General features: G+C 41.1%; 9 protein-coding genes across 12 annotated transcripts in view; 4 read left to right on the forward strand and 5 right to left on the reverse strand.

Annotated features, from left to right (window-relative positions):
- Positions 1 to 2,059, reverse strand: part of camta1a (calmodulin binding transcription activator 1a) — a gene marked incomplete at both ends in the record, with an annotated part of 307,848 nt that extends 305,789 nt beyond the window's left edge. Inside the window, 2 exon segments of the mRNA XM_080468566.1 lie at positions 1,905 to 2,023; positions 2,025 to 2,059. Of these exon segments, the coding sequence (XP_080324692.1) occupies positions 1,905 to 2,023; positions 2,025 to 2,059 (154 nt within the window).
- Positions 2,060 to 4,784: 2,725 nt separating this feature from the next.
- dnajc11a (DnaJ (Hsp40) homolog, subfamily C, member 11a) lies at positions 4,785 to 14,369 on the forward strand. Its single transcript, XM_080469291.1, has 16 exons — positions 4,785 to 4,898; positions 6,582 to 6,711; positions 6,870 to 6,943; positions 7,510 to 7,611; positions 7,896 to 8,024; positions 8,158 to 8,280; positions 8,453 to 8,526; positions 8,618 to 8,807; positions 8,919 to 9,004; positions 9,896 to 10,012; positions 10,413 to 10,568; positions 10,694 to 10,763; positions 11,008 to 11,065; positions 12,427 to 12,569; positions 13,390 to 13,519; positions 13,697 to 14,369. Exons 1-16 carry the CDS (start codon positions 4,827 to 4,829, stop codon positions 13,720 to 13,722), a joined length of 1,680 nt encoding a protein of 559 aa, XP_080325417.1. The 5' UTR covers positions 4,785 to 4,826; the 3' UTR covers positions 13,723 to 14,369.
- A 1,439-nt stretch (positions 14,370 to 15,808) lies between these two features.
- Positions 15,809 to 18,902, forward strand: LOC308113726 (F-box only protein 6-like). Its single transcript, XM_080470170.1, has 6 exons — positions 15,809 to 16,282; positions 17,405 to 17,633; positions 17,714 to 17,828; positions 17,933 to 18,028; positions 18,235 to 18,370; positions 18,463 to 18,902. Exons 1-6 carry the CDS (start codon positions 16,217 to 16,219, stop codon positions 18,607 to 18,609), a joined length of 789 nt encoding a protein of 262 aa, XP_080326296.1. The 5' UTR covers positions 15,809 to 16,216; the 3' UTR covers positions 18,610 to 18,902.
- A 776-nt stretch (positions 18,903 to 19,678) lies between these two features.
- Positions 19,679 to 22,535, forward strand: LOC308113225 (F-box only protein 6-like). Of its 2 annotated transcripts, XM_080469293.1 has the most exons (7): positions 19,692 to 19,847; positions 20,069 to 20,164; positions 20,993 to 21,242; positions 21,314 to 21,428; positions 21,526 to 21,621; positions 22,005 to 22,140; positions 22,230 to 22,535. In XM_080469293.1, exons 2-7 carry the CDS (start codon positions 20,072 to 20,074, stop codon positions 22,374 to 22,376), a joined length of 837 nt encoding a protein of 278 aa, XP_080325419.1. In that variant the 5' UTR covers positions 19,692 to 19,847; positions 20,069 to 20,071; the 3' UTR covers positions 22,377 to 22,535. The 2 variants fall into 2 exon arrangements, with proteins under 2 accessions (XP_080325418.1, XP_080325419.1); XM_080469292.1 differs by having other exon boundaries at positions 19,679 to 20,164.
- Positions 22,536 to 23,955: 1,420 nt separating this feature from the next.
- On the reverse strand, positions 23,956 to 30,551 carry LOC308113226 (cell division control protein 42 homolog). 2 transcript variants are annotated; one of them, XM_080469294.1, is made up of 6 exons: positions 30,458 to 30,551; positions 29,757 to 29,898; positions 29,603 to 29,675; positions 29,392 to 29,501; positions 28,547 to 28,744; positions 23,956 to 25,554 (listed from the first exon to the last, which is right to left on the reverse strand). In XM_080469294.1, the coding sequence occupies exons 2-6, from the start codon at positions 29,859 to 29,861 to the stop codon at positions 25,465 to 25,467; spliced, it is 576 nt and encodes a 191-aa protein (XP_080325420.1). In that variant the 5' UTR covers positions 29,862 to 29,898; positions 30,458 to 30,551; the 3' UTR covers positions 23,956 to 25,464. The 2 variants fall into 2 exon arrangements, with proteins under 2 accessions (XP_080325420.1, XP_080325421.1); XM_080469295.1 differs by having other exon boundaries at positions 23,956 to 26,228.
- Positions 30,552 to 49,038: 18,487 nt separating this feature from the next.
- Positions 49,039 to 52,045, reverse strand: mfsd4ab (major facilitator superfamily domain containing 4Ab; the record flags this gene model as incomplete). The annotated part of the gene is made up of 10 exons (XM_080469669.1): positions 49,039 to 49,133; positions 49,258 to 49,378; positions 49,507 to 49,577; positions 49,675 to 49,822; positions 50,153 to 50,326; positions 50,472 to 50,587; positions 50,749 to 50,911; positions 51,017 to 51,253; positions 51,512 to 51,710; positions 51,816 to 52,045. The coding sequence occupies 10 exons, from the start codon at positions 52,043 to 52,045 to the stop codon at positions 49,039 to 49,041; spliced, it is 1,554 nt and encodes a 517-aa protein (XP_080325795.1).
- A 19,742-nt stretch (positions 52,046 to 71,787) lies between these two features.
- Positions 71,788 to 79,005, forward strand: lemd1 (LEM domain containing 1). Its single transcript, XM_080469566.1, has 6 exons — positions 71,788 to 72,165; positions 74,210 to 74,315; positions 74,820 to 74,996; positions 75,209 to 75,261; positions 78,188 to 78,252; positions 78,401 to 79,005. The coding sequence occupies exons 1-6, from the start codon at positions 71,980 to 71,982 to the stop codon at positions 78,588 to 78,590; spliced, it is 777 nt and encodes a 258-aa protein (XP_080325692.1). The 5' UTR covers positions 71,788 to 71,979; the 3' UTR covers positions 78,591 to 79,005.
- A 3,124-nt stretch (positions 79,006 to 82,129) lies between these two features.
- LOC308113346 (glutathione S-transferase Mu 3-like) lies at positions 82,130 to 87,000 on the reverse strand. The gene is made up of 8 exons (XM_080469569.1): positions 86,660 to 87,000; positions 84,447 to 84,522; positions 84,303 to 84,367; positions 84,131 to 84,212; positions 83,945 to 84,042; positions 83,763 to 83,858; positions 82,629 to 82,739; positions 82,130 to 82,522 (listed from the first exon to the last, which is right to left on the reverse strand). Exons 1-8 carry the CDS (start codon positions 86,699 to 86,701, stop codon positions 82,427 to 82,429), a joined length of 666 nt encoding a protein of 221 aa, XP_080325695.1. The 5' UTR covers positions 86,702 to 87,000; the 3' UTR covers positions 82,130 to 82,426.
- A 3,249-nt stretch (positions 87,001 to 90,249) lies between these two features.
- ampd2b (adenosine monophosphate deaminase 2b) lies at positions 90,250 to 113,849 on the reverse strand. Of its 2 annotated transcripts, none has more exons than XM_080469568.1 (18): positions 106,743 to 106,832; positions 100,768 to 100,892; positions 100,546 to 100,676; positions 100,406 to 100,474; positions 100,233 to 100,335; positions 99,922 to 100,111; positions 98,443 to 98,584; positions 98,234 to 98,323; positions 97,992 to 98,121; positions 97,689 to 97,883; positions 96,775 to 96,906; positions 96,529 to 96,692; positions 95,789 to 95,915; positions 95,526 to 95,689; positions 94,232 to 94,352; positions 93,760 to 93,933; positions 92,117 to 92,227; positions 90,250 to 92,024 (listed from the first exon to the last, which is right to left on the reverse strand). In XM_080469568.1, exons 2-18 carry the CDS (start codon positions 100,795 to 100,797, stop codon positions 91,809 to 91,811), a joined length of 2,289 nt encoding a protein of 762 aa, XP_080325694.1. In that variant the 5' UTR covers positions 100,798 to 100,892; positions 106,743 to 106,832; the 3' UTR covers positions 90,250 to 91,808. The 2 variants fall into 2 exon arrangements, with proteins under 2 accessions (XP_080325694.1, XP_080325693.1); XM_080469567.1 differs by lacking the exon at positions 106,743 to 106,832 and adding an exon at positions 113,477 to 113,849 and having other exon boundaries at positions 90,256 to 92,024.
- Positions 113,850 to 117,100: the final 3,251 nt, after the last annotated feature.

A 117,100-nucleotide genomic window follows, 5' to 3' on the forward strand; every position in this document is an offset into this window, starting at 1 on the left:
ACAGTGAAGTCATTACTATCACAAACCAGATGTCTTCATTTTTTTTTTTTTTTTTTTGTCATGGCACAGACAGATCCCTCATAAGTGTGTGCTTCTGTAGCTCAATATCACCCCCTGGTGGGACTCGGTTTAGTGGTTGGCACACTGACATGCAAACAGCTAAAAATCCCAGTGTTTTATCATTTCCCCTCATATGGACAGAGGGAATTTGAAACATTACAGTAATTCTACATCAGAAAGAAATTGTGTTTGAGGTTACGGACATCAAAGTCTGATGGGGGGGGGGGGATGGGGGGTCTGTTTAATTTTGAAGCCTGCAACAAAACATTATAGGGAGAGCTGAGAAACAGCTGGAACTGACGATTTATGCAGAAATATTTTTCCTCTCTTTCTCAATTCATGCAGCCAGTTTTAAAAGTGTGGGATGAGTCTTTGGCTGCATCCTGGGGCGCAACGTAAATCAATAGCTCGGAAGGAAAAAGCATGCATATACTGTATAAATGTCCTATCATTGCACTAAATTCTTCCTATTTTAATGAATTAAACAGTAGATAGACAACACTGACTTTTGCAAGAAAGTTAAGTACGACAGCAAATGTAGTAATGAAACAAGCAGACAACGAAATCAAGCTGAGGTATTTTAGCTTTAGATCTATTTTTTTTATTGTATGCAAATGACTTGAGACTAACAGGTAATTGACTTATATCTGCTTCAAGTAAGAGCCTCTGTAAAAAATGAAAAAACATTTTCTTATTCCTAATTCTTCATTCTCATGCAAAGCATTGTTTAATTACTCACCCAAAATTTCCATGGGCCTGTCTGAATGGGAACAGATCCCTCATGCATATGGGTTGCAATAAAATATCCCACTAGAAATGAAGTCTAATGCATTTCATTTCAAGTTAGCGAGCCGTAAGAAAGCAGCTGAGGGAGAAGGAGAGAAGAGGGGGGGGAAAGTCATGATTTGGCTCCTATGTGTAAAGTAGTGTAATGGGCAGGCTGCTGGAAATCCTACTCTCCATCCCCCCCCTCCCCTCCACCCACCCCTGTTTCCTCTGTGATGGCATTTCAAGTGCGATGGGGCAATTGAAAGCGGAGCAGGCATTTACAAACGTTTTGATGTCCGTGTCTCTCAACACAAATACAGGCCAAGTAGTATCAATTGGCGTTTGGAAATCCTAATATTTTTGGAATATATCACTTCGGGATCGTAAACAAAACAACAAAAAAAAGGCTCGCACTTAAATGAGGTGTGTGTGTCTGTGTGTGGGGGGGGGTGGCGAGAAGCGCACGAGCCCCGTATTTAACAGAAGAAAAATACAAAATAAACTCCACGTTTTAAAACTGACAAGCCGTGATTATTATTACATTGCGGCCAAAACAAGCTGCTGCGGAAGCGGCGCGCGTTGACAGGTAAACTAACAGAAGCGAGGCGCGTTAAAAAGCTGGGTAATAAGGGAAGAAGTTAGTCGATGCCAATGACATGTTGTCATTAACTTAGCCTTGTTGTTAACAACTTGAAACGGCTCGTCTCTCGACCGCGATCCTCCGGAGCACAATACGCGGTGAACACGGTGCCCCCGGACCACGCTGGCCGTTCATCCCCGTGGCGAGCTTTAAATGTGGGCTACGATTGGAATAGTAGCTGGCTAGAATACAAGCTAATATTAGCTGGCTAGGTGATCTCTCCACGTTTCAGCGGAGCCCGTTTTCCGACCGAGAAAAAAAAATAAATAAAAAAATCTTTTTTTTAAAAAAAAAACCTCGCTCGTCCCCGCGCGAGCGGCGTCTCCGCACGGAGTTGCAACTGTTTTTTTTTTTAATTGTTGGGAAAATAAAATAAACACACGCACAAACACACAGCGGTCATACTAGTAAATTAATCCCATTATATTTCTCTTACCTTCCGGCTTGTTTTCGGCAGCCATTTCCCCTTCACGCGCAACATCCTCCTCCTCCTCACGACCGTGGGTACCACGCGCGTGCACGGCGAGGACAGCACGAGGAGGGACCGGAGGAGCACGCGGCGAGTCGGTCCGGCCGAGGAGAACTTACCATTGGCTGCGAGGCGGTGACTGACAGAGGGGCTCCGGGATGAGAAACAACACAGCTCCCCTCACCTTGGCACCGCCAGCCGACTGCTTTATTCTTTATTTAATTTTTTTTTTTTTTTTTAACGCTGAATTTAAAACAGCTCGGAGACATCGCTGCTCCACAATGACGCTTCTTCTTAAAACATAATGTCCATCTCATTAGAATTAAAAAAAAAAAAAAAAAATGATATTAAGAACTCGACGTTTAGCAACTTGGCTGCATATTTCATTCATTATTAGAGTGGAAATGATTCCTGCTAAAGTTGTTTTGTACTCTGTCATTTATTAAGGATACAAAGCTTGTCCATATTAAGCTAAATAACCTGATTTAATTGATTTCTTTAATGAATGTTTTTGCCAGTGATTAGTGACCTAGTGGTGTCAAAACATCATGTATGTTTTAGATGTCTTCTCGACTCAACACACTTCAATCTAATGATTATGTTTCACCAAACTCTCAAGAAAGACCCAAAAGCAGCTCCTCACCTCATGAATGTGAGAGTAATGGGCCATATAAGATATTGAATGAAACCAACCCCTTTGTTATAATGAGCCAATCATCCAATATAATGTCAGTTTTGGTGTCCCTTACTGTAATTGTAAAGCAGGGATGTCAGATTCCTTATATCACATTGAGTTAGGCGTTCTAATAACACAGTAGGATAATTACCCTGAATACAACATTTTGGACAACTATACAGACTTTCCTTTGTCCATAGGTGTGAATTGATTTATTACATTTTTGAAAAACATCCCATTTTTAAAATATGAAAGAAATATAAAAGCAATTATACATCTGCTAAATATGGTGGGATTTCCCCAAACCACACCCTTATCTTACGTGTGCTACTCTCACACTGCAATATATATATGACACATCAGTTACCATTTATAGGAGGGGAGAAACAATGCAGTTAATCTTTAAGTTTTACACCTTGAAACATCATTCCATGGCCTGGATTGGACCCTGGAATGGCCAGTTTTAGCCCCCAGGCCATTTGTTGACTACAGGCCTACTTTAAATGTACATTTCACCTTACTGAACCACACTGAGTATCAGTTGTGGCTTGCTCAATGTCCATGACACATGCACTCAGCAACAATCACAGCTTGACTGCATATTTTCTCATTTATTAAAACTAATTAGATTGTAAACAAGCTATTAAATGTTTCACTTGAAGTCTCCCCTCCTAAAGTTGATGGACAATTTGATTCCATGGCTGATAGTAATCGAGCCCATATTCTGGTAAATTAACTGTTTAAAAGCCTCCATTAGGTTGTTTTTAATCGGATGCAAGGATGATTATTTAATCTGATAGGAGATATGATCTGTTGAATGCAACAGCTGATGGCTGCAGAGGCATTTTGCAGAACCACCGCAGAGTGTGGTTATATACCATAAACCTCGATTCTGCGCTTTAGTTTTAGTTTTGCAAGCAGAATATGAGATGTCTTTTCCAAGGAGACAGAGGCACATATAGCCTATTAAACACGAATGATAAAACATTTGAGAGATATCACACAGTAGTAACACTCCATCAATCAAATGTCCAGATGTCAGTTTACATTTGAGTGCCTGCAGACTATTTTCTCCCCCCCGTGTCGACTTGTCTCAGTGATTTCAGATTGTGGCACCATAACGCTGAAGACTGAAGGGATGTCCGGGAGATGTGGATCCCATCTCTTGTGCAATTACTGGAGACTGTTGGTCCAGTTCATGAAAACAGTTCTTGTCTGAGTTGGGGGGGATGAGGCGACATCCACACAGTCAGTGCTTTAACACTGTGCCTGTACCTAGACATTCAGCCACTATCAGTTTGGCGCAATCGCTTGACGATATGTTAAATGGCCTCGGGCAATCTGATCATTGTGCTTAATCGCGTCAGCTCTGGCACTTTAGGACCGGCTGCATTGCTGCTGACCGTCAGTGCTGAAAGGCAGTGCATAGTTTGAGATGGTGGTGCTGAAAGAACAGCTCCCCTGCTGCCTGCTGCAAGTGCGCCCTGTGCAGTCAACGGCCTGTTGTTATTGCGAAGACAGTAATAATAAACTAATGAAAGACCTAATGTATTGAAGTGATTTTTCTCGCCCCTCCCTCGCCTTAATTGCTTCGAGCTAGATATGATATGCAGACAAGATCCCTTTAGAATTAAGGCTTACACGTGCTTCTTTATTATAAGCTCAGTATGGGGCTTATTCATTCCCCCATAATGTAAAATGTATATCCAAACACGCCTAATATGTTTTCCCCCAAGATTATACACCCTCGGTATGTTGTCATTTGCAAGAAAAAATGCATTTAATGAACGCTGAAAGTAATTGAAGGTTTCAAAACATCTTGCCAAAGGACCACGGTTGAAGATTTGCCAACTGGCTCAGACTTGTGCATTCAAATAAATGTTGATTAATGTGTGCTGTCTTTATAAATAAATCAAGTGAAATTAAATGAATAGAATTATTTAAAAGAAAAAAAGAAAAAAGTAAGCGTCTTTAGCTGCAGCAGTGTTGGTACCTCTAGATTTTTATTATTCTTTTAGAAACACATTGGTGGAGTATAGCTACACTATTTCTTATAACGGCATCAAAAACAATGAATTATAGAAATTTTAATTAACTTTATTGAGTATATGTGTAGTGTTGCGGAGCCGTGCGTCATTCCCGGACAGGAGGGGGCAGCAGAGAGCTCGTTCATACACGTGAACGCAACGAGGAAGAGATGACCGGGTGTAAACATGGCGTCTGCCTTGGACGATGATGATATCGGCAGTGATGATTACTATTCCCTGCTTAATGTCAGGAGAGAGGTACAATGCGTGGCCGCGCTTCGAATAAATGTCTGTGCGGATGTGTTTGTCAGTCATCCCATCAACTTTCCTCGCTTGAAATGCAGCGGCCGCCGGTATAATGAGCTGTAACGTTAGCTATGGGGCTAGCCTGTGACCCTCGACATTGGTTCAGGTGCTGTGACTCCTCTGGAAAAAACATGAATGACAGCGCGCAGACCGTGGCTCCGCGGCTCTGCTGACATCAGCTGTCATTCATAAAGCTGGGATTGAGTTGGGTGTGATCATGTCGCAGACCGGGGGTTGATGATAAAATGTGTTTTTTTCCCACTTTCGGTTGGATCGCATGGTCTGTGAGCTGTTGCTAACGTGCTAATGCTAAAAGTAACGTCTGCTTCGTGGTGCAACAGGGAGTTGTTTTTGATTCTAGTTTGTGAAGATTTTAGACTTTTTGATTATTCGCTCAGCAGCAGTAGCGTTGGTCCGTACAAGACCTATTATTACTCAGCAAAAAGTATGCGTGTCATTTGGATATGCAGGGCTAAATATACTGCAGCCTATATTTACTTTTCACTTGCATACAGTCAGATCTTCTGAAGGTACAGTATAAACACACATTGACATATCTTCTCTTATGTTGTAAAGCTGTTGGTCACTTCTTGACAGTGATATAAAATGAGTTGGTTTGACAGTAAACTACCCTGCTGTATTATGAATATTCTATCCTAACTATGATGATTGACAGTGTGTATGAAGGAATTTCAAGAAGACTTAATATGCAAATTCCAGGGACTTTTTTTTTTTTGTACTAGATGTTTAAAGTAACTAAGTCTGACATGATCTACTAGCTGTCTACAATCACAACTTCAATCACAATTTCTCTGAACACTTTTTCTACTTTTACCCCTTATGTCAACATTGTCAAATCCCACAGTTCTGCATGTTATTCGTGTCTTCCTAACATAACGTCTACAATCTGTTGTTAATGCGTAGCTCACTGTCAAACTTTCTCCACCTTCAGTAGATGCAGTATGTTGGAACTGCAAGTCATACAAACAGCCGTGCAAGATCAGTATTAGCCACATGTGCTTCCAGTTAACAAGGAAATAATTTGCTGCTGTGTGGCCATGAGACAAAGTTGGTGCTGAATGTGGGAATTCTGTCAGGAAGAAATGATAGCGAGAGGGTATATTTCTACTTGTGTAAAGAAGTTGTTTTTCCTGCTCTTAGCAACATTTCTGCTCACATAAAGCATGCGTACTCTTGCTACAATATTATATCTTGGCACACTTATCATTATCCACTTTTTACTGATTGACAGAGTATCTTTTCAAAGTGCTGCACTCATGCCAGCAGGAGTCTCTGGGTTGTAATTCAACTCCAGCTCTCCGGTTCTACTAGCTGCTCCTGTTTGTATCTGATAAGGATGCTAAGAAACCCCTCTTGAACCGAGTTCATCCAGTGGTCAGAGGAATCTGAATCCAGTGCATTTTTACTCAGTAATTATTATGTACATTATGTATATTACATTATTTTAATCTTGGCCATGTTTAGTATAAATGTCCCGCATTGCAGTGTTATTTTTATACATAATTAAAAATGCAGTAAAGCAGCATAGTTCCTTGTTCTGCAGCATCAGCAGTCCTGGTCAGGGAGTAGTTGTTTAACGGTGGGGTTATAGTGAATTTCATTCCTGTGCTCCAGGCCACACATGATGAGCTGAAGGCGGCGTACAGGCGACTGTGTATGCTGTACCATCCAGATAAACACCGGGATCCTGAACTTAAGACACAAGCAGAGCAGCTTTTTAACCTTGTGCACGAAGCTTATGAAGGTAAGAAAAAACCCCACGATTTGATCATTCAGAGACATTCTCTTCAGTTTTACATGATAATGATGTCTTAATCTAAATATTCTACCATCTACTTGAATGTATTTTGAAAAAAAGTTTCCCCACTGTAGTATAATATGGAATTTGATGTTTGTTTCTAGTGCTGAGTGATCCACAGGCTCGAGCTATCTATGATATCTATGGCAAGCGAGGACTTGATGTTGATGGATGGGAGGTGAGACTGCGAAAGTCTATAGTGGTCAATTATTGTTCGTCTAGGCCTCCAAATACAGTCAAATATATCTATTTATTCATATATACTATATATGCCCTTTAATATGATTCCTGGAAAATCTTCGTGGCAGCAGCTACATGATTGTCTGGCTTACCTCATACATTTTTAAAAACTCGTGTTGAATTGATTATGAATGTCATATGTGTTGTAAGCCAAATGCAAACATGTGCAAATACCATGCAACTAAAAATGTACATAAGGAAAACAATGGTTTATGTTGGCAAATTCTAACTTTGAGAATGCTTGCAATCAAAAAAAAAAGCCTGATCTCCAGTCATCCATAATTTATCAGTGTTAGTTTTAGCAAAGCGCCGGTGATAGCTTTGAAGTGTTAACAAAGATTTGCAGCCGATGTTTTAACGTCCTTCTGTTAGAATCTATTGTTTTGTTAAAACACCTATAAACATCTGCTTATAAAGAAAGAAAAGAAAGAAACGCCTTCATCTGCAGAATCTGAAGCAGCCAAATCAGTGTTGGTCCACTCAAAACATGTCTTCCTCCTGCAGGTGGTGGAGAGGAGGAGAACCCCTGCTGAGATCCGAGAAGAGTACGAGCGTCTTCAGGTCGAGCGAGAGGAGAGAAGGCTTCAGCAGAGGACGAACCCAAAGGTATGTTGACAGGAAGATAACTGGACTCGTATTAAACCGAGCACAATGTAAGTATCTTGATTCCAATGCAAAGTATTCCCAGTGATTCAATTTTTCCAGGTTTCATGACCGGGTTTGTGCACTGTCATCTCAGTATCGGTCCTCATATAGACAGGAGTTAGCTTTCTCAGATGTTGTCCAATAGACTGATTTCATCACAAATGAAGTCATTAAAAAGTGAAAGTCTGTGGCTACTTTCCGGGTGCACTGCATGAGCAGTGTGTTCATTCTTGATTTGTCTTCAGGGGACAATCAGTGTGGGAATTGACGCCACAGACCTTTTTGACCGATATGAAGAAGACTACGAGGATACGGACGCAGGCGGAGTCCCACATGTGGAAATCAACAAGATGCACATATCGCAGTCCATAGAGGTGAAGAGTTTCTCCAGATATTTGCCTTTTAAGGAATATTTGCTGTGACGGTTCGATTGAAGGGACGCCAAGTCTGTGATCGCTCTCGGGGAGGACGCTTGATTTAATTTGCGTCAAATACTTTTTGCTTCAGGCTCCTCTTACCACAAAAGACACAGCCATTTTGTCTGGCTCCCTGTCAACACACAATGGAAATGGAGGTGGCACCATTAACTTGGCCTTGAGAAGAGTCACCTCAGCGAAGGGGTGGGGTGAGGTATGCTGCGTTCTCACCGGGCACCACATATACACACTCTGCAATGAGACTATAAATGTTTACACTTAATGTTTCTCCCACAAAACAGCTGTCCGTGTTTATAAATGCGCCGACAATTTTCTAATTTTGTTTTTAAGGTGTGAAAGGCTCTCTGTTGTTTGTGTTCATGCAGATAGAAGTTGGAGCTGGAGACACTCATGGACCTCTCTTTGGAATGAAGATATTCCGCAACCTGACGTCACGATGGTACACGTGGAAACACAAAAAAGCCTATAAATCGATACAGCGTGTATTCGCAGTAACACAAACAATACACGGATGTGTTGTTTCGCCCCAGCTTCTTGACTGCTCAGTGTGGGCTGCAGTTCTCTTCTCGGGGCGTGCGTCCCGGGGTGACCACGGTGCTGGCTCGGCATTTAGACAAGAACACTATGGGCTACCTGCAGTGGCGCTGGGGGATCCAGTCCTCCATGAACACCAGCATAGTGAGGGACACCAAGACCAGCCACTTCACCTTCGCAATGCAGGTTATATTCAGCTTTGTTTTATTTATTTATTTAGCCAGGCTGCAATTAAATCAACAAGCTTGTCAGTGGTTGTGCCAAGAATGATTATTTACTTTTTTTTTGTCTCTGCAGCTTGGCATTCCTCACACTTTTATGATGATGAGCTACCAGTACAAGTTCCAGGATGATGATCAGACAAAGATCAAGGGCTCCGTAAAGTATGATGTCAAAGTTTAATATGTGTTATCTAGAGGGTGTTCTCTTGAATTTACATTATAAAACAGTTGTAGATCACATTGACGTGTGCTCAGTGTCAACCTAAACAAAGATTCTTTTCATTTGTGCGGTCGGAAGGCTTTTTGCAGGATCCATCCATCCTCATTTTATCCAACTTAGTGAACACTTTCCCCCTATCCATCACAGCGCAAACACAGAGACAAACCACACACTCACATTCCTGCTACGGACAATTTGTTGTCCCCGATTGTGCTCAAATGTATGGCTTTTGGACTGAGGGAGAAAATCAGAGCACTCAGAGAAAACCAAGTCATACACGGGTAACATGCAAACTGCACAGAAAGGCTGATAATGTGATAAAGTTGAGATATGAGAAGATCAAATTATAGCCATTTTGGAGGCTAAATTACAGCAACTACTGTATTTCTTCCTTCTATATCCGGTTTTCCGAGTTAGATTACCAGACTGCTGACGTCTGTCACACACACACACACACACATCCGAGTCATTTAGAAGCAACGTTTAACCTAAAAAGTATGTCTTCGGATTGTGGGAGAAATCCCGATGCGGACCCAGAGAGCAGGGGTCTGAATGTACTCACCATGGCTCCAATGTGCGGCCCACAAGCTATCTAATTGTGTCAGTATTATCGAGCATATCGAAAAAGTGTGAAAGCATGAATTGTGTAAGTTACTTTTTATTAAACAAGTTTGAAAGAATCAACAATTTGACATATATTATGATAATCATCCATATCAAGGAATTCAATTGTTTCCCATATTATGCCGTTCTTGTTGGGATTGAAAACTACTGGTAGTGAAGCTTTGGCTTTGTGTTTTTTGTTGTTTTTGTTTTTTTTTTACTTCTTCCAGATCAGGTTTCTTTGGGACGGTGGTAGAGTACGGTGCTGAGAGGAAGATCAGTCGACACAGTGTCCTGGGGGCCACCGTCAGCGTGGGAGTGCCCCAAGGTGTTTCCCTGAAGATCAAGTAAGCACGGCTCCTCGCTCCACCGTGCTTCTGGAGGGTTTTCATGACGGAGCTTGTTGCCACGGCGCCCATAGGAATGAAGACGTAACATCATGCCAGCCGATGAAATTAATTTTCTACGCTTGTGTCTGAATCAAGGCCTTGGCTTCGAGCACATACCCACTTTCTGGGATAAGATTTTCAAAGCATGTGTACACAGTTTTTTTTTTGTTGTTGTTTTTTTTCTTAATTTCAGACACATTTAGATGTCTGAAAATAAATATTTCACATGCATTTATCATCTTCAAAACAAACAGCTCAGTGTCATCTCGAGCTGAGAAATGACTGCGTTTTCACTCGGCCATGTTTTCAGCTTTTCGCCACAGATGGCAATATTAAAAAACCAACTCTCTGCCTGCAGACTAAACAGAGCCAGCCAGACGTACTTCTTCCCTATACACCTGACTGACCAACTCCTGCCTAGTGCGGTATTTTACGCCACAGTTGGACCACTGGTTTTCTACCTCGCCATCCAGCAGCTTATTATTCGGCCCTACGTGCGGGCCCAGAAGGAACAGTAAGAAACTCACTCTACGTCGGTTGTTTCATGCAAACGATGTTATGGGAAGAATACCACATGTATTATTATGGCCGGATTTTACGAGCTCATTTTATTCCTCCATTTATCTTTTAACCCAACAGAGACTTGGAGAAGCAAAGGGAGAGCTCGGCCTCTAATATAGCCCGGAAGAAACAGGAGGCCGAATCTGCCGTGAGTATTTTTACAGGCTTAAGTGAATCTGCAGTGCCAGTACTACGCCGGGGTTCAGCGTTCGATTGGAGATGCAGGTTTTGTGTCGAACTATTAAGAAATATTAGTCTCACCAAACAGTTAAATGAAGGGCAGAGATGGGATTAGATCAGATGGAAAGCATTAGAAAAATTCATTAGTATAATCCATATGATGTGAAATCTCACTGTTTGTATCCTCCTCGGTGTGTCTTTCATCTCCAAAGGTCTTGCTCATGCAGGAGTCTGTGCGCAGGATTATCGAAGCTGAGGAGTCCCGAATGGGTAAGAGCAGTAATATTTTAAGGCATGCGCTTATCCTGGGAAAATAATGTTTTTTAAGCAGGTTGTTAAACTACAGTATTTTAATTCCCGTAGACTCAGAGCTGTTTTTCATGCATTTTGGCTGAAATCTATTGATGTCTGAAGTGTAATTTCGCACACACCGTGCTGCTTTTTGCTCCGTGAAACAAAACTTCTCCCCTTCACTACTTTTAAAATCCCACCTCAGACATCAAAACACCCCACAGAAAACACTGCAGTGGTTTTCTGGAGCAGCTGATTGAAATCCAACTGGGTTGCATTGCCTTTCCTTTGTAGTACGAAGGAATTAACTCTGAACACTAGATGCAGTTACGTGGTCACTGTTTTGTCAATCAGATTAACCCGTTTGACATGAAGACTGATCAGTCTGATTTGTTGGATTGTAGGCTCCAAGATCATCATCCGATTCAGTCACTGGCTTAATCCCATATGGCTTTACACTGTAACTGTAAGCTCCGACACTGATAAAGCAATCCGATGTAATGGTTACGTGAACTCTGACTGGATCACAAACAGGACAACCCCAAGTCGCCTAATCATATTTCCAATCTAATCAGATAGGAGTGTTTACATGACCCAGTTTTAATCAGATTACTCGTGGTCCATGATAATAGCGCAGCCGCAGCTATACTCTGGGGGCATCTTGTTGAAATAGTGGTCGCTTATTTAAGCAGGGTTAAAACAGTTAATAGAGAAGTACTGTATATTTCATTGGGTTTTTAATGATCCTCCGGCGTTCTTTTTAACTGGTGATAATTGGAGGCTTTTAGTTTCCGTTTGATGAGCAGAGTAACAAAAAGCTCTCAGCAGACAGTGTAATTTTCACCTGAGGGAGTTTGGCATGTGATAATTGGCGTATGACACCTGTCACCGTAGAAGCTGCTTTGATTTTAGTGGCACCAGAGGTCCCCTTGACTTTGCTCTTACGAAGCAACAGTTAATAAGCGACTGACACACAGCTGCTCTGCTCTATTTTAATGGACGGCACTCTGTGAAATGGTTACTGTATTGTTTATGCAGCTTGTGATTAAAATAAATTATGCTGTCTTTTTGTTGCATACTTGCCGAGTGATTTTTTTTTTTTATATATTTTTTTGGGTGGGGGGGACAAGTGTTGTTAAGTGGTGTCATTAAAAACTCTAGGGCTGCAAGTTGTTGGCAAGCTGGAAAAAAACAATTCAAAAACAGTTTATCTGCCATCTTTGCATTTCTGAAGTCCTAAGCTCCTAAATCAAACCAAACAGGCAGCTTTGTTGACAAATTTGCATCATAAAACACTTTATATTAACATACTGCAATGTCATTGCCGCTTCCTCACTCAGGGCTCATCATCCTCAACGCCTGGTACGGCAAGTTTGTGACCGACAACAGCAGAAGGCACGAGAGGGCAAAGGTCATCGACGTCACCGTGCCTCTTCAGTGTCTGGTGAAAGACTCAAAACTCATCCTCACTGAGGCCACCAAGGTAATTATGTCGAATCTTTATCAGGCAAGCGACCATATTTGATAACTATTGCATTTCTTCTTCAAACTCCAAAACTAATGATTGTGAGTTAGTTGAAGTGTGCCAACGTTTGATCAAATACACTTCTTAATTGTTTTCTAAGCCACTAGAATATGAAAAACATCTATAATAACAAGGTCGTATGATTTAAATGTTCTATTAGTGGCCTATAAAGGCTTTTTACAATGTCCCCTGAACATTGCATTACCTATAGGTTCTTATCTTGCTCATATATAAAACAAACTTAAATACCCTCTGTCTCGACATGATCGCCTGTTTGTAATTCCTCTCTGAGCTCCAGCCCGACACACACTAAGTTGACCGAGAGCACATGTCAGAGACTGTGGTGATGATCGTAACGTTCGACCTCCTGCGAGTTGGTCCAAGTACAGAAAAGAGCCCGAGTGCTGCACACTTAGTTCCCGACGACGAGCAAAAGTCCAGTTTTGACCCAGATGATCCATCGGAGGAGAAATCCTCCCCCTGGCTGGCTGCACCATTGTGTATCCAGACAGAAACACACACATCTGAAGTGTTTTTGTTGGTGTCTGTCGACCACAATGGAATTTTAAACCAAGACGAAACACAATAACAGTAATTTTTTTAAAATCTAAAACAGGCTATAAAATTACTGTAACGTCTCTAATTGCTACCGTGTGTTTTAGTTTGTTTTTTTTCTTGTGTAAACATTTAATAAATAGTAAGAAAAGTTGTGTCCTCAACTTTTGCGGGGTGATGATTCAGCCGGCTGCTGCTGTGTGACTTGATGTTGTCTTTCCAGTCGGGGCTCCCTGGCTTTTACGACCCCTGCGTGGGGGAGGAGAAGAGCCTGAAGGTGCTGTATCAGTTCCGTGGAGTCATGCATCAAGTCCTGTCAGGAGACGCCGAACCGCTCAGGATACCAAAGCAATGTAAGAGGCTTGGACAGCCGTGTGGCTCGCATGTTTCTGTGAGGACGAGGAGGAAGTGGAACAGCTTACTTTAGATCTCAGCTTTTGGAGATGCAGTCAGAGTTTACACATTGCAAAATATTTTCTCCCCACATTTAACAAAGCTCTGACTTCTCTGTTCTTGTCTCCGCTGCACAGCTCACAGGATCGACGCAGACACATAGAAGCTCGCCTGCTGACCAAATTCAAATAAAAGGGACTCGTCTCTCGACTGTTTGACAGAAGATGGATAAACTTCCATTTTAGATACGACATGGATTTCAGTCCTTGTTACTCAGAAAATGTGCATTTACCTTTTTTTTTTTTTTTTCATCTTTGTATTCATCTAAATATGCAGAGTGGAGTCAAAGCATCACAGACTGGATCGATCTGAACCAGGATTTATGGACATGGTTGTGGCCTGCTTAAGATTCTAATGTGACATCAAAATCAATGGCTACCATCACAATTCCCAGGTCTCCTAGCCTCATTGGGACCCATTTATTTTTGGTATGGCTTGTAACATATGACAGAGTCCTATGTACCGACTGTACGGGGAAAAAACTGCAGTGCCTATGTGAAATAAGATGAATGCACCTCTGACTATCTGCCATATTATTAAAAGTTGTCTATCATGTTGCGTAACGATTTGGAAACTTTTGTTTGAACTGTGTTGTAGTTTCTCCTCCCTGAAGTTCGGCAGGCAGATTTACATAGAAATTACATCCACGTCAATGATAATGTTTCACGTTAATGATTGTTTTCTGATTCTTTTAAGCGACTACACATGCAGTGTATCCTACTAAAGCTTGTCATGCGGGATATTTTGGTTAATACTTTCCATGATTTATTTCTAGTTTTGTCTAGAGACCCTACCACATATCTTTTTCATGCAGAAAAGGGGACGAGTAAAACGAATGTAAAGTGAATGCGGTGGATGATACCGTCAACAGAAGAAAGGAATATCGACATATGAACAAAGTGGAATCGGCACAGCAACGACTGATTGCCGCAGGGAAAAACTGGAGATAGAAAATGTCACTAAACAGTAACAAGAAAAAAGTTAGTTGATTAAAATCTAATTTAAAAAAAAAAAGAAAAGTAAAGCCCAGGGCTGCTCAGCGGATGAATGATTAATAATGAGTACTCTTGCTTCATATAGAGAATTTCCTCAGGTCAAGTCCAGGTTGTGCCTGTGGAGTTTGCATATTTTGCTCATCTACTCGAGCTACTCCAGACTAATAGTTAAAAGTTGAATTGTTTAAATTGGTGAAGATTTTAAAGACGTATCGGCTGAAGAATTAAAAAGTCTAAAATATGTTAAAAAGTTACAACATGGCAAGTACGTCTTAACCAAAGCTGCACATTTTGAATGGTTCAAATTGGTTAGACAGCAGGAGCCGAAGCGAGTCAAAAAAATGCAAATCATTCTCAGAATCGGCATTCACACAATCAAATGTCATTAATTGCGAACGTCAGTGTTCTAGGGTTAATAAAAAAATTCTGTCACGCCGCTCAAACCATGTTATGGCCTTTTACACTACACTTTCGGTTTTTACGTGACACTTCCTGCTTTGTGACCAAAGTCTTTGGCCCCGCCCTCAGATATTTTGCAACAATTTAAATAAGCTTTGCTCACCACTCTCTTTTTTATCACCATGCCAATTTTCAGGTAAATTGGAATTACCCCCCCAAGACTAGTTCGCTCTAGAAAATTCCATTTAGTCCAAACTTGGCGAAAATCCAATATATATTTCAAAATAGCTGACTTCTTGTTGAGTTTTTGGCGTGTAAGAGAGGTGTTTGTGCGTCTTGGGGTGCCAATTTTCGTAGCTTTGGTTGAAACGGGATTCTTGGGCAACCTTTTTTAAATTTTGCAGGTGGCGCTGCTGAGCCATTTTGCCAGTCACGTGTAAATCCCCTAAATTATCAAATTGTGTGTCGCAAAAAGTTCCTGTATGTTTAGACCCTCTCAAAAACACTTTCAATAGTGTCCTCCGGCACTTTCAGTGCCCCGAGCCTAATTCTTAGTGCTTTACAAGGATATCTGATTTCTGCCTTTGATTTAATCTGTGATAACTTTGGTTTATTAGTTATTTTTACTCGTATTGTCATGTACATGGAAAGATGCCATTGCATTTTGCTTCTTGGATCTCACTGAAGCTCCCCACTTCTCCAGTGAGCAGTTTTCAGTTTCACGTTTTGGGTTTTTTCAATGTTTCAGTTTTCCGAGGTTCTCGTGAACGCACCACAGTACATTTCGTCATGTGGTTTGGCCGTGAGACGCGTTCAGGGACGGTCTGGTTCGGTGTTTGTTTACCACTGGATAACACTCCCATTTCCTTTGAAGGCACTCTAGCGTCTTGCCCGTGTTTACACCATTAAATAGTTCCGAGTTAACGAAACGAAACTCGCGAAAAAAAGGACAGAAAAACGAATTTGAAGACGTATTTTTGCAGTGACCGCAGCATGGGTGTTTGCGTGTCGGACTTTATTATGAGAGAAGGAGCGCAACCTGGTTGACGCTACAAGCTGAGGAAAGTATGACAATCTTTGGTCATAGGTTTACAGTTGAAACGAAAAATTAAGCAAAAGTGAAGGTAAAACCATCTTTATGCGCCAAAGTTTTGTAGCTCGGACTGCACTTCCGTGTCTTGTGTTGTTTGGGAAAGGAAAACTATGGGTGTAACTCACAGCAGGAGATCAGCAGCAGGACCAACACCAGACTGCCTCCTAAACCAGAATGTAAGTCACCTCGAATAAACTGCTGGAGGGGCGATCATGCTTCTTATAGTTACACAAAAACGGTCTTGGTGCTTGTTTGAACCTGTATGATGACGATTCAGACTTGCGGTGAAAGGACAAAGCCAGTTGATAGATCAAGTTAACCACACTACATCAGCATCTATGGCCCCTTGATGACAGTGACGGTAGTTTGAATGTGTGTCCATCACTGGAAAAGATTTAAAATATCTTAGAAATACATTGTGTATCAATGAAGTTAATGGAAACCTTCATTCGAACTCTTTTATATGAAGTTAAGTTGATACGTTTACTCTTTTCAAAGTCTATTTTTCTTTATTTCTCAACTATCTACTAATGCTTAAGTAAATCATGTGAGTGTACTTTTGCCAACTCAGCTTCTTTGACTCACAGAATGAATTACTTGAGGGCCGAACACTTTAATTTAAAGCATTTCAAATAATGGGGGGGGGGGGGGGGGGGTGTCATATTGACGTTATTCTGGGGTCATTAATACACCACACTGCCCAAAGCACCACAGTTTAATTTAAATTTTTCTGGATGTTATTTATTGGATGAGCTTCTATTTTGTTGTTGCTGTAATAGATCAAATGGACAAACAGAGGGAGTGATGTGGAAAGTATGAGACTTTGTTTCCTAATTTTTCTTTAAAAAAATTTCAAAAATCAACACTTATTATCAAACTGAAATTAAATTCTCTGTGTTCCATCCCAGCCTGGAGTGTTTTCACATTTCAAAATATCTCAGACAGGACGCCTCTCATAAATAAAGTTAAAGTGTAAAGAAATAAAAGTAACTCGAATTAAGGTATTTAGATTAACCGAGAAATTGTGAGTTTTCATCAAAGTTATGATTTAAAACAGCTTTTGGGTTCATTTCATCAGTAACTGTGTCCTTTAATTTTAAGTCTCGATATTTAAAAAGAAAAAAAAAAAACCTGAAGAATGTGTGCCAAGCTTTTGATACTAGAAAAAGTCAACATTAGACATTTTTGAGCAATATTTAGTTTTGCCGTCTCTCAGAAACCAAAGTGCATCCCGGTGTACCAGTAATGTACACATTATTGATGAGTTGTGGTCTTGTTCTTCTTCTCCTTCACTAAAGATTTTGGAACAAATCTTCCTCAACATTCCCCACCGTCAAGTGGTTTGTGTGTGTCGGTTGGTGTGCTGGCGATGGAGGGAAGTGGCTGACATGGAATCGTTGTGGAAAGAGAAATGTAGAAGAGAGCGATATCTCCCCCGCGTTGCCACCAAAGTTCCATCGGACTGGAGGAGGTTTTACTTTCTGTGCAAAAACAGAAGAAATCTTCTGAAGAATCCCAGTGGAGAAAGTGAGATGCTCCATGAATGAGTTTAATGCGCATTATTTCCGCGTTACATCGTGTCACAGGCCTTGTGTTTGTATCTGTAGATAAACTGAAGGGCTGGCTGTTATTGGACAAAGGTCATAACAAGTGGACAGTAAAGGGACCTAGAGAACCACATCCAAACCAGAAAGTCCAGACAAACTTTGCAACCTCTTATGGGTGAGTATTCGCAAGCGGTCGTCCAGAAAATAAACGGCAATTATATTATACAGCGTATGCAAACGATGTAGTAACGACCCTCGGACCCTCTGTGATGAGTGCAGAATGTGCAGGAAGGCGCAGTTGATTGATCTGAAGGAGAAAGGTTACAACGCCGCGTTTATGGACGAGTTCCAGCCAGACATCAAAGTAACCGATTGGTGAGAATGCCCCACATACTTTCAATGCTCATTAATTATTTACTTGGCAGAAACACCTGAATCAGTAATGAACAAAGACGGACGTGATATAGTAACTTCCCACTGAAACGCTGTTTGTTGCAATATTGTTAGCATTCAATGAGTCAACCTGAGAAAGTTTTGTGTATTGTGTTAAAATAAAGTGTGCACGTCTTGTGTTATGGAAGGTACTCAGCACTATGGGACTGCGGGAGTGAATATATCATCTGTGTGGAACTGCTTAGTGGAAGAAAGGAGGTAGTTGCCCAGTTTACTCCTGACCCTATTGTCTCTGAACAATTGGATTATCAGGGTTGGAATCAGGTGTGTACAGAGTTCGAATCGTAATGAAGTGCTGACGGAGGATTTTTGCGCCCTGAGCATAACTCTAGACTTTCTGATGTTTGCTGTTTTAGGTAATCCACGTATTCCGGGGCTATGGTCCGGGAGTCAGGTACATCCGTTTCATCCACGGTGGCAAGATCAGACGTTTCTGGGGAGAATTTTGTGGAATTCATATCGCAGACAGCTGCATCGAGCTGTTTCCCACTGGAGACTCATAGCCTGTCAGGACGAATCCAATCTGTTGTCAATATGCATGTTATTACACATGTTTAAGTACCTTTATTCAAGGAAAATGTTATTGTTTTAATTGTTACTGAATGTATTGACTGATTTTATCAGCACTAAGTTGTGATTTTGTGATTGAACCAACAAACCAACAATGCCGACTGGTTCTCTGGTTCTAGACAAATTGAGTATAAATGTTCCTGTGCTACCAAGAAATAAATAGAATTTGTTTTGTATTATATTTTTTTCAGTTATAAAGAAAAGTTTAATGTTAATTGTAAAATTCAAATAAAAACATAAAAAATGTTTAAGTGAACTCATTTACATACGCTCGCCTCATAGGGAGAATGTTCGAGTTTGGCATATGTCAAGTCTCTCTATGGAGTTTGCATGTTCTCCCCGTGCATGCGTGGAATTTCGATTTGCTTAAATTGATCGTCTGTGTCTTTCTCTTTGCCCTGCGATGGATTAGAAACCTCTCCAGGGTGCATTTGCCAGTAAATAAAGGTCATATAATTAAAAAATATATTAAAAAATCACATGTGTTTCACTGAGGTTAACACAAGACCATTAAAATCTGGATGGTTCATAATCACAACACAACGCAATGCTTCAAACTCAGGATGTAGACACTTTTCACTGCTTTACACAGACAAACTGTCTGCGGTCTTATAGGGGTGCCCCGGCCTGCTTGCAAAAATCGACACTTCTATTAAAAATATTTAATTATGTTTAAATTTAAATGGACAGGACAACTTTCTCTTTCCTTAAAAGAGAGGGCGCGTTGCTGACCCCCCTGCCCCAATTTCATTTCCGCCCATGCTCTGAATCATCCAATGACACATACAAGTTTCCTTTAAGACCGCTTCGTCAGGGTTCGTTACAAACTCTGTCCGGCGTACACCGGTACAATTTTAACCGATAAAGCTCTTTTTTTTGAGACTCTGCAACGTAGATATTCGCCGCTCATATATCAGCATTTCTATTCTCTCACCTTCTGTGAAGAACAGATTCTCCTCTAACGCGCGCCCACCCCCCATAGTGATTATAACAAGAAGCTCCACCCTCCCGGGGTATAACGGGGATGTCTTGGAGTAAATAACAAGCGCCTCCCTGGTAAACTGACGTTTGTGGTTTACGGGAAAACTGTGACACCACGGAGACCCGAAAATTACCCAACGTTTAATCTGCAAATGAGACTGATCTCTGGTCGTGGGTATAATTTAGGCCTGTAAGTAAAACGATCGGCTTATGTTTCACTTTATCAGTCAAAGCATCTTCACGTCGAGCTGCACTTCCGCGTTGTCGGACATTTTAACTGGCGCCTTAACGCTCGTGGCGTTGTGGCGATTTAAAGCCTTGGCACTCTGGCACCTCGGTGCTGCTTAATAGTAAATGCACATTAGGCTGAACTAGGCCTAAAGAGACGGTTTTGTCCTGGATTCGTCCCAGGTCATGAAGAGGAAAGCGAAAGCTATGGGTGCAGCTCAAAGCTCTGATTCCGCCTCGGGTCGGACTGCGTCTTCAGCCTCGTCTTCAAATGAAACTGTGAGTAAATAACTCACAACAAGGAGCCTCACTTTGGGCGTTTTCTGACTGAAATGTTTATGCAACTCTGTCAAAAGACAAAGTTATTATTGTCAGCATGTTAACTTACGTTTTTAACTGACCTTATGTAACTTCATTCGTCCTTTGGTGGATAGTTCCCCATCCAAAGCAATAGGTTACTTGAGCACTCACATTGAGCACTTAAAAGAGAGGAAATGAAAAGCCCTTAGTCATTCAGAAACTATATTAAAGTCGTGCTGTTTTCCTGGTGAGTTCATGGAGGTTATTGATAGCTCACACTGCATTAGTTGAAGTTATTTTCCAGCTGTTTAAGAGGCGCCTCTCATACTTTGGAGCTGGAACAAACCAAGTTTCCTCTCGGGAGGGGGGCGGGGGTTTCTATGTGTCAAGAAAAGTTCAACAATAATTCATTACCAAGCCAGACTGAGTATATTCCAGATTTCATTCTTGAAGCGACTTTAATCACTGTCAGTGAAGCTGAAGTGTAACTATGTGTACGCATAAAATGTGAACATTATGAAAAGGGCAGAACCCCTCAAGTTGACTGGGCGTTAGGGCTCGACCATGCACTGATGGTCCAATATGACCCTGAAATGATTGTTTTGATTATTTTAGGAGGCTTGTATTACATAATCGTAATAATCATTTATTTAGTGAGTTAGGAACTCTCTAAATAAATGAAAAATCTAACCTATTAAAATGATCTTTTTGACAGTGAAGCTCTTTTGGTTGCTTCATAAATAAGTGAACTTTTTGACTTTTGTACATCTGAAACTTCAGCTTCTCACCATTTTCTTCTCCTTTCAGTTCTTCCCAGTTCCTCTGGAAATCCTGGAAGAAATTTTCCTGAATCTTTCCTACGAGCAGGTGGTTTGTGTTTGCCGGTTAGTGTGCCATCAGTGGAAGGAAGCGGCTGATACAGAATCCTCGTGGAAGGAGAGATGCAGAAGAGAAGGACATCACCTCCACGACGCTTCCAAAGTCCCCACGGACTGGAGGATGTTTTACTTTTTGTGCAAGAGGAGGAGAAATCTTCTCAAGAACCCAAGGGGTGAAGGTGAGATGCCAGATAAATGATCTTCATTAACATCACTAAGCAAATGCTCACACCTCTAACCTCTTTAATAGAAAAAATGAAAGGTTGGCAGATATTGGAGAATGGCGGTGACAGGTGGAAAATAGAGGAAACTATGGTGCCACACCCAAACGACAAAGTGAAGATGAACTTTGTGACTTCCTTTGGGTGAGTATTCGCCAGCAGTCGTCCAGAAAATATTTAGTAATTATTTTATACGACTCGTTCTATCGCTGTGGTAACGACCCTTGGCCCCTCTGTGCAGAATGTGCAGGAAGGCGCAGTTGATTGATCTGAAGAAGGAAGGTTACAACGCTGCGTTTATGGACGAGTTCCAGCCAGACATCAAAATAACTGATTGGTGAGAATACTCGACATGATTTCACTGCTCATTAGGTCATCCTTTATTAGCTTTGAACACAGTTACATTTCTCCAATTTCTAAAATGATTAGAAAAACTTTATTGTAAAGCATATTCAAGTAATTCCTAAGAATTCTAACCAAGCAGTATGCAGCGACTAAGTATAAACTATTCACAAAACATAAGGAAATTGGTCTTTGGTAGATTATTTCTCACTTTGATTAACCATGGGAACGCCTTTTTATTTCCCCATAAACATTGTTCCATTGTGCAGATTAACAGCAGAGCTGAGTGTGGGTTCCACCGATTGAACCGTCACCAAACCAGCAATAACAAGCGGCCTAGGGTTGAATTCTAATCTCGGGTCTGTATTCGTGTATCAGGTATGCGCCTCGATGGGACTGTGGCAGCGAATACGGCATCTTTGTGCAGCTGCTCAATCAAAGGAAGGAAGTCGTGGAGCGATACACGCCGGACACGATTTACTTTGAACAGTGGAACGACCAGCAATGGAATCAGGTACGTACCAACTATGAGTGACAGGGGAGTTCATGTAAAGGTTTCACAGCCCAAGTACAACTCGAGACATGCGATGTTTACTTTTCCAGCTTGTCTACGTATTCCGGGACTACGGGCCGGGAGTGAGATACATCCGTTTTATCCACGGCGGCAAGGACACAATGTTCTGGGCGGGATGGTATGGAATTCGTGTTACGGACAGCAGCGTGGAGATTTGTCCTGCAGTGGACACGTAGCTTCTTTGCTTTAATGTAATAGCATCTGATGTCATTCTTCATGTCTATAAAATTAACAGCACCTTGTTATTTAAAAAAAAAAAAAGACGCTTCAATATTAAACACCATCTCAAGGAAGTTCCAATGTTGCAATAAGGTTCGACTCACATTAGCATAACGCGTTTTGTTGAAAGAAAGGATCAAGAGTTTAAGTGGCACTGAAAAGATCTTATACACGTGAGGCTATTTTTCTTTCGTTATCTAACGAAGTCGAATCTCTTGAAGAGGCTATTTGAAATGTTCCAACCTTAAGTACATGCGGCTGAAGGTTTATTGATGATAGAAGATTTCCGTGCACATCGTCATGATGAAACTGGTTGTCAGATTACCAAAGAGCCATTCCAGCCCTTCCATTTTAGCCTTTGCAGAAAACCCCTCACACACTTCATCTTCTCCACTTGAAAGTAGGTTTGTTTGATGTGGTGACAGTTATAAGAAGTTGTCAAACTAATATTGTGACACCTACGCCCACCTTTTATTGAGGTTAAGTGTGTGTCCGTCTGAATATTGAAATGCAATTTGAAGAAATGTCTATTGTCGCACTTTGAGAAGACACACGTAGGTTTACGTTGGAATAGGCCGGTGAGTTCTCGTGGCACTGCGAAGATGGAATGAATGTGAAATATTTTACTTTCGTATTCACTGCAGAAAGTCTTACTTTGAAAGTTACCTTGAAAATGGGCTTCACTTATCGTCACTGTACGTACAGGAAGGTGACTGTATGTGCTATAATAAACACTTTCATTCTTTCATTGGTAGAAAACAATGTGCTTCATATAGAATTTGTCTAGAACCAGTCGGCATTGTTGGTTTATTGGTTCAATCATAAAATCACAACTTAGTGCTGATAAAATCATTCAATACATTCAGTAACAATTAAAACAATAACATTTTCCTTGAATAAAGGTACTTAAACATGTGTAATAACATGCATATTGACGACAGATTGGATTCGTCCTGACAGGCTATGAGTCTCCAGTGGGAAACCGCTCGATGCAGCTGTCTGCGATATGAATTCCACAATTTGTTGTTGCAATGAGAAGAAATTTGCTTGTGGATGCGTTCTCAGATCTTGGCTTTAATTCGCGCTGAAAAGATCAAATGTATGTGGAATAATTAGCTTTTTTTTTTTTCCTTTTCTTTTTTTGGAACGCTCAAACCTTCACTACTTCTGGCGTGAAAAGATGGGTTATAGATACTTTGAGAACTGGTTTCATCACAAATATATGCACAGAGAGCCAATACAACCCATCCCACTGCACTTTTTTTCAACATGAAAAAGTATTGGAGTAAGTAAATACATTTTATATAATAATAATGGCTTGGATTTATACAGTGCTTTATTCAAGCTGACTCAAAGCACGTACAGACACTATTATTCATTCACACTAGTCACACTGGTGGTAAGCTACCACTGGGCACCACCAGAACTAATAAGCCTATTTTTATGTTGTTGATGAACCAGCTTCCCTTCCATGATGTGCACAAAATATACAGCTTGCAAAGTTCATGTAACAAAAAGAAACGGTAATGTCTGAAGTATGATTTAATCATAATACTGGTTTATTGTGATGCTTTATTACAAGCAAGATACAACTCTGTCAAAATTGAATAATAAAAAAAACAAAAAAACAACTCAGACTCGGTTTCTTGGTTAATTTGGTTTCAGTGTCATATCAGCTCCTCTAAATCTTGTTATCAGTGATGCGCATATTTCATTCAGTCAATAAGTTATGAGTTACTCTCACTATTATTTACAAATGGAATTCAAGCCCACAATCTAGGCACACGTGTCGTGGGAGACAGGAGGCAAATCTCACTAGTTCAGTCATTTCACAGGATCTCACACCATTAGTGATGCACCAAGCAGGTTCACTTTACAAAATGGTTAATTAGCCCGAGCATCGAAAGTGGATACGCTCCTACAAACGGGCAGAATTTGATCATCATTGGAGCCACGCGTGTGTCTTTTATTGAATCACTTCTGATACAATTACTTAAGTGACGATTACACTTGTGCTCCAGCTTCTTTGTGTGGTTTGACACTGATACACATGATACGTTTATTTGCTCTCAGGTATCTGCACCTTTTTCCAGGTATCATTTTATCGGGCTTCGTTTTGGCAGAATAAGAGCGGAAAGAGCATAGCCTGAAAATGTCATATTTCATCATATTTCCTCCATCTGCCCGGAAGCCAAAAAAACTCTTTAAGACTCTGAAAACAGAAAGTATTTGAAGTCAATGACGTTAGCGGGATTTATATTGCTGCTGTAGGAGCTCTACTGTAGATGAAGATGAGTCGCTGCCAACCTTTTGCAGCAAAAGATACAAAAACAGCCCAAGGGAAAATACTTTAAGCAAAAAAAAAAAAAAAGCTTTAAGAGTCCAGTGGTTCTCAAAGTGTGGGGTGAGACCTCCTCTTGGGGAGCGTCAGAGTAGCAAAAGCAGGAGAAATGCCCCCCCCCCAACACAATCCTGATGAAAATCAAAGTTGGACTATGAATTATTTTGAACCATAAAATTGTACTGCCAGTTGCAGACTACATATAAAGACCCAAAAGGTTTAAAATTAGTTCTGTGGATCTCAACAGTTAACAATTACTCTCTCATAAGGTGAAAGGAACAAGACTTCTACTGGGAAAGTAGTTGAAGCTCTGAGGGGTGGATTTATCCTCCCCCACTCTGAGAACTGATAAACGAACCAATCATTAGCAACTTTTCTTTCTTGAAACAGTATCTCTCCTAAAATACCGTGACGGAGTCGTTTCTTTTCACATCACACATATTCAAAGTGAATTAACATCACATGGTCACTCCATAACATCATCTCAAAGTGTCTTTTACATTTTGTAGATAGTTTAGGTATTCAGCGTGTCACAAACGGCATCAGAGGTTACCCGTCGTCAGAAAACACACTGAATATGCTTTTAGGTGAAGTGAGTCAGAATATTTAACGACATCTCAATTCGTGATGGAATGTGTTTATGCAGGGGGGAAAAAAAGAAGAAAAAAACTCCCTCTGGTGTGTGAAGAGGACTGCGAGGAAACTTAGAGCAGAACGCATTTACGTCTTTTCTTAGGTTCGGGAGGCTCCAGGGCAGCCAGTATTGCCTCATCAAACACATTCTTTAATCCTTTCTGTGGAAACAAAATATTAATATTGAAAGCACAAGCTACTCCAAATACAAATTCACATCTTCTCCGAGTGAGAGCAGAAGAAAACGGAGTGGAAGTGGAGCAGAGCGATCAAAATTTTCCTTTATTCAAATAAATTTTTATACAAGACTCCCCTCATGATCAAGCAGTCAGTAAAGACAAAAGCCGGTGGAAAATTTTGATGCCGCAGTACGAAAGAAGAGTGATTACTGTTTAAGACAGAAGGCAGCTTAAACGCTTCTGTGGGGTAAAAGTCATGAGCTCAATACTGAGATAATAACAGAATGTCAGTTTGGAAAAACAAACTCAGTCGTGTCCATTACACAGATTTGCACACACACACAAACAGAAAGGGAAAACTGAGCATTGGCACTGTATTATCTTAGGCAGCATGGGCAATCATGATTAGGCCGAGTTGAAAAGAAAGCACACATGAACAGAAGGAAAAGGAAACCAAAGTTAATGGGCACCAAGTTTCAAAGTTTAGAAGAGCGTGGTGGTTATTTCAGTGAGACATTGGTTTACGATGACTAAGCAGCAGAGGCAATGCAAGATGCAAGAAGACATCAGAACAAACAGCATTTTCTCTTTCTCTGAGTTTCAGGGGGCTCTAACGCGGCTAGGATAGCCTCATCAAATACGTTCTTCAATCCCCGCTGGAGAAAGAAGAAAAGAAGGGGGAAAGACAGACACACAATAAGAGTTAAGAGTTAGAGGGTTTTTTTTTTTTAAACTCAGTGCTGTTAGCAAAAGAGCAGTTTCCACACGAGTTAGAAGAAGGGCGTCGAAGTACATGCGTGGTTTGGCTCCTACAGACTGTGCGATTTTAGCAGTCTTACAGCTTTATTGCTAAACTGCAAGCTGGATGACATACACCAACTGCTACGACTTAATACGCAAGAACAACAATATCCAGTCTGTCAGGGGGAAGTACAACATGAGCTACATGTTTGGCATTGAGGTGATACTAAAGACTTGGTTGATATACAAGTCATCCTTTGTTCCATATTTAGCATAGATCCGTTCCCCTACCAATACTTTTATCACAGCTTTTTGAAAATAAACTTTCAATCCATTGGGCCAAGACATGCGCTCTTAACAGTTTTATCATAACATCTGGACGCCTGTTATTGTTTTTGCAAGCTTGTTTGGTGTCGGATACGTCTGCTGGGTCAGTATGATCGAAACTGAAAAGGAACTATCAGAATCAGCTTTATTGGCCAGGTTTGTTTAACATACAAGGAATTTGGCTTTGGTTAACTGTGCACTCTTTGTACAAATGTAAACATTAAATAATAATGACAAACAAAAAATATAAACAAGTAATTAAAGACTAATATATACAGGAATAAGTAAGATAATAGATAACAGTGCAGTGGTGAGTAATGCACTGACAAAGCAATTGAAGCATAAGTTGATTGACAAAATAGGCATTCCTGTTTTATTGAACGTAACTGCTGTTGCTAATTGTCCCTTTGCTGCATGCACTGTTTTAACACTACAGAATCCATTGCAGCAATATGCTGTAGTGAAAGCTACATTTGTGCTACTGAATCTACCATCAAACCCACTCTTGCAGAGCATTTGTGCAAACATGCACGCTGAAGGCTGCAGAGATCATGTGACCTGAGATGTGAAAGCCCTTTGCTCACATAAGTCTCAGAGAAAATTTCAGCCAAGAGGATCTTAAACAAAAGTTACAGTTGTTCATTAAAAGTTGATCAAAAAGTAAAAAAAAAAAAAGAAGTGCTGCAAGTAATTTACATACAATGCCGGTGCCTTCAGGAAATAAATACAGCAAGCCAAGAATGGAAGCATTGTTTTCTTAGCATTTATGTACTCGGGATGCGCATGACTAGTCAGAGCTCCGGCTTATTGATTTGTCGGCACAAAATTAGTGTTTAATCTACGAAGGAGACGCCGCCTTAATTGTCATCCGCCCGCCAGCCACTAGTTGGAACTACAGCGCTGTCAGACAGCAGTTGAAACCAGAGTTATAGAAAACCTAGAGATGTCGTAATCTGTCATAACGCAAGAAAATAAAAACACAGTACTGTGTCAGAAAAAAATGGCATATAATCAGTACACAGCAGAAACGCACAACCACATCAACTGAAGTATTTCATGTTAGCCACACTCAGGCAAGTTTGTCATATTTAAGCTTTTATCATCTCTGATCTCATCACAACACTGATGCTGCAAGATCTACTTAAACATAGTTGAAAGTAAAGACTTCAATGAAGTCACTATGTTCAGCCTGAATACACGGAGCACAGCATCTCGTACATCAGCAGCCTTTAAAATCTGATAGTGATTGAAGATTTGGAATAAAGGCTTCCTTTTCCGGACCACAAGTGGCACTTCTTTTGTTTGGGTGGTCACGTGACCTACATTAAGAAGTTTCTAAACTAAATCAAAATATACTAGTGCATACCACCCCGGACCACTAGATGTCATTGTTTGAGAACAGGATGATGAATCGTGAGCTAAAAACACGACGGACAAGAGCTGAGGAACAAATCCACGGATGTTTCTGGAACTGATTATGTCTTGGCAAGGAAAAATAAATGCATATTATACATTATTGTAACTCATCTGTTTTGTTTTCTTTAGTTTTCCTCCTTATGGTGCACTGTTTAACAGATATGACTTATAGTCCAGAAAATCCAGTACACTCAAGATATTTCAGGGACGATGTTTAAAGACTTGACTATGTTTATAACATGCTAATTTCTGAGAATTTTCTTCTTTTCACACAAAACAACCCATCCTAATTAAAAATTGTTTTACTCTTCAGAGAAATCAGTCACCCGTCACTTTCCTACATTTGCACATGCCTACATGCGTTTCTCCAAACTAGTTTTTTTGTCGTAGCAGTAGTGGATCTAAGACCTTTCATCTGGGACGGCCAAAATCGCACAGTGTCTAGCCTCCGTTGCAGCGGTTGGCTGTGTACTCTGGTGTGGGATCTTACCTGTGTTAGAGCTGAGCACTCCACATATTTCACCGCCTTGAGGTCACGAGCCAGCTTTTCTGCTGTCTCGGGAGTGATGGGCTTCTGTTTGTTCTTGGCTAACTTCTCCACTGTGGAGGGGTCGTCACGCAGGTCAATCTGAGTGCCGACCAACAGGAACGGGGTCTTGGGACAGTGGTGAGTTATTTCGGGAACCCACTAGACGGAAAAAAGCAGACGAAACACTCAACACAACAGGTTTGATTCAAAGCACTTTGTTTCTTTTTACAAGTACAACTTACTTATCTGCAAGTCTGCAATTTGATCACACAGAAAAAAAACATCAGCTGAACATGTGCAAACCAGGTCTGCATTAATATTTGATAAATGCAGTGATACTGAACTGCACAGTATACTGCATGAATGACAAACAACTTTTATCTTGTGTTTACATCCATTTAAAGGTGACAATCTGTTTTTAAATGATTGTTTATTGCTTTAGTATCATGATTATTCCATTTATTAATAGACAGATGATAATTGCTATTTTAGGAATCCTTGAAATATTGGGAGGCTTTTTTTTTATATATAATTGTAGCTTATGAGTCATTGAATTTAAAGCTATCAAACCCTAAAGTAATATATTTTATAAGAGCAGGCCATTTTTTTAAACTGAAGACCATAATTATTATAATTAAAATTTTAAATGTGGTTGAAACCTCTTGATGTGCGAGTGTAGAAATCAATAACACATTTTTGAAGATGCTCTTGCAAAAAGAAGAGCGTTTCTTTCTGATTAAGTGTGTCTTAATGAAGAGAGGGTGTAATTACATTTAGCAATTAGGCAATAAATGTACTGCACTCACCTTTTCTTTGACATTCTCAAATGAGGAAGGGGAAACAACTGAAAAGCAGACTAGGAAGACGTCAGTCTGTGGGTAGCTTAGTGGCCGTAACCTGTCGTAATCCTCCTGACCTGCAGACAGACAACACACATGAATTCACCACAGCACAGACTTAAGAACTAATATATTCCATGAGTTCGTATCGCAACTAAAAGAATAAAAACGGGCTTACCTGCTGTATCAAATAAGCCGAGGGTGTAAGGCTCACCCCCGATCATTACAGTTACTGCATAGTTATCAAACACCTGCAATCAAAGAATGAACTGCATGTCATTATCAGTATAAGAATTTTTTTTACAAGCTGTTAGAGGAATAGGAAGACTTACTGTTGGTACATATTCAGAAGGGAATTTGTTGGTGGTGTATGAAATCAATAGGCAGGTTTTTCCCACTGCTCCATCACCCACCACCACACACTTGATAGTCTGCATCTCTGTGCTTTCTGCTGCTGCTGGCAATGGACGTTGGCTGCAGGGGGGGGAGGTGGGGGTGGAAACTCAACCAGATTAGGCCAATTCACACCAAGGAATCTTACAACAGCCTTTTTATCAGCGACAACGTTTTATAAAAGTAATAGTCATGACAGCTTTAAAGAGCAGAGGGGCAAATGCTGAGTTTTCTAGTCTTAACTAGTTCAGTGTCACACCCCATTATCGCCACAACTGATGCTGGCTAACGGGGGCTAATAACATCCTTACTGACTTGGGTACGCGCGTGTAGTTACTTCGATACGTTTAAGGTTGTTTTTTTAAACATATGGATGAAATCAATCAGTCAATGTGACGTTTACTACATATTCGTGCCCAGAAAAACCCGCTTGTGGAGAATTTTCACGAGCTACGCTAATGCAGCGCTAGCAAGATGCTAACTAGTTTGCTAGCTTAGCATCAGCCGGCTATCGGCAGCGCGTAAGCTCGCGCAGCGCTAAAGTTACCTCAGTCTATTAAAGATGGGGCCGCTTGAAAAACAAATATAGCGTGGATGTGTGTAATAGGCGCACACGCAGAGGAGTTAGGACGATATTCACCTGTGTCTCTGCTGGCTAACGTTAGCCGTGTGTTTCGCCGGGCGTTGGCACCAGCGAGCAGTGCGCGAGGAGCCGAGAGCAGCTTCAGCGTCACAGCAGTGTCAGGCTGGAGAGAGTGAGAGCGGCGCGCGACTTCACAGTAAAACACCGTGGACCTACACGACCTGGAAAACCACCAAACACAGTAAAACTAACAAACCTGCACCAATAACAGTAAAACTAACAAACATAGTAAAACTACCAAACCTTTACCAAACACAGTAAAACTACAAAAAATGCACCAAACACAGTAAAACTACCAAACCTGCAATAAACTCAGTGAAACTATCAAACCTATACCAAACACAGTAAAACTACCAAACCTATACCAAACACAGTAAAACTACCAAACCTGCACCAAACACAGTAAAACTACCAAACATAGTAAAACTATCAAACCTATACCAAAAACAGTAAAACCACCAAGCCTGCACCTAACATAGTAAAACTACCAAACCTGCACCAAACATAGTAAAACTACCAAGCCTCCACTAAACTCAGTAAAACTACCAAATATAGTACAACTACCAAACATATGTCAAAGACAGTAAAACTACCAAACCTGCCCCAAACACAGTAGAACTATCAAAACTGCACCAAATGCAGCAAATCGAACCTACAGCAAGCATAGCAAAACCAAATCATCAAAAACAATAAAACTACCAAACCTGCACAAAACACAATGCAAGCCTGCACCAAACACCGTACTACGATCAAACCTGCATCATACACAGGCCACACTGTTCATACACACAAGATTATACAAAGAATCATTGAAAAAGCATGTTCCAAAGAGGGAAAAAAAGAGTGTTTTCTGAATTAGTTATATATTGAGCTGAGGTAAGAAGAAGATCATCTGTTATCTGAATATGTTTTTTTCTATACATATTTATAGGGAAAATGCTGCTCATGAGCCAATATAATCATTTTGGATAAAACTACATCTTCTTTTGACAAACAAAAATGTGGTGGTTAGTGCTCATAGATTGCCCCGGGTTCAAGTTTGTGTTGTGCTTGTGTGTCGTTCTGAGTGCATGTTCTCCCTATTTGCATTTTCTTCTGGCTTTCTCCCACACTCCAAAAAGATGCTTTAGTAACACCAAATTGCTTGAAGGTGCAAATGTGACACATTGTCAGCTGGGATGACTTCCAGCATCCTGCAATCCCAAGATGGATGAAGTGACATAGTAGAGGGATGGATTAGAAAACTGCTTTTGTGAAAATGTTGTGTTCTGTTCAGTATCTTTGACTTATCATAAGAATCAAGTCATTCAAGAACATAATTACTCTGGGATCATTAAAACATTTCATTGATTGGTAAAGCAAACAATAATATTACTCATCATGCAATTATGAGACAATTTGTTTTTGTTAAATGAGTTTTCCTGTTTAAATAGTTTTTTCTAATAATTTAAAATCTTAATTGTTACCCACAGATCAGAGAGTATCAGTGAGAAATAAACATTTGGAACGGATAAGCGTCTCCACATGGCAGGACAACACAGCAGATGACACTGCGCTGCTGTCCCTGCTCTCTGGCTCCAGTACAGACCCCGGGCACTGCAGGCCTCCAGTGTAATGGCCTTTTCTTCCAGCATGCAGAGGTGCCAAGTTCCAACTTCAATCCATGGTGCCCCAGTGGAGGCGGTGGATCAGTGTAAATACTGAGGCCTATACTTGATAATAAACTCATGTTTGACAGGAACAGAGGAAATGTAATCAATAAATATGGGAAGTGTTTCAACCTCCTCACGTATTTGCTGGTTTAATTCACATTTATAAAGCTGCACATGAGGATTAGCAACATCTGCTCTAAAACTAATAGAGAAAAGCAACTTTCTCTTCAATCAGAACAAGTCCACTGCCTATTATGTCACTCTAAATGACTGTTTATTCACATGTCCAAAAGCAAAGAGAACTACAGTGTTCACGTACACTGATTCTATATTTTTGAATGCATAGTTTATACTTTTTAACCATTAATTATGTGGATTCTTTTTCTTCTTTTTTTTAACATGCAACCACAACAAAATGTCATGCTCTCTCCATTCTTCCTGCCAGGTGAATTATCTTGAGGCCGCATGGTGGTGTGGTGGTCAGCACACGCCCATGGTCCCCTGTATGGTCTCGTGCTTTTACTCTGAAAGGTGAATCTATAAGTTGCACTGCCTACATTGACTCCAGTTTGTCGACAGGTCCATGCAGCAGAAGTGGTGATGTCACCTAAATCTCACCTTGCATCCCTCTGCACAGTCCAGCGCTGCAGGTAGAAAACAACCACACAGGATAGAGCCATTTATATGTGACTGCTGCACACACACACACACACACACACACACACACACACACACACACACACACACACACACACACACACACACACACACACACACACACACACACACACACACACACAAACACAAAAAAAAATAACCAACCATAAAAAAAAATGTTTAACAGAACTGATCAGTCCAGACGGGAGGAATTAAAGGTGCCACAGCTTTTCTTCTTATGCTATACTTGTAAGACATTCCATATGAGGAAACAATCCGGTTTAGATACTATTGATGGGTGTAGTGAATGAGTGTGTGCTGGCACACTGTCAAAGCTGCAACACACACAAGTAACAGCTGTGCTTTTCCTACTATTTCAAGCCAAAATGCCTGATGTGAACACGGCCTCAAAACTGTTTCACTCATTGGTATTCATGCAGTGAAGCAATAGATCATCAAAATTAAACTGTTGTCCAGTTAAAGACCAAACACTTCTGTGTCTCTGTGAAATGATGCTAATGTATAAGATTAAATGGTATGTTGATTCATGCAGATGTTATAGATATCAGTTTCCCAGCTGATAGTGATGCCTCTTTATCATACCGATGGCTTTGGTGACGGAAAGGTAACCAAAACAAACACAATCAGGCAAGATGCAGAATGATTTATTTTCACAAACATCAAAAATCAGCAAAGCTTGGATTGCCCGGAATCAAACAGCAAGTCAACACAAAAGTAATAAACATCACAAAACATGAGATTAACAGTGTAATAATGAATCCAAATAAGCTACGAAAGAAAATACGAGAGCACATCGACGACATGAGAGAGACAGAATGTAAGTGACATGTAATGGTGAAATGTGACTATGGAGAGTGAGAAAGTAAAGAAACCCAGAGCAGCAAAAGTCTCCCAGCAGTCTAAACCTAAAGCAGCGTAACTAGAAAATGGTCCAGGGTGGCCTGAACCAATATGTCAGTGCAACAAACAAGGACAGAAAGTGACATTGTACAAGATGACAAAAAAACAAAAATACACCCCATATAAACATAACAATAACAATGTCAGTAAGATAATGACACACAGTCTGATAGCAACCCAAGTCATTCTGGCATATTTCACGTCTCAATACCCAGCAAACCACAAAACTAGAAAACGAAGACATGAGCATTCAACATAGAAAGCTTTGTAGATTCTACAAAGTTTCTCATTGTGGTTTTCTTTGCCGCCACTGTCAGATTTATATTCCTCAGATATCTGACGGCAGAAATCTGCGATTGTGTCACTTCCCGAAGCTACAACCGCCAGGGTAATTAAATCTACTTGACAAGGATCACTAATCATCCCCGCCTCACACGGAGAATCTAAAATATAACATTTTCCCAGAAATTGGACTGTAATTCACTTTTGATTGTGACTTGAAATTGCCAGTTTACATAATTTGCTTTGGAGAGAGAGAGACGCTCATCTCAGCTGCAGGTATCCCAAGAGACTACAGCACATTATTCAGCAGAAGTCTGAGTTAGTGGGAAACTACAGTTCTGTGAGGCGCACAAACAAAAACATCGTCCAACCAGCAAAACAGTCAAACCCTCATTCATACAAGAAACACTGTTTGTTGTGCTTTGTTTGCTCATCTTTGGAGTGCAAAGATTATGTGAGAGAAATGCTAAAACGTCAAGGTTAATTGCAAAAGGAATCAACCAGCAGGGTATTTCTCACAAGATGTGCGAATAAATTGAATGAAACAGGCCTGAATTCTCCAAGTGTGGCACTTAAAAAAAAAATCTTTTTGGCCATTCAGAAGTTATCTTAAGTCCCGACACTGAAATTAGTTTTTAATCATTTAAATTTGTATTAGAGAAAAGTGGCAATCCACCACTTTTCGCTTGATTTTTTTTTTCTTCTCAGCTCAGTTCACAGCCCTAATGAATGTTCATTGGAAGAAATAGTCCGAAGACTGGAAAATGTTCATCAATCAGTCACCGTGACATCATCCGACTTGATTTCACAACTGCTCAAGCTTTATGGTCTAAACGTTCGCAGTGGTCGCGATGGCATTCCCCTCGCAGCCTTTATCCTCCTCTCAAGCATGGGTGTTAGAGCCAAACAACACAACATTGAAATAAAAAGAATCCAGCGTAGAATCGCCCACCACCTGAAAACACACACAAATATGAATGACTTACCTTTGGTGTTTATTACAAATAAACAATGACATATTCATTATTACTGCTTTACGTGAATACGGATCCAAATGAGATATTCAAACTTTTCTCACCCTGTTTCCTCTTGTTCCACTGTCAGTAATGAATTTATTTGTGTGGTGGTGATTGAGGTCGCTGTGGAAGAAGGCACAGATTACCAAACCAGTAAGGTGGATTACAGTATTTACATCCCCTTCACAAAAGTTTAGAAAGTAGTCTCTCTGAAGTAGTCTGAGACTTGTGAAAAAACACTATTTCCTGGTGATTTTGCAAATCGTGCAGAAGCAAACTGCAGGGCAGGATTGATAGTTCTGGGCTCCAAGTCTGTAACTGCAGTGAATACAAAGTAAATAAGGTCAAACATCAATCATACACAGCCTATTGTGTCTTTTCTTTTGACCTCAGTGTTTAAATCTCTTTGAGGTTTTTTGGCCCCACTGCAGCCCAAAAATGGTTTCCAATCCCATTGATTTCTCTATCTTCTATAAAGCAAAAAAACAAAAAAAAAAGCCACAGAGGTGAAGTCAAGGTAAAAAAAAAAAAAAGGTTTTCTTCCTGTTTCATCAGGACTGCGTGGACTTCGTGGTCTGATCAGATGAGATGTGACTGTGGTCTAGCAACATGAGTCATTTGCACACCATCACACCCACTTCTTTAAAGATATTCAGCACCCAGTCTGGCCATTTAGACTGTTTTTTTTTTGTTTTCATTTCAGCTGGAGGCCACAATTACAATTGATTTTTTTATTTTCTTTAGTTAACGCAATAAAGGGTACGAGTGTGGAACTAACTCACAAACTATTACAGTTCCATTGATATTCAGTCATTTTCAGACACATGATCATGCACTATCGCTATTATTTTGAACAACTTCCACACAATATTGAAATTGAACAGGGAATTTCAATTAAAACGGGAAATTACCTTGTTGAAAAAGTTTGACCTCTATTCAAAGAGTCCTCACTCACCTTATTTAGACTTTTAATTCTGCCCTTATGTCAATTTCGATCCTTATCATTCAGTTGTAACTGTTTGTCTTAAACAATGGATTATTATCGCAAGGGGGTGGGGGGGGTGGGTTCCCCTCATGACTGCTAAATTTAACTTTCAGTGCTGGTTATAGAGCCCTTCATGTACACTCTTTGCCACCAGACAAATTGTTATTATCATTATTGCATTTTACGCAGATGATAGTCCTCTTTCACATAATGTTCCTTTCACTTCTCTTTAGGCATGCCTTAATCACAAGTGTTGTGTAACTTTCTCGTGGCTCTAATGGTTATTTCCCAACACAGTATATAAAGAAATGTGTAATTCCAACAGGATGATTTCTGTTCAACTATAGTCAACATTAGAGTGAGCCATTTGGACTATCTTTATTGGGATGTCATAAATCAATATAATCATGCAAGAATGTGAGAAAGCCTAGATAAGATTGCATCACATTTGATAACACTTTTTTTTTTTTTTTTTACTTTACCTGAATGGGAGAGGTGGAGTCTGACACCAGCGAAAACATTTCTTCCATGTCTTGCGATAACACACCAGTACATGTCCTTATCGCTTTCTTGGAGTGAAGTCATGGTTACAGTGAAGACCCCTGATTCCTTATCGTCCACAATGGAGCTTCTGTCATTAAGCCGGCCCCAGGATGTTTTTATTACAACTGCACACAGCTCATACACAGGCCCTCTGCACCAGTACTTTGCGTTGGCTTTGAACCTGAGGTCGTACTGACAGGAGACTGTCACGGATCCGCCGTACGTTCCAGTCACCGCCCCTGGAGCAGACAGCTGAGATGAGCACACTGGCTGCACCATTAGCCACAGAAGACAGACAACTAAAGCTGCAAAATGTCAAACAAAGACGCGCATTACTTTTTTTTTTTTTTTTTTTTCAAGATCACTTATTCCTTCAGCGTTTCAATGCTTTTAAATGGCTGCATAGCCAAGAGTTTATTTACCTTTAAAGAAGCCATCAAAACTCCCCGCCGCCCTCATGGTGGGAATGAAACAAACAATGTGAAGCAGAAGCCACATGTGCAACATTTAGAGGCTTCTTCTTACTTCCCCCTTGTGATGGTGCAACCAGGCGGTTTATGGGAAATCCGCTTTTCCGCAATATTTATTTGTGTGGGCTTGTGTTTGTTATGGACACTTTAATTGGGGCTATATATGGGAGAGTGTAGAAGAGAGGGAAGCTCAATACATACTAAAGGTGTGTGTGTGTGTGTGTGTGTGTGTGTGTGTGTGTGTGTGTGTGTGTGTGTGTGTGTGTGTGTGTGTGTGTGTGTGCGTGTGCGTGTGCGTGTGCGTGTGCGTGTGCGTGTGCGTGTGCGTGTGCGTGTGCGTGTGCGTGTGCGTGTGCGTGTGTGTGTGTGTGCGTGCTCTATCCCTTTTGGCTCCTGTTTCACCCTGAGATGCTTCTTGGTCTGCTTTGACCATTTGTTTAGAATCCTTGTTCTGCTGAATGATGAAATGTTGTCCAATAATTTTGATGCGTTTGGCTCTGTCTGAGCACACGGAGTGCTCCTGCATTCATCCTGTTGCTTCTGTCAGCAGTGAAATCATCAATAAATGCCAAGGTGCCAGTTTCATTGGCAGCTGCACATGCCAGAGCCTGAACGGAGGCTCCTCAGTGTTTGACAGATGAGGAAGAATGCTTTGGGCCATGAGCTGCTCCCTTTCATGCACTTTCCTCATCACTTTTATAGACTTTGATTTTTATGTTAACAGTCTGTATACGCGGGTTTCTTTAGAGCCACTGGTTTTATACGTACATGCCTTTCTTTCTCCCCCCCCCCCCCCCCCCCCCCCTTTTTTTTTTCTCTCACAACTTGGAAACTTTCATTCTCTGTGGCCCTCCAGAAATTTGCATCTTGCCATCAATCCTCTTCGTTATGTTTGGCAAGTTCTCTCTTGAGTTTTCGGCTGGAGAAGTTTTGTTTCTCAGGCAAATGTTGTTTTACCTGCTTTTTTAAATTGCACCCAACCATTACCTACACGTGTTCTCTTTTTGATACGTGCACTTACATCATCATGCTCTTTTTTTTATCTCTAAGTTCTCATGCGCATGAACTATTGACACGCAGACGCCCCCGAATCTTTCAGCAGCCAAGTGTCGTAACCAAACGGACAAAATATGGAACTGGTCGCAAATTTGCAATGTGGCATTTCTAGGCTCTTGTTCGGTTGTTGGACTTAATTTTCCAGAGGCTTTCCTCTTATTGCATTTTCTCTGGCAATTCAAAGCCGTTATTACATTAGCTCCAGCTGTAATTTAACCATCAATATAATAATTTCTTCATTTGATCTTTTCCTGTTTTTTTGGACACAATTCCAAATTCCATTTAAGATGGACAGATTTAAGAAAAACAATTTTTTTAAATTAAAATGGTCATAATTAGTCTTCATTGCCTTTGCAGTGTGTAAAAACAGCTGCAGACTAATTTAAAGCAGCTCTATTTACTTCAGCAGTAGGTGGCACTAAAGGCCAGTCTGTCAGAAAACATAATGTACAGTCTGTCTTTTCTACTAATTTGGTGCTTTTCTCCCCCAGCTTATCAACAGTCTATCGCACAACCTAATCAGACCTTGTAAAACCTTTTGCATTTGGCTGCAGGACAAACCATATTATCCTTTGCCCCATTGCTTCACACTTATTCCATTTGTCTGTTTCTGCAGGCTCCCATTCCCTTTAATGCGATTCTTTACCATTTTGTGCCAATGTGCATTCTAATGGCTTAATAATGATATAACTGTTGCAAGTGTTATCCTAAAAGATTATGTGTGCGGTGTGTCCTTTCTTGGGGCTCATTATTTCATGTGCACAGTCCCGGTGTTTGAGTTTCAGCATTTTTCCAAGACGCAGTTCGGACATCCTGACCTGAGGAGACTCCATAAAACTTTTATCACTCCGCGGGCCGTGGGGTAGTTTAGCTTCTGAAATAGCCTTGATATTTATGATATATTTTATCTATAAAAACACAGATTTATTTTTTATTTTTTTATTCTGGCATTTTCTGGAAGAATTGACATTGTTTGAAATTGTTTCACTCCCAGCTGGATTGGGGGAAAAAAAAATAATAAATCCTTATCTATCATTCAAAATAATCAGATCAAACCTGTGAGTGTTCCCAGATTGATTTAGCAGCGTGTCTACATTTAAAACATACAGCCAGAGGCGTGCAGATCTATCCTCATCCACAGGAGGAACGATCCCTCTTGCAGCAGATGGTGCTTCCCCTCACGTCACCCTTCATCTCCAAATCATGGATTTTCACGAGGAGGTAGAAGACGCTGAGACTGCCTGAATCTATAAGATACGCAGTGGTGTAGTGGTTATCACTCTCTCCTCACTGGAACAACATCAGCAGTCCAAGTCCAGGCTTGGGGAGCCTTTCAATGTGTAGTTTGCATGTGGGGTTTTCTTAGCCAAAATATGTTTTTGTGGTTAATTGGTGACTCTAAATTGCCCTTTGATTGTTTTTTTTGTGGGGGTGTTTGATGCGTGATGGACTGCTGACCTGTCCAGGGTGTACTCTGCCCCCATAGTCTGCTGGGAAGTTGAATAAAACAGTAAAAAGATGGAAGAAGATGAATCTGTTCAAGATGCTACAAACTCGAAAAAAAAAAAAGTATTGTGGGGATTGAACCAACAAAATCATTTTTTTATAAAAATTTCTGCAAGCATCCCCTCTCTACACCATCCATTTTCTTCCACTTATCCATTTCCGGGTCGCGGGGGTCACAGTCTGAGCACCGTCACCCAGATCACATTGCACCTGATTAAGAACCTTCCTGCAGGTGGTGAGCCCACGGGAAGGTGGCGCCCGGCGTGGGACACCAACCCACTACCGAGAGATTGTGAGTCTCATGCTCTACCAACTGAGCTAGCTGGGTCGGCCGCTCTACACCAGCTATTCATTTTGAAGAAGCCCTATCTTATATGAGGATGGCCAAACCGCAACTGGAGTCGCCCTCCCAGGACTCAGATGGACACCAGAGCGCCAATCGGATGCGTATTGCAGGAAGTTCAACTTCATCATAACAACAACATATATAGCCAAATATGTAGAAAGCAAATATCACAGGGTTGGAGGGCAATGGGAGGAAATACACAATACATTTCCCACGAGGCATACTGACATTTCCAACACAAGACACTGAAATTGCATCATATTAAAAAAAAAAAATACACCCCCCCCCCCCCCCCCCCCCCCCCCCCCCTTTAATTAAAAGCTGTTGATGTGTTTTTTGGGCCAAACTTACAGAATTCTTTTGTAGCTTGGTTGGTGTGGGGAGGTCAGTTCACACAAAAAAACAGAACTGTTCCCGTGACATGTGGTTGTGAGTGCGTCAGCAGTACCATTACAACACTACAACACCCACAGCGCGACCACAATAATGTTTGAAAAACCTCCTCTAAAGCAGTCACTTATCACTCCCACAATAGCTCTGAGGCTCTATTACGGGGCTCAATTTAGGTTTGTGAATATTAAGGATACCATTGGAAGAGCTGTATTATCTTTATTTTCTAATTGAACAATGTATAATGTGAGTGTATGTATAATAAATGAAAAATGTGCCTTTAATTTGCACCTCAAGGAGAGAATTCTCAATTAGGCTGCCAAATGAACTGTCCCGAAATGATTAAATAAACTTAGTGATGTTTTAAATAGGATTTTCTTTCTTCTTTTTTTTAAAATGGTAACAAAGAAAATGAGTGGGTAGATGGAACAGCCCACTCCCGGTCCTCCTGACATTTCTTTGACTTTTTACATTTGTGCCTTGCTCAATGAGACGCAGACAGATTAGTTTTGGAAAGCCGAGTAGCATCAGTTCTGCTTCCAGGCTGTGACTCAGCCAAGGTGCTTTCCGCTGACACCGGCGTATCTTTAAATATTACGTTGTTAAAGATAAAGGCTACAATATAATGGAAGCTAAATGATTAGATAAGCTCTCCATTTACCCCCGTGAATGCTTTAGGTTTCAATGCAAATCGTTCTTCATGACATATCACGATCCTCCTCTCGGCACGATTAGTGTTGTCAAATATATTTATCATCACGCATCCGCAAGTCGAAATAGGTTCTCAAAGGCAATTTTGCTTGTTGTTTGTGTGGTTTGACTTTTAATGTTTTGTGTCACTGCTCAATAGTGACATCAAATTTACTGCATGAGATGAAAGACATATTTCATGTCCCTGATGCCGCCATAAATACCTGTCTGTCATCTTGTTTTGCTGCGTCTCCATGTATCAAGCCTAATTAATATGAGCTCTTCGATGAGGATTTTAATTATGGCAATATAGTTTGCGCGTTAAGGTGTAATTGGTAAATGATGTTCTCACTTTCCAAACAAACACTCGTGACCTTTTCTTCCAATGGTCTTTTTTATATTCTTGTGGCGATGTTTTAGATAAATCTCAGGCCTATTTGCAGAACTCTGAATTGTATTTGCCGTGGATAAATGAGTCCTTCAGACAAGGAGAAAGTGTGCCTGTGGAGAATATGCCCGAAAGCCTGAGAAGTAATCACATAGTCTCTTTAAGTTTGATAATCTTCTCCGAAACAATCTTTTTTCAAATAAACACATTTTGGCAGGTGTGTTTTCAGTAAATTGGATGTGTATGAAAGGGAACTGAACCTGTTAGGAGACCCTCTTGTAGGAGGTACTTATCTGCAAAGTACTGTTTCTGGCAGGTGAGGCAGTGCTGCAGTATGTTGAAACATTTTTATGTGCAGTAAGCGCTCGGTAATTGGTATGTCCGAGATTCTGATATGCATAACCATACAATTTCAACCAATTTCTCTCTGCAGTTTCTTTCCGCTCTGAAACAACCGCGTGCTTTTAGCTTGACAGATCCGGCCCTGCAGCACACACAGATTGGTAAGCAACTCGTGTGTGTGTTTATATCTCTTTTATTGCTGCAAACAGCATGCATCATATGTTTTAGTTCTAAATAATTTATATTTATATGTGTAAAGGTTCATCCTACATACATTTATGCTACTGCACAAATTGGGCCTGATGAACACCATCTATCCATTGAACAGTATATACATCTCTTTATCCAATTATAAGCTGCAGAGGCCTAAAGTTAATCCCGGGGGACTACGGGTGAATGCAGGGCAGCTTTTCCATCACATGCAAAGTTAAACGGTTCCCAACAAGAAGAGAACCTTGAATATTGTGGCTGTGAGGTGAGAACACAAACCACTGGGCCACCATGACGTCCATATGCTTTGCCTCATTATATACAAAAACTACTTTTCCCTCTAAGAAAATTACACTCAACGTAAAAATTACGCAAGATAAAGTCTTGTATCAAGCCTGTCTCTCTCTCTCTCTTTTTTTTTTTTTAGTTTCTTTTAATGATCTCCCACACTACAAATAACTGTTTCAACCAATCAGATTATATGTTATACAGACATTCGCTGAACAGGAAGAACATGCAAACTTCAAACTAGAAGGTTAAGCAGTTTTTAATGTCACTGCTGAGAGGCGACAGTGTTGCCCATTGTACAACCATACCAACTTTAAGTAGTCGTATTCTAACGGGTAACGAAATGAAACCGACATAGCATGAAACCAAAAGAAGATAATATTTAGACGGCGGCACTATGAATAACTGTTTTCTTGTATTTTTGGTTTTGTGGAGGAAAAGTCTGAGATATGTTTGTATTTCTCTTGATGTGATATAAAAATCTGAAATATATATGAGGAAATTTAAGAATTAAAGTGTACAGGATATAGAATTTACAGTGTACGTTGTAATGTAATGTAAAACCTTTTTTTTTTCTTCTTTTATTTTGTGACTTATTGACTTATATTTGATCCAGTTATGAAAAAAATGTTATTTCGTTGTAATCCTGGCAACAGTAACAATAAAACCATTGTGACTTCTTCTTCTGCACTTTCAATCTGAATATTACTCCCTCTAGTCTAGTGCTTCTCCCTCATGGTGACAACGTCCCTTGTTCCAATCCAGGCTGGTTTTAGGGAACTTCCTGAGTGGAGTTTGCGTGTCTCCAGGTATTCCGGCTTCCTCATACGTGCCTCTGATTGGTGAATTGCTCCTCAGAGTGATACGAAGTGGATGGATGGAAATTTCGCACTACAGTGTAAAATTACATATTTCATGTTCATTCCTAGCTCCTTTGCTTTAATAGATTTACCTTCCTGCAGTAGCTTCTCACAAACGGTTTCCAGCTCTACCGACCGGTGCAGCGCTGTCAGCTCAGCCATTCCATTCCTGAGGAAGTGTGAATTTAATGAGCTTGACATTGACGAGAAGCACCCAGCCAAGATTAAAAAAAACAAAAAACAAAAAACAAAGAAGCCCTGCTCAGGATACACATCGACTCTTTGTTTTTCCTGGAGATTTGTTTGCAATGTCTTTGACTCTTTCCTCTGTAAGGTTTAAATAATTTCACACTTGACGGCAAATACGACTTAATGCTACGATAAATCCCTGCGGGGTGTCCAGCTCACAAGCTAACAACATTACAAATCACGGAATATGAAATCTGAAGTTCACCCCTTAATATTTTATAACCATTGGCATTCAACAGGAGAGAGTGAGGCCAAGCAGAGCGACAAGGCCCGTCCACTGATGTCTGTTACTGCGTCTCCGAGAAAAAAGGACACCATTGATTCTGCTTATCAGATTCTCAGGCCTGGCAAGAAAGTGTGTGGAGGTGTATTTGTGGTGTGTAGAAAAAGCAACTGTAAATATTCTTTAAACACTCTAAAATCATTCACTTTTTGAATGGTTGGTTACTACACGCAGGGTGATGTACATGTCCAACAAATTGACATCACCTTTCTTGGGAAGCATTTTTAAGTATCAGAGCCAGTTCATCTAAAAAAATACAAATTCGGAGGGCTTATCATCGTGTTCTCAAGCTGTTCTCTGGTCTCTTTCGATTTCATTTATTCTCACATTGTGGATACAGAATAATGAATGTTTCAAGCATACCAGAAGTTAGGTGACCACAGCTCATAAAACGTATTACATTGTTTAATTTTTCCTGTTGTTAAGACCCTCTGAAGTTCTCTTCCGCCCCCTAGTGGTGGAACCTAACATGTTTTGAAAACCAGTGCCGTCACTGATGACTCCCATGGCCTGGGGACCATTTTCTGTAGACGGTACAGTGATCCAATGTCTAGTGAACATCAAGTTTGGACCCATGGTTGCCAGGTCTGAGGTTATCCTACCAAATTAGGCTGCTGTCGGAACGTTGCAGTGTTTTTGGTTGCTGGTTGAGCTTGAACAAACCTATTCTGTATGCGGATTCCATCATTCATTTCTACGAATTAAGAAACTCATCAGATTAACACAAACATCTCACTTGTGATGTGTAACATGCAGGTCTACAATCACACGCACAGTGACACAGAGTGAGCCAGTGGTGTCAGGAACAGTGCAGCAAGTTTTCGGCTGGTTTAGAGAGGCTGTTCACAGGGCGTACCCTAATTTCTGCTGTCTCAGCTGGCTCCTCCGTCACCCAAAAGGTTAAAAACCCATAAATCAGGGATCGTAAACTCCTGGCCTGCATAATGTCAGAAGTGTAATTCAAATAACCATTTATTTTCCATTTCAAATAATGATAAATTTCCATTTAAAAAAAAACAACCTCAACTCAGATATGGCCAAAAAAAGAAGCAGCAGCAGACAAAGAAGAAAGAAAAAGTACTTGCGGTAAAAGAAGTGGAAAATGTAGTTTTAAGAATTTGCTTGTAATCTCATGCAGTGATGTGTCGACTTTAAGTGCTGCCTTGTGTTTGGCCAGGATTAAATTATTTATAGGTTTATTAGAAGGTTTCCTGCACTCAAGGTTTGCAGTCTTTGCATCACTGTACAATATTTCCAATAAAAGAGCCCACTTAATAATTTCTTTTCAAGATAATTGTGCTTCGTTTATATTACTCCAATACTGAAAGTGGCCCTCCAATGTGCTTGAGTTTGAGACCCCCCCAAAAGTCATAAAACTGGTGATGGTACTACTTGCTTGGTGGTGTAATGTATAGCGTTCTCACCAAACTGGAAAAAGACCCCTCTCTTTTTCTGGGACGGTGCGATTGTGTGTCGAGTTTGCATAATTCCCTGTCTTTCTGTATTATTACACTTCCTTAGAGAGCATTGACTTTCTCCTCACAGAATATTTTTGTTGGTTTAGCTGAAAAGTCTAAAATGTGTTGTTATTGTGTGTTGTTCCTGTGACGCCCTGACGTTTACTCTGACCTTTACTCAGTGTTACCGGAGATTATATTGAGTGGAAAGGGGATAGAAAGTAGATAGATGGATGGTTTTAGTGTGGGGAAAAAAAACCAAACTGATGCATTTTCTTCGTCTGAAAAGTAAGAGATGTGTGGATTTACATTTTTCTCCTCCTCCAATATGATACCATAATCTTGTTGAAGATCCAGGGAGCTCCAGCTGAGAAGCAGATAGTTGGTTTCCCGACACACAGCAACACTTTCACTCTGAGGAGTCCTGCTGATAGCAAGAGTAAGGCCTACTTGCTGGTGCAGAAAGTCCTTCAAAATATACAGAACACACGAAGCAGGGGAGCATGCTTATTTTCAAAGTATGCAGCCTTGTTTTTCTTGTTTTTTTAGGTTTTTTTTTTGCTCTATATGTGTGAATGTTCGGTGGATTACTGTTAACTGACATTCCCCTGCATGCATGCTGACAGAGTAGGCTGGTTTATCACACAAGTACACACTTCCAGATGAAGCACTTAATGCAGTTTGAGGCTGTCATCGATGTATTGCTTTGTGAAATTACAGATCTGTGGCTTTCTGAAAGAGGGAGCACAACTGGGGTTTGGAACCGGGCCCAGGATGTGCCATATGCCTACAAGGCAAACCAGTGGGTGTGCTGTGACAACATCAGGAGCTTCAAGGCAGCACATACACAGGGTACGTGTTTTATGGTTTGACAGGACAGTCTGTTTGGCTGTGCTGGAATACCTCTGAGCTAAAAATGTATTTCCATCTCTATACCCAGTAAAAGATGCATTAAGTATTCTGTATATAGTAAATACTTACGTTTTCTGTCTGTGCCACTGCAGGCAGTATGACAGGGACAAGTATTTTTTATTTTTTTCCTTATGCATTTCATGTCACTCTTTCTTCTATAGGCAAGGTTAAACTACTGTTATCAGCAAACACTGTGGAGGTCTTGGGATGAATTTAAGTTTGCAGCTGCAGTTAAAATGCTGCGTACGTCGCTCCCTACTGGCTGTGTGGCTGAAAGGAAGCAACGTTAGAGGTTTTGTATTGTGGATATGGAAGCCCAGAAGTGCATCGCTTTCAATCAAGAAAAGAATCTGTGGTTTTCTTGTGTTAACGACGTAGGTTCAGCAAAAAAAAGAAAAAATTTATCACTTTATGTCCGATTTTGTAAACAGACAAATAAATCTTCTTTCTTCTTGTACAGTGTGTATCACCTCAGCAAAGGATACATGTTTACCTGATTGACTATGCACAATTCAAAAATAAGACAAGTATTCGAATGTGAGGATTATTTATTCATGTTTTTAACCAGCCACACTGCATCAAGCAGCAGCTTTATAACAGGCACTCAAACTCATCCTAAGAGTCCATCACCATTACCTGTTTTCAATACAGCAAATTATTGTTAATTTAGTGTTTAATATATTTTCTATTTCAGTTGTAATACTTTGATATTACTTGATATATCGACTATATATATATATATAGTTTTAATTATAACATTACTTCACCTACATTTAGTGACTGTGATGAACTGTAATATAATGAACAGTAAAATTACTTTGTCAAACTGTGCAATTCTTTTTGGATTATTTCTTTTAGATGTATTTTTTAGTGCTGTTTTGTTGCTATTTACTTTTACAGTCTCATTGTATATTTTACAGCTGTCTCCTTTCTATGTTAATGTGTTGCTTTTTAAGCTGTGAAGCACTTTGGTCTCCCTTTGGGCTGTTGAAAGGCCTATTCCAATACATTTTGATTCGATTAAGTTATTCTTTATGCATCTAATAATAATTCTGTGTCTGGAACAAATGTTTCAGCGAAATTCATCTTCGTCTCCAATTTTAATCAGATTGTAGATATCAGGTTGGCTAGTTGAGCTTCCGTAACGACAAGGACAAGGACAAGGACAAGGACAAGGACAAGAGAACTTGTCCTTGTCTATAAGGCACACAAGAAATTGAAGTGTAAGGTACACACTTTCGGGTTCAAACACAATCTCACCAGAGCTCAGACTAAAGCAAGCCAACTTTGATGAAAGTTTACATTATTAATGGGAGAAAAAAAGTTCAAAATCACTATAATCAAGAAGAAGCATTTCTCAATATAAACAGAGTGAATTCCCTAAAAATCCTTAATATGGGCCGATTGATAATGGGGACGTGTGTCATAATGGAAAATCACTTCTGAACACTCGCATGTTTTCTTTATAATCTTCAATATATGTTGAAAAGAAATAAACTGACCAAAATCGTACATATTTGATCATTTTAGATAATAAGATTGTCTACACACTACTGAGTACCACTCAGGTCATATTGTTAGCAGTTTTATAAGCGCAGTGCTCAAGTTCAAGCCCATTTTTCATGTTTATTAACATTGTTATGAGCTTATTAATGAAAATGTAGAAAAAGTTAATAAATATGTTAAAAAGTTGTGCTTTAGCTGTTGCCCCGTCTCAGATGTGACCGGCTTCAATTCACTGTCACCCTAAAGGAGAGGCGTCTCGTCCTGGAGGGCCGCAGCCCTACGTACATGTTCCGGATATTTTCTTCAGAGTTCGGTGATGAAACACTTTGTGGATTCAGGTGTTTTGGAGCAGGACAGTGGCCCTCCCAGACCACGATTTGACACCTTTGCCCCGAAGGATAAACACATACAAATGATTTGTGGAGTCTTTCAGCCTCTGCCTCTCCTGCCACTTCCCTTTCTTCAATCACCGGAGTGAGCGCTGCTTGTGAAGGCGGCTCCCGTTCTGGTACCGGCAGCATGAAAAATGGGTTGTGCACTAGACAGGCTAACAGCATATACCTATACCCAACGGACAAACACAGACTGTGCTACTGCAGCAGAGGGAAAACCTACTTCAACCATGTGCCGCTGTTCTAGTTCTCACAAACTCTTGTTCTTGTTGCTAAAATAAAGTTACAGATTGACCGGCTTACTGTTTTAAGGATGTGATGAATCTCTTTAACTTTTCAGAGTGCAAAGTCCGTCCCGTCCACATGCTGGATGGATGTTAACCCTTCACCAGGAAAGTGACCATATTTGGTAACTCCATACATACATACACCCAATGCAACCGGCAAATCATGTTAAAAATTCCGCTCATGTTGTGAAACAATAGTACTGAATAATGTCTCTATCTTATTTGGTTTTAGCATTTACTCTGTTTTTCTTTTCTCCGTCTTGACATTCAGCTTCACCATGTTTTTCGGATGATGTATGTACAGCTTAAGCTGTTTTCAAAGTGCTATAGAAATAAAGTGGAGTTGAATTGCTTTTACTTATTAACTGTGATTTCACTCCTCTCCTGCACTCCACCACATTTATTTTTTTGTTTCAGTCAATAAAAAGTCAGAACTACATTTTCTGCTTTTGTATAACATTTAATTAAACATAATATACTGCATATACACAAGCCAAAAGATGTGTGTGTGTGTGTGTGTGTGTGTGTGGTGGTGGTGGTGGTGGTGGTGGGGGCGGGGGCGGGGGGGGGGGGGGGGTTGGTGAAAATAATGATTAAAACAAACAAATGTGTCAATTCTTCTCCAGGTAAGAAGTTGAATTATTGAATTCAAACCCTGATGCGACATACAGAGAGGACAAATCTACAATTAAGTGAATAAAGCACACGGTGTTAAAACAATCTAAGATGTCAAATCTTCATCTCCTGCACAATATATGTACATTCACACAATATTATTTGAGGGGTTTTTGGTAAAAGATTTTAAAGTTTTGGATGATTGTTGTAACACTTAAACTCCAGAGCAGTTGTGGAAGGTTTACAACATTGACTGCTGTCCCCCTCCTCCCCACTCAGCTGGTCTCCTTGTCCTCTATCTGTTCTGTCCTGGCCGAGCCGTTCTGCTCTGCCGCCGGTTCCTCCACCATGGCCGACTTCTTTGACGTTCCTGTGAGGATGCATAGGGGTTTGGAGAGGGCCGGTGATGAGAAATGAAAGCCAACAAAACTCCCAGCAAGCCCACAAACAGTGATTTATAAGTAGCGTATAAGCACTGTGGTTGATGTGTGTACCTGTGAGGTAATTTCTGTGCATTCGATGGAACAGCAGGAGACCAATGAAGAGGATAAAACCAATGCAGGCGATTATCATTCCACACAGCAGGAAGCTGTAGCTGCCTTCGGTCTGAATAATCTTGGGAGGAGACAGCAACATTAAACCACTAAACATGATTCTACATCTCTGCCGGACCAATTATAGGCCCATTTCTCCCCGTCTACACACTCTCTTTCTATAATAATGACGATAGATATTCAACTTACTGAGCCAACCAGAACCTGCATCACCATCTCTCCCATGCCTGCACTTGTCACCAGGACTGAGGTTGCACATCCTGGGAAAAAAAAAAAAGACACGCGCGGGTTATGTCCTCTCGTCTGGCTTTGATGCCGCTACTTTGTCATTATTATGGTGCAATAAACACTTTATACCCTGGTAATCAAGAATGTCTTCAGTATAGGCGAGCATGCAGGGAAATATGCTGCTGAGGAAAAGACCACATAAACCCGTCCCAACAAAGAGGAAGGTGCTGCTGGTGTAGAAAATAAGCAGCATCAACACTGTGACAATAGCTCCTGCCTGCAAAAACAAAGAGCATGCTCAGTTTAGTATTAATAGCACAAGTGTTAATGTGTGTCCTATCTTCACATAGCACAAAAAGTGAGAAAATGTGTGCTAAGTAGATTATTTCGTTGCTGTAGCAGTGTTTCTTGAAAAACAAACTCATGTTGTTGGAAAGTGTTTATTTCCCTTATAAATGGTGCCGCATATGTGAAGAAGACAAATTTGTGGGATGAGCAGCAGAGCTGAATGTGGGTTTACGGAGAAAAAAAGCCAAATCTTTTCTTACTTTTTGTGCTTTATGTGTATAACGTGATGCCTCCAGTCTAAACACTTTAAAGGCCTCACCAGATTGAACAGGAGCAGTCTCACTGGCTGAAAGCGATACGAGAGAGGTATGGACAACAGACGTCCAACAGTGATCGTCGCCCAAAAGATACTGGCCAGGTATCCTGCTGTCTTATGAGGGATTGACATGGGTGGGGTCACAGCGTAGGTGTACACAAACCCGGCATACGCCCCCTGCAAAAGAAACGCCGGGTTGTTTCACTCATCCTACTCTCTGGACTTTATGTGATGCAGATTTTTGGGATGCGCCCATAAAAGTTTATACGGAAAACAGTAAGTGAAATGCACATCCTGTTATTTATCTGCTCCCCTCACTCACCACAATACCATCGGTCATAAATAGCACCATCCCACCGAGGATATGAATCATAAAGAAGGATACTGGCAGGCCTCGCAGGTTATCATTCTGACAACAGCTAAAGATATCCCCATGACCTGTAACAGAGGGAAGGAGTCACAAATGACAGATCGGTGCAAACAAAATAGCATTTTATAGTTTTGTTTTCATTCAAACTGAGTGAGAGTACAAGTCAAGTATGCATTATTCATTTTAAAACATAAGTCCTGTTAAAAAAACTCAAATTCCATATCTTTACCTCCTGCTTCATGTTGCCCCTGCTCCTCGGCTGGGCCCTCGGCCCCCTGCTGGTTTTCCATCGCTAGTTCATCCTTGTCCAAAAGACGGGGAGTGCCGCTGGGGCAGCATGGGAGCAGCTGCTCCCGATACATAAGAAACAGGACCGCAACGGGCACGGGAAGCTGAAAGCACACACAAATTCGAACTTTCACATTTTTGTGATATCAATTGTTATGAGGAGGATCAAACAAGACTTAATCTTCAAGTGTGTCTTATTGGTCTCTTACATTAATAACTGCCATGATCCAGAAAGCGGAGTGCACAGTGGACTCCCATTGCCCTCCCTCATGATGGCTCTGAGTGATGTTGTGCTCCAGCGTCGGACTGTTTCTCAGCATGTTCCTGAAATGATGCATGAGCTCAGTCCCGTTCGCTGTGTGGTTCCCACAGCCCGTCTCCGAGAGGAAAGGGTCTGCAATCAGTGGGCTCACCAGGGCACCGAACCCAATGAAGAAATGAAGAGCCTGCAAAAGTAGAGAAAAAGGCCAGGGACATAACTCACTGCAGTGTTGCAAGAGCTGCGCTTTATGATTAGCTCCTAACTGGAAATGTATTCCAACTGAGCAACTTTTACAATAAATCCTGCTCATTTTGTGCCAATATATGTGTGAAAAAAAACAAAAAACAAAAACAAAAACAAACCAAAGACAGTATTTATGTAGTATGACAGTATTAAGTCCTATCAGGTGTTTTGCAGGCAGAGGTGCTACAGGCTTGTTTACCTGTAAGAACACAGCAGAGTCCCTCTGATAAATGGTGACCAGCTGGATGTTGGCAATGGTGTCAATAATTCCCATGGCCAGGCCGGACACGGCCATGGCGATGGCCAGCAGGAGGACATTAGTGCACAGAGGGATGATGGCAAATATTATTGAGATGATGAGAGCGGAGACAAATAGGGCCGCGAGAGCGCTGAGTAACCTTCACAAGGAGAGAGGAGACAAGCGCACACACTCGCAGTGAAGGACAAACACTTCCAGGTCATTTATGCACTCGGAGGAGAGGTCGAGTGTTGCGGATACTCACGTCCTCTTGAAGACGCCGCCGATGGAGCTTCCGATCAACAAGCAGAACTGCTGAGAAAAGAAGACCCAGGTGATCTGACTGAGCGATGAGCCCGTCTGGCATTGCAAGTCCAAGATTGTAGGTCCGAGGAAAGCGATGCAGAGTCCGAAACTGAAGAAAACGCTCCAGTAAGTCAGCGTGTGATGAGCATTTCTTTTGAACAGAGTGACGATCCGTTCATCCACAAACATCTTGGTGCACAGTGAAAGCGGATGGACCTCAGCGGGACACTGCAAGGTAACGCGTTCTTACTGCAGCTCCGCAAGTTTCTTCATCTCTTTTAAAGGCTATAGCGCTCTCCTCTTTGTATTGCCTAACCGGAGAGGATGTCCTCTCGAGTTAATGGGTGAAGTGGAGATTCTTCCAACTACATTATTCCGATTCGAACTGCGTCAATGATTGGCAGTGAGGAAGACCGAGTGTGTCGAAACCATGCTGCATTTGGATGGAAAGTGTGTGATTCAGAAAGTAAAGACACATGGATGTCTCATGGACAGATCGTCTTTTCTTTAACAACTCTGAGGCACATGTGTTCAAGAGAAGTTCATTTATATCACATAAAAATATCTTTCAAAAAATGTTTTATTTATTTATTTAGTTAGTTAAATAAAGTGTTCACTTAAAACTGCTTCTGTCATATTGGTGATAAATACATCGGCGTGCTCAAAAAGTTTGTTCTGTTGTGGTATTTTGTAAAATATTGTCACCCGATATTCATTTCATCTCTATACAGATCCATGCATGTTACTTTATTTGAGGTCTGCTTGGTTGTCTGCACGGCGCCCTGTGTGTTTCCATTGGTGTTTCTAGTCACTTTGTGGGTCCCAACGCTACAGGTACTTTGGTTTGGTCAGGAAAAGTACAGACTGGGACAAAGTGAGACATCACTCCATTTAATTTTTTCTGTGAGACATATTCTCCATTACCAATGGCTCATTTTTCCTTCTTTTCCTTTTCTTGTGGTCTGATGGATAGGAGCACCATATTTATGAGTTTCACATGAGCAGCACCAGGCGGCAAGCAGCTATCAGGGGTCCTCAAGTTGTCTCATTGATATCAATGATAAGGAACAAATGTCAGCCATCTGCGGGAGGCCCCCTTTCTATCCACTACATGGTGACAACAAGTGTGGTATGGGGCCCGATAAGGGGCGTAATGTTGTTGCAGACAGTATTCCATCATATTGGTATTGAGATTGATTGAATTAATATAGTTTTCAGTGGAGTAATTTCACTCAAGTTGAAGGTCCTCACACAGTTTTGTCCAGGCTTTAGTATTTTGACAACTTTAAAACAATATGGTTTTAAATTTGCACAGATATCAAAGTCCCAAATTGCAGTCTCCATAAAATGATGTACTATTGATTTTTTTTTTTTTTCACTTCAAGTTCAAATATCAAGCTTATTTTCAATATTTCAACTGTAAAAGATGCATTATCTAATAACTACTGAAGTGCAGGATGTGATGTTTTATTGATTGGGGGAATCATTTAATCAAATCCACCTTATTCATAGTTAACTTTAACTGCATATATTGGTAGCAGTGGGCTGCCATGGTGCAGGGCCTGGGGCCAAGGGTGTCAGCTGTAGGATTCAAACCTGCATCTTTGACCTCGAGGCCATCACTATGACTAAATAATATAAACATATAATACATAAAAATAAAAAATATACTTGTTTCGTAAAAAAAAAAAAAAAAAAAAAAGTTGAAAGGAAATGTCTTCTTTATTATGTTACTCATGCGAGTACAATCACGGATATATTAACAACAAATTAGAAAAATGTTCTGGTGAGATTTCTGACTTTTTGCAGTTTTCAAGAAAACAAATTGAGTCTTGGTGATTTTAGTTTGTCATGCGATTCCATGGTGACTTTCTATTTGGCTCCCGTCTTAATTCGTCATGTAAAAACAGCTCAACATCTGGTCAGCTAGAGAGGAGAACGATGAAATGGATTTCACTGACTCTGTGAATTCTGAACAGATTGCAACACGACTGACATTAGCAATTGACACATTTTATCATACAATCAGATTAGTGGAAAACTATTTATGATTATTGGACTTTCTCACTGGCATCTTACTATTGGATTAAACCTGCTTTTATGTGAACATTCCAATCCAGAAGCTTAAAAGGATCGCAGGTACCCGTGTTAAAAAAAACCCAAAAAACAAAAAGAAGCACTCTGGACACAGAGCTACAGAGAAGATAATCATCTTTCAGGTTTTTAGAGTCAAACATTTACTTTAAAGGCATGGCTCTGAACCGTGGTGGGAAATATCTGGAGAAAACATGCAAGCTTCACATAGAAAGGCCCCTAAGCCCAGAACTGAAAAAGTGATCCTCTCTGTGTCAGCTGAGCCTCAACTGTGGTCTCTATAAATATGTCTCTTTTTAAAAAGCAGGATGTTACACTGTCTTGATAAACCTGCTGTTCCTGCTCTGTGTCAGTCAAGTTTTTGGATTTCTTGGTGATTTACCCAATAATAGTGATTCAAAAAGTATTTCAACACAGTGAAGGTGGGTAAAAGTAGTCTCGGATGTCTAGCAGGAACCGTGGGTGGTTTTCCAATATCAATATTAGTGGTTCGATCCCATATGTTAAAATGTCCTCGGGCGAGATACTGAACTCTAAGCTGCTTCCAACGGAGGCCCAGCGCCTTACATTTCTGCACGTGTGTGACTGTGACTAACATAGTGAAGCACTTTGAGATAGCCGATGTGGAGAAATTATACTTTCCAAGTGGTTTAGTTACTATTTACCTCTTGCAGGTTAGTCAGGGCTGCGTGTGTCCCATGTCACCTCTGGATTGTCACCATGTATATTGTGACAGTACAGTCTTTAGCGTGTTTGAAATTACACTGTGCATCTGCATTATACAGAGTTTACCTTTAGCTGCTTTATGAGTTCAAAAAAGTACAAAAAAAAATTGCATTGCATAATGTGTTGAATTACTCAGGCTGAGCAGGAGAAAGGACTTCATATCTAATTCCTTTAATGATTGCATGAGAAAACCTGAGCTCTACCGGTTGTGGTCAAATATGGTCCTTCCGGCAAGGTCGCAGTAGATGAAAGCACAGAAATGTTCTCATCATCATCATCATTACTATTATTATTATTATTATTAAGACAGCTTGAAACTTACACTTGATGACAGATTGTAGAAGCCGCTCGGGGTTCTATGTGTTATACATTAGAGGCTGACACAGATCACGACTCGTTTTATTTATAGTGTTGTATTTTCACGTACGCTTTTGTGCTGTGGGTAATCAGTAAATTATCTTGTATGTTCTCTGCTTGGTTCTTATCTCGCTCCTGCAGTGATTTCCTTTGCTCCAACCCCCCCCCCCCCCCCCCCCCCCCCCAACACAGAAATATGATGCCTATCTCCATGTGTCAGATGTCTTATTTAAAAAATAAATCTTGTTTCTTCGCGGTGCTTTTCTGTCTGGACTGATTTCAGCACACATTGTATTTGCAGCAGTTTCAAAATGTGTCACGATTTCCTGCGACTATCTCTCAGCACTGAAGCTGTATTTCAGAGTCAGACAAGCCAAAGCCTCAAGCCGTGTAACTGATTTGCCAACATCTCCTGCTCCGTGGAGATGCAGGTACTAAAAACTGACAAATATATGTGTTTGTACAAAAGGCATTCATTAACATTCACTTCCTCCTCCTGAGGTATGGCAACATGAGGCGCTTTCTTCGGGTAATTGTCAACCAACATTCACTCGGAGACGTGCGAGGATGCGTTAAAAATGAACAGCCAATTCCGGTTACTGAAGTAGAACATCTGCTTTTGAATGAAGTTATTATTTACAAAGGTTATATGAAGACAGACTTCTGTATGCACTTACTGTCGGGGTGACAAACTCTTGGCCTCCATTTCATTTGACTTAAAATATAGCCCAAAGATGTGAATCTACTATCATGAAAACAATTCTTGACATGATTTTTTTCAATAACAAGATAAGTTGCAGTCTTTATCATACCTGCTGATGTTTTTACTTTTCCCCCTAACAGATTCGGATTACCTCCTTTTGTTTCAACACTTAGTAACACTGCTTTGAATAAGTGCTATGTTTTTAATATAGATATTATTTATGAGATTTTCATTTCACTTTCAGTTAAATGGACACCCGGTACCTTTTGAAATAAGGTAGCAAGATTATTTTGTTAGTTTCAAAACTACAAGTAACTATGATTAGCAGTGAAACGTAATAAAAGCACCAAAGGTTTAATTGGAGAACAGCCCCTCGCACGTAAACTATTCTTTACAACTATATAAGTTTTCCTCAAGTGGCACATCTTATGATACTTTAAAAGAGTATTTATTTTTCGCGTACCTTCACTCACTGCATTTAAACAGGAATATCTCTGTTTCCTCCTTGCACACTTCAAGCTGTCTCTTTCCTCGCTTTAACCTTCCATGAGGATAATCCAAAGATAAAGTGAAATGATTAAAGCAGCTGATGGGAGCAGTCATCCACACTGAGGTTGCAGAGGGTGACACATTTAAGGGTAATCAAGTAAAATCAATAATAGCTGAATGCCAGGACGGCCTGTTTCTGGAACAGAAATAAAAGCTCTTGCAATATTAACGTTCCATGTAAACATCAGCCACTTTATTACTGGTTTATTTATTCGGATGACAGTTTGGGACTCAAAACTGTGATACAAGTGGCGTGACGATATGTGTCATTGCTCATAATTAAGCTGCTCAAAAAATAGCAACATTAACAATGAAATGTGTGTTTGCGCATATGTAGTAACATGAAGAGCCATCACCAACACCGCCCACAAAAACAATCGAGGATTCCTGACAAAGAAAGACAACAAAAAATGATGTGTCCCAGTATAAGGTCAAAATATATTTTTCACATTTTCAGAAGTTCAATACCTTTCTCTGACTTTCACCAGAGTCTGAGTGTGAAAGATTGAGACAGACAGACAGACAGACAGACAGACAGACAGACAGACAGACACACACACACACACACACAAACAGACACGTGAATAAACACAGTAACGCAGCAGTTTGTGCTCGTCTCCTTCTAAATTTCAACACTAGATGGTGTAAAAGCATTGCGCTAATTCTCAAACTCAGCGAGGACACACACTTCAGGGGGGTCTTTGGTAGGAATAACTCAAATCCATGGATGAAAGAAAATCCCAACAAATCTGCCGGCTCCTGATTATAATACAAATCCATCACTGCCTGAAGAAATCTTTTACCAACTCAGTCTTTAGGTCTAAAAAATACTCCACGCGCAGTGTGTCTTTTTCAGGATGACACCTGATTTAATGATGGCAGCTAGAAAAAGGTCTGAAAACGCTGTCACTTTGCTCCCCCTCCGTCTCATCTCCATAGTCTGACATTTATCCAGCCCTCAATCAGAGGTCTGAGACTGCGACAGGGCAATGTGACAGGAATCACAAGATGATTGCTCTACCCCCGCCCCACCCCAAATGTGCCTTTCTATATACTAAACTGCCACACGGAAGATGAAGAAATCACCTTGTATTATACGCCACAATCTTCAAGTATATCTGCAGGAGCCGGTGTAGATTTAATAATGGAGGTGGGAAAAAAAAAAAAACACTTGAAAGAAAGAGGAAGTCACAATATGTCTGTCTACCTGTCATCTTAGGCAGATATCCATGATTCACTGTGCGCATTAACACAAGTGAGCGGATTAGTCTAAGCAGACGTGACACCGACTCCTTTTGGAACATTAAGAAATGTATCAGTCACCTTTCCACATTTCTCTGGCTGGTGTCTGCAGTCCTGGATGGAAATGCCCTGCAGTGCCACCCCCCACCACCCACCCACCCACCCCACCCCACCCCACCCCACCCCTTCCCTACACATCTCCTCTGGCTCAAAATAGAGCCAAGGATATGTGGTATGCAAACAGACATGTCTGAGAGGCAAAACAGTGCTGTTGTATGAGCTACTCTGCTTTCAGACTGAGGAAGACGGAAGGTGTGTGTGAACCTGTGTGCATCAATATTTGCAGAAATACGACAGAATTGTAAACATTAGGATCATTTTATATCGTCACTTCCATTACAGACCAGCTGTTAGAAACAAGCGAAAGGATGCATAATATATATATTTGAATCTGAGAGCTATGATATTCGTGATGTGATTACAACTCTTGTTTGATAAACATAAACATCCCACGTTTGATGACTGGCTTGTGGGCCTTTTTATGTAAAGTTTGAATGTTTTTGTTTGTTTGTTTTTTTTCCTCAGCATAATCCCGTCCAAAGACGGACAAAGACATGTTAAATATTGACTAAATTGCCGGTAGGTGTGAATAAATGTGTGTGGCTGTCTGTTTCTCTGTGTTTGCCCCGTGATGGACTGGCGACCTGCCCAGGGTGTACCCTGCTTTCTCCCACAGTCAGCTGGGATCGGCTCCAGCTGGATGAAGCTGTATAGAAGATAGATGGACGGTTGGATCTGTGATTCACAAAGCCGATGGACATGGCAGGACGACCACATTACCAGATGTTATTTTTAGGCTTCTGCTACATTTCTGTGGGTTATTTCCTTTATGCAATAGAAAAAATCACCATCAGTTTCAACAATTTGGAGACAAAGTCACACCTTTTAACATCATGTCACGATAAGGGGAAATTTACTTTGTGCATGTACATGTCAGAAAATTATCTTTACTGGGTGTTTGATGTTTTCAAGAACACGCATCACACCTGTCTCCCGTTGTGCTTTATGTGCTCTAATGACTTTGTCTGTTGTATTTCACTCCTCGGTTTGTTGGGATGATTTTGTGATATGCAAAACATACCTTACATAAGCAACTGGCAGCCTGCGCACCATTTATCTCTCCCTTTTTATTTATTATGTATATAAAGTTATTAGGTTATTGGTTTTACAGCTTGGAGGAGATGGAATGTGATCATAACCACTTTGACCCTGACGTACTCTGTAATCACAGTGTTAAAATAACAATTAGAATTAAATTGTTCATCAGTTTTCCAAACATATATATCCTTATAATACACATGCTCGGTCATCAACAAGGTTAATCACGCCTGTTTTACAGTATATTTGAAAATAAAGACTATATCATGGCAAACGAAAGACAAAGCAGGTTCGTTAGAGAACTAAAACAGACAGAACCATCCTTAATTACACAAACTTAAAGGAAATCACACATTTTTCTAACAATCGTGACTTTGGACTGAAAGAGGAAGTTGGTTTTCTACAAGAAACAGGGAGAACAAGCAAAATCCCTGTGGCTTACAGTCAAACAAGGGTCTTGTTGTTGTGAGGAGAGAATGCTAACCACCACATTACAGTGTGGCCTCACCTGAAACTGAGAGTATAAAGATATCGAAAGTAAGCATTAACCACTAATCCACTTAGAAACTTCCCTCCAAATGTACATATATTAAGGGACGTGTACCAACATCTAGTTTATAAAATGCACTGCTTGTATCTTCATTACTTTCTAACATAAAACCTTTTACATTACAACTAAACTGGCATGATGCAGGTTCAATGAAATGTCAAATATTACCATTACAACAGTCAATAAACTTGATTCTTACAGATTTCACACGCAATGAAAAAGGTATTTGCTGTCAAGTGGGTATAGATAAAGAGGAGAGAGGATTTGGCACCATGAGACAAGGATATAGAAAGTCCACCAGCCTGCAGGTTGAAACCAGGAATATCTTTTTTCTGTGAGGCAACAGTGCTACTCGCTGCACAACCGTGCCCTTTCGCTTTTCTTGTCCATATCAGCAACAAACACATTTCTCATCAATTTGCGCCAAAATACAATCTTTAATCTCTCAGTTATGGTCTCAACATGACAGTTTAAATTTAACAAGGACTGTTGATTATCACCACTGCATCTTACATCAGCAGACTTTAAAAGATGTGCTTATGATAAGGATAAACATAGTGATAATTAAAGCGAGCAACAAATGTTCTTTCTTTCATTCCCATAAAAACAAGAACAAAATGTGCCTGTATGGTGATACAGCTTTCATTTTGAGGAGATAATTCAAGGAATACAAGTAGAAATAAATACAACATGTAGTAACTAAACACTCATTTATCATACTGATAAAATATAGAATTTTCCAATTCTTTCTTCAGTTGTAAAGAAGGTTGTTTTTTTTTTTTGTTTCCCTGTCATCTTTCAGAGTACCATTTGGGTTTGGTGGTGTAATGGACTGTGCATGAATCCCTTTTCTCCAAAAGCCAAGGATTTACAATTATGAATTGAGCTTTTAAGTTCATTGAGGCATTGATGCTTATCCAAAGACTTCAATCAGGATTTCCTACCAAGGCCTCCTAACAGCACAGCAGCCGATCACATCTGGAGCCGTCTGAGGAAAACAGCTTCTATCAGCCAGATCCCACTTTGTATTCAGGATAAATGGACGCTTTATCTGTTGACGCCTGTTTTATTGGCTGATTACAATACAACGCTCAGCACTGTCAGGAATGTTTATTATCAGCCTTATCATGAATTGTTTATTAGTGGCCAATAAAGCCTTTGCTGCAGCAGGAGAAACACAAAAGCATTTTGTGAAAATGAGGGACTGCCCAGTTTTTTTGGGGGGGCAAATAACCCTAAAATATTTCAACCATGGGTTATGAAGGCTCAGTTTCACATCAAGCTGTTCCCATCCTCGAGTTTTTGGTTCCTCTTCTGTTACTTTGAAGCCGACATTGAATACTCGCACAGGTTTTAATTGTCTACTTCAAAACGTTGCACTCCATGAATATATTTCTCATCGGATCGGTTATCACTGAAGTCTGCTCATAAAACGAATGATGCATTCACAAGTAACCGCAGAGTTAAAATGTTCCAATATGAAAGTGTGAAAAAAAATGTTTGAATTAGAACAGTTTCCACTTACTCTACTGTTGACCAACACATGGTTGCAGCCCTCACTTTTACTCAAAGCACTTAGCGTCGCTTCCACCTAACTTCAAGAAATAATTGTGATCTAGTGAGAACAGCCGACGAAAGAGTGAAATTAAAGGCAGCATAACAAAGGATTAGTTTCATAGCGAAGTGGTTTTCCTGAAATGGATGTGACAGAGTGTTGGAGCCTACAGAGGGCTTACACTGAACCAACACAGGAGGAGAAATCAAGCATTGTGCCCATTTTCATGGATGAAATGCTTTGTCGGTATATCAGCACAGATAATAATTTGAATGCTATGATAGCGTGTACGACCTCGGTGGATTTAATGAAAGGCAAGCGATGAATTCAAAACCCCACAAAGGATAACAGATTTCTGCATTGAGGTCTGCACCAGCTTTGTTCCCCCTGAAGATTTTCCTGTCAGAGCCAGAGGAGAGAACAACTCATGCATGCAGCTGTCTGGTAATATATGTTTGTACACACATCCGGACACAGAAAAACACAATGGTGATTTATTCTTTCCTATCATGAGATGTCTCTTGCTTTTCCCTTCTTCTCCTTCTTGCTTGCTGACCCCCCCGCACCCAACACCCCCACCCCGCCTCTCCCGACACAGTTGTAGAGAGCAGAGCAATGATGCGTGTCTGAGCGAAACCTGGTGAATAGTAATGAACCAAGCCTGCGTGTCTATTTGAGGGGAAGCTAGAGGAAGACAGAGAGAGGGAAGGGAAGGGTTTGTGGGGGGTGGGGGGGGGCTGTGAGTGAAATCAGGGCTTCTCTTGCGGCACTGATGCAGCACCAGCAGCGGTGAGAAACACAGTTGTGACTGACAAGAGATACAGTTGCATTAATCCTTTTTACACCCTTTACACAGTCGCTTTCGCCCTTTGTTAGCCATTCTAACCACACCAACGTGACGTCGCTTATTAAAACCTTCTTCCATCTTTTTCTCGGAGTGTGTTACTTCATTATACAGTAGCTTATTCTCCCTTCCACACATACACAGGGGAGAGGGGGGTTGTATTAGTGGAGGAAACGGATGAAAAAAAAGGGGGGGGGGTGAGGCGGAGGGGGGTGAAAGCAGCGAGTGAATGTGGCTCAGAGAGAGGCAACAGCACCTGCTGTCTTCAGCTCAGATTCACCAGGCAAAACAGCAGTCTCCCTCCACCAGTGATGGACTGTAAGGGGAACAAAGAGGGGAGAAAAGAGGCCTGAACAAAAGAGTAAGAAACTCCAAAGATGCCAGGATATTTAGATCAGTGCTGTTGGTTTGGAGCCTTAAAAATCTTGCAATGAAAACGCCAGCACTGTGTGTGTGTGTGTGTGTGTGTGTGTGTGTGTGTGTGTGTGTGTGTGTTGGGCGGTATGACAAAACAAAGTTTGTGTCATGAGTGGGTGAAAACAAGAGCTTCCTGATGAAAAATGTGAGCTTCTTGAGGGATAAATGACTGGAATATTCAGCAACTGGCTGCAAAGATCAACTAGAGTGCCAAGACTGAAAGGAAGGGAACAAACACAATAGATAGCCCCCCTACCTCAGCCCCTCTTTTATCCCTTTCCATCCAGGACCCATGGGCACTCTGCCAACTTGGAATCTTAAGAACTCATTCAAAGAAAGCCAAAGAAGGAGACTTGTTTAAAACCAGGACCCATTCTCTCACAGTCTCTTGTTTTTCCTTGCATTTCCCATGTGAAGAGGGATTTCTGGTTGCTGTTGTCTCTGACACTGCATCTGAGATGGGGGGGGGGGGGGGGGGGGGGAGAGAGAGAGAGAGAGAGAAATATAGAGAGAAAGTAGAGCGGGGGGGTTGATGGAGGGCTAGAATTGCCATTCATGTAACGTTTCATCAGATTCCTGTTTTGAGAGTATTGTGAGCAAGCGGTCTCCCTTCTGAGTTCCCTTCGCCCTCTCAAGCTCTCTCTCTCTCTCTCTCTCTCTCTCTCTCTTTCCCAGTTTTCATTCTGCTTTTACTCCCTCTGTCTCCACACTCCCGCTCCGGCTCACATAGTAACTCCTCCCCCCCACTACCCATTGTCTCTCCATACAGTATTAGGCTGAGGGGATGCCATACTTGGTCCAGCGAGGGACGCAGGAGAGGGAGAAGGAGGTAAGAGTCAGATTTATAGCGCAGGAATGCATCCGGTGCCTAAATGCACGTCACTGATACTTTCAGGAGAGTAAAAGTGCACCGGGTAAAATAGCGATTTGTTTTCAGCAGAGACTGTCAATGAGGATGAAGAACAGCTTTAGTGATAATCTGGTTCTTTCATGTGTTACACGCAGTATTTATTTTGGTTGTTGCATTGGATAATAAATGAGGTGACACTCTTGAGCTTTTATCTGTGTGTCAAAATAAGTGAAAGGATGTCAATGTGTTGCGTGTGACTCGTTTGCTGCATTGTTGTGCCTTTGTACCTCTATGTTTCATGGGTAATTTTAGCACTGTTCATAACCTTCTGCCAAAAGGAAACAGGAATGTATTCAAATATAATAAAACGTGGCTATGAGCTTAAGCTTCTAAAAACATCTGGCGACTGATGATTGCCTGAATTGGCTCCCAGCTGAGAGGGACCATGTACGATGTTTGGGGATTAAAGCTAATCCTCCCTGTGGCTGAGATTCACCTTCTTGTCTGGACAGAGTCTGACACAGGCGCTTTACTAATATATTCGGGGACATGCATGGTCACAGGCTCCCTGAAGCTCACTGGTCATTTTCGAACCTGGAAAAAGCTGATCGAGTAAACACTTTCCTTTTTTTACTGCCGCCTGTCAGAGGTCATGTGAATTTCCAGCATCCGCAAGGCCGAGGAGATATTGATCAAAGAGCGCAAACAAGTTGGGGGTTTGGAAAAATCCTGCTTATGGTGATGTGACATCGTCTTGTTAGAAAGTTACAACTTCCTGAAAGTGCAAGACTACATAACAAGCCATGTTATATAGACAGAAGTTATGAGACGACACGTCAAAGTGTCTAACAAAGTGTTTTATGCTTTTGCAAACTGCAGCATGAAACAGGTGCACGAAAAAAAAAGAGAAAAAAGACTCGAAGTGCTTCTCTCAGTAGTGGACAGTTGCAGCCTAGTACAGGAAGCTTTGTGTGCTTGTTCAGAGAGAGAGAAGGGAGAAAAAAAAGGGGGGGGGGGGGGGGGGGCTGTCTCAATGGGGCTTTTGTTGTTTGAGTTGGAGACAGCGAAAGCACAAGAAACACTGACTGACAAATACCTGGCCCCTCTGTGCTTCGAATACCTCAGCGTTGCACTTGATACAATGTCAACAAATGCCTCCTCTGTCCTCCATAGTAGCCCCGTTTCCTCTCTGTCCACAAGACTTTTTTTTCATTTTTTTTCATGTTTTTATAAAAGCTACTGTTTTCTGAGCGGACATCTGGTTGAGCAGACTTGGCCTGCATAGCTCGAGTGCTGAGTCCCAGTTGAAACTGGCCCCGAGCACTCCCGACAGTTAGTAGTGCGAGAAATCGTCACAAACAGAAACATTTAGATGAATCCAAGTTCAGACGGAGGTTTGGTGGGACTTTCATTCAGGAGTAAAGACTCACGACAGTGTAAACATCACGAAAGAGGAGGGAGGCTATGTTTGTCGTGCTTTTACCGAGAGACACAAAGGGCACGTGCACGTGAGTGTTGAAATTTGTGATGATATAAACACGTTTTTCTCATTTCTACAAACTGCGAAGCTGTCCGAGTCCAGTGTGTTGAATTAAAATGCTGGAGTAATGATCTCTTTTGTGCTTGATAAAGCCGAAGGAGGGGGTTACTGCAGAATATAGAAAGAGTTTACGTAATGTCTTTTGAATACAGAAACAAAATCCTTTTGATTAACATTGCACCTTTTCCCTGTAGACATTGATTTAAAACAGCATTTTTAATCAAAGATTATTTTGCCCACAGAAACCCCCCCCCACCCCACCCCACCACCACCACCACCCCACCCCTTTTTCAGGAAATGAGGTTCTTGCAGGATAATACTGTAAGATTCAAACCCAGAGAAGAGGGACGGTTTATTTGAGCGGTATGACCTTAAAAAGAAATGCAATTCCAACACTGTAACAACTCACAAGACACTTTCACTTGACTCCCCGGGGCCTCAGATGAATACTTCCAGTTTCTTTGGTTAATTATTGATGCGGATGTGAGTTTTAAACCCTGAATGCTGTCTGCAACCTGCCTCTGTTTTTCTCCCTCTTTTTGTTTTCAAGCTTCCAGCCTTAAATGCCCGATTCCTCTCACTGCACGCTCACTGATTTTGTATTGTTGCCTTCCAAATCAAACCGCACATGCGTCTTATGGCTTTCTATTCCTATGTGAGTTCTTTCTAAAGTGTCATGTAGGGTTCAAAGCCATTGGATACACGGTGGGATATCAACCGAGGAAAGACATATGAAGACCTTTTTTCTTTTTTTTAAATCTTTGAAACTATCTTCTATTTGCACATAATATTCAAACCATTCCAAACTAGATAATACATAACAGAAAACAAAGCATTGTTTATCATTATTATGCAAGTTTAGGTTCCGTGGCATTGTATTTAGACCAGTTATTTCTAGCATCTGAAATCTGCAAACTCCAGCCAAGAGCATCTGTCATGGAGTTTTATTTGGAACAGACTTTGAGAGTTGTGGGGCAAATACCGATTATTTTTTTTTTTTTCTTTTTTTTTTAGATGTATCTTACATCTGAAATTTTCCTGGAAATCTTTCTGGGAAAAATCTGCCTTGTTTTTTTTTATAATTTAAGATGTGACTTAGCAGATGGTTTAAGGAAATAAAGACTTCCTGCTGTGGTCAGCCCATTTAGAATTTAAATGTAGAGCTTAGAGCTTTCCATTGAAATGGAGGGTTACAGTGGAAGTCACGACTGTGCCTTCAAAGATGAGTTTAGTTCAAGGACTGTGGGATATTTTCAATCTGGGGTCCGAACACCCCCTTGTTTGGGCACCAGAGATCAAACGTGAGCCCTGAAGCTTTGTTTGCTCTGCACACGTTAACTAAAACCATAATAAAATACTATCTGGAGTCTATATCAGACCTGGGAAAGCTTATTTGAAGGTTCTTTCTTTTGTATGTTGGTGAGATGGACTGTGTCTGCTAGTGTTTTGTATTTTGGTTCACGGTAATATCTTATATTAGAGAATTACGGAAGGGGGTCGCCAGGCTTGATTAGAAAATCTGGATAAACTTCAAGAAAAATTGTTGGCAACAGCTGCTCTGAATAACCAGCCATCCAAATGAAATCCTAGAACTTTATGGGCCTCATATTACAGTCACAATGTTATAATGCCGAAGACACGACTAGTTTAAAATTACCTGTAAATAGATCACAATTGCAACATTTCTGCCAATTCAAAAACATGCACATGTTGTACTACAGCTGTAAAAGCAGCAGGAAAAAGAAGAGAAAAAGATGCTTCGATATCACCTTGAGGGAAATATGAACATTTCAGGAGACAAACCGTCTTTGCCTCCAGCTTTTGCGAAACAGATCTCTATAATGATTCTGCACTGTTGTAATGGCCCAGGTATTGTCTTTTGTTCATGTTATGCTCCTTTAGAAAAGCAGCAACAATTTAATCCACTTTGTTTCTTTTGTAATGAATCTGAGTTGCAATCAATGAAGAAAAATATTCATTATAGCGTCGATGTCTATTGTGGCAGTATCATCGGCAATGTTTGGTGCCGTCACCTCACAGCAAGACGGTTAAAATCCGCTGATTTCCCTTCTGTGCGAGGTTTACATGTTCTTCCTCTGTGACGCTCAACCTCGTTGATCTATGAGTTTATTTGCGGCGTGAAAGCTCACATCCCCAAAATGAAGACACAAGCTTAACTGTGGTTGGTGGCCATGTGTCGCCTAATGGCAGAACGTTTAGGTTCTTGTGGGTTTTCAAACGGCCTTGTCTCATTGAACTTCCATTTCTCACAGCTCTGTTTGAGCGACTTAACCAATAAGCTATTAAAATGATGAGCCACCTCACAGTATGTTCTCTCTGTGCGTGTGTGTGTGTGATCCATTGATCCAACGACATCTTTGTGGGGCTGGTGACTCTAACATGCTGTGTGCATGTGTGAATGTCGGTCTCTTGTGTGTCGACACTGTGATGAACTTATATATCACCTGTCCAGGCTGCACCTCACCCTGAGTGGACCGGGTGAGGCCTTAGCTCTATGAGCCTATCTGGATAAAACTAGTGTTGATGTAATTAATGACAATAGTGGTTAAGTGTTAACGAGATAAGCGTGAATAGGATCACTCTAATATTGGAAGGGCGAGCTCAGTAAGCCAAGTTCAAAGCGGTGACGTCACACATAAATGGTTTTCACTTCAGCCAGCTGAGCCAACAGAGAGCCGGTATGAAGTGCTTCAAATGTGGGTTTTCATGTTCGGCTCCCTCCTTCAACGATGAGTATATTTTTCAAAGATATTCAAAGAGCGTTTAGCCTTCTGACCACACGAACTCCCAGCTGAATAGCTCTTGACTTTGAACTCGGACAAGAGCATCTCACAGTTCTTCAGTCCTTTGAGGAAAAACAAACACAAGTTGAGTTTTTGTATGAATTTTGATGTATTATTTCACTCTGTGTGTGTGTGTGTTTTTTTTTTTTAACTGCATCACTAAATCATTCATGTGGAAAACCTGAGGGTATCATTATCATATTATTTCTCTAATCTTAACTGTGATGTCTTGTGTGTGAGATCAACATACTAAACAGCCTTTTCCGGACCCCAATGCTCTAGAACTGTTGCAAAAAGCTGCACCGGTGTGGATCAATATGAAAAACAACATTTCTGTCATTTTAAACCCTAAAACAGCATACATGTTCACAGCAGATCAGTCCCATTGAGATTATTTCATCCCCTCTGAAATCAAATGTTTGTTGTTGGGTTTTTTTTTTCCCCTCACGTCACAGCATGTCGGTCCAATCTGAAAATGGTGCAAGTTTGTAATGATAAACAACTCAGTAGGTGATCAAGTCCGCTCAAGTGAAACTTGGATATCACTGCAATCTGATGTGAACACCTGCTGTCTTGTTGTTTCACATTTGCATTCTCCGAGCAGCATGCCAGCGAAGTTGTTATCTAATTAAATACGTTTCAGCTGTTTTGTATGATTTGCTAAGACAAATAAGACAACCCATATGTCGTTCAGGGAGTCAATTTGGTTTCATCTGAGGATGTTTTGACTGGAATGAAGTGACATTCAAGGAATAAAATCCTGTGGGGGAATCGCATTGCTCTGTCACTTAGTACCCTTCGGTCTTTATTAAGACCCCATATGGGCAAATTGGCTGCAGCGTGACAAACAAAGCAGAAAATTGTCTGTGAAACAATGACAACAAAACATAAGACAATCCAATTACTGTACAGATTGAAGAATAAATATACACCATACATGCGTCTGCATCACATTTAAATCATCAATTGAAGCTCCACAACTGCATAAAGTTCCCTGAAAGTGATGGTTTAACGGTTTGATTGCACTGGAAAGAAACAGTATTTGGCAGTTTATTGCATGTGCCTGAAGACACAGCAGTGAACTCTGGATATAGAGAGTAATCACTGTCTGGGAGCACAGTGTGAGCCTAATTTCAGCATCTGAATAGCTTCGCTGGAGTTTAAAATCAGTCCAGCAAAACTGTTCTATTTGTTCAATAGACCAGTAACCCTAACTCTGATGACATTGAAGTTATTATGGTCGAGCTTTCCAAACATTTACCATTGCAAAAATCTAGATTTTTTATTAACAAATCATTTCCATCCATCTTCTTCGATATCCAGCTTGGGGTTGTGACTGGGCTGGAGTCCAGCCTAAGTCCAAAGTCAGAGTACAGCCTTATCATTTCAAGTGTTCTCATATTTATGTAAAAGTACTTTATGCTTTACTTTATAAAAGTGGTCTTTCCACTGTGATGTGAGGGTGCTAACCCCTATACCGATATGCAACCCAGACTTCAATAATGTTAAAAAAAAAAAAAGAATATTGCGGGGCTCTAACCAAACAAAATGACTACAAATGAAGATGTAAGATGCATCGTTTGTACCTTGACAGTTTTTACGGCTCTGTAAGCATGGTGATGGAGCATTTTTGATACTTGACAGAAGAAAAAGGTGTGTTGAGTGAAGGCTTTCGCTTGAGATCCACCACAGTGTGCGAAGCAGTTTCTCCCTCCTTTTAGTGTGAGCCACTAGGAACCTGTTTCTGTCAAAAGATAATGTGATGACTTGCATTCAGTCATGTCAACACAATTAATGTAGAAAAAGATCTGAGATTAAAAAAAAAAAAAAGAAGTTTCATCTAATCCACAATTTCTTTGACTTTTCTGAATTTACATGAACTATTGCAATTGCTAGACTGTTTTAGGCTGGAAGGGGTTTTGAAGCAGCTACTGAGGCAACAGTAAGATGGTTCATTTGACATTCAAACCAAGCCTTCAAATTAAAATATTAAAACTAAGCTAATGGGCATGTCGTCAACAATTTGGAATTTTTTGTACTAAAAGCAAAGCAGGAAATGGCAGAGACAGGTGTGCATAATGCTCTCATTGTACCATTTTGTCAACTTTAATTCATCTTCCATACAGCTCTCTCTGATTTATCATAAGAAAAGGAGCTAAATTAGTATTCAAACCCAAGGTCAAGTTAGAGACATGAATCAAATCCCATTCACAGGGAGAACATGCAAATTCTAGGTTTATAAGGTCAGAATGAACTTTTGCTATAAGTCACGCACACCAACTAATTCAAACTCTGCAGGTCAATTCGATTAAGAGACTGTTGTCTCACGCAGCGATAAACACACTGAGGGGCAAGAACTCATCCAAACGTCCAAATCACTTCAGGCTTTATGTCTGACCACAGCTTGTGGATGACTTTCAGTGAGATCTTACACTCTCTGTGTTTTCACTCTCTGCTTCTGGCACATTTCACACACCGGCTCCTTTGTCGATTAAAAACCTGAACAAGCGTTTAGTTTTTCTGTTTGTTCCTTCTTCCCCTTCTCGCAGGTGTTCGAAAAGGAAGTCTTCACCTCTTCTATGTATAATCGCTGGATGTCTCACTGAGGTCAAAAATGCCGCAGCGACAGGAGGAGGGAACGCCACCAGACGCCAGGAATGCCACGAAACCGACAGCTTCAGAATCCCGTGTCAGGACTGAAGGTCAAAGGTATACAGGCATTACACAGATAACGGCTCGGTCTTGAACTGCACGTGAAAGGCCTGCCCTTCAAATAGACAGTTGATGAAACATTATTTACTGGCAAATTTGAACAAAAAAAAGATATTCACGTTATAAGCAATGAATACCTTTTTCTCCTATTTGACCCTCCGACAAGTGAAAATAAACTCCCACTCTGAGGAAATCACGGAACAACATAGTTTCTTGAAACGTAGATACTTGATGATGGTATTCTTAAAATGCAAAAGAGACAAAAGGGTTCGGAAGAAAATGGGCAAGGTCAGAAAAACCGAGGACAAAACAGTGCAGTGTTCATCCTGCCCACATATTCGAGACAAGACAAACGTAAAAGCTCTATTATATCCCGCCGTAAAGGGCAGTGTGAGCCGCCAGAGATATGGAGGGGGACGCCACTGATTTAAAGTAGCCCGGCAGTGGAAAGTAACGTGAAAAACTGTACAAACCGAGGACATTAGCAATGCGCAAAAAAAGAGTGAGGCTGCCTCTAACCCACTCTGTTAATATGCCCTGAAAGAAGGTGTTTGGTCAGGTGAAGCATGTGAGCATTCATCAGACAGACCTGCATAAGAAATAATCTCAGAGTATTAAGGACAGTTCTACCCTATAATCTTGTCAAAAGATTCATTACTGTTAAAGAGATATAACTGGGGTTTACGTGCAGGTGTTTACGTTCATATTACAGAAATATATAGTATAGGTCCTTATGACTCAGATTTAAATACGTGACTTTGTTCATGTTGCGCTGCCCTGGAATGTTTGCATTGTGTCAGATATATTGCAGTGTAAAACATTAGATATTTTAACTAAATAAAACAGTTTCTTTATTTATTAACTAAAAAACAACAAAAATAAATCTTAATAAAAGAATGTCATCATGGTAAGTATTAAAGGAAACACACAACTGTGATAATTGCATGAATTCATATCTAAAGTTTTTATTTATTGTCTGCAACTGTTGACTTCTGCGCTACGATACACTTTCTGGTTAGACCAAATATAACCTATTACCACTGAAATCAGGAGTGCAAAACTCATTTTAGCTGAAGGACCACATACTAATTTGATCATGATTGGGCCAGACTGATACAAAAATGGTCCCGGAATAAACTATAAACACTTTCAACTACAACTTTGTCATGCAAATAATGAGTGCAAGCAAAAAAAATCATATTTAATTAACTTTCCTACAAAATGTAAAACTATTTGAAACTGTGATGAGTGCTTGGCTTCAGACTAATGTGAAAAAAGCCTGTTGCCTGTCAGGACAAAGTTTCATTATGATTGTATGTTATAAAATCATATGCCAACTCCTAATAAAAGCATTGTTGCAACCTGCTGTGAAGTTCTCTGGCTCATTGTTTATTTATGACCTCAACTTTTTCCTGAAACGGGATAAATTAGGAACGTCAGGTAGCTTAAAAACAATTGCTCACTTTGTTATTCTTATGTCATGTAAAGTCATGAGATGTTTGGCAACAACCTGATAACCTACAAAAGAAAATCACATTTGCCTTTATTCTTTTCTTGAATAGGGCTGCAATTTGCAGGGGGGAAGAGGAAGGATACACACTCCTCTAGTGGTGATGATAAGTTATAAATGGAGCATGAAGGAATATTTTATTATGATTTGACATTTTATCTTGAAGTCATCACATCAAGAGAGTTATATTACTTTGTTTTTTGTTTTTTTTTACTAAAAGCTGATGATGGGCAGCTTTATTTTCATAAAAAAAACCAACTATATCACACTCTGCTTATATGTCAAAAAAAAAAAAGAAAAAAGCAAAGTGCCATAGGTTTAATTTAGACGGAGCGCAGCTCCAGCGAGGCTATAAAGCGGCTCGGTGTCAATCAGCCGCGCGGTCGCAGCTGTTCAGGCGGAGGCGCGTCTTTTCTTTTCTTTTCCTTTTTTTTTTTTTCTTTCTTTCTTTTTGCGGGTCCGCCGCGTTTATTTCCACCGTCTCTCGTCAAGTGCGCCTCGCACCCTGCGCCATGCCCTTCGCGGAGGACCCCACTCACCTGCCCACGTCGCGCCTGAAGTCTGACTTAGTGGCTCACAGTGTGGCGCTGCCGCCCGCCGCGAGCAGGAAGGAGGTGTACGTGGAGCTGCACGTGAAGCACGTCGATCAGAAGCGCGCGGCCGATTTCTCCAGCGACGAGGAGGACCTGCACGTGGCTGTGAGTCGGTCCGACTTTTGGTGACAATGTTTGCACAGAATTAAAAGAAAGAAAGAAAAAAAAAAAAAGGGTTAATATTGACACTATTGGAGAAAAATAATTCTGTGTGAATAATTTTGAAGTAATTGAAAGTGTCTTGGAGATCTGTTGCCAAACACGCCTCCCCTCTGGGCCCCCAAGCTGTATAGTTGGTATAGATTTCTGTAGTTGGCAGCTGTCATAGTTTGTGTGCAAACACCTGTCGCACCAAGTTATTTGAGATGGGCAGCGCTGGGGCGGATCTAGGGTTTTCAGGGTCTGGGGGTCAAGAGGTCATCCTGGTTAGGGTGACCACACTGCTGCTGTCCCGGGGTATGCAGAGGCACCCATAAATCTACTTTTACACATTTTCACCTTTTCAATTTCTGGTTTTCAAAGAAAATTAACACACTTTGTTGCATGTGACTCAACTTTCTCTATAGGAACCATCAGCTTCAGGTGCTTTCATAAGTCGTCGGATTATTCCTCTGTATTCTTATTGTCATATTTGGGGAAAAACTGAAGTTCTGTGCCACCTGTTTTTTTTGTTTGTCTACATTGTGTGATTTTAATTTTTTTTTGATACACCTGACTAATGGGGCTGGTTTCCTTTTCAGTCTTGTAATGCTAAAAAAAATTAAATATAAAAAAGCACCCTAGAAAGTGACACAAATAGACCCTCCATGTTTATAGTTTGTCAAAAAGAGATACTGGTCTCTCTTTGTTGTTGTTTGTTTGATTTCCATCTTTCACTTTTTGTCTGCGCAACTAATTCCAAAACACAAATGCTCCTTTTACCGATGAAGTAAAGAAAAATGTAGGAGTCAGTTGGGACAAATGGGAGGCAGAGTGCCGCTTCTTTCTGGCACAAATGTGTCTGTTGGTGAGATATTGTACCTCATATTATAATGGAGGCTCCATACCTGAGACAAAGGCCTCCACCACCACTGAGGGAAAATTAATCATTTGGGAAGTAAAGACAAATTACTAACTTCCAAAGACTGCATAAGCCTTTTTTTCCACAGCCTTTTTTCAGACCTTCATTATAGTTTTAGATGCAGTCGAAGCAAAATGTATTGCGCACTACATTGGGTAGGTTGAATTAATATTAAATATATTACCATTAGCTGTAAAGTTTAAAACAAATTGGTGTAAGAATGAAATATTAATGTAGTCTGCTGACAAGGAAAGGTAAATTTGTGTAATTGAATCTTTGCTTTTACTGAAGGTCACATTCACACTTTCACAGATCCACATGCAGTATCATAAATCAGTGTATTATCAGGCTGATGAGTGGGGCAGGATATAATCTTAAAGTTCCAAATGTGTCATTTTGTGTGTTTTTCTTTTTTTTTTATGTATAATTTACACAAATTTCAGTTTTTATAATTGATTTAAGCGACCACGATATCTTCATTTGATGTACAGAAGGAGAACTTTTTCTTAAAGGAAGATGAGTCAGGGAAGGGTTTCTTGTGATGCATTAGATTTAAATGAAATTTAAATGAAGTTTTGATAACTACTGCAATATCGAAATGATTAAAAAGAATGGTTTATATAGATGGACAGTGGGGTTTTTTTCCCCCACAATCATTTCACCCAAAAGAGTAAACGGCACCAAAACATACCTTCTTCTTTGTCGCTCAGTTCTCACTTTCCCAAAGTGTTAATTTGCTTGTTTGTACTGTTTTGTTTTCTGCCACGTCTCGCAGCACAACATCAGTTTCACAGGTACATTTACATCTGGGCTCTGCCACAAACCAATATTTATTTTTTATTTATTTTTACTCGTCCCTTTCTCTGGCTGCTTATTCAACATCAAAACACGTACACATGAAAGCAGATTTACAACAAAATTCTATGAATATTTAACAAATTTGAAAGCGGTACCCTGCAGCTGTTTTTCCTTTTAATGCTCTGTATCCCACACTGACAAACTGCTGCATCCTTTGTCATATCTTGAGCAACACTCACTAAATCCAGCCAGTCTTGTATTTCTTTTTCTTTTTCTTCCCATCTTGAAAAGGAGGACGGTGCAGAGGGTGGAGACGTGATTGATCTCCGATGTTTGACTGATGACGACCTGAGGGCCACACTTCTCAAACACGGATTTAAAGCTGGGCCCATCGTCGGTGAGGCTCCTTTTTTTAATGCTTCCCTTAACTTGATTTTATCGTCGAAAGGAGCTTCCTTGCCGTTAATAATGCATGTTTCTTTCATTGATTTTGTTAGGACCCAATGTTCACTTTCTCACACACACACACACACACACACACACACACACACACACACACACACACACACACACACACACACACACACACACACACACACACACACACACACACACACACACACACACACACACACACACACACTTAACCCTTCTCAATACTTCCCGTTCCTTTCTAACCTTGATATGTGAAGGTCACAGAAAACGATGAAATAGTTTTTGCCGAGAGTCGGTGGTGAAATTGTTCAAATAAAGCTTTTAGTATTCAACTTGTCACCGACTAAAACAAGTACGTAGGTCTTGAAACAGATTCCTATGCCGCCTGAAGGTAGAAGCTTTCAGATTGTAGTAGTCAAATACACAGAACACAGCCTGGAGCTGAAGTGTAACCCGTCACTTCCAGCCTCCACCAGGGCCCTGTATGAGAAGAACCTCCGAAACCTGCTTCTGTCTGAAGGATGTGAACTGGCAAATGGAAAGAACATCGCCCTGACATATTCTGACAGTGAGGAGGAAGGTGAAGAAGAAGAAGAAGAGGTGGAGGAGGATGAAAAAGAGGATCAGGCGGATGAAGAATCAGGTTTTTATTTTTTATTTTATCACCTTCCTTTGTGTGTCTGAAGTTGGCGGTTTATTTCAGTTGCCCCGTGACGTGCTGGTAAACTGTCCGGTTTCTACCTGCAGTCTCCCGCAGTCCCACAGCTGGGTTTGCTTCCGGCGCCACAACAACCTGAATTTGAATGAATCGGTTTGGAAAAACGGGTAGAGGGTTAATCGTTTTTCTATTTTCAGGTTCAGAAGAAACATCGGAGAAGTTGGAGGAGGGCCAGCTGGAGAGCAGTGAGGTGAGGAAGTATTTCCAGTCTTCATTGTTTGGTTCATAACTTCACTCTTACTATTTAATCTCTTTCTTGAATTATTACATATTGGGTTTCCACAAACTCTGTCTGAATCTTAACATGAGCCTTGTAGAAATAGTTTACTCGTAGTGCCACCTAATGGTCACATTGTGCAACCACAATGCAGGTTCAATTCTTTCTTTTTTCCCCCCCCATACTTTAATTTAAAAGCACCTTCAATATGTCAACAATGATTTTCATCATTTTAAAATGTGAAAGAAAAGTCATGATTATCACAACTGAGATTAGAAAAGTGCCGTTAAATATTTTATCTTCCGATGGTAGAAATAAAAATGAACTTTTTAGTGATATTAATTAAGAGCTGCACTTTTGTCAATGTATTTTGAGTGTGGCAGTATATATGTTTTTTTTTTTTTTTTTTCCCCTTAACTTTCCAGATAGGTGCATATTTTTACCCACAGTGCTTTTCGCTCTCATCACAAATGGTAAATGCTACGGATATTCCCATGATTTGCACCACATTTTGTTAAAAGTCGTTTGTTTTGGGTGATGCCGAAAATGATTTTGTGGGTCACAGCGAGCCGCTGCTGCCAGAGGCAAGGAATCTAATTCCACGAAGAATTCAAGGAACGCGTTAAAATCACCCGAGCAGACTCGGCCGAACTGCTTGCCGACCTCGGTAGGAATTACTCGGGCGTCCTCCGTAAATCAACGCCCAGGATTAGCGTCGGGGGTAGGCTGCTCTTATTTGACTTGAATTGGCTCTTTGTTGTTTCCCGGACCTGATATGTGACTGTGATAATCACACATTAGCACACACTGGTATCTGCTGTACAAACCTGTGTGACTCACAGTTAACTCCATAACGACGATGCTCGCAGGCCTCATCTGGATCCCCAGATGTGTCCGAAGGTCACTCATCGTTCACCGAGACCTTCAGCATCACTGAAATGGTTGAGAAGGAAAGTTTGACGCACGCCCACTATCGTTTTTCACCATGAGCGTTCTTCGCCTGAGCGGTCTCTCAGTAATGTGCGTTCCCGTTTTTGAAATGACAGATGGAGAGTCGGGCCTCTCCGTCCACTCACTCGGCCTCTCGGAGGAAGCTCGGCGGGATCAATGTGCAGGGAATTTGGCCGCGGTCCAACAGGGTCAGTGACGCTCGCGTTGCTCAGTCACACTTTAAACTCAAACTCGGACGCTGGTTAAAGTGTGTGCCGGAGTTCGGATGGAAGAGTTCCACCTTTTTTTTTTTTTTCTTTTTTTTTTTTAATCCCGCTTTTCTTTTCTTAGCCGGACAGACCAGTTGTGAAAAACTACAAGATGAGGAGTGAAACTCTGCACTGCACTCGGATTCTCCCTCATAAATCACACACAGAGGCAATTTATTTTATTTTATTTTATGTTTTGTCTTCTCTTTAGAGTGCACAAAGTTTCTGGGTTCACGTTTAACTTCAGCTCACGATTTGGTGCAAAACGTCTCATTTTTCTGCCTCACTTTACAAGGCCAAAGGCCAGCAAATTAAACTAACTTACTAACCATTTACAATCAGCCACACTTGCAGGTTAGTGCTTCAGATTTTATACTAAGCAAGTGATTTGCAAGTTAAAAAAAAAAAAAAAAAAAAGTATTACAGGAAAGTTGAAAGTTATTGTCAAAATTGTGTGAACTCATAAGAGATTTTAAAATTATATCTTTGGAAGATCGAGATGGAAATAATCGGATTAAATGAGACAATATTATAAAGTAAAGGCGAAACAGATGTGAGAGGAAGTACGACTATATTAAATCTATTCTTCAGTGCTCATTACATAATCAACTTCTAAGTTTTATATAATTTTAAAACAGAAATGTGTCTTATGTGTAGTAGTAATCTGTATTTAAGTTCAACACAGCATAGACAAATATTTATTTCTACACACAAATGCACATTTTTCTATTCAGGTAATAAAGTCTTTAAATCTTTATATCCGCAAGCCGTAACATCTGCCTATAAACTGTATACGTATAAACCTACACAGTAGGCTGTTTTTTGGAGGTGCTTTGGCTGCACATTCAAATTCTTCTACAGCGTAACCCAGCCATTAAAATGCAAAACTCTTTGTGGTCGGGCTCTCATAGTAAATTATTCCTTAAATTATAGCCCCGCTCTTGATGAAAGAATAATTTTTGTAATGTATATCGGAAGTAGATTTATTTTTGCTTTATTCACTATTTGTGCTGTTTTGAAGTTCGACATTATCACTGATTTGGTGCGACGTCTGTGCGGCATTATGAATTATCCTCATAGCCTAATTTGGGAGTATAGATAGTACTTGTAAGGAACATTTGGAAATGTTTCCTCGGCTCTCCTTGCATTAACCTAAAAATGATAAAAGCTCATGGAATCATTTAAAGTGCTAAAAAGTCCAGACTATGAAGATAAATCGATGCATCAACCTTTTAAATTAAAAGTGATGTTTAACATTCAGGGCTTTCTTTGAATATTAAAGATTCTAGGGTTTATACTTATTACTGTAATGTAGGATAATCAAATGTCGAGATTACTTGCTGGTTCTTCTGGTTCTGACTCACTGACCCTTTCATTTAGATACAGACTGTCCTCCAACTTGGCTTAAAGTCAAATCTGTCTTTCTGGGTCATCGTGTTGATATTCTGGGCCGGCCTGGCTCAGACCTGTTACTGACGTCTGCAAGCTCACCTGTCGGTCCAAACCACTTGATTTCTGGTGTTTACATTTCTTTTACTATTCCTGTGACACCAGCCACCTTTTCCTTTCTCCTCCACGTGACTTGCTGGGCTTCTGTCTCTGCGGGACTCTGCTGCTGTCGGTAGTACTGTAAGCAGAGTGGAGAAAACATAAACGGGTTCCCTGGCAGTCATTTTCTCCTTCTTTTCTCACTTCCTCAGAAGCCTATGAAGGATATCTTGAAGGATATATTTCCAGATACTCGGGCCACGCCCACAGGGATACAGTAAGTGTCATACCAACGTCACACTGGACGAATGAATAATTCTAAAAAGTTTATTTCTTTTAAAAGTTAGCACATCGCACGTGACATATCTGCTCCATGCAACAAGAGTGCAGATAGTAGAGTTTATGTGATTTCTCTTCTATTTCAGTGTAACTTGCCGAAAACCCATCAAGGGTGCAGCAAAGAGGCCCGTCCAGTACGAGTACCCAGACACCCCCTTCAGCCCTGCCACCATTGAGAGACGGGAAGTGGAGCGCCGCCTGGTGCCCATGCACATACGGATTTTGGTCTTCTTGTTTTTGGTGTTCATCTTGTACCTCGTTCACATTAATATCTAGGACAGTAGCTCTGATTTGGACTTTTTTTTTGTGTTTTTTTCTTTGCAGTCCGACTCAGGGTTTCGACAGCAAAGATGGACGTTTGCTTCACACTCGGTTCATTTTTCATTGTAAACCATCTACAGCATTGGCTTGTAGGCCCAACGTTGGTATGGAAGTCACAATAATCTCGTCTTGGGAGATTATCACCACACTGACTCAAACACGTGTGTGGAGGATTGTCTGATTGCATGGGAGCAAACCTAAAATACAGTTTAACAATGTAATTTTCCTTCATCATTGCCATCGCTCAAACGCAAAGATATCTCAAGATTTGTGCAAATAAAATACATTTTTCCTTGTTGCTGAAATATTTTTTGCAATAGTCTTTGTCTATGTATTTTTTTTAATATTTCAATAAAGGTTGTTTTGCTTCAGATTTGCTTTTATTGTACATCATAAGGAAGATCACAAGTTTTATTGGTATTTTAGAGGCAGATGCAGGATGAAGTGAAACATGTTGGATAAAACTTTAAGAATTTCAAAATAAGTTAATTTCTTATTTTTGCCTAAATGGTTAGCTTGAACAGCAAATTCTTAGAAAAAAATATCATGTTTTCATAGATAAGCACAATCTTTTAAGCTAATTGTCTTTATATGCTGTCGCTTAAAAGATGGTTTCCTGTTTTTGAAGTGAAAGGATGAAAGCAGCTGATTGCTTTATTTATCCACACTGAAGCTGTAGAAGTTTACAAATCTAACAGTGAAGTTACATCAACAATGGTTGGTAAGACTTCCTGTTTGTCACATCAGTTTGTTTTAATATTCAAACGGTCATTTGCTGACTCAAAACTATGACGCAAATTGAGTCAAGGTCCATGTCATTGCTGATTGAAATCTCAAGGTTGACAGTTCGATCCCCTGTCTTAACTTGTACATGTCAAAGCGTCCTTGGGGCACGACACTGAACCCCAAGTTATTGTGCACCTTGCCTGGCAGCTGTCGCCACTGATGTGTGAATGTAACTGATTCTTTGACTCAACATACATTCACCACATAAATCTATGATGAAGCTGCTTTATCCATGCTGACATAGTTTTACAATAACAGTTCAAAAAATGTGTGTGTGTGCATTCATGTAACAATATATATATTTTTTTTACTGCTTCATCTGTGTGTTCAAATTGCTTTATGTGGCTAATCACATTCACTCATTAACTCACGCACCAATAGTGATGGCTGCCATACAAGGAGCTCAGTCCATCCATTGGGAGCATTTTGGGGTTTAGTGTCATGTTCAATGACACTTCAACAGATGGAGATAAAAACATTATCTGTTCTGCCACCTGAGCCACAGCTGCTCATATGTGTGTGATTGTGGATTGTTGAAATATATATATATATATATATATATATATATAGTTTTTTTACTTGAATACACACATTTCTGTTAGTCTTGTGAAAAAGGTGAAATGGTACCTGGTATTAAATTGTATTTACTGTACTAATAAAGTAAAGAATATGTGTAGGGGCAAATCTGGTTAATTATTTATTAATCTTTTGATTTTATGTCAAATAATTGGAGTACCTCCTTATCTGATCCCCTTTTCTTTCCTGGTATAATGGGGGGCTTAATAATTCTGCATCCAATAAATATGTTTTGAGGCTTATGTCACTTCCCAAGCATTCTGATGTACTGATGACTATGTATGCAGCTGCTATAATAGCATTAAATTGTATGATAACAGCCTTTTCAGTAACCTTACCTAAGAAAGACAATGATAAAACTAACAAAACATGATAAAACTAAGTTTTAATCTTCTTTGTGCTCCTTGTCAATTATGTAAGCATACAAGGGAATGGGCTTCATGAAATATGAAAAAAGAAAATAACATGGTTGAAATAAATAAAAAGAAAAACATTAACCGATTATAAACTACTCATTTTTTAGGTGTTGATTATTCTGTCTTTAGTTTTTGGAAAAGCGCCTGTCTAAAGAGAGCTGAAATAGCATAGCATGTCCAGTTTTTCACGTACTCTTCAAAGTATTCTCAGTTTTAAGGTTTATTTATTTTTGGTCTATGGTGTAGTGATCAAAGAAAACCTGAACTTAACAAGAGACGCCAGTGCGGAATTCAAGATGGCCGACAATACAGCCACTTCCGCCGATCGCTGCCATTTTAGTCCGAATCACCACCACAGCGCTACTGTCGGTGGGAGGCGGTAGTATATGATCGCGCTCAGCAAGCGCGACAATACTCTTAAGAATTGAAACCCCGCTGTAGGTACCAGATTTGTCCGGTGTAGGCATAGACATAATATACGGAGACGACTCATTGACTGGCGCTCCCGACTGGAATGAGGCGTCTGCTTCAAACAGCCTCCAAAGCTGCTGCTTCTCTCGCTGGAGGATCACAGCTCCATACTGACATCTGCTGGTCAGAGTGCGAACTGCAGGTTATGAGTCAATTGAAAAACGTGGAGCTCTTTTACAATGGACTGTCCTATGATTATTTAACAACTATCAAGTTACTGGTCATAATCTTTGAAACATAAACATGTTAGCAAAAGTTTTAAAAGAGAAATATCTAGAATTTCTGATTGGTTGTAAATGTTCCTGATCTATACCAGGAATAAGTGTGGGAATTATTACCAACTGATCAAGTTAGAAACTTATAATGTAAAGCTCATCCACAAAATCAATTATTGATTTCACAGATTTGTGTTCATGAACTTCCCTTTAAAATTAGGTCCCCCACGTCCAGCACATTGCAACAGTTTTAAACCGTATGGATGAAACTTTTATGGTGATTTTGGTCAATTTACTGCCACAGAGGTCATCACATCTGCCCAGAAGCCCTGTGACCACTGCCAAATTGTGGATCCATTAAGCTTTGGGTCCTTTAATTTCATAGTGGGGAGAGGACACTTCAGAGGGTCCCATGACAGAATGGGTTGGCAACGTTGAACTCTGACAAGAACTGCTTTGACCCAAACTACTGTACACGTTTCATCCTCTGGATTGAATGCTAACATGATATGGAATTTTCATTGCGTCCATTTGTTGAATCCGTTTTCCAAAGTCTCTTTCCTCACATAATAAAAACATGGCAACAGCAACGGGTCAAGGAGGAAAGAGGAAGTAGAGCATTCAAAATGGCATGGGGCGTATGAGGAGTGGAGGAGGTAGTAAGGAAGACAAGACCATCTTTACCAGATTAAGAATTGGGCATACATATCTAAATAGTACAAAACACAAAATTGGGCGACATCCAACAGGCTTTTAGTCTATTTTAAGACAAAGAAACTGGAGCTCGTGCCGGTGAGATGCTGGAAGTAAAGGAGTGCAAGAAGGAATATGATGGAGTGATCGAGGAGAGAAGGAGGAGTTGAGATACTGGAGTGGGGAGGAAGACGAAGGGGCAGAAGATGTTTTAAGTAGGTTTCTAAAAACGGGTTTATTGGGGAAAATACAGAGCGGTGGGAATTAAACAATTAGAAGCAGCCGATGGCGGGTTGAGTACCGGACTATCTGAATGTAAAAGGCCCACGACACAAAATCAAAGTACAAGATTTACTTTATTTGGTCCAAACGGGTTTGTCAAACACAACAAGTAAAAAATAAAAAATGCTTGAGTCGAAGAGCGTCTACATCTGAACAATATTAGTGCAAATTAGTTATTTTTAGCATCAACTTTGAAACAAAGAAATGGTTTGAGAAAAGAACTTGGATGTGACTAAAGGACATGAAGGTCACAACTTACATGAAACAAAAAAGAAAAGGTAACAAGGTTTAGTTGCACTTGTGAATATTTGTTTTTATCTTTATTGTTTCTGTAAATTCAGGTTGTTTTTTTTTACTCCTTCTTGTGTCCCCATTTGGCCATCTTGTTGTTGACTGGAGTCTTGATGAATTTGTCGGACTTCATGTAAGCTTTAATCTTGTCCAGAGCCTGTGGTGACACAGTTTATTCATATCAGTTAGAGACAGGACATCACGGACGGTTAACATTAAGGAACGACAACGTGGCCGCCTCAGACGGAGAACAATGTTCTCACCTCGAAGCGGTCCAGGAAGTCAGTCAGGTTCTTGAAGTCGCACACAGACTTGCAATCAAACATCTTGTGCTGGTCCAGCAGCTCGTACATGACGAAGTCAACGAACGTGATCTGTAGGGAAAGGGTGGGGGGTGTCAGCTTTAAGGAGTGTGTGTGTGTGTGTGTGTGTGTGTGTGTGTGTGTGTGTGTGTGTGTGTGTGTGTGTGTGTGTGTGGGTCCTGGCATTACTTTCAGGTCAGCACTTCGTGTTTGAGGTCATTTGATGACCTTTAATCTCCCAAAGATATGAAAGTTATCGTCGGCATCTGGGTTTCCGTAGTTGCTGTTGCACTTTTGCTTAAACCTGGTTAAAGCTTGAATTTGTTGAATGACGGAGCCTCGTTTACTATTTATTTTGGGATTGTTTATATGCATTTTAACTCTGAGGACAATCACAGCAATAAAGTTGCACTTTTGACAATATAAGTGCATTGAGAGAATTTTTTTTTTTTTTTTTTTTCTTTAAATCGAATCTAAACTCAGATTAGATTTTTTTCTGGTTTGGTTGGTTTTGCGACTCTGCGCCACAACACAAGCAAAAACTTTAAAGTTTCCTTCTACTCAAAAATGCTGAATTCTGTGATCTCAAAGTGATGAGCTCTTCATTTCAGTTCTTAATCCTCATTAATTGCTGTCGAATTTAATGAAACGTGAGGAAAATATAAGCACTTCTCCTGTTTAGCCACTGGGTGGCAGCATTTCAATTCTCCACCAGAGAACATGTGGACAGGGAGTTTTCTATTCCTACAGATACTAAATGTTACCTTTGGTTATAAAACTTCTGCAACATTAATATTATTCAAGCTCTCGTAATACGGACGTGAGAATCAGCAGATTAGCTTCATGATGGAAAGATAAAAACTCCATTTATTCCAGTATTATTGTATCATTTATAGAGTATTAATGTATTCTGAAGTAAAAAAAACAACAAATATTTGTAAGTTCAGTTACTCACAAATTTAGAAGACAAATTTTGTGAGTAGCAACATTTGCTAAACTTTTATGCCTCTTTGATGGAACCGAATGGCTGGAGCCGATCCCAGCCGACCGTGTGAAGCAGGTTTCACTTGTACAGGCGAGCCGTCCGTCACGTACCTTGTCACCAGCGAACCAATTCCTGCTGCCCAAGAAACAAGAAAATTGCTTCAGCACGTCCTGCAGCGACTCCACGTACGCGGCCTTCTTGGTGTCCTGAATCAGAAGAAACTGGCGTCAACCGACACGGGAAAAGGAGGAAAACGCCCCTTTGAGAGTTGCATTCATCGGACAATACTCACATAGTCAAGGTAGCACTGCCTCACGAATCCGTTTCTGAAGTCCATGGCCTGGTTCTCCATGATGTCCACTCGGACCTTCTCATCCTCGGTCTCGCCACCTGGTTCCACATCAGAGGGAATTTGATCAATCTGGGATCTCTCGCTGCCTTCTGAAGCAAATACTCGGCGTCAACACGCGATACTTACACAGATTGTGCTTGCGAGCGATGTATCTTATGATGGCGTTGCTCTGCACGATCTTCCTGTCTCCGTCCAACAAGTAAGGGAGCTGCGGCGAGACGTCAAACCACACCGCCGTCACTTTCCGTTGCTTTGAACTGGTCTAACTCAGATAAATTCCGTGTTTAAACAGACTCACATTGGGAAAGTCCAGTCCAAGCTTTGATTTCTCATCGAACCAGCAGCTCTTGTCGTAATTGGGAGCTGAGTTAGAAAGAAACGACGTGAACACGTCGGCTCCTTGATTGGAACCGCTCAAGTTCAGAGGGAAACTGTGAGTTACCTTCACCGCAGACGTAAAACTTCTCCTCGTACTTGGTGCCGGTGTACTCCAGGAGGAGGCGGATGGGCTGGGCAAGCTGCACGAGACACAGCAGAGACAAAAGGACGTGTCGGGTTTACACGCTTTCACATTTCCAGACAAAAACAGGAAGATGTTTTGTCCTTGCTTCAGATTCAGAAGGGTTCCCTCAGTTTGGGATCCACTGCAGGGGAAAAACAAATACGCTGTGGATTGAGCAGATCCTCTGCTGCCCCCTGCTGGTGCCCCAACCTCACTACCGTCTCAGGCATCATCAAACTAAAAAAAAAGCCTTCGACCAAATGTAAAAATAACTTTCCTGACTGGCTGATAATTTATCATGCTCATAATATAAAGTGGTAAGTAACAGACTATTTGTCTGGATCAGTATTTTGTTTTCCCTGGTAAATGTACTTTTAGGCACCGCTTTCTGGACATTTCAAGTTTAGACGAATAATGTTTGTATCGTCCATTCTAGAAAAGATCCACATTTGCACAGCAATTGTAGAAATGCCGGTAATGTAGTTTTAACGTCAATCCACTAGTGGGCGCTGTTTGTTGTTATTGCATTGAAACCACACACACACACACAGGCGCAGTGACCAATACGCTATAAACACCAACAACGGCCAGGACACAGACATTTGTACGGACAGACGGAGCACGAATTGTATGCTGTTACAGCCGACTCAACTATAAAACTACCAAGTCCCAGGAGAATATGGACTGGGAGTCACGACACTCTGGAAGCCGCGGTGCACATGAGCAGTAGCAGCGTTTCCAGCATCAACAAGGAGACGGCCCGTTTCCAAAAAGTTGTCTTTTCAGTGGCTCCAACCATTGTTGCCAAAATTAAAATGAAAGTTTTGCGTTTTCACTTGAAAACAGTTTTACGATCACAGTTTTAATGGGTATACGCCCACAAAAAAAGTAATTTTTCTGCCACAGTACATGCTGTAGTTCTAATAAACTCCCACCACCCCATATCACATCTTGTAGGAGCCACTTATCTGCATTGTTGGCAGATTATTTAGTTGCATTATTTGGACACTTGGTGGCGGTAATTAGACATGGGTCATAGGCGACAGGAAGTGGTACAAGTAGGGGGAAGGGCACACAGTTCTTATCAGACCAGCAAACAGACCACCCCAACCATAAACACAACTTGGTGGAGGAAAATCCCAGTGTGCTCAATTAAACTGCAAGTCGAGGGGAAATTCTCTTTTTTGGTCTGCGTTGGTTCAGTCCTCCTCCACCTGTGCAGTAATGGCAATAACTGGACAATGGGACATTGAAATATTGTCATTACACATCTATTTATTAATAAATTCCATTATGTAAGATTGAGGTAATTCCTCTTTTGGCCACTGGTTGGAGATGAGTCGGTATTGAATGTGCAGCTCTCAGTTTCTGCCGTTAATCATCAACAAATCTTTTATTTATAACCTGATAAGAGTCACAACTGGCCGTCTCTACTTATTTGGAGGACAGACGAGAAGGTAAAGTGACTTTCTACTCCACCGTGTGGTATGAAAACACTGAAAACGGCTCAATCTGAAAGTAGTGGTAGAAAACTTCAGCAGCTTTTTCTGCAAAACATATGAAGTACAAGAGAAGTAAAGATTAACCCGATCTCGAGCCCCAAACTCCACATTACCATATTTTCTTACTTTCTTTAGGATCGCGATTAAGAGTTAATGCAGAAACAGATTTAGACTAGTATTCACAGTGCAGGATGGCAAAAGAAAGGCGAAGACTGATATTGGGATTATATAAGAGTGAAAGCAGCCTGCAGCCATTCATGGTGGATTATATTCAGTGAACTTTGGCCGACAATGGGACAGGGTGCGCACAAAGACCTGTCTGCCTGCAGGAACAACCTGCATGGCTCACTGTGTGCAGAGTTATTACCGGATCAGATCGCTTCTTTGTATGCACATTAATGGAAAAAACGCAAGCGGTCGCACACTTGGAGCGTGCGTGTTGCACGGTTATGCAACTTTGCAATGAGTAAAAGGTTAAAAAAAAAAAAAAAAAAATAGAAAGTTATATCTAATAAACTTTTTAAACAACTTAACTCCGTGCAATAAGATTTAAAAGACAAAGTGTGTAAGAAGCGGGTCGTTGCGCGCAGTTTTACGCTGCAGTCTGGCGCATGTGGCCGGCGCAGGAACAAAGGAGGCGCGTCGACTCACCCCGCGGATGTCCCAGTAAGCCAGAGTCATTTTCTGCGTCATCTTGTCGGCTGGTTGGAGTGCAGGAGGGCGGCTGGAGGTGCTGGATCTGCTGCGGAGGACAGACGGAATGAGCTGCAGGGGCGACGAGCCGAGCTGATGAGGTTCGGTCCTGCACGTGTGCCTGGGTGGGCGGGGCCGGTGGGCGTGGCGAGGCAAGGCGCCGCGTCACGCAACCGTACATCGAATGTGCCCCGTCAGGCGATTGTGTCTTGGGGTAGTATGAGGAGATCAAAATTCGGTTTGAGGTCAAAGAGAAGAGTGAGAGTCAGGATGAGTCAGCAAAGAGCTGCAGGCTCACTGCAAAACATGAAAAGATTCAAACGTCATGAAAACTTTTTTTTTTCCATGTTCGGACCAAGTTTCTGTTTAAAGGGGACATATCATGCTAAATCCACTTTTTTAGCCCTTAAATGCATGTTGTTGTATATTTAGAGTGTTTAGAAGTACAGAAAAGTTCAAAGTAGTCTCTTCAGGTGCTCCGTTGATATCTTTATATTCTGTTTTGGTCATATTTTGCGATCCGTTTCGATTTTTCTATTCTCTATTACGTTTTTTGAACAATGACGTCACAGTATTCCCGGCGGAACTGCCAAATTAGGACATCAACACTTCGAGCAATCCGCCATTTTTGTTTCTCGCTGCGATTTTGTAGTCCAACCTAAGGGTGCCGAAGTTACGAGAGGATAAGTCCAAATGTTCGGTTGTTGGATGTAGTAACCCACAAGCTTCGTAACACCGTCTCCCAGCATCAGAACCTTTTCGAAGTGCCTGGTTGAGTTTTATTTTTCACAGAAATGTACCCACATCTGTGGGTAAGGTCATTTTTGTGTGCGCGAATCACTTTAAGGACGACTGCTTCAGCAACCTCCGCCAGTATAAAGAAGGATTTGACGAAAGACTTGGTCTGATTGAGCGGTCCGTTCCTTCTATCTGTGGAGACGACGAACAGAGCACTTCGGTAAGCTGTATATAACGCTAAAAAGTGTGATGATAAGACGTCCCTGTCATTGTTTTGTTAGCATTAGCAGTTGCACCGTCTTCATATGTTAGCGCTGTGTGCTCGTTTTAGATTATAATGTAACTTCTGTGTTAAATAGTCGTTGTAATACAGGCAGTATTGTAGTAGTGGGCATGGATGGAGAAGTTAGTGTAAATATAGTAACACACCATTGCGTTACATCCATATGAAGACGTTGTTCTGTAGGTGCATCATCGTCATTTTCATCTCGCTCCGCCGGGTCCGACTCTGGCTCCAACATGTATGGCTGGATGGACAAATCTTCCCTTGTTGACATTTTGTAAATAATGTGTGAATATAAAGTTTCTGCGCCGCTAGATAATTGTATCTGTTCTATCAAACTACAAAGATGGCCGAACAGGGTGGCGTTGAACCGAGTGTCACCTCTGCAACCTGGAGAAGAGGCGGGGTATGAAGTGTCTCATTTGCATTTGAAGAGACCGCCCCAAAACGAGTTGCTCTCAGAAGCACATCAGAAAAGGGGTAGAAAAGGGGCCTGTGGAGCTCTAATAATGAGGAATTCAGACCCAAGCATTGCAGTTCCGCTTTATATAGACCACAACTGTATGATTTATATGTAAAAAGGAAGGATTTAAAAGCATGATATGTCTCCTTTAAATTCTGGATTTCCAGTGTGAATTATATTGTTTTATCTCACACAACCACTGAGAAAACTGCAGGCTCACGTTGCTGTTACACAACTTCTATCTATGACAAGAGAGTCAAACACTTTAGTTCAGGGGCCAATTTCATCTTGAGTGGGCCGGACTGAGAAAATAGTGCCATGATAACCTTCCAATTTCAACTTTATTGTTTCTCTTTGTTGTGGCGCAGAGTGTACGTGATGTAAATGTCTATATGTTCGCAAAAAACAATCCATTAGTTCACAATATTACTCCGATCTCAACATAAAGCCAATTTTAATGAAACCTTCCGGTGCAAAGTTCAGAGAAAATCCCAACAAGAACTGTTGCATTATGGGCGTTTTTACCCTTTATTTGGTTTTGGCCCACGGGCTCCTGATCTATGAGCGTTTGTCCTCAAAAGTCAAGCTTCGCCTCGGTTGAGGAACCCTTGAGTGTTTTTTTGTAAAATTCTACAGTCACGCATCGAGCAGTTTCCCAGGTTCAATTCTAGAAAGTGGCTTCTGGTTCATTTGACATGTGCAGATGGATCGTGTTGACAAGCCTCCGGTCGGAGGTCGCCGCCTCTCACACCTGCCAAAAAGAAGCCTTTTGTATTTTCTGTCACTTTAAAAAAAAGTTTTCAAAATGGCCCCTGCAATGTGTCTCCAGATGGCGCACATATCGACGATTTAATACATCTTAAATACAACAAGCAGCCAAGTATTTGTTTTGTGTTTTTAAGTAGATTTTTCATGTGTGTGTACTTTGCTTGAGTATTTACTTTTCTGAGGACTTTCACTCCAAACATTTGAACAAAAATACTTTCGTATTTTAAACTGACTAGTTTCTTGTTCAAACCTTCACGACTGCCAAACATCAGGCCTGCAAGAGGCTAAAAAGGTCATATATATAGAGGCCAGTGAGGTTTTTGTTTCCAAAACTAAGATACCAGTTGATTGATGATCTTTGTGCTAAAGATGATGTTTAGAATCCATACAGACAGAATATCAGTTTGATGTTCCCAAAGTGTTGTCTGTACTGAGTGCAGAATGTAAATGCTTCTTCATCCTCTGAGCGACACATAACGTCTTTCACGCTTGTATTGAATTCTTAACACACTGACAGTTGAGCCTAAAGAGCTAATAATGAAAGTCGAAACTATTATAACGGAGGAAATACCCCTTATTTACAATTACACAGGATTTTTTACAGTTAGAGTAGAACATACTTTATTAATCCCAGGCGTGGAAACTCTGTGCCACTCCTGCAGTCAAAAGTCTTTCCATTGTTCAGACTCTTTGTCTGTGCTGAGCAGACTCATTAATTTACAGACGGATTCTGTCAGCTGGTTTTGCTCGGCGGGGCTGGAGGAGATTTTCATGTTTGTGCAGTTTATCATTGAAGCTCCCGTTTCATTCTTTCACTCTCACTCGGGTGTTCCACACGAATGCATCACAGTTCACACTATTGTCTGTTCGCCGTGGCTTTAAATCACAGCGGAGCACCCAAGTGCCAATACTGCAAGAAATAAAGGAGCGATGCAGGTATGTTGTTGAAAAGCCCCACTGAAGTCTGTTAAGTCATTGTCCTCAAATGACAAATGCAAAGTCACGGTTGTAAAAAGCTTGTAAACTCGAGGATGCCTCAGCTTTTCTCCTGCCGATCTTTGATCTGGGCACTTTGTCAAGGTGGAGCATTTGATTTTGAACTTTGTTCTCACTCTGACCCACATTAGTGGGCAGAACGCGACCACACCACACAGAGCGCTCTTTGTTTTCCTCACGTGCGTCTCCACCGAGCCCCTCCAACAATGATGCCAGCTGCTCACTCACAAACAGGCTCTTTCTCTCTGTAAACGACAACTATTCATATCAATATTTCACCTTTTATTTTATTTTTTTTTTAAAGTTTATCTGGTTGAAATGAAGACATTTACTCCAAGATGAATAATATTTATTTTCTTTACAGACACAAATGGCCTTAAATAATATTTCACAACCAGCACGTAGAAATCTCTGGGAGGACACACACCGTGCAAAGCAGCCTGACCGGTAACACCAGGACCTGAACCAGAGGCTGAATCATTTTTGGCACTGGCAGAAGTGTGACAGGAGTAAAAACCAGACGGGAAGGCTTATCATGCGTCGTTCGCCGCACTCAGAAACATTTTCGAGATGCTTCACAGAAAAGGACCGATGGTACCAGAGAGATAAAAGCTCAGACTGTCTGCAGAAAACAATGTCACGATAAAATGAACATTAAGCAAAAGGAGCACACCGGGAAGAAATACTGACGCGGTGAATCAGAAGGGGAGGAAAAAAAAAAATCACAAAGAAGTTTGGTAAGATACTGAAGATTAAGGGTTTCCTGTCATTTCTACTGCATTACAGTTCAAATAGTATTTCTAACGTTGACCTTGCTCTGCTGTGAAAGCTAATTATTAATCCTGAGTCATGGTTGTTCATTGGTGGTTTGGATACAGAGGTCATTATTGTACCACATTCACCTCTCACAGGGACACTGAAGGAGCTTTAATCGTTTTACTGTTCAAGCTGTTAAATAATACATCATCCTTTATGGCTGTTTACTTATTAAGACGATTCATCAAGTAACCTTCTCTGCGATTGTATTGAGCCGTTTGGTCTCTTCTTCAATAATAAGTTACTGTGCAAAGTTGTTTTTCCATGTATCAGATTGGTTATCTAATAGTTTGGGAACATTACAGGTGGCAAAATGAGAACCTCCATCAATCTGCCCTATCGGAATCTGTCATTAAAAACACTGCAAAAAAGTGTTTAAAACAAAACTGGATTTATTTTCATTCATCCTATTTGTCTGAAAGACGATGAAATCACTTCAAGTTAACTTTAAATCAGGGAGGACTGTTGATTCTCTACCAGTTCCAGATGTTCAACATGAGCACTTAAAGGGCACTTTTGTGAACGTTTGTGCTAAACTAAATGCAGTTCTATGCAAATTAGACTGATAGAAACATGAGTTTCAGGCACTGTTGTTTTTAAACTAGTGCTGGGTTCGTCTTTTACACTAAACTTGATGAGAAGGTCATTAGTTCTTCCTGTATGTGTGTGTGGTTTCTCCACCAGGTACTCCGGTTTCCTCCCATAATCCAAAAACATGCATTTGAAGATAACGTGTGAGCCTGAACGTCCGTCTTTAGTAACTTTTATTAAAGGTTGGAATTCTCACTATTTAGGCATCGATGCTGGAGTTACGAACGTTGACAAACCACAATTCATGAAAATAGAATCTTCTGATTGGAGACGATCGTGACGTTACGAAGACACAGAAAACACTAAAGGGGGACAAACACTTCGGGGGACACAGACTCTCATATTGCTTGCAGTCACGCTTCTTCCCGAAACCCAGAGTTTCCCTCGCCGCGCACGTGATACGTGTCGATGCAAATCTGCACGACGTCCCGATGTGGACGCCGCCTCCTTGTTCACTTCTCCGCCTGCATGGCTCCCATGCACAGACTCCCCTCCTCCTCGATGGTCTCCAGCTCGTCCGTGCGGATGGCCTGCGTGATCAGATTCAGCTCCTCGCACATGGTCTCGTACCGGTACGCCACCCGGATGTCGGGCACGTTGGTGCGCCTGATGTCGTTGCTCTCCTGTCCCTCTTTGATGTAGTGCGAGCCGAGCCAGGAGCTCTTCACCTGCACCAGAGAGGAAGAGGGAGGAAAGAGTGAGGTACCTGCGGGGATGGCTCGCCCCGACTGTGAGCGATCGGACTGTGATGTGACGTAACCTTGTGAGAGAATCCACTCATCAGCACGCTGTTTCTGGCGAGCTCGCACATGTCGCAGGAGCTCAGCTTCCACACCTGAGCGGCGATGCTGTACTCCTCCATTAACGGCTCCTGCACAAAACAAACAGCGATAAACACAAGCTGCCAGGTGAAGGGTGTTATTACAGGCCGGGGGAGCGTCGCCACGTCAATGTCGCAACAGTGGAAAGGCAAGCCATTCCACGAAAGGTGGAAATTTAACCCTTAGAGGAGACACTTAGTTTCAAACATCTAATTTGATGCGTACACATCATGAAATATCTTCATTTAAAGAGCTCATATTATGCAAACATCACTTTTGAATGGTTTGCTAACAGTAATAATCGTCTCCATACCTGGAATGACGCCCCAGAAGTGAAGAAAGTCTGTCCTCTCCCTCCCTGGCTTGTTTCAGTTTTTAAAAAGTGTGTTGCTTCAACCAGCCAATCAGAAATCAAACCCTATATAGTGTCATCGGGGGTTTAGCCAATCCCAATCAAGGTAGCCCCTCCCTTTTACTCCTCCCACAATTAGGCAGCTCTGCTCTGGCACATGGCACCACGAGAGGAAGTACTTCCTCCTCTTCCCAAGATGGGCATGTGTGGGCGGAGCCAGTCCAGCTCACACAGACACAGCAGATTCTGAATGCAGCTCCTATGATCCAATATTCAAATGAAGGAAAATCAAGGAAAAGCTGAATTTGGGGCAATAAACTTTGAATTCAAATATTTTTGGACCAAAGAGAACCATGTTGAAGTGTTGAAAAGCTGGATAATATGAAACCTTTAACTAATAAAACTCTTAACAATAATCGCTCATCATATCTTAAAGAGCTGTTCATCCCATAGTACCCAGCAGAACACTTGGTTCTCAGAGTGCTGCTTACTGGAGGTTCCTAGGTTTTCTACAAGTAGAATGGGAGGCGGAGTTTTCAATTCTCTTTCACTTTACATCAGCATTGTCAAACAAAAGACCTGGGGTCCAAAATTAGGCTGCAAGAGACTCCAATCCAAGGAAATTGTGAAAAATTTGTAAGAAAACAGTGATTTTTAAAACCGGTTTCTTAAAAATAGCGGACAGAACACGACACCGAGACCTGATTCTGCCATGAAACAAAGCAAACTAACATTAGCCTCAAAGCCATGCTGTCAGGGTGAGTTTGTAAAAACATGCATAATGCAACAGCTATAGGTGTTTTTTTTTGACATTTCACTGTATTTTGCACCAAAAGGTTTGATCAAAGTTAGTTTTATGTTGAGATTGTAGTCATTTTCTGTAGTAATTGTTTGGTTTTGCGAAAAATAGATACATTTTAATCACGCATACTCTATAAAAAACGTTAAAGTCTAAATTTGAAGGTTATTTTGTCACTATTTTACTGGTGAACTCAAGATAAAATTGGGCTGTGTGTGGCTAATGAAGTAAAATCAGTTTTACACGGCTCTAAATACAGTGACGCTTCCCTTTTACATGTCACTCTTTCACTTCTGCTTTCTCATGTCAGAGATCGTCGGCCGTTTCTCTATAAATGTGTCATGAGATGTTGTAATAAAATCAATCAGATTTAACGTGTTATGGTCGTGAACTGTTTTAGTCAAAGAGGGTGTGACCGGTGTTGGACTGACCTTGGTGAAGTGAAACTGCAGGGGATCGTCTGTGGACAGGGAGACCATGAGGCCTCTGGACAGGTACTCTGGCAGAGGGTTGCGGTGGTAACTGAGGAACAGGCTGTTATTGCTGAGAGGAGACATGGCGATGCCTATCTGGGCCAAGTAGTACAGATACTGCAGCACAGGAGCCTGGAGACACACGAGGCATAAAGTCATGTGTTGTTGACGCGTCGGACGTCCCTGTTGTTTCTCTGAGAGTTCTTAAGGCTGAATCAAAACTAAATGAGCAGAAGAACCTAGATATGACCTGATATCTGAGGAGTCCAAGTTCATAATATCCTCCCCGTTTTACTTTCTACAGTCATAAAACCCTAAACTTTGGGCCATAGCGAGAGGGTTAGAAAGGCTTTATGTCCACAAGGAAAAATGCTGCATGAGTGTGTGTGTGTGTGTGTGTGTGTGTAAAACCACTGACATGAGCTCCTACCTTCCTAAGCAGCAGCCCATGGGATATATTCTCTGACAGCATGAAACCAGACACCAGGTGATGGATGGGCCCGGCCTCTCCGCAGTGAGGACGCAGGACGAGTGGGTGAAGCCCCCGCTGCCTGGAAACGCACAAATCACAACACAGTGTGTGCAGATTTGTGTGAGCTCGGCAGAGGACAACACACCAGGATAAACAATCATTACTGTTCCCTTGGCAACGGCAAATATCTTCCCGGGACACCGAGAGCAACATGCAGGGGACAGAGACACTCTAGATGTTCCTAATGGATTTATAAAGGGACGTCAAGGGTTTTTGGTGTCGTTTATTTAGGAATGCATAACTCTACAGCTTGAGATTTCTCATAAAAACACTGTTGTGTTTCACCAGTTTGAACATCTGATCACATGTCCTGCGCACAAAAACACTGCTGCATGTAAACACCTGTCAAAACAAAACACTCTATTTATCCAGGTAATCATAACCAGCTACTTTTTTTTTTTGTCACGTTATATTGTGGATTGATAGGAAATTTCTCAAAATGGAAAAAATGACTACCTTCCAAATGAAAAAATTCATTTATTGTATGTACTTTGTGAAAATTTGTTTTATTACTTTTCAGTCTTAAAAAAAAATCAAGAGTACAGAATTGTTAGTTGTCAAACATAAGTCCCACGGGCCACAATTGACCTGTAAGCGGCTCCAATCCGGCCACCAAACCACCAAGCAAATTGTAAAAATTGCTATGAAAATTTATTTTTTGTTTAGTTGTTTAAGAGTAGTGGACACGGCACAAGACTGAGAGCCGAGCTGAGATATGGGGACGCTGCCATGAAAGATAACAAACGAGCATTAGCCTCACAGCCATGCTGTCAGGGTGAGTTTGTAAAAACAGCAGCTATAGGAGAAGGTTTGTTTTGGACATTTCACGGTATTTTGCGCCAGAATGTTTAATTAAATTCATGTAAATTCATGCTCATCATGTTATTATGGCATCACTTTACCGTTCCCGGCCACTCAAGATGTGTATGGCCATGAACTAAAATGACTTTAACACCCCTGTTGTGGAGATGAATTCATGTAAAGGTAGTTAATGCAATTTATATGTTCTATATGCTTATTTTTTCATATAATAGTGTTACTTAGGACCTTTTTAATTGATTGTACTGAATAAAAGGATTAACTGAATAAAATATCCAATTTAACTGGAGCGATATATGAAGTTGTAAACAAATTGCCTTTATGACTCTGCTTTACACTGTGTGAAAATAACAGGACGGTGTGGAGGACGTACCTGCGCAGGTGATTCAGCACAGTCATGTTTGCATACATGTAGTAGAGGTAGTAGGAATAGGGCGGGTTGTCCTCCTCTGTCCAGTTGATCGGCAGCGGACTGTCCAGGTTGAAGATATGTTGCTCAGGCTTAGATTCATCGTCCACACTGTCAAAACCCACAACCTGAAAGAGAGAGAGAGAGAGAGGGAGAGAATCCATGAAAATCCAGTCTGAGGACTGACTGCAGAATACCAGCGTGGTTCGTTCACACAGCCGTCGTACGTGCTGGAGGAAGAGGTGCAGCTCCAGGTGGCTCTGCGGGTCGACTGTGACCTCAAACAGAGGCATGAAGATGTTCTCCAGCATCTCCTGGAAGTTGCACAGTTGTTTCTTTGTGTGGTAAACATCACTGAAAAGAGAGCGAGAGAGAGGGAGGAAAAAAAATACAAAAACAAATCCAACAGTCAGTTTGTGGAACAATTGGTATTTGTGATATTCCTGAACAAATTTTCACAAAAGGTTTAGTTATGGATGTGTCTGCATGTAGAGAGTTACTCAGTGATTGTAATTAAATGCACAAAATCAACACAAAACAACTTCTTTCCTTTATTTTACCAATAAAGATATTGTAAGCAAAATATGTTCACCCTTGTGTTGTCTTGGGGTCAAATTGGACCCTAAAGAAATACGTATAATTTAATATAAAGGAGGTAAACCTTACTATAAATTACAAAAACGTGTAAAAATGGTTTTGTTAAATTTAAAAATGCTACAAATGTCAGTGATAATTCGCTATTTTACACTATAATTCTAATCTAACAGACACGTTTTCCAATGTACTTACATGAGGTTACTAACCTGGACACTCAGTAAACTGACATATTAAACATCTTACAAGTTGTTCATTTTCAAACTGCTCTGAAATAACAACAGCAGCAACTCCTGGTTTCTTTGGGGATTTTATGATGAAGTAAACTAGTAAAGTAACTGATTTCTGCACAGTGCGAGTGTGGAAGACTCACAACAATCGTGGCACTTGTACGAGCCAGCGCACGTTGTGGGAGTACACCTGGTGTTTGACGGCCCACTTGGCCAGCTTGTCCCACTCGTCCCTGCAGCGGCCGTAGATGGACAGCCGCAGCTCCACGTTCTGGTACTTGCTCTCCTCCAAGTCGAACATCACCTCCTGTGAAGCAGCACAACACACGGTCAGCAGGGGGCGCCAGCGCCTCACACAGTTAAGTCTGCATGCCAGCTGCCATCAGTACCTTCACAATGTGACCAAAGTATTTCCCCTCCACGTAGTTGTCGGTTTTGATGAAGATCTCCCTCAGGATGGACTCGCCAATGGGATTGTATTTGGCATTGAACTTGTCAAATCGATGGAAAGTGTTACGGTCCTGTTAAAAAAAACAGAAAAATTAAGAACTCGGGTAAAATTGATCGTCTGTCTTTTCATTTCAACGTCGTGATGCGTGCTTGACGTAAGAAGGCTGTGCCTTTAAACATCTTTTCATCCAAGAACCCATTTACACAACAACCTTTCACGTGAAAACACATTGTTTCTGTTTCAGAAAGTTTCGTATTTACACAGCAAAGTTTTGAAAACATGGAAACAACAGGAATGCTGAAGACAATGTAATTTTTCTGTTTGGCCACTAGAGGGGGCTGTTGGTTATTTTTGTATTGAAACCCCACATGATAAACACTAAAGGGGTCATATTCAGCTTTTCAAACCTTTCACATGGTCCACAAACATTGTATTCAAAGTTTATTGCCCAAACTTTAGATTTTCCTTGATTTTCCGCCATTTGAATGTTCGATCATATCAGCTGCATTTAGAATCTATAATATGAGCCCTTTAACAAACGTGAGTACGCAGACATTTGTCGATACGGTGACTGTCAACTATAAATCTACCAAGTCCAAGGAGAATACGGACTGGGAGTCATGACACTCTGGAGGCCGCCATTGTTGTTATTGTCCATCTTTTCGCGTATGTGCAGCGTTTCCCCCCGTTTACACAGAGACAGAAGTGGACCGTTTTCAAAAAATTGCGTTTGTAATGGCTCCCAGCAACGTCGTCGTGTAAACGGACCCCAGAAACGCAGCGAAACTCAAGCGTTTTCACTTGAAATCCTCGCCGTGTAAGCGGGCCCTGAACCTCCAGGGTGTTACTCACCGCGTGCATGTCCAGGGTGTCGACACTCAAGTCGAAGGCCGTCAGGTTCATGCTCTCAAACACCTCCATGAGCGTCTGACCCTTTCCTCTTTCCACGTGCACGATGTCCTTGGTGTACTTCTTCATGGCCCGTTTGATGAACCGGAGGAGATGCTTCTGGTTCATGCAGGATGAAGCGTGAATGTGTGTGTCCACCTGGTAAATGAAGCGGGAAAACAAAAGAATATGCATGATGGGAGTTTGGTTCAGGATTACGATGGTTACTGACGACCAGATGAAGAAGGAAAAAGCGCTCAAGTTCACCTTACGGATATTGTAAAAGTCTCTGTGCGGGACTTTCTTCTGTGCCGCCAGCTCTTTCATCTCATTCAGCAGGATGTGCATCTGAAACTTGGAGCTGAGGTACTGCAGACGTCGGTAGCAGAAGGACTTTCTGTGGGAAGGGCAAAGACAAATTCAACATTGTGAGGATTGACTTCGCTCTTTAAGGGGCAATAACAGCCAGGGTACATATCTTTAGTTGTGTTTCATTTGATTGAACATACACAGGCCCGTTAATAATGAGCGCCATCATGACGTTCATGTCGGCGATGTACTCCTGCAGGTCTGGGTACGGCAGATCCAGCTCCGTGCTCCTGTAGGAACAGAACAACTCGATGACGGTATCTGCTGCCAGTGAAACGTGTGAAGCCGCTCTAAAAACAGACGAGCGTCCCGTCACGGGCGTGCAGAAAGTGGCTCGGTGCAATCTCACTTTTCCAGCGTGTTCCTCGACGTGTACACATGCATGACACCGTCCACCATCTTGCAGCCGTAGCCCATGTCGGGGGGCATGCTGGCGGGGTCCTGGTTCTCGTAGGGGTGCGTTTCAGAAACAGGTGGGTGCACAGTGGCGTCTGAGAGGAGACAGACCGGCGCAGGGTGTCAGCTGTGATCGAGGCGTGCACGGACATGCAGCAGAGGTCTGACTTTTACCACCAACATGTTGTGACAGCCTGTTTGGGGGGGTGGGATGGGGGGGTGGGGGGTGGGGGGTGGTAACAGACTGTGCAATGGTACATCTTGAAGGTCCCATATTGTCAGTAATGAGGTTTATATTTCTGATGACACAGTAACAGAAGACATAATTTATTGGTGATGTCTAAGAGACCTAAAGCAACCCTGTGGCCAACTGTTTGTGCAAAATAGATGTGCGTGGAGTTTCAGTCCCAAAAACGTACATGTGAGGCTAATTTCTGGATCCGAATTAGAAAGTGTGTTTATGTGCTTGCACACTGGAAGATACAAAAGCAAACAGACGATGAACGATGGGATAAAGTACAACCGTGAAGCAAGTCTACAACAAGCCGGTGGTCTCAGCACACAGCATTTTGCAAAGCGCTAATCAGAAAATATAGTTTTTTTAATGTCTTGTAAATCCCCACAGACCAGTAAATCTACTGAGATAGTTCTGTAGTTATCCTCCATCTGTCTTCTACATCAGTAATGAACAAACTGGGAGGCACTGCCAAAGATTCACGAGGGGTCGCAAAGCCCTCTTGATTTTAATGCGTAAAACATTTTTTTTTAAATGTTTTAAAAGTTAGTGAGTCTGCATTGAATTTCTTTATGTCACAAAACTACCCAGATCGGTCAAATAGAATGTACCTAGAGGATTACGTGGAATGCGGCTTCATACAAGCAATGGACGACAGTAGAGCTTAATGCATCTTTGGTGGTGAAAACCTGGAGAATGAAAGTTTGAAACTGTTCCAGTCGACCAAACACACTGAGATGGTGCATAAATCCGAAGAGTTTACCCTCAAAGGAACTCATCATTCTAAAATATAACAAACAAACTGTATTTCACATGTAGTGTGTTGAATTATATTTGATATTTGTTTTCATCTTCGTTCCTATTTTATTCCACAGCTTTACCCCACAGACGGTGACACAGAAACATTTCAGAGTAGTGCGCACCTTATGCATCTTGAAATTTAACTTTCCTGTAAAACCATACCTTTCTGACTCAATACTCACAATTTGTCAACAACTGATTAACGCTGATTATGTCGCCGACCAAGTAAGTTTGTTTTTATTCCGAATACTAAATATTTGGAATAATCAACCCCAAAAAAAGTCAAAGAACAAATTTTAAATTGACTGTATATCCTGAATTTTAAGACTATTTTCAGTCAATATCTAAACTCCTTAAGTTTTCTTGTTATGGAGTTTTTGATAAAAAGCTGCATACCTGCCATGCTGGTGGTCTCGGGGATCTCCTCCTCGTAGAGCTCCAGGTCCAGAGGTCTCTCACTGAGCTCCTGCAGGTATCTGGCCGTGGTCCTGCAGAAGCCCTGCAGCGACAGGCCCATGTACTTCTGTCTGATGAACAGAGCTTTCACCACACACTTGGCAGCGTCCAGCAGATCAGTGAATGGGACCTGGAGGGAGGAATGAAAGAGGAGCAGAGAGGAGGGAGGCGTTACTGAGCGGCGAGAAACAGAACGAAGTCTGTGAGACACTTCTCTGGTCGTACTTCTCATGCTGATCACTCAGACTCACCCCACATTTCTCCTCTCCTGATATAGAGACACGCTGGTACTCTTTCTCTGGAATGGGCTCTCTCTCCTGCAGGTCTGGACTCTGGCTCTGCTCCTTCATGTATCTGGGGGATAAACAATATCTGGTGTGACGGGCGTCTCAGACGGACAATAGCTCGATCACGGTTGACTCACTCGAGATCCGTGGCACTGTCAGTTTTCATGAACTCCTGTTTGGCTCGCAGCAGGATGTCCGGTTCGAACCTGAGGGCAGAGGGGCTCGGGGTCGGTCAGACGCTCACGCTCACGCGCCGACCGCCATCTCGCTCACTTACTTGACATCCTGGCTGATCTGTCGCTCGAGGCGCTGGCGTCGCTCCTCCAGCTGCTCGATGGGGCTGTCCTCGGGGAATTCGTAGGGGGCGCTCCTCATCTCGCTCTCCGCCAGGCTGCGGGAGAACAGCTCCTGCAGGCAGACGCACGAAAACGCCACCGTGAAGCGTTTAAAAACAAAATCACAATTTAGATTTTTAATGCGCACATCTGACTGGACTGACCTCGGCGATCTCCTTGTATTTCCCGTCCATGGACGTGCGCAGGTCGATGGACTGCTTCAAGGCCACAGGGATCCCGGGCAGGGAATGCTGGGAGGTGAGGAGGTGGCGAACACCGCGGACCTCGACTGTGGATGAACGGAAGAAGAAATGAGGATCCACACATGACTTAACTTCAGGGGTGAAGTTAAGTTAACAACTGGCTGACGAAAAAAACAAAAAAAAAAAAACACCAAAAAAGATATTTAGATTCTTGGACATAGTTTAAACGTATTTAGTTGTACTTCTTGAATGAAAATACAACTAATATGAACAATTATACAATATTAAATACTTATGTTGTTATATAATATAAGTGTTACTCTTTTGTATAATAATCATAATATTTTTGTTCATTTACATTTAGACACAGATGTTGAATTATATAACAGATCCATGCAGCTGTAGTGTATTTAAACTGTCATACCACATATACACAGAAACACAGTAATCACGTACGAAAACATTTAAATCTCTTCTTCTATATCTCAACTTAATATTTAATATGTTCTTAAACCCTATGAAGCCAGATTGTTTCAGTGTTTACAATATTTATTCTAACTAATCCTAACTTGTGCAGGTATTATATAGTCACAGAGTACTTACATGATAGTAGTAATAAATCTTGATGAGCTGTATTATATCATGAATGCATTAAATACTAGAAAGCTTTTTGCCTGTTGATCACTGGGGCATTGCGAGGTATTTACTGTATAAATAATGTATGATTCCTTTCTCAGCAGCACTGTGCTGATGATCCTCTGTGTATTTTAAAGCTGGGATGTCACATATAAGGCCCGTGGGCCAAAAGCCGCCCATAAGAGGCTCCGATCCGGCCGCCGATCACCAAGCGAATTGTAAAAATTTCAATGAAAACAGATTTTGCTACTTTACCAGCAGACGACACAAACACAGAGCAATCATCAGTGTATTTTAAAATCCAAATGACAAAGGAGGCGCCAGCTCTCACACACCAAGACCTGAGACAGGCTATTAACTCTATGATCACAGTTTATTACAATAAGCAAAATAAGTTGGTTGATATTTGAATAATTCAACATGAGAAGATTGTGTTTTTAATAAAAAGCATGTTGTAATAGGAGTCTTTAACTAAAATTAAAAAAAAGAATAATGTGCATTGATAAGTGAGGCTCATCTCAATCTAACATAAACAAATGCGACTTTTGTACTTGATATTCATGAAAATATGTCATAGATACGCCTGAAATTAGACATAATCAAACACAAAAGCACTGCTGGACACAATGTGGGCAGTTGACGGCCAATCATTCTCAGATTTTTGGGACATAAAATTCGTATGTTTTGGGGAAAAGAAATGTGCCACTCTGAAACTCAGACTTTTTTATTTGGGTGGAATAACAGACAATGTATTCGCCAAGAGAGATTAGTGTTTAAACAAAAACTCATAAAAAAGTGGCACATATCTGAACTCTTTTACCGTAAACAATGGATGCATGTAGTTAGAATAAGGACGCACGATCGGTACCAAGGATTATCGGCCCGATATTGGTAAAAATGATGTCACACAGAGGAAATCAGATTTTTCCCAATAACTGGATCCAATTGTAAACAGTCAACATTGCCTTGATTTAATAAATGTTCAGTCCTGCTTGTTTTCCTTATGACGCTGCTGCTATTGTGCGCATTGCGTCATACTCATGTTTATCGCGTTGTCTTTTTCTTTTCTGATCGCGATGGCGGTGTGCAATAAATGTTCAACGCATCCAGCCTACATCTTTGTCTTTACCTCAGGTGTGGATTCAAACTATTACAAAAGGTTTTCAGGACCAGCATCGGACGCGAGAAGTAGGAAGTTAAGAAAAAAAGTTATCGTGTTAAAGTACTATTTACGATGGATTATTTATCCTATTTCCTATTTACGATTCTGTCTAAGAAATAGAACTGATCTTTTTTCACGAGACTGCACAATTGCGTTCATTTAATTTAATTGAAATACATGTGCGTGTTCAATTTGTTCTGGAAAATGTGTACAAACAACAACATAGAAAGCGACTGATGCTTTCCTGCAGTAACGTTCACAGACACTCAAACTGTTCCTTTGTGAGGAGACGTCTGAGCTCAGCTTCAGACACAATAGAGCATTCAGGTGGAGAGATCATTGGCACATACTGTACTCTGAACTCTGTGAGACTCAAGCATCATGCAGAGCGAGATCTTGTGGAAGGGGAAAAAAAAAAAAAACTAACATAAAAAAAGACCGTGGGTTTCTATTATCCATGAGAAAAAGCAAGGCGAAGTATTCGCTGGTGAGGAACAGAAAGCAGATGTAGTTCTCTGGAGCCCCTTCAGGGTGTCGATTCAGGTAGATATTAAATCTTGAAACTCTGTACCTGCTCGTGAAAAATTCATCATCCTGTTAAATATTTCATGCTGTGCATACTGGGGTGTCATCGGACCCGTTGACCCTGACGGTTATGTCGGTGTTTATAGGTCGCGCACACAGAGAGGTCGGAGAGGGCAGCGGCCGATAGTCTGATTTTATTTCACGTCCAAAATCCCACAAACGTGTGAATGCTTAAAATAAGATAAAATATAAATAATTGGCCAGACCGCAACTCACGAGTCATTTACCGCCTTCTGCTCAACACGGTCCAATCAACACGTCCCACTCACACGCGAGGACGAGTTCGGCTGAAAACCACACGGCTCTAATGTGAAAACACACCGAGGGGCAACGCAAACATCTTCTGTGCACCGACGCTCAGCATTTTAATTTTAATACCTCAAACCTGAGGAGATGAAAGTCCAAATCTTCAGAACAGAGAACAACTCGTTCCAACTTTTTGTTGGAAAATTAAATTTTTCAAGGCAGAAAACCCCAAAAAACTAATAAGGTTCAATATCATGAGAAACGACAGCAAATTTTTTCAATCTTGTATTCTGGTTTCATGTTTTAGCGTTTATGAGGAGACTTCTGATGAAAACGAGTGTTAGTTGTAGCTTGAACCCCCAACAAAGCTCATGTAATAAGCAATAATGTAATAATTGTGGCTTTTTTCAATGGAATAAAGCCAATAATGTAAGAACTTGCCACTGGGGTATAAGATATTTGAACCACTATCATGATAACATTTTGCCAGTAATGTAATGAGTAGCATTACATAAAAAATACCATAATAAAATGTAATAATTTCAGCCAAAGAAGTAGTAATAACACATTCGTATTGCTGAATTTCTTGGGAATATATAATTTGTTGCAGGTTTTGTGCAGTTTGCTTATAAATACGTGTAACGGATGGGATAATCGTCATATTACCTCATTGAGGAAACATAATATGCATCACTTTCTCAATTATGGTTGTAAAAATAAAACACAATCTTTCACTATTTCATTACAATATTGGCAAAGTTGTTACGTTACTGTGTTTTCCCGTCTTGGCCAGAAGCGTCATTCAACGCTGGTAGATGACAAATGAATTGAAGGCATAATAGACCTATTTGAATTACTCTCAAACCTGCTCAAATTAGGACATTATTAGTTGTCTTCAGTCACACTGTAATAATATAAATTATACATTTTTTCTCCTTGTTCATTTCTTTGGGACATGATGATCACAAAAATAACATTTATTGGAAACATCAGCTGAAGTTTTTGGAGCCGCTTTAAAATGATGCTGCTAAAATAAATAAGCTAGATTTCAGTAGCTTCCCTCAATCCGAAGCACAACTGAGCCAATAAGAGAGGAAAACCGATGCTGAATGCACAGATTAGCTCCCCAGCGGAGCGTCTGCGTGAGGAAACGACGTCGTTTCCTCGTCTGTCGGTTCGGCTCACGTCAGACTGTCATGGCGACAGTGGACACTGGTGTGGAGGGCATGCAGGAGGAGACCAGGGGGGCAAAGACATCCATGGTGGGGCGCGGTAAAGCCGAGCCCGGCCAAGCCAACCAGACCCGGAGCTAATCCCCTAATGGCTGCTATATTTGGATCAGTAACATCTCTGCTTGCATAACAACTCAGCCCCCCACAGCAGGAAGGCAACCACTCACAAATTGAAGTCGGCCATGTTTCGCATGGTCATGCGCCACATGAACTAGTCGTGTGGAGGTTTTATTGATATGATGGCGTCTGGAGGAACGCGGCGTGTTTAAAACGGGTTCTCAACTCTTTCTAGACGTGGAAAATAAACAATCCTGCTGCTGCTGAGCCTCAAAACAAGGTCAGACAAGTGTCGGCTTGCACTGGATGCATATTTGATGATGTGAAGCATCCTGAGGGAAGCAGAGACGAGTGGGAGGTCGTCTGAGGGGCGAGAGGTCAGAGGTCAAGAGACATCCGCTGCAGCTTCATCTACGGATTTGCTTTTATTTTTAATGTTTAAATGACACGTCAAGAACTTCCCAGCAAATTATCGGAACACGGCCCTCCAACAGTTCCTCTCTTTTGACTCTTATACCAACTCTTCAGTTTCCGCGACTACGACGACAGGTCGTCCACCAACAGTCACCGCCGCCACTGCTTTTGTCCACTAATCGGACGTCGGTCCGCAAGAAAAACCAGCGGCTCGAAGCCTCAGTGGAAAATTAATCAACCTGAAACAGCAAACAACAAGAGTGGAGAAGATTTTTAACAAGTTTTTTTTTTTTTTTTTTTTTTAAATCCCTCAAACATAAAGCTTTCTGTTGCAAAAGTTTTACTAAATATAATGAAAACAGGTAAAGTATCCAGACGTTATGTTGACTAAACATTGGCGAGAGATGTTAAGAAAGTAAGCAACGCTAACAATTCTCTGAGTGGCGTTTACAGTCGGGCAGCTTGAAGCGCGTCGCTCCCAACAGGTCAATTAAAGGATACACATCAATTCTTGTAAAATCCAGAAAGATCCAGCGATATGAACACACACACACTTGCAGAGCAGAGCAGGAAGACTGCAGCAGCAGCGGCATCTACAGGACGCCACCCCCCCCCCCCCCCCCCCACCCAGCCTCCTCTGCATCAACCAGCTGTCACCTCTCAAGAAGTCTGATTCAGCCTCTGCAGCTGCATCAAGTGCATGTCCACAGGGCGGAGGGGACGTTCAACAAGAGTTCTCCCTGTTGAAAAGCTTCAACGCTACAAACGTAAAATGCATCGAACAAAACCACCGGGTTTTGAGAGTTGCAGTGGAAACACACATCTCTTGATCCTTCTTTGTGCACAGTGGCAGCTCTGCAGCACTGGCAAAAGACAGGAAGGAGGCAGTTTGCGGGACGATCGAACGGCACAGTAAAGACAACGCTGTTCGGGGGGGGGGTTACACAAAGCTGTCAGGGGACAGGCGGAGGAGAGTGGCGGTGATTGTGAAAGAAGAAGGGGGAGGGGTTAGGGGGGAGAGGGTTACTCATGTTTTCTTTTTTTTTTTCCTGAGGGGGATGAAGGTAGTGGAGCGTACCTGTCTCCTCAGAGCCGGCGTTAACCAGCGGCTAGCAGGGAGAAAAGAGAGAGAGGGAGGGAGGGAGAGGGAGAGAGAGGGAGAGAGAGAGAGAGAGAGAGAGAGAGAGAGAGAGAGAGAGAGAGAGAGAGAGAGAGAGAGAGAGAGAGAGAGAGAGAGAGAGAGAGAGAGAGAGAGAGAGAGAGAGAGAGAGAGAGAGAGAGAGAGAGAGAGAGAGAGAGAGAGAGAGAGAGAGAGAGAGAGAGAGAGAGAGAGAGAGAGAGAGAGAGAGAGCTTAATGAATCTTGTGTGATGGAGGCTGTCCTGGCAGGGAGATGGAGCATGCCAAACAGCAAACGACCCAGGATGGCGTCTGCTGATGAGTTAAACCATGACGAGAGGGTGGGATGGAGAGAAACAAGAAATAAACACTTTAAACACTCCGGCAAATGTCAAGAAAAACAGCCCCAATAAAATAAAAAAAACCCGCACATGTACAAACACACACCGTCACCCCCGATCTTTAATCTGTCCCTGTCATACATACAAAGAGCTGGTCCAGCAGATCCATGAACTGCCCCTCACATCCCCCCTCTGCTCTGTCTGCCTCCTGGTCCAGGCCAGCTGTCGCTGCACTAGCTGCCTCTGGAGCTGATCCTCCTCATTTAAATGCCTCTGACATCTAAGTGGGACGTACCACCGGGGCGAGAGGAGGCGGGGGAGCGACAGCGGACATCACCAGCAGTTGTGGACGGCACTGCTGTGAAATCCCCCCCCCCCCGCCTCACATCCTCGGCTGAACACGCCGTGTTTTGCTGAGGGGACCATGTGTTCAGGATGTTTGTGTCGTCTTCCCTCCGAGTGTGTGAATAAAACGCTGGGGATGGCAGAGTCCGCTTTCTGAATAGTAGCAGTCTGAGAGACGGCAGATCAACAAATGAGACCTTGCCCGTCTCTCTCACGTGAATGAAATTAAAGGGCCAGCACATTGTCCCCATTATGGTTTCTGGAAGCTCCGTTCCCACGATGTAAACACAGGCCTGCCTGTATGAAATAACACATTAAAATGAAAATGCTGCGCTTTCGATTCACGGGCAAAAAAAAATAGGGAAATATGGCGATGTGCCTCTTGTTTGCAGTCGTAATAGAGCCATATCTCGGTCACCCCTGTGTCACAAAAGGAAATTTGCTCAAGATAAGTTAACAAGATAGTTTTATTGTGATAAAAGAGCTCAAAAATATTCTGGGTTAATGATTACAAAAAGGTTTTACTGAGCTGTAAACTACTCACTGCGCAGTGGTGTGGTGGTCGGCGCTCATAGCAAAAATAGAGATGTATTGCACACGTATGTGATGAGTGTATGACGGCTGCACCTTTCCTTCAGAACACACACACACACACACACACACACACACACACACACACACACACACACACACACACACACACACACACACACACACACACACACACACACACACACACACACACACACACACACACACACACACACACACACACACACACACACACCTTTATTGAGCGACAAATAATGACCTCAGTATGGTGCGGCTAAATGGCCTCAAACATTGTAATTTATAGAACAAGTGTATTTTCAACTATAAATCTTGTTTTATTTCCTCCTCTAGACCTAAAAAGAAAATGTTTTCTAAAAACCACGGCAATATTTCTTTCTATAATGACGATAATCAGGCATGTCGGAAAAGAAGAAGACTAATAATACAAGCGTCGGAGGAAAAACGTCCTCTGTGTCTTTTAGAGTGAAAAACTGAATCTTATCTCCACTTGCTCAATACTGCCAAGAGTTGGTTTTAACTCTGGAAAGAAATTCTTCACCTTTCACTCAGACTCTTGTGTAAGAATTACACAATGGATTTTTTAACACCTTTCTTTTTTTCTTCTTTTCAGGAATAAATCATCAAAACTGGCAGCAAATCTACAAAAAAAGCCAAATGAACTGAGAGAGTAGCCGTTGTTATTTTCTATATTAGTGCAGAATAACTCCGATTTTATGACGATAGCCAAACTCACCATATCAAAACCAGTTTGAGGGGACGACACAATCTTTTCACCAAGACTCCAATGTTTTTTTGGGGGGGGATAATTCACCGTATTTTGCACGTTTATTTCTGAAATAGTAGTTTTCTTTATAATATTGGTAAAGCAACAGTGTGTGTGTGTCGTATTTTATTAATTACTGAGTGTTGATGTACACATCGTCACATTTTAAATGACTCCACTTAAAATAACAAACACTGTGTTAATCTACTCAGCAGGATATTAACAGGACGAGTTCAAACAACATTTTGTTACTGGGTTGTTTTTTTTATTATTTCAAATCCTACATCAATTTAAAAACCAAAATTAAAATCAAAATTAGGTACAATCAGAGGATATATACATATAAGCCTTTTCATTCTGAAAGATGTTTTTATTTTTCATTGTTAGCTGCTTCCAAGTCGCCTTCCTCTTGTTGGATTGCACCTAAATGAAATTCAGATTTCACCTATTTATTATTTCTGCGATAGTAAAAGTTAAATCAGTGGAGTAATGCGTTTAAAACGTATGCGTTGACTCTGGCAGCAGTTTTCTCCCGGGTTGATTTCTCCCAGCGTTGGGATTTTTTTACGGCAAAATGACTCGGTTTTTGGTCTGTTGCCATGGTGACAGATCAGCTATTCTGGAACTGGAAACTCTGAATTTCCCATCTCAGAGTCAGTCGACTCAGACTTGTTGCACGTCCTTTCTGGAATACCCCGCCAGGACAGGACGAGCAGTTGATCACAGAGAGACACACACTCACGCCTGCAGCGTTACCAATTCGCCTCAAACAGGGAGAACATGCAAACTCCACACAGAAACAGGGGAAAGTGCAAAACCGCTGCACGGCCCAACGAGTTTAACCCGCAGGATTAAAAATAATGTTTGATGCAAACTAGATGGAGCTTGAAAACGCGTCATTTTGACCTTGTTGATGAAATGCAGAGAAAAATGGAGCAAATCGTCTCTGTTGTGGGGTTTAGTCAAAGGCTCTCAGATTTCTCCCCAAATTGATTTCGAGAGGTTTAATCAGATTACTCCGGCCTCAAGAGGAGTACAAGATCGATTCAACAGCCGAGCTTCATCCACCCAGACCAGACTCGCCCTCTCGCCGGCGATCACAGCACCAACGATCAACCTCAAGTCATTTCAAAGAGCTCATGAAAGTACGGTGGCCTGGAAGGTCCACATGTCCCCAACATGAACTCAGGGGAGAAGCTTCACCGGCTCAAATGTTCACAGACAACTTCAGTCCATTGTTACGAATGTATAAAAGAATTGTTCAAACCTATTTATTGTTTCCAGTAATGGTAATATGATGAAGATGAAGCGGTGACAGATAAACCGCTCAGTCTGCTGTGACCATCTTCTGGATCGCTGCCGTCTTCAGACGTGAGAAAGGAAGTTTTCTTCAATTTGATTTAAATGTGGTGATGATTGCTGATGTTTGGACACGACTGATTTTATCTTTAATCAACTAAAAAGCATCAAAAAACATAAATTCCAAGAAAAATCTGATGAATAAATGTTATATTTTCATATGAATATGAATAGATTGGGGTTCTCCCTGTGTATTTGTGTGTTTGAGCAGTTTCTCTTTGTACTTCTGTCTTTCCACAGTGAAAAACATGTATATGAGTTTAAATGGTGAATATAAATGTCCGTGTGTGTGTGAATGTGAGTGTGTGACTGTTTCTCTGAGTCTGTTATGGATTGACGACATGTCTATCCTGCTTTCAACCATTTTTCCCCACTCGAAACAGCCAGTTTTAACAATTCCATAAGCAGTATTTTACAGTGGTATACCATGTTTTATAATTTACAATCTTCATTCTGCATCAATCAATCATCAGTAATCATGGTAAACCTCAAATATTTCCTTTTGCAAATTATATTTCTAAAAAAAGAAGGATTTACACGCTGGTTTTAGTGCAGTAAAAGTGTAGAATACACCTGTAACTAAATATTATTGAAATTATTGATACGTTTAAGTATTTTCACAAGGAAAATGGTAAGACTAGAAGCTCCAAATAAATATTTAAATGTTTGATTGAACTTGATCAAGAGCAAAATATTCAGTTTAATACAACATAATTAAAGTTCACAGTGTAGAAGCTCTAGAAACAGATTGTTTTAACAACCTATTATCAGAGTATTATCACATGAAACGTAGGTTTTGACATAATTCAGTCAGGCGTGGCGTGCACTGTACCTTTCTAATGTGGACCGTCTCTTCCCTGGTCAGTGTGAGGGCAACAGCAGCGGTCATCTAGTATCTGCAGCACATCTACACCACTGAAGGTGGACCTCCTGCACGCTCCCACCGTCAGGGCAGAAGTCGGCCGGACCTCTGACAGGCCGGATGTTGGCTTGAAGTGGGAGGCAGAGGCGCCAGAGTGTAGATGTACCCGACTGCAGGTTATCAGCTGAGCCTCAGTCAATCATTAAGTAAAACCACTCAGATCAGCTTAATGCGGGGTGTGACTGACGACAGGGTTCCGTTCCTGCTCGTTACTGTATTTGTTCATGATTGTGACGTGTGGGCGTTCATTGACGACAACTGAGGGAGGCATGAGCGAGACGTGGGCGAAGTACAACGTGTGCAAAGGTTCATCATCAGCTGCTGTGGGTGTATTTTACTTTTTTTTTTATTTTTGGGGGGGTGTATGTGGGTATGAATGTAAAAACTATAATTTTTTTTAACAAAAAAATAAAATAAAATAAAATATATATGTATATATACTCTTCTGATTCAGATGGAGCTTTTAAAAAAAAGAAGAAAAAAAAAGAATAGTAATTATTAATTTGTTCCAGACATGTCAAAAGATATACAAACTACAGATACATACTATAAAATATATATATATTTTATAGTATGTATCTGTAGTTTGTATATCAAACAACAAATTAATAATAATCTTTTTTTTTTTAAGTTTTCACGTTCTCCCTGTGTATGCACGTTTATTCTCTCCCGAGCATTTAGCATTTCACCTTAATCATTTCTGTTTCTAATTTGATGTCAGTGTGAGAGTGTGACTGTCCCGGTTGTGTTTGGTACTTCGTGGCACATCAGAGCGGCTGATCAATCATGAGTAATCTCCCGGCGAACACCGGCCGCCCACAAGAACGCATTGTCATTGGTTTTAAGTGGCTCACCAAGTGGAAAACAGCAGGCGGTACAGAAAGGGCTAACTGGTGAGGGGGCGTCACTCTAATCTCAGAAATACCTGCTTCACAGCCAGAGGAGTGATTCATCCGCTGCCGAGGTTCGCTCCACAAACCCTGCAATAATGTGCCGAATGCGGACGGTGCTGAGCCTCGGCCCCTTCGCACGATCGGACCGCAATGGGGGCAAACGGCGTCTGCTGGATGTGGAGAAGGAGAACGTGTGGGCGGAGGGTCGTCGACCTCTGAAGAGAGCGGTGCTGATGAGAGTCTGCAGCAGCCTTCTCTACATCCGTCCCGGTCTGACGTGTTAATTGCAGGTCGATTCTTCGAGGTCTAATCGTCTAACAGGCAAAGTTCTTGGTGGAAAGCCTCCATTCAAACAATCATTAAGTAGACGAGTGGAGTGAGCGTGTTGGACAATCTTTCATTTATGATCCCGTTATGAGCTGCTGCAGCAGATTCAAGGATAACTCTGCAGATTTGTAGGCTTTAAAGACCTGCTATTAGCGATGCTCAAACAGCCCAGATGATACAATTATCATCATCTGATCTGCAGCCAGTTTGTAGTGCATTTATTTCTATTTGCACAGACCGTGCTATACAATCTGCTACATAAAAAGAAAAGCGCCCGTTTGGAAACAAAGACATACAAAAGATGAGTCACCTAAATGTCAGTTTTGCTTACTCAGATGGATTTCTGGATGCTTTAAAAAAAACAACAAAAAAAAACAGATATTGTGAATTTTGTCTTAACTGCATCGGCCTGGCCTCGTGAAATCCAATCCTGCAGACTTCAGAGCTGAAATCCCTGCACAGCCTGTGCTTCCTCTAAAAGCAGCACTGCCGTTCATCGATTATTTCTCACGGCAGGGGAGTCATTTCTGCGAGGATTCTGCCGGCTTTAAACTGTAAATGAGGGTAATTCCATCCTGACTGGTGGGGAAGAAGACGCACAGATCGGAGTGGTGGTGTTGGACGTCAGGGTTACAATCAGGCTCCGACTCCAGCACATCCCTGCTGAGGCCTCACGACCCATGAGTGGGAGATTTTTTTTTTTTTTTAAAGATGAACTATATCTTTTCAGGACAGGAACACATTATGTAATTTGAGTCTTTCTTTGAAATATCTGCCAGTAGAAAGATAAAATTTCGTTTGCAGAATCCAGCTTTTATGTTTTTAGACGGCACAAATTTAATTACAAAGAAAGAAATCTCCCTCATTGGGTTTAGAATGTAGATATTAATATTTATCTTATTTATTTGCATATGTTTCATTCGCTAATGAAAAACAAACCATCAAAGACCGAATGTGGGGCTGAATGAGGAAGATGGTAGATCAGAGAGTAATTTGAACTACAAAATATATAACGATTCTATTGGTTGCTGTTTCAGAACATCAACATCTGCATGAAAGTGGATGAGCTTGTGAATGTGGCTCCAGTGGGAGAAGACAATGAATGAGCAGTGGGGGTAAAAAAAAAAGAAAAAAAAAGAAGCATTTTTTTCATCTTTTGGTCATTCTACGCTCTTTGTAGTTTGGATAAAAGACTGACCGGCGTGTGCACAGATCAGAGAGGGGGATAATCCCCTCATTCAGCCGGGGATCAAGTCCTGAGGTACCAACAAACTGCCACCAAGCAGGGAGGAAAAACAACCTCATCACTTTCATTCGACAACACACCCCTGACTTTTCCAGGCCACATGTCACTTAAAAGACTCCGAACATAATCCGACTTTTCTCTTCTGTCAAATCGAGGCTGTCTCATACAGCAGCGGCTGCTCAAATTAGAAATTAACTGTGCCTGGAACCAACACATCGATAAGAAACTGAAGCACATGAAAGGCAAAATCCAGCACAGGAAGAACATCATCCGCTCACCTCTCCATTCAACAGGTCTACAAACTACTTGTGCAGGAAAGTAATTTGGGTTTTCTACCATTGATGCCCCAAAAACATTCTTGATTTAACATAAAAATAAAAAAATCCCCCCTCCATGTGAATTCCCTTCTTCTGTCACACTCCAAGTGTGCTCCCTCTCTCGCTCCACTCACCTGTGCTGGCCGTGTACTGCAGGCTTCCCCGCTTCCTGAAAGGCGAGAGGGGCTTGCCCTTGGCCCCGGCGGTGCTCCCAGAGGGCAGGTTGGACGACATGTTCCCGGGTTGTGCAGATCAGCTCCGGTCAGAAGGGAGAAAGGAGAGCCGAGTGAGTCAGAGCTGCAGCGGACTGAGAGTCGGAGAGCTGCACAGCGAGAGAGGAGGAGGAGGAGGAAGAGGAGGAGGAGGAGAGGGAAGACAGAGGACGGAGATGCTGCACAGATGCTCGGCAGCTTGAGGGAGTTTGATGGCAGTGTGTGCGTGTTATGTGCCCGTGTGCAGGGATAATCAGCCTGGTTGGTCCAGCGTGGAGCTGCAGAGCATCCCTCTGCAGGGAAACAGGCCCCGCCCACCACAGAAAGCCTGGGCTGCAGCACTGGTGGAGGCTGGAGGGGGGTGGGGGTTTGCACGGCATTCCCCCCTGCGCATGCACGTACACACACGATGCAAAACACAGCAGAAGATCGCAGTGCTGCTGTTGCCATGACAACCACAAATCTGTGTGTGGGCAAAGCGATAGACCAAAAAAATTAAAATAACTAAGTTGTGTTTATAGAGAAACTGAAATAGTACAAGTAAATGTTAATACTAATAAACACTGCATAAATCAGATTCATATTCAGGCCACTGCTGGTGAAAGATGATTAAGCAATATGACAAAAGACGGAACAAGGCAGCGAATATGATTACAGTTACTACAAATAACCACAGCCACGATAATACTCAGTACAATTACGCAATGTCCTGCGTGATACTGCATTTCCACACTTTCTACAAAGTTGTTACTGGATCAGTGATTTCAAACATACGGCCTGTGGGCCAAAGCCAGAGCCTGCTTGATTCCCTAGAAAACTACACTCCAAAGCTTTCTTATTGCTTGTGAAGTAGCATCATACTGTGAGAATGGATTTGTAAAAACATGCTGAAGGCTGCAGATGTAATGTATCTAGAGATGTTGTGGTTTTTCCTACAATAACCAGAAGAAAAATACTACTTCTATAAGTGTCTGTGTGGAGTTTGCATGTTTCTTCTGGCAGTCAAAAAACATGCAGTTAAAGTTGATTGATGACGTCACATTGCCAGTGAATGTGACCGTATTCTCCTGTGATGGGACTATAAAAAAAAAGGACATTTTCATTTCAAAGGATGTTTACAATCCAACAATCCCACATTGAACAAACTGGTGGATTGAAAAAAACAACAACACATTCTTGACAGGAAGAAAAATGCAGAAACACACACAACTGCAGCTCATCTCAGCTTTTGTGCCTTTAAAATATCAAATATCTTTCAATTTTGACATGTTGATCAATTTTATCTGGTTTCCTAGATAAATAGATTTGGGTCTCATCTGAATAACAATGAAAATCAATCGAATGTTTCCGAATAATATTCCCTCCAGGAAGCATGTATAATGTAAAGATTGTAGGTCCTTAGACAGAACCTTGTGGAACTCCATATTTAACTTTAGTCTGAGCTGAAGAGTGAAGGAAGTGGAACCGAACAGATAAATATGATTGAAACCAGATATTACTGTACCTAAAATCCAGATGAAACGTTCCAGTATCTGTAGTAAAATGTTCTGATCTACAAAATCGGAACGTTTACTTTACCGCAGGACTTTTCTGCTCCTTTGAATCATCTAGTTTATGAATTTGTGTGCACGTGTCCTCTTGTATTGAACGACCTGGAGGGCGGAGGGATACCATACCTGATGTGTTTATGATGCGTTCACGTACCTGGGAAACTGGACAACATTTCACTTAACACAGTTCCACTTTCAAGTTTAGTATCTCTACGTGAGAATAAGAAATAGACAGTTCACCCTCTCAACATCAGAAGAAAAAATACAACCAGGAAGTTGTGAATTTTTTTATATATATATATATATATTTTTATATGAGGAGAATCACTTCTCTTACTTACCTGAATGCATCGTGTCTATTGTCCAATCTGGTTCCTCACTCAGGATTTAACGTCGTATAATTATGTATAATTGCTATACTTAGATTATTTTGGGAGAAAAAGCCGTGATTACATGATTACAGGGGAGAGAAGCAGTTAGATAATGTAAAACAACCATAAGATGAAACTGAAGAGGGAGAAAAAAATATAAGGTAAGAGAAAAATATTCCCTTGGACAGATGTCATATTGTATACAACACACTGCCAAATAGTATTAATATACCTATCAGCAAATGTAAATTTAGTAAAATGGATTCAGGTGTGTTGGTGTAGAGATTCACATAACTCCATGGAGTGTGTGTGTGCGCGTGTGTGTGTCAGTGTGTGTGTGTGTAAACGTTTGAGCCTGAATCTTAGATGCATGCATCATGCATGATGCCTGTATGATTAGTAATATTTTTAAAACAAATCTAATGAGATCCTTTCAGCAGCTGCATGGTTTGTGGCGGTGGCGCCCTCTGGTGGTGGAGAGAGGAAGTGAGTAAAAAATAAACAATTTGAATTACTTAAAATCATAAGTGGATGAGTATTTTTAAATACTGTAATAGTACAAAGTAATTTTTTACAAGAAAATTGTCAAAGTATAACTTACTTTTTAACCACATTCTATTGTTTTATCAAAGGCATAAATTCAATATGTTTTATTTGTGTGGTAAAATTGCAATATAATTCTAGCAATTGTATGTATATTAGCTACAAAAATGAAGATACAAAGTTTTGAATACTGAAATTATAGCTGTACTTCATACTGCAAACTGTATGTAAATTTGCAAAGCATTACTTGGTCAATTAAATGCAAGTATTTGGAATGAGCACCTTCCAACCTTTTGATATAGTCTGTGCCTAAAATCAGAATCCTTATTACAGAATTATCGTTTCAAGATTTTGTATTCAACAAAATAACGATACAAAATGAAAAACTAGAATAACATGTTTGTAAACTGGATATTATTCTATGTTGAGCTGGTTTTAATTGCTGTTAACGGCTTCTGTGTTTGTACATCTCTGAATGTTTTAGCTATTTAGTTATTCCCTTTTGGAGAAATAATCCAAGTACAGATGAAGGTTCTTTCTTGGGTTTAGCGTTTTTGCTGCATGGACTTTTTATGGTGTAAAGTGGATCTTGTTGTTTACTTTGGATGTTTGTTGTGCTTGTTTCTTTGAGAGAAGCCAGCAGACCCACAGCTTCTTGTGCGTAATCTTGAGTTGCCACGTGCACATGAAGGCACTTTCAGTACTACCAGCTGATGCCAGGGGGCGCTGTATGTTCTGAAAGATCGATCTGTCTATCCATCTATCTATGTCAGACTTGACCCATTTGATAATTAATTTTATTCCGGGTTTGGTCACGTTTTTATTGCTCTTTCTGCTCTGTCTTGTTGAATAAACCAAGAAAATTCTTCTAAATGTTGTTGAGAAAATCCTACATGAGTAGCAGGAGACGGTGGAAAGACAAACTCAATTTACAGAACCAGACTCACAGGTGGAACATTTCTGCTGTTGGAGGTTAGACGATTAAAAAAAGAAAAGAAAGAGAAACAAACAGATTGTCATAGAAAACAGATGCTAAACTCTGCTTGTTGTTTGCGACAGTAAACCTGAGACTCGTCTGACCG

Source organism: Lipophrys pholis (assembly GCF_963383615.2).
Source record: "Lipophrys pholis genome assembly, chromosome: 8".
NCBI classification, from domain to species: domain Eukaryota; kingdom Metazoa; phylum Chordata; class Actinopteri; order Blenniiformes; family Blenniidae; genus Lipophrys; species Lipophrys pholis.

Excerpts from the sequence above, each read along its gene's own strand:
- dnajc11a (XM_080469291.1), top strand. The coding sequence starts at position 4,827 with ATGGCGTCTGCCTTGGACGATGATGATATCGGCAGTGATGATTACTAT. Across the intron at positions 6,712-6,869 it reads TGTGCACGAAGCTTATGAAG|TGCTGAGTGATCCACAGGCT; the intron begins GTAAGAAAAAAC and ends GTTTGTTTCTAG. Across the intron at positions 8,025-8,157 it reads ACATATCGCAGTCCATAGAG|GCTCCTCTTACCACAAAAGA; the intron begins GTGAAGAGTTTC and ends TTTTTGCTTCAG.
- LOC308113726 (XM_080470170.1), top strand. The coding sequence starts at position 16,217 with ATGGGTGTAACTCACAGCAGGAGATCAGCAGCAGGACCAACACCAGAC. Across the intron at positions 17,829-17,932 it reads AACTTTGCAACCTCTTATGG|AATGTGCAGGAAGGCGCAGT; the intron begins GTGAGTATTCGC and ends TGATGAGTGCAG. Across the intron at positions 18,029-18,234 it reads GACATCAAAGTAACCGATTG|GTACTCAGCACTATGGGACT; the intron begins GTGAGAATGCCC and ends GTGTTATGGAAG.
- LOC308113225 (XM_080469292.1), top strand. The coding sequence starts at position 20,072 with ATGAAGAGGAAAGCGAAAGCTATGGGTGCAGCTCAAAGCTCTGATTCC. Across the intron at positions 20,165-20,992 it reads CCTCGTCTTCAAATGAAACT|TTCTTCCCAGTTCCTCTGGA; the intron begins GTGAGTAAATAA and ends TTCTCCTTTCAG. Across the intron at positions 21,622-22,004 it reads GACATCAAAATAACTGATTG|GTATGCGCCTCGATGGGACT; the intron begins GTGAGAATACTC and ends TTCGTGTATCAG.
- LOC308113226 (XM_080469294.1), bottom strand. The coding sequence starts at position 29,861 with ATGCAGACTATCAAGTGTGTGGTGGTGGGTGATGGAGCAGTGGGAAAA. Across the intron at positions 29,502-29,602 it reads CGGCTTATTTGATACAGCAG|GTCAGGAGGATTACGACAGG; the intron begins GTAAGCCCGTTT and ends GTCTGTCTGCAG. Across the intron at positions 28,745-29,391 it reads TTGAGAATGTCAAAGAAAAG|TGGGTTCCCGAAATAACTCA; the intron begins GTGAGTGCAGTA and ends TTTTCCGTCTAG.
- lemd1 (XM_080469566.1), top strand. The coding sequence starts at position 71,980 with ATGCCCTTCGCGGAGGACCCCACTCACCTGCCCACGTCGCGCCTGAAG. Across the intron at positions 72,166-74,209 it reads AGGAGGACCTGCACGTGGCT|GAGGACGGTGCAGAGGGTGG; the intron begins GTGAGTCGGTCC and ends CATCTTGAAAAG. Across the intron at positions 78,253-78,400 it reads GCCACGCCCACAGGGATACA|TGTAACTTGCCGAAAACCCA; the intron begins GTAAGTGTCATA and ends CTTCTATTTCAG.
- LOC308113346 (XM_080469569.1), bottom strand. The coding sequence starts at position 86,701 with ATGACGCAGAAAATGACTCTGGCTTACTGGGACATCCGCGGG. Across the intron at positions 84,523-86,659 it reads CTTACTGGGACATCCGCGGG|CTTGCCCAGCCCATCCGCCT; the intron begins GTGAGTCGACGC and ends TGTCTCGTGCAG. Across the intron at positions 83,859-83,944 it reads GGCAGTGCTACCTTGACTAT|GACACCAAGAAGGCCGCGTA; the intron begins GTGAGTATTGTC and ends CTTCTGATTCAG.
- ampd2b (XM_080469567.1), bottom strand. The coding sequence starts at position 113,576 with ATGTCGTCCAACCTGCCCTCTGGGAGCACCGCCGGGGCCAAGGGCAAG. Across the intron at positions 98,324-98,442 it reads TCGAGGAACACGCTGGAAAA|GAGCACGGAGCTGGATCTGC; the intron begins GTGAGATTGCAC and ends CTGTTCCTACAG. Across the intron at positions 96,907-97,688 it reads ACACCCTGGACATGCACGCG|GACCGTAACACTTTCCATCG; the intron begins GTGAGTAACACC and ends TTTTTTTAACAG.